The 144179-nt window shown below is 39.0% G+C and overlaps 3 long non-coding RNA genes across 5 annotated transcripts, besides 4 other annotated features; all 3 read right to left on the reverse strand.

Annotated features, from left to right (window-relative positions):
• Positions 32552–33381: an enhancer, noted in NCBI's record as "OCT4-NANOG hESC enhancer chr4:189967637-189968466 (GRCh37/hg19 assembly coordinates)". NCBI's record gives its function as "activates a minimal SCP1, AML or CMV promoter by ChIP-STARR-seq in naive H9 embryonic stem cells {active_cell/tissue: H9 hESC(naive)}" and the evidence as "EXISTENCE:reporter gene assay evidence [ECO:0000049][PMID:30033119]".
• Positions 39391–44905, reverse strand: LOC105377611 (uncharacterized). Its single transcript, XR_939630.2, has 3 exons — positions 44619–44905; positions 42345–42925; positions 39391–41309 (listed from the first exon to the last, which is right to left on the reverse strand). It is a non-coding gene; the product is annotated as an uncharacterized LOC105377611 (long non-coding RNA).
• Positions 44609–45808: an enhancer, noted in NCBI's record as "BRD4-independent group 4 enhancer chr4:189979694-189980893 (GRCh37/hg19 assembly coordinates)". NCBI's record gives its function as "activates an origin of replication core promoter dependent on BRD2, P300/CBP, MED14 and CDK7 cofactors, and independent of BRD4, by STARR-seq in HCT116 cells {active_cell/tissue: HCT116}" and the evidence as "EXISTENCE:reporter gene assay evidence [ECO:0000049][PMID:35650434]".
• LOC105377612 (uncharacterized) lies at positions 45050–82998 on the reverse strand. Of its 2 annotated transcripts, none has more exons than XR_939631.2 (3): positions 82924–82998; positions 46987–47040; positions 45050–45389 (listed from the first exon to the last, which is right to left on the reverse strand). It is a non-coding gene; the product is annotated as an uncharacterized LOC105377612 (long non-coding RNA). The 2 variants fall into 2 exon arrangements; XR_939632.2 differs by lacking the exon at positions 82924–82998 and adding an exon at positions 74939–75182.
• Positions 45974–46612: an enhancer, noted in NCBI's record as "OCT4-NANOG hESC enhancer chr4:189981059-189981697 (GRCh37/hg19 assembly coordinates)". NCBI's record gives its function as "activates a minimal SCP1, AML or CMV promoter by ChIP-STARR-seq in naive H9 embryonic stem cells {active_cell/tissue: H9 hESC(naive)}" and the evidence as "EXISTENCE:reporter gene assay evidence [ECO:0000049][PMID:30033119]".
• A 106-nt stretch (positions 82999–83104) lies between the features above and the next one.
• Positions 83105–112244, reverse strand: LOC105377613 (uncharacterized). Of its 2 annotated transcripts, none has more exons than XR_001741964.1 (4): positions 112179–112244; positions 111109–111217; positions 110308–110451; positions 83105–83160 (listed from the first exon to the last, which is right to left on the reverse strand). It is a non-coding gene; the product is annotated as an uncharacterized LOC105377613 (long non-coding RNA). The 2 variants fall into 2 exon arrangements; XR_939633.2 differs by lacking the exon at positions 83105–83160 and adding an exon at positions 100287–100632.
• Positions 122935–123644: an enhancer, noted in NCBI's record as "NANOG-H3K27ac-H3K4me1 hESC enhancer chr4:190058020-190058729 (GRCh37/hg19 assembly coordinates)". NCBI's record gives its function as "activates a minimal SCP1, AML or CMV promoter by ChIP-STARR-seq in primed H9 embryonic stem cells {active_cell/tissue: H9 hESC(primed)}" and the evidence as "EXISTENCE:reporter gene assay evidence [ECO:0000049][PMID:30033119]".

The raw sequence follows: 144179 nt of genomic DNA on the forward strand, positions 1-144179 counted from the left end.
CTGGAAGGTGCCACACTTCATGTCTGCCACCTACTGTCATGAAAACTCAACCAATGAATAGCTAAAGAGCCACTCTGGAAGATGCTACACTTCACCTGGAAAAGAACCCTACCCCAGCTACTGCCTCCTGCTGGTTCCCAGACCTCTATTATTGATGGCCTGAGACCATATTTTCCATCATGTCTTTTTGTCTCCATAAATTGCATTTATAGTATTAGGAAAGAACCTTTTGCTCCTCCTCCTTTTAAAAATTTTTTATTCTTCCTTTATTTTTCTAAGACACGTATTCTTTTAAAGCAGCAGTGTTAACAGTGGATGGAAACATTTTTATTCAGTCAAAGATAGATTGTGTGTGTGTATGTGTGTGTGTGCATGTGTGTGTGTGTGTGACCCAAGCTGGAGTGCGGTGGTGCGATCTCGGCTCACTGCAACCTTCGCCTCTCGGGTTCAAGCCATTCTCCTGCCTCAGCCTCCCGAGTACCTGGGACTACAGGCACCTGCCACCACGCCGGCTAATTTTTTGTATTTTTGGTTGAGATGGGGTTTCACCATGTTAGCCAGGATGGTCTTGATCTCCTGACCTCGTGATCTACCCACCTCGGCCTCCCAAAGTGCCGGGATTATAGGTGTGAGCCACCGCGCTGGGCCCAAAGATAGACTTTTTTACAGAAATAATCGAGTGACCGAATATTTTAAGGATGATATAATGGGAACCATAATGGAAATTTATGGCAGTTTAATATTTTCTCTTATGAGACCTCAGTGGTGTGTAAATGGTGACTAGTAGAATTCTGTAGGAAACAGGAGCTGACATGTGAACAATCCAGTGTTTTTTTTTCAAATTGCTAAATAAAGATGTGTTTTTCCTCCACTTTTTCTCAATAATCATTTCTACCCTCAAACCACCACTCCCCATGGTATAAATTCAAAACATGTCCTATCAAGTGGAAAATCGTGAATGATCTTAAAGTCAAGAACATTTATTAAACTTAAAAGTAAATGTACATAGATATTAAGAACGTTGGTAATACAAATTAATATTTATAATGTTATTTTCAGCAATTGCAAAAGCTGTTCTTGAGTATGCACTAAAAGCATTGTAACATACAGATTTGATATTTCAGCTTTTACCCTAAAATTATTAAAAAAAATAAAGACAGTTTGGTCCATTAAAATGACACAATAATATCTGGATATAATTTGCATATAAGTTCAGAGGAGGCAACATTAAATTGAACAAAATCAACATCAGGAACAAAATATGATTTGGGGAATTACAGGAGAACTTAATTGAGAAGAACAACTGTGAAGTGGAAAAGAGAAATGCAGTAGAAAGAGTAAGAGATGAAGGGAGAAGGAGAGGAAGAAATACATGAAGTTTGATTCTATGTCTTAACGCGATGTTAATGGTGCCCTAGGACATAAAGCTTGATAACTCCAGGCTTCATTAAATTATCTTTTGTACATCTTGTGGGCAGAGCATAGAACATATTGTATGCCTGGGATAAATCAGAGACTCCAACATAAAAATTTGTATTAATACTAAAAACATAAGTAGAGTCCTGTGAAATTATCCATTCCAATCATATTTCTTAATATTCAACTAAAATTCCAGATTGGAAGTGAACGGCCCAGATATCCACAGTGAAAATTAGAAGGAGTGGAAAGAAGAGAAGATGCTGCCTCTTGTGTCAGTTTCCTAATTAGAATTATGGCCAAATAAAATTATACGAGGAAGCAACTGATTCCAAAGGAGGAAAACGCTAAGTTAAAATATAAGTATACAATGGGATCTCGCTATTCATTCAATGTATTATTCATTAGTTAACTCTCTCCGCTTCCTTCTTAGTTAACGTATTCCTCTATGCCTTCAATGGCCACCACCCATAGCTCCCACCACATAATGGATTGATCTACTGTGGGATCCTGCCAGCCTTCAAGAGAATTGATATTGAGCTGACAAAGGAGGGAACACTACAAATAGCTGATGAAAAGGACCAGTCTCCATGTGATACAACATCACACTCTTTAGATCTGTCTGGATCATTGAAAAAACAGATTTTCCGCTCTGATTTTTAAAATTTAATCTTTTCAAATGAATCCATATTACAAATGCTGAATACAACTGACATACATGGTTGACAATTTTTAAAACTTAAAAAATGTAAGACGCCGGGCATGGTGGCTCACACCTGTAATCCCAGCTCTTTTGGAGGCTGAGGCGAGTTGATCACCTGAGGTCAGGAGTTTGAGACCAGCCTGGCTAACATGGAGAAACCCGGTCTCTACTAAAAATACAAAATTAGCCGGGCGTGGTGGCACATGCATGTAATCCCAGCTACTCGGGAGGCTGAGGCAGGAGAATCGCCTTGAACCTGGGAGGCAGAGGTTGTGGTGAGCCGAGATTGCACCATTGCACTCCAGCCTGGGCAACAAGAGTGAAACTCTGTCTCAAAACAAAGCAAAACAAAACAAAAATTAAGAAATGTTTCAGAACAAAAAATCTGAAAGCATCTTGAAAGAGACTTTTTCCTTTGTCTGAAAGATGGCCATACCTGAAAATATTTGGTCTTCCACAGTATCGGAGGGATGCTAATTAATTACATTAATGATCACTCTGAAAAGCCGTTGCCACCTAATTTGTGAGCTCATAAAGAAATGAGGTTTTGGGATCTGACTTTTGGTCTGTTGTAGCAAAAGTGTTTTATTCTTTTACCTGAGGAAGAATACAAATGAGAAGCAAACTAAATGCTAGTTGCCTCTCAGGTAATCCCTGCCTTGAAGTCTCAGACCATGACCAAAATAAATCACCTAAAATACTCTCAACAAAATGGCAGGAGACCGCTGCCTGGAGGAAAGAGATGACCTACATGCACATCAGACAGGGCGTAGGACAAACCCAAATGCCACCTAAGTCCAAACCACTTCAGACTAATATGAGGACATTCAGTAAATATGACTTCAGTGTAAAACAAGGATTAAAATTTATTTCCTGGTAGACAGAAACCATATTTTCCAACAGGAACTGTATTTTCTCTTGCAGGCAAGACTTGCTTGGATAACTACAAAGCCCTGAACTCTCTCTCAAGCACAAAATGACTATATACCTGACAGAACATTTCCTCCAGGTGAGGAAATCTGGGCAACCTTATCAGGCAGCCCCGCTTCCATATCATTTATTGTAGTCGGGCAGATTGGGGCATACAGTACGTGACAGGCCATCAGTTAAATAGAGAGGAGTGTGCTAGCTGGGCAATACTTCAAATCCAAGTAAGCCTGAACCTTAAAAACCAAACTGCTTCATTTTTCCTGTTCTTGTTTAATCCATTTCAGGTGAAACAAAGCAACATGAACTTCTAGAATGTTCATATTGAAAAACATGAATTGGGCCAGCCGCAGTGGCTCATGCCTGTAATCCCAGCACTTTGGGAGGCTGAGGGGGGCGGATCGCGAGGTCAGGAGTTCTAGACCATCCTGGCTAACACACTGAAACCCCATCTATATTAAAAATACAAAAAATTAGCCGAGTGTGGTGGTGGGCGCCTGTAGCCCCAACTACTCAGGAGGCTGAGGCAAGAGAATGGCGTGAACTCAGGAGGCAGAGGTTGCATTGAGCCGAGATCATGCCATTGCACTCCAGCCTGGGCAACAGAGCGAGACTCCATCTCAAAAAAAAAAAAAAAGGGAAAGAAAAAACAAACAAACAAAAAAAACATGAATTGATTTCAGTTTTCAAATGTGATATGAACCACGACTTTTCTGTGTTGGAATTTCATATTCTCTAGACCAACATCATAATATTTTTCATTTGCAGAAATTTATCAGATGAGACTTGAAAGATATTTTACGTGCTCACAGCAACTCTCTTAGGAAGGACTGATGCCACTTGACAGGGCCAGGCAAACGGAGCTGGCCTCCTGGCACTGGAGATTTCAGGGAGTTTAATAAACTCAGCCAGATGTGTAGTTCAAGTATCTTAGCCAAAAGAGTGGCAGAGCAAATCAAAGGTGGACTCTTAAGCTCAGAAGTCTCTTTCTTAATAAGGGGCCGGTGGAGAGTTACCTGACATTTCCACATGGGGCTAACACATACATCAGGAGCCAGTAAGGGGCCGGTGGAGAATTACCTGACATTTCTTCATGGCTAATACATGCATCAAGAGCCAGAAGCAGGTGGGCAGAAGGTCACCTCTCAATACTTTCCATTGTGTCTCATTACAGTCCTTCTGCGTGATAAGATACTATGCTATATTTTGGGTTGAAATATTAAAAGCAAGCATTATGGCCTGAAATCTATAATAGAAAGAGCAACTAACACAGCTGGAAAGAATCCTACATGAGAGTATAAGAAGGTATAATACTAAGCTTGTTTAAATATGTCCACAGGCTTTGGGCCCCTATGGGCAAGAGGAACCCTAAGCTGCACACCAAGTACCATCCATCATGAGGAATTCAATGCTTATTGATTCCACTTCTAGAAAATTTGTAAACACATATGGCACAGATATGTGCTTCATACATCGATGCCCCAGTAGTTCAATATGATGAGTATATAGAATAATTGCTGTTAGCATTTTGAAAATAATCTTTATGCATAGAGTACATGACAATGATTTGAAAGTACTGAGGAACGTGAGCATTGATGGATTTTGGTATCCACAAGGGCTCCTGGAACCAATCTCCCATGGAGACTGAAGAACAACTGCATTTCATGGAACATTCTTTCAAATAGCGTTACTTTTGACTCATAGTTGCATGTGTTTACATTTTATTTAAATTTTGCTATATGTTTATCTTCTCACGAGCAGCATAAAAATGTTATCTTTCCTTATGTATAAATTACATAAGCTTATTTTTATACTGAAATTATTATTTTGACAGAATATTTTATAAAACAGTAGTTCAGGAAGATGATATAAGCAGAATCCCAGTGACAGCAGGAAAATCCTGACCAGAGGAATCCGAACAAAATCCAAACATATCCGGTTGGTAAGAAAATAACCTGGAGTTTCTTAAATGAAGCAAAGGAAAAGTGTGTTTATTTTAGTAATAGAAATGGCAAAACAGAAATCTTAAGGTGGTGCAAAACTGAGATATCTGTTCACAGGGGCAAAAGGATAGCTCGCAATTCACTGCCGAGACATGGAGTCCAAGGTCCTGGATATCTGTTCAGAAGGAATAGGTTAATGATATGATTTGAGTCTTTGTCCCCTCCAATCTCGATAGCTATTCGGGAGGAATGGGTTAATGATATGGTTTGACTCTTTGTCCCCTCCAATCTCAATATCTGTTCAGAAGGAATAGGTTAATGATATGGTTTGAGTATTTGTCCCCTCCAATCTCGATATCTATTCAGAAGGAAGAAGTTAATGATATGGTTTGAGTATTTGTCCTGTCCAATCTCGATATCCATTCAGAAGGAATAGGTTAATGATATGGTTTGAGTATTTGTCCCGTCCAATCTCGATATCCATTCAGAAGGAATAGGTTAATGATATGGTTTGAGTATTTGTCCGCTCCAATCTCGATATCTATTCAGAAGGAATAGGTTAATGATATGGTTTGAGTATTTGTCCCCTCCAATCTCGATATCTATTCAGAAGGAATAGGTTAATGATATGGTTTGAGTATTTGTCCCCTCCAATCTCGATATCTATTCAGAAGGAATAGGTTAATGATATGGTTTGAGTATTTGTCCACTCCAATCTGGATATCTGTTGAGAAGGAATAGGTTAATGATATGGTTTGAGTATTTGTCCCCTCTAATCTCGATATCTATTCAGAAGGAATAGGTTAATGATATGGTTTGAGTATTTGTCCCCTCCAATCTCGACATCTATTCGGGAGGAATGGGTTAATGATATGGTTTGAGTCTTTGTCCCCTCCAATCTCATGTTGAAATGTAATCTCCAGTCTTGGAGGTGGGACCTGATGGGAGGTGTTTGCACCATGGGGGTGGGACCCTCATGAATGGCTTCGTGCCATCGCCTTGGTGATGAGTGGGTTCTGCTGTGAGTTCACGTGACATCTGGTTGTTTAAACGTGTGTGGCACGTCGACCTTCTCTCTCTTGCTCTCACTCTTGCCTTGTGATATGCTGGCTCCCCATTCACCTTCTTCCCTGGGTGGAAGCTTCCTGAGGCCCTCAACTGAAGCCAAGCAGCTGCTGGTGCTATGTTTGTACAATCTGCAGAACCACATGCCAATTAAACCTCTTTTCTTTATAAATTACCCAGCCTTGGGGATTTTGTATGACAATGCGAATGGACTGACACATTTAGAAGGCAATAAATAGCAAGCAAGAAAGACAGAACTGCAGCCTCAGGGTGGTATCATGGCTACCATTAAGGAGCTGTGCTCTTAAGCTTGGAATCCATAAGTAGAAATCCAGTTATTGCTGAAACAGGAAAATTAAGAAGTTGGGTACAGAGTAGACTATAAGAGTTACAGAAAAGCTAGAATAAAAGAAAATAATTAATTAGAATAAATAGGAAACAGGGGCAAGAACTAGGCTTCTATCATACTAAGTTCAGAGTGGGACCAAATGAAATTACTTCAGTGCAAATCATTTCAATGCAAATCAAATAAACACCTGCTGTCTTCCTATATCCCTCCTGCTATAAGGCAAGGCAAACCTCAAACCGCATCTTCAGATAGTCCTGCTCACTGAAGTCAGAATGTTGGTAACATTTTACTGCTAACACAGAAAAACACAGGCATGAGAAGCCCAGTCAGGGTGATATACATATGTTGTAACTCAGAAATCAATTCTTTTTTTTTTTGTCATATGTTCATAGTTGCAGAGATACAGACTACATTTTCCAGTCTTTTGTAATGAATATGCCAATATGACTAGACTCAGGCTAATTAGATGTAAGAGGCAGTGATTTGCAAAAAGTCTCTATTTATCCCCAACTTAAGTCAAACTTTTATATCTACTGAGGTATTATAAGAGAGTTATTTCACTGAGGAGTCCAAAAGATGTTGACCTTGGAGGATTTATACATTTTTTATTGTTTCTAAAATATCTGACTGTTTTACTATAATAACCAAATAATAATAATAAAGACAGTAATAATAAATGCATATTAAGAATTCTTCTATTCTGGTTTTTCTAAAGCTTAATAATAAAATACAGAGTTAGACTGTGGTTTTGGATCACAAAACTTCACTTTCTGTTAACAGTAATATATTTTCTATTCAAAGAGCAGATATCTGCAAATCTTACTAATTCAAATTAAAGCACTTTAAAAGAATCTCACTGTTCAGATGCAGCACAGAAGGAATCTGAGCAGTCACAATACATGACAAAATAATTTTGACAAAAATTTTAAAAATTATTCATGAACAGCCCTAACAATTTTAGATATTATTGACTTCTAAAACCATGAACTCATGTTGCAAATATATTCATTAGATTTAAAAATTTTTCTCTCGTTTACTATATACTACATGCTATTCCACTACTTTATGTGGTAGGGAAAATTGTTTAACCTGCAGCTCACAGGCCACATGCGGCCCAGGACAGCTTTGAATGCAGCCCAACACAAATTCATAAACTTTTTAAAAACATTATGAGATTTTTTAATGTGCTTTTAAAGCTTATCAGCTATTGTTAGTGTATTTTTGTGTGACCCAAGGCAATTCTTCTTCTTTCAGTGTGGCCCAGGGAAGCCACAGTGTATAAAACAGACCAATATCCTTGCCTACTAGCAAGGGGAAAAAGAAAAAAAAGCGTAATAAATAAGTGAAGTATATTGCGGGTTCTAAGATGATCAATACTTCAGATAAAATAGAGCAGAGTACCAGAGGTGCGAGTAGTGGAGAGTGCACACGTGACAACTTTAAATAGGGGCATGGGTCAGGTTAGATATCACTGTGAAGGTGAAATTTCAGCAAAGGCTAAAAGAGTGCAAACAAGTTCGGCAGGGGGATAGCTGGGGAAGAGCATTTTAGGAAGAGGAAGTAGCCGTTAGGAAGAGGAAATAGCCGTTAGGAAGAGGAAATAGCCATTAGGAAGAGGAAATAGCCATACAAAACTCTAAGGGAGGAGCATGCATGGTGGGTTCCAGGACAGCAAATGACTCAGCAGTCTTGAGTGTGCTGAAAAGAGCTAGAGCCAGGGACAAAGGAATGACAGGGATGTGGGGTCACGGGCGGGGAGAGGAGGAGGTCCCAGAGGCCCTGGCCAGCCCCTTTTGGGAACAGCTTTTGCACTGTGTGAAATGGGAAGTTACTACAGTTTTTGAGCAGAAATATTAACACATCAGATTAATACTTTAAAAGGACTGATTTTTTTAAGAGACTGAGTTATTCTGTTAAGCAGCTCAATGAAAATTATAAATGATGCTTTGGAAGGAATAAGTGGCCACTAGAACAATAACATTTAAAGAAGCAAAAACATGATAGCTTAAAAGTGAGAGACAAGAGAGAATATTACATAAAAAGGTATAAACAAACAACACTAATGAAACTACCTTTGCAAAAATTATAACTGAGCCAATTATGACAGAGAAAGAGATCTGAGCTAACTGAGTCCATCTTGCTTCTGTCCTACAAGCTGTCCTCGTTCATTCCAGAGTGTAGGCTGAACTAACTTTGGGAAGAACTTAATTTATGGCTTAGCTTCTAAACAAAGATGATAACAGCGCTTTCCCAAAACAAACCCTCCTCCTGCCTGGGGACTAGACTGCCTTTGCGAGACTAACAAATTAGTCATAAGATTAGAAATTATGGTCATGCACTGGAGGTTGCAAGATTCTAAACCTCCCCAAATTGCTCCTGGGGATAACATCATTATTGTAAAACCTAAGATCAGTGCTTGAGATATTTTGCAGACCCTGCACTGGATGGATCAGCTGGCACCACCCAGATCATAAACTGACTGGTCTGCTCTGTGCCCCGCCCCCCATGCCAGTAGCTGAGTCAGCCAAGAGAACAGCTTTGACTTCCTATGATTTCATCTCTGTCCCACCAGAATTCCTGATCCACAGGCCCCTTAACCAGCAAATTATCCTTAAAAACTCCAGTCCCTAATTATTTGGGAGACTGATTTGAGTAATAATAAAGCTCCAGTCTCCTGCACAGCCTACTCTGCATGAATAACTCTTTCTCTATAGCAGTCAACCTATCTTGATAAATTGGCTTTGTCCAGGCAATGGGTAAAGTGAACCAGTTGGGTGGTTACACAGATACCCAGGAAAATAGTTTTAAATTATTCAACAGCTACCAAAATAGAACAAAAAAATTTAGTTTTATACTGTAGGGTAAAATAATTTTATATACTTACCTGATCCCAAAGCATGGCTATATTTTAGTAGATTACATTAATTAAGACATGATAAATGACCGGGAGGTATCACAACATTTTATAGTTATCAGATCCCCTTTTTGAGAAAGAGAAGGAATGAACTGTGAGGCATTTTTAAAGTTTTTTTCACAAACTTATTAAAAGAGACAGTCTTTTAACACCTAAATGGGTAAGTTTTTGTTTTCTTAAAATTTTATTTTGTGGAAAAATAAAACCTCTGGCAGCAAAAAATAAATAAACTGTTACCATATCACTAGATGTTGGGTGGGTCTGCTCCACAGGAAGCTTGAAGAGGAAGAATAAAAACGGTGTAGAGGCTAGGCACAGTGGCTCACACCTGTAATCGCAGCACTCCAGCAGGCCAAGGTGGGCGGATCACTTGCGTATCGAAGTTCGAAACCAGCCTGGGCAACATGGTGGGACCCCATCTCTGTAAAAAACACAAAAATTAGCCTGTGGTGGAGCGTGCCTGTAATCCCAGCTCCTTGGGAGGCTGAGGCAGGAGAATTGCTTGAGCCCGGGGGGTAGAGGTTGTAGTGAGTAGAGATAGTGTTACTGCCCTCCAGCCTGGGTGACAGAGGGAGACTTTGTCTTAAAACAAAAACAAGAATGTAGATTGGCTTATTTCTATTTCCATCCAAAAAAATGATTAGGTGGAAAGGGCTCTCTCCATATTCAAAGTATAGAGAGAGAAACGAGTAAGACAGAATGAATATTCCTGAATATGTTCGAAGAGAATTCCATCCCGTTTCAAGCATCCTCTGTCCTCTGAAGTGCAAATGTGGAGGATGTACAAAATCTATCAACAATTTCGTATTTTTTCAAAGTCCAAATTACTATTCTTAAGAATCTTGTGTCCTTAAATATTTTGTTTGGAAGTAGGTCCCACCTAGCACAAGCAATGACAATGTCTCTTTTAACCTGGAGTCAAACTTCAGTAAATGCCAGCGAGGCTCTTAGAAGAAGCAATTCCATTTTGTGCACCTCTTTGTGTATTTTCCTTTAAATGCAGGGATTGCTTTGGAGGCTTGGCCACAAGCCACATTTGAAACGCTTGTGTTCAATCATTTTAGCTATTGGTTCACCCACTTTTTTTCATAATTCAAAATAACTGAAAGGATTATTTTTCTTAGACCTTGTCAAAAGAAATATACCTTATCACTTAGATGAAGTATGGAAAAGTTGAATTTTAAAGCCAAAAGGGTTATAAATGTCAAAAGCCCTGAAAACATAGGAATATAAAGACAGCTTGAATCCACACTTTTCATTGCGTTTCCACTGTAAACGCTCCTTTCAACAGTCCATTTGTATTTCCTGGTCTTATTGTTATGTCCAAGCCTGTGCTGTTTGGACACATATTAAGAAGTCAATCCATATTTTTTTCTGAAAAAAAAATGTAGCATAAACTAAAGGAAAGTAGCAAAATAGTCTAAGGCAAGGGTAGAGTTTTAAAAAATCAGTCATCTTTTTTCCCTATGAGTGGACTGTCTATTCATGAAATAATTTACTCTTATTTCATATACACAAATTCTAATGGTATGGTGAAAATTGCTCTTGGAGACCATTCTCACTTCACTTGAAGGGCACTCATTGATATGTGGTAATAAGACAGCAAAGATAAACGACCAAGTTTTAGCTATATCATTTGCAATTAAAGATTTACTCCCCTATCCAAATCGGTCGTAATGTACCATTGACAGACAGAAAGGACTCATCTCAATATGTCTCAATACCTCTCTCTCTCCGCAGATTCAGTCCCCAAAAATGTGTGGCCTCTTAATAAACGTAGATTCTGTCCTGCATAACAGCATCTGCAGTACATCTGCTATGACTCTGAGGCAGTGACACTTGTGTTGCAGGTAATTTTAGCTTCTCTCATAGCAAATATAACATCAATTTTGCATTTTCCAAGGAAGACTGGAGTCCCAGTAGGTCCAATTAGGTGCACTCCCTTGTAGGAAAGTTTGCTATGTTCTCTCAATGCCTGCTCCTTCCCCACTATAAGGTAATTTCAAGGGATACTGTGAGATGAACCATCCCATGGTAAAGGATGGGCTGGCCTTATGGATAGGCAAGTAGAAACGAAAATTATGTAGAGAAAGGAAAAAGAAGACCACCTAGTGCTTAAAGGTCACACCATGATCATATCATGCTATTTAAAACTCAAAATTTAATTCAGATGTCTTAAAGCTTCTACCTCAAAAGGGCCTATAAAAATCAGATACCTCTGAGAGTGTTAGGAAAGTAAAGTTGGAATAAATTTATCTCAAATGATTCCTAGAAGAGTCTGCTGGAATAGAACAGACTGATTTACATCTTGATAGGGCTGGGGAAAGTTACCTGTGATACTGCTATCTACCCACATGGGACCTTCAGGAGAAAGTGATGCTGGAAAGGACAGTGCAGAAGGAACAAAGGCAAACTTCATCCACATCAGCATTTGCCTGAGTCCAAATGCTGGGTCAACAAAAGCAAGTCTGGTTCAATTCCAGCTATGAAGGGGACATTAACACCATGCTGTGGGTCAAGAAAAAGACAGATTGTCTGCTACTAATAAATTCTCAAAACGCCATTTCCTGAGCCAAAACATTGCCAAAAATTATATGTTCATTTACTCATGTATTCAAATGTTAATATGCAGACCACGTCTGAAATTGTGGACAGCTCTTGAAAGGATAGACAGATGCACAGGACACAGCCTTTTTGCTCAAGGAACTCTCATTCCAGTAGGAGAGATAAAGAAAAAAATTCGTGAGTAGAAGTAGAAGGGAATTGAAAGAGGCATAAAATGCTACGATAGGGCCTAATATGGAGAGAGAATTTTTTACTAGAAGACTGAAACATTCTCATTGGAGAAGGTGGCCTTTGAATTGGGCTGTGAAGGCAGACACTTTTCAGGAGCATGCTGGAGACAGCAATGCTCACTGCATATTGAATGAATAAATACATGAGTGACGTCTAGTAGAAAGCTGATTGCACTAGCGTCAGTGAGGTGGAGCCCACTTCCAGATCTGCTACTTTCTCTTGGTCAAACCTTCTAAACTTTTGGACCTTTAGTTTCATCATTAGTAAGATATGAAGGTGAGACTAGTTGTCTTTAATTCTTTCTACCACGATAATTTTATGAAGGCATGGAGTCCGACTGACTTCTGTGGAACTCTGCAGTGGTTACTGGGGTTGCCTTACCAACCAGCATTCTCCTCTACTATTCTCCACTCCATAATGTAGTAACTAGAAAGTTTGGGTGGGATTTGCTTCATCCTCAGATCCAAGGGTATTCCCTGCTTTCTGATTACACTTTTTTGTCATTAGGATTGTTTCATCATTGTTCCATCTACCTCAGTCCTAAACCAATACCAGGCATTGCTATGGCCATAGATTAATTCAATCTGGACCTCTCCAGAGGGTCCAGTGAGAGCAAAACCAGGACATCTGTTCAACAGTGGAGGACAGTGCTCATGTTTCTCGTACTGGGTATGGAAAAGAAGCTGACAGCAATCATATGACCACAAGGAAAGCATTTTGAAGCTAAAGAGGCCAGGCAATCGATGGAGACACAAAGAAATCCCCCAAAACATGGGAACAGAGATCCGCTCGCACTTTGACTAAAGACCAGTCTATCCTTGGACTTTCTCGTTTGTAAGCCAATAAACTCCATTCACTGTTTAAGACCTGTGAGTCTGATTTTCCCTATCTAACAACCACTTTTCTAAACCACTAAGCCACTTTTAAACTTTTTCCAAAACAAAAAAAAAGTTTTTTTCTCAATCACTTTACTTAACAAACCAAGTACCAATCAGTACTAAACTATAAACTCAAAATATCTATCCTCTCAATTTTGAAAGTGTGTAAAAACTTATCTGACAAAATTTCTAAGAAAAAGATGATGACTTCCCCACTCTGAAGTAGAAAACACAACTTTATAAAGAGCTTTAAGAAGAGAAAATATATTGAAGAATGAAAAGTAAAACACCTTTTTTTCTGGAGGCTTCCCATTATTCTGGTTCAATTTTAGGATATTTTTGTTGTCAGCCTTGCTCCCATCTCTTTGAAACTTAAGTTCCAACTCTTCTGTCAGAGAGTGCAAATGTTTTCAGTGGTCAAAAAGAGAATAATCTCTGCAGGCATCTCTCCCACACCCTTATTTACACATGAGGCACCTGCAGCTCAAACTGGTCAACAGTCTTGCTTGGGATGGTGAGTGTGAGAGTGGGGTCAGGGTCTTGGGTGGACACCCTTCCAGTTCAGATCCTTGCTTCATGACAGCCGCGGAGTGCTCTGACACAGCTACAGTATCTGTTAGCCGTCAACACTGCCATCCAGGTATACACTCACCTGTGCCAACCACTTCTTTTATTTTTTTTTTCCTGTTCCATGGAGTCAGTTTTCCAACTCCCATTTTGCAGGTTAAAAAGAAGCACTGAGAAACAAAGAACCCAAATTATTCTAACCAGCTTAATCCTCCACCCCTGGCTGATGCAGGACTACAGAGCTCCAGCCTACTGGCCAGGGGACTAATTCTCCCATCCATCCCATTAGCCCCACTCAGTGATAGCACACCTTAGACAAATGTTTTCCTGAAGTCTCTTGATAAACAAATCTGCTTTTGCTCTTAAAATAATAAAAGTATAGAATTTTGGACTTCAAAAGAGTCTTAACAATCATTTAATTGAGAACTTTTCCCAGTGAATTATAATGCCACCCTCCACCTGCTAGCCCTGTTCTCCGTTGAAGGGGACGGTGATGTCCATTCTATATAACAAATGTCTTGTCATTTTTGTGGGGCTAGGAACAGTGTCATTAAACTGGGCAATAAAGACATGCTAATTGTGGGCAATCATTCTTTTTGAATTTTTTCACTACAATATTTGTCTGTCTAGAAACAGAGATAAATCTTTCTTTTTCTTTCTTTCTGGGTTTCTTTTCTTTTTTTGATGGAGTTTCTTTCATGTTGCCCAGGCTGGAGTGCAGTGGTGCGATCTCAGCTCACTGCAAACTCCGCCTCCTGGATTCAAGTGATTCTCCTGCCTCAGCCTCCCAGGTAGCTGAGATTACAGGCGCCCGGCACTACGCCCCGGCTAATTTTTGTATTTTAGTAGAGATAGGGTTTCACCACGTGGGTCAGGCTGGTCTCCAACTCCTGTCCTCAGGTGATCCACCCGCCTTGGCCTCCCAAAGTGCTGGGATTACAGGCATGAGCCACCAAGCCTGGATGAGAAATCTTTAAAGAGTAACATCCCGCTTGAAAGCTACACTACTATAACATTTACTGACTACACATAAAAACCTATTTGAATGACACAAGAGAAACTGTTGTCTATAACTGCACGCTGACATATGGTTACATACGCAATATTACTTATTTTGTCCAGTGCTAATTTTTAATGACAATGGAGTTTCTATAAAGTGTGCCAGGAGGAAGTTTCTTTGGTGTATATTAGTCTGTTATATTTATGCTTAGTTTGGCTGGTGAGTTTTCATTACACCCTACATCCCAGTACATGAAAAATGGAAGTTGTGTAGTTTGAGCTTTCAGCTGACCAGTCATTTTCCTGTAACCTGAAGTAAGTACTAGTTATTGTAAGCTCTGAGATGGAAATAGTCGGCTGTGCACAACTCACATGATATTATGAGATATCTGTAGAGTTTTGAGAAGTAAGTTACACATTTGATGGGCCTATCGTAACCATGTTGGCACCTACGATGAGAGAAAAGAGACTTTTTGTTTGTTTAGTTATCTATTCCAACTGTGATTATTTATGGATAGTGGCTAATTGTTTTAGAACGTATTGAAGAGCATACTTACCTATTAGAAATAAGTTGAAACAGACTTGGTTGCTCCAATTTACTATAAACTAGGAGGTAGAATGATGTATTGGAAAGAGAATGGTCTTTAGCCATAGGAAGACTTGGGTTCAAATCTTAAGTTATAATGTTTATTTTACTGATGTTCTGGGCAAGTCACTGAACTATTCTGGCCCTGTGTTTCCTCTCCCAAGGAATAGGAATAATAGCATCTGCTCCTAAAAATGTTATTTTGGGAATTAGAATTAATATATGTTAGTTAAAGTAAGGAGAGTTAACAAATCTTTAAGTATTAGATGCTTGGGAGTGATAAATAACACTTATTCCATTCACAAAGAGAGTTTAATGAACCACTGCAACTCAAACTACTCAAATCTTTAAAAGTCCTGTTTTTATCAGCACTTATAGAAACAGATTCACTTTCACTTTTGCCATAAGGTTAATTATGAAAAATATATCTGCGTATGTCACCTGCCTCAGTAATTAAATAGAACTAACAGAAAAAAATCAAATTATTTAGTGGCAAAAATAAGTCAGCACTTAGCATTTATTCAACGTCATATGCTACCATTGCCACAGTTATGTGGTCTCTATGGCATTTCACTTTCCCAGTGAAGAAGCTTCTGTGAACAAACACAATCGTTAAAAACAGATTGAGCGTGAAATGAAGATGAGAACTTACATTCATTGGTAAAAACAATATCATGTGACTAAACTATAAAGGTAAACAAGTCAGTTAAACTGAGAACGCCAGGGCCTTTGGTCCCTTTATCATTTGTATTTTAAGTAACATTTTACAAAGTGTTAATGGTGTGTTATAGTTTACCACCTGCCACTTGAAGAACTGTGGTGTTGGGGTTAGTATCGTGTTTGATCCAGCTTTGTAGGGATGTTTCCTACTTTCGAAATGTCATGATATGCTTAAAACTATGTGCAAAAAAAGAGAATGAATTGGTTTTCGTTTCCCTCCTTTGTATTTGTTGTTAATCCGCTTCTCAATGTCCTGTCTGTGTGTTTCTGCTTTCATCCTTCTTTCTTACCACGCAACTATATCATTAGCCACAAGGCAGAACATGTCTTCTAAGCAAATGTAGCATTAAAAAGTCTCCTGGGAGAATTTTAGCAACTGTCGAGCTAAGGTCATGCCACAGTGAGAAACAAAGCAATGCGTAATAAGGACAGTCACTTAAACACGAGAAAGTTATTAATAAATCAGGAGAAATCAAGTGTGCATGAAAAGGCTGGGTATCATGTGTTCTGTGTTTTCAGATACAAGATTTATTACCTGTGTAATTGCTGTACCATGTAGGATATGCATTTGAACAAATGTTGTAAATTATTACAACGTACGCTACAGTGAAACCTCTTTATAATATTTCCACACATACTGGTTTCCCATCTGGGGAGTCCTGAATTACACATCCCTCTTACAGAGAAGTGATCCTCTAGGAGCGAGGCTCAAGATCATAACAATTCTCCCCATTTATTCCTCGACATTGTATTAGTGGTACCTGAGAGGTGGCTCATGGATGTTAAGAATACAAATATGAGCAAGAGGACCTCAAGATGCAAACAATCCAATTGAGAAAGGAGATTATAAACAGCAAACTGCTACTAAGGCTACTGCTGTTGCAGCAGTTGCTGCTGCTACTAATAATAAAAAAATAGAACGCCTGTGCCTTGTTCCGAAGAGCTGCCTTGCAAATGCACCTAAAAGGGGGAGAGAACCTTTTCTTTTAGCAAAATATAAGCATAAGCAAGTTAGTAATTACATACACTTCTGTTCCATTGTCTGTAAAGACACAAATAATTGCTGCCTCATGGAATGATTTTCAGGGTTAAGATACATATGGGAAGTGTTTAGCATTAAGCCACGAGCAACTAAGAGCTCAATGGATGGGAGCTATCTATTTATTGCTCTTTACTATTCATGTTAGTTGTATTATTGGAGGCATAATGACACAGTGAAAGAGGCTCTGCATCCAAGTAGGTCACAGCATCATTGGGGGCTTACAATATGCAAAGACGTTAAAACCGTAATCAACCAGGCATTATACGTGATAATTACAAATGAGTGTTAGGCAATACGTGCTGAAGGTGTTATTTTCATATACCCATTTATCTCCAAAAAAATAGAGTTGGCGTAACATTCTTGTTCATAAAAAGATCATAGAAACAGAACAAAAACGTTATATCCCGTTTCTGCTTTCAACATGGGTATTAGACTCATTTCTCCAAACAACTACGTGTCCAATATAGAGATATCTAAATATAAATAACAATTTTCAAAAGCCATAATCAATCCAATCCATCTAATCTAAAAGCCGACACCTAATCAGAGACACACAAGGACCAAAGTACCTGAATAATATATCAGAAATATTGATAAGCTTATCACATGTGCTTTTCTTTACAGCTTTTAAAATACAGAGTTATTGAGTTTGGGTGACTGTCCATTGTCTTTGTTGACACAAATAATTAAAACCTGCCATGACCATAACTTTCATACCTAACTTCAGGACAAAAATAACAATGGCCCTGACAGGACCTCTTTGGCCTAGACTGACAGCTGCTGTGACCGACACGCTTGTTCTGGGCTAATGGACATTGATGGACTTCCTGTGTGTCAGCTGAATCGGAGGTGATTTTCAACTGCTGAACAGGAGATGACCTGCTGGCTCATTGAATATGTGGGATACTTGGGAATGGGCTGATGAGAAAACTCATCTTCTGTACAGGTCCTTGTTGGGTCGAGACAGAAAGCGAAGGCTTTGTGCCTGTTACTCACTTGAGCTCATTTTGACCCAAACAAGTATCCAGAGGAATTAACTAGTGACCCAGGTGCAGGGTCGCACCTGTCCTCATGAGTGCCAATCAAACATTTTGGCTGGAAATTCCCCTCAAATGATGGAGGATACTGGCTTCAATCCTTTAAATGGGGCATATTTCCTTAGTTATTATACATGTCATAGGGGACAGAAAATTAAATATTATGACTAGAATGATTAATAATGATAGCATAAAACTTTAATTTTGTTTCCGTTCTCATTTTCGTGATATAATTACATGTCCCACTTAAAAATACAAAGGTTTGAAAGAAATCTCGCACACCACTGAGGCAGTTTACTAATACTCCAGGTGATAACAATACTGACAAAGTACCCTCATGCCTGCCTCCTTTTGACTGATTATTTTATTTATTTGTGTTTGTTTTGGTAAAGGGAGTAGGAGGAGAGTTGCTGGAAAGGCCTTATTGATGGGAATAGAAGAGGGAGAAGTATATAAATTTGAGAATGTGCAAAAGTAAACTAGGCATTCATTGTGAGGAAAAATGCTTAATGCAGTATCTGGAGCATCATTTTCCCACTGGAGTAAAGCTACCCAGTAATTATGTATTGCACCAAACAGCTGTAAAATCAGTAGAGCGGAATCTTTCTAAGTCCCATCTCTTTTAAAATGATGTTATAGCTATATTTTCATAAGAAAACAATGAGCCAAAGTATTACTATTAAGGAACTTGAACTCTTAATATAACAAATAAGGCCTCGGTTTTCACGTAATCAGAAAGAATGCAAATAATTATATCAACTTTGAAGATGTGCCAAAGATATAAAAATGGCTGAGAGATTTCTGCTGCTTTCCTGGAGACATAGTAGGGACAGAGTGATCTGCCACAATTTGGGGATAAGATTGGTAAAGTACTAACCTAAGCAAAAATATGAATGTTGAGAAATGTGCTGCCAGCGAGTTTTCTCAAGTCTCCATCAAGAGTGCAGAGCCAGGAAAAACGGATCACAATGCAATGATGTCAGCGTGATATAATGCTGGTGTCTCTCAACAGGTATTTCCATATTTCCATATGGAGTCTTAGAAATTAGAATACCAGCACTAGAGTCTATTTTTTTTTTTTTTTTTGAAATGGAGTCTCATTCTGTTGCCCAGGCTGGAGTGCAGTGGCATGATCACGGCTCACTATAGATTCTGCCTCCTGGGTTCAAGCGATTCTTGTGCCTCAGCTTCCTGAGTCACTGGGACTACAGGCGCGTGCCACTACACTGGGCCAAGTTTTGTATTTTTAGTAGAGACGGGGTTTCACTATGTTGGCCACGCCCATCTCAAGCTCCTGGCCTAAAGCAATCCACCCACCTCAGCCTCCCAAACTGCTGAGATTACAGGTTTGAGCCACTGCACCTGGCCTGGAGCCTCTCGTTGCATCTCTAACACTGTGCAGTGTGGAAGAGGTCCTATCTGCTGGGATGCACTATCAGGTTCCATTGTTTATCACTGATAAGGGGCATCAGGATCCTGTGATAGTATAATAGCATCCAAATTATCATTTATATCTCGAAATATTTTCACTTTTCATTTAGGTTACCAACATAGGTCAGGGTTTTCTGCTGAAGAGATGAAAAATCTTGCCTACGTTGCAGCATTACTTTAATTTTTAAGAAATGGACCATTCTAAATAGAACGTTAATGTTTTGTGAGATTGAATGTTGTGAATCCGTCCTGTAACCTGACATACAAAACCTGGGACCAGACGATGGATCTCAGTTGCCCATGCAGGTACCATGACCTGAATAAATGCTGCTGTTGTAGAGGTATCTGGTCTATTTTTGACAAGCTCTTAACTATAATCCATAGTAGAAAATTAAAGTGATTCATTTTGATATTATCCATATAAGCAAGCTGAACTGAAGAATTAAGTCAAAAGAAAATTATTTTAAAAATAATAAGCATATGTCAGTAATTTATTTTATTTTTTTGAGACAGGCTCCCTTGCTCTGTCACCCAGGTTGGACTGCGGTGGTGCAGTTATAGCTCACTGCAGCCTTGAACACCTGTGTCAGTTATTTATTGTTCTTGTTACAAGGTCCTCCAAAATCGTGGCATAAAACAGCAATCATTGGTTCTTTTGCATAATTTTACGCACTGGCAATCCAGGCAGTCCTGCTGGTCTAACTTGGGTTCACACATGCAGCTGCAGTGACCTGATGGCTTGCAGTAAGTAGAGCGTCCGGGCTGGCTTCACTCGCTCCTCTGGCAGTCTGTGCTGTCTGTTGTTTGAGGCACCTGACTCTTCTCCACATGGCCCTTCCACCACATGCTACTGGTCTCAGCATATCAAAAGGTCTGCCTGGTTTCAAGGAGCTGAAGAACACACCTCACCTGCTGGTTATAGGAACAGCAATGTCACAACAGCAACGTCACACTGCAAAGGGGCAGGCGTGCGACGGTGCTCTCTTCATTGGAGGCACGGTTCATTCCTGTCCTTCCCCACACCATCGGTCCCAGCGTTCCCACTGTACCTTTCACGCCTGCCCAGCGTCTCACTCGGTACATCGCTGAGGTTGCCTGTCCTTGGCAGCGAATGGGAAAGCAGAAGCAGGAGTTGTGGCAGCCACTGAAGAGTGATGTTTTTGTTGTTGTTTTAACTCCACATCTCTCTCCCTTTTTTTTTTAAGTTCATAGATCCATATTGATCCTCACCTAGAACAAAATCAGCCAAATGTATCAAAGATTTTAAAGAAAGATAAGCTGTAAAAAATGTTTCATAAAGTAAGGCAGGCGAGAAAATAAATGCTTATTTTAAAACTAAAATAAGAAAGTTGTACTTAAATACACTCACATCCAAGGTGGATTCACAACTTAGTGTTTGTTCAAACCTTAGGGTGCCCAGAGGTGTCGCGGCTGACTTGCTCATGCTGTTATTGCCTCTGGTAGCAAAGATATTTCCCAACTCCAAATTAAAACTAGTTTGCATTAGGAAAAAATCAAAATAAGTTTGTTTCTCATGATATGATGGAACAAAGCATTTTTAAAAAATCATTTTAAATGTGGGGAAAATAGATTTTTTTTGTTTAAATTGGAAGGAAAATAGGAAACAAAGAGAAGCATAAATAAGATTTCCAAAGACAAAGAAATACTAGGTACAAGGGAGCCTCTTAACAGTAGCTGGAAGGAAAACTAATGACATCCGAGGTTCTCAGGCCTCTGAGCAGCCTCTGCTGTTCTGATCTTAAACGTCAAACAAGCGGGATGTTGGGCCACTGGGACACGGATGCTCAGGAGCCTGCACTGGCTTCCTTTAAACCAATAAATCAAAATCCTCCTTGCGGAAGACGCGGGTTTCCACAGGCAGCTCCCCGTGGAGGGCTCCCAGCTGATCTGTCACGGTGCGGGATGAGGAGCCCGCAGCCCCTTCCAGTGCCCACCTCCACTCTGCACACCCGTCCCCTGCCCGTCTCCACACGCCCACACACCCCTCTCCCTGGATCGTGCCCACCTCATTCTCCAGTTACTCAGCTCCTACCATCCTTCAAGGTCCACCCGCTCCTGACATCCTCTGTTAACCTCTATCCAGTTATTCCAGGCTCCACCGGCATTTCCTTCCCTTCCTTGCCTAGGACATTTTCAGTGTGCACTATTCTTTTGGACTATGTGTACTATAATTTGAAAAGCTGCAACACCTGCCAGACCAGGGGCTTTTTATGTCCAGAGCAATAGATGGCGTCTATGGTGTTTTCCCATCTCCTGCTCTTTCTCTCCAATGGTGTCTCTGTCTCTTTGAGCAGTGATGGTCGCCCCATTGCGTATAGAGGAAATGGAGGAAAACTTGGAAGTACCGCCTTCCATACAAAGTCAAGGATCGAGACCTTCCTCTCCGCGTTCCAGAATCCCTCAGGAAATACGCGCGTGCCTTCGCATCTAGAGCAAGCGCTGCAAGAATTCACAGAACGGCCAGAAGTTCCCCATCCCGCTGGTGGCACTCACTGCGTTAGGCGCTCAGCCTCCAGTCCGGGCCGCTTTGGCTTGAAGACGGCCGTTTTCCTTCCTGATACCTGCTTCTAGTCTTTCTGCAACTTCTGGATTCCTGTCATTCTTATACCTGCTCTGGGCAGCCTTCCATTCATTCTGCGAATTCCGTGAAGCTTTTCAATAAATTGCTTTTCTCCAATTAGCCTAAATCTCTTTCAGTTATTGGCAGCCCAGTGCCCTGACCCAGCCAAGCACTGTAGACAGTCTACACGTGGCAGCATAACCTAAGACTGTAGGCAGTCTACGCGGGGCAGCATAGCCTAAGACTGTAGGCAGTCTACGCGGGGCAGCATAGCCTAAGACTGTAGGCAGTCTACGCGGGGCAGCATAGCCTAAGACTGTAGGCAGTCTACGCGGGGCAGCATAGCCTAAGACTGTAGGCAGTCTACGCGGGGCAGCATAGCCTAAGACTGTAGGCAGTCTACGCGGGGCAGCATAGCCTAAGACTGTAGGCAGTCTACGCGTGGCAGCATAACCTAAGACACACACACATATATTTATTTCACAGTGACAACTATTAGAGTATGTTTACATGGTTTCCTAGATAATAATGGCCTGGATACTCACAACTTGTTTGCTTCCTGTTGGAGAATAGAATTTTATCTAATTAGTGATTGTGTTTGTATATGGCACCCTAAACAAAAATACCTTCTTTTCTGCTCCATGGACTGAGCGAGATGAGACCACGTGGGAGGATGCAATAGAGGCCTATTGGCCACATTGTTTTGCTAACACTGAATCTCAGAGCTAAACGGGCTTCCCCCTTCCCATCCCAGAAGCCCTCCATCTCCCAAGGAGTGCAGTTTCTAAATAAACAGCCCAGCCCGGCATCAAGCAGCAATTCACTTAGCAAAGAATGGATGAGAGGGCTGAACAGAGTATTCAGTTTTCTGAAATTTTTCAGTAAGGCCATCACTCTCCCTTCCCAGGGGCAAAGTTAGTAAAGGGAAGGACATCAGTAGTAGGGCAAAAACCTATCCACTTTAAGAACTGCAATTAATTAATAAATGTTCCAGTTCATGCTGCAACTAGTTAATATGCATAGAAGCAGACACATTCCTGAACCATTTTGCCTTTAGGTGAGGCACATGCTCTCTTACTGAGCCACTGAGTCTCCCGAGTCAGCCTTTTAGTAGGAGCAGAGTTGATTGTCTTGACCAGAATAACTGCTTAGGAGAAAGGGTAGAGAGTGCCCCGCTGTGTGACCAGGACCCATCTTTAGATCACCAGTCCAGAGAACAGTGACACGCACTTGATCAGTGTGCATGCAACGATATGGATGGACAGCATTGCTTCTGAAAATAAATGTGTAATAATGCATACTTCTCTGGCTACCAAGGATGGCGGATAAAAATGTGAACTGGGCAGTTAGACTACCTGTGTTCAAGTATGAATCCACTCTTCGCTAGGTGACAGCTTGGGCAAGTGACTTAGCCTTTCAGTGCTTCTATTTCCTTATAAGTAAAATATAAGTGTGATAGCATCTATCTCTGAGTATTGTGTATGTCGTGCAGAGGAAATATAGACACGACATAAGGCCTGCCAATAGTAGGAACTAAAATATTTTATAAGATCATAAAGTTACTCATGAACTACATCTACACTTATTGGAGACTGATTTTTTTTAAGGATCCTTGTCATATGGGAAAGTACAAGGACATATGGAGATGCTGAGAGAATAACACTGGACAATACTTTGATGTTGACAGAGCCCCTTTCTCTGAAGTACCCAAATAATGCCTGTTTTTATATATTTGTCTTCATTATATTTGGCCATATATATTCTACTGTGCTAAATGTGGTCAGTGGCTTCAGTCCCTTCTAGGCAATCCTAACTTATGTAAATATGAAGACCAGGTAAAAAAGCCAGAATGGGTCAGGCGCGGGGGCTCACGCCTGTAATCCCAGCACTTTGGGAGGCCGAGGCGGGCGGATCACGAGGTCAGGAGATCGAGACCATCCTGGCTAACACCGTGAAACCCCGTCTCTACTAAAAATACAAAAAATTAGCCGGGCGTGGTGGCGGGTCCCAGCTACTCGGGAGGCTGAGGCAGGAGAATGGCGGGAACCCGGGAGGCGGAGGTTGCAGTGAGCCGAGATCCCGCCACCGCACTCCAGCCTGGGCGGCAGAGCGAGACTCCGTCAAAAACAACAACAACAAACAACAACAACAACAGCAACGCCAGAACGGAGAAGCCAAATAACCGATGCAACGAACTATGTGCACGACTCGCTGATTACAATATTTATATAATATTGAATTTTGAAACTTTGTTATCTGCATTTGTCCATTTGGGACAAAATAACTTGTTGTCTATGTGTCTATGAAGAAGAAAATATTTTACATAGATTGAAGCTGATGAAATTATAACAGTTGGCAACAATGCCAGAGAAAAATAAGTATCTTAACTGGAAAAAATGAGTTTTAAAAAATAGATGAGAATAATATTTCCGAAAAGGAATGAAGATTTCGAGTGAATGTCGCGTGTGGCAGCATCCACAGCTCACGATCCCTGAGAACACACTATTAACTGCCTACTTCAGTCCTTCCCTACTTGAATAGACCCTCAGCTCAGTTTCAGTCTCTCTGAGGTCACTTCTGACTGTAAGCCAGATACTCATTTTCACATCTCACCTTTCCCCAAAAGCAGCTGGGTTGTCCTCCACTCTCATAACAAGGTTCCATGTCTTGAGAGACCCTTGTTTCATAATTAGAGGGAAATCTATTTTTACTTCCACTACCTCTGAGAGTCTTTGTAAGGGTTTGAGCTGGGGACTGGGATATACATTACATATTTTGGATAAAAACTCTTTCCTTCTATTATGGTTTTCCATTGTCCCTACATTACTGATCCTTACTTTGTCTCATTTCTAATGCCTGCTGTGGTCTTTTTCTGTACAATGTCCCAATATACTAGATCTCATATTCCTTCATTCCTCAAAAGGCCCACTACTAAGAAGACAGAGTACCAGAAAAGATTTTTCGAAACTTTGATTTAATAAGAAGGGTTTCTGAATGTGAATCTTCCACTAACTGCTGAAATTGGAATACTGCAGTCCTAGAAATTCCTGGGCGATTTACCTGCAAGAGATCATTTATCCTAGTCCTCGTTCATCACCAAAGCCTTCAGTTTTCACTGTTGAGGGGAGAATTTCTTTGCCCCTTTCTAGGTACCAATCAATCCTCAGCCTCCACATTTCTGTTATTTTCTCCTGCTAAGCAATTTTTTTCTGCTGCTTATCCCTGACAGGTTCCAGACATAACATTAGCACAGGAGAAAATGCATTAAGGTGTTGTGTTACATAAGCATCTACCCCCAGATCCTACTCCCTTATAATACAAGGCACTGAAAGAAAATGGGAAATAACACTTTCCTGTTTGTGATGATCTTATTTTTAGCGGGGCCCTCTTTCCTGCTGGTTTTTGAATATAGAAAAAGGCAACAGTGAAAATGTGTGTTCGACTTGTCCAAAGCAAACCCCTGGATTCCGTAGTTTTTGTTATACTTATTTATATGCATGAATTCTCACCTGTACTAGACTGTAAGATCCCTAAGGACAGCATTCAGTTTTCATAATAGGTGAACAGACTAGAGTACCTTAAAAATAAGCTAAAATATCTAAGAAGTAGCATCAGGTGTATCTCAGCCTTCCATAAATACATGCTCAGTGAATGGCAACAGAGATAAAGGACATGTTGAAGTAGGGCTGGGCACAGTGACTCACACCTGTAATCCCAGCACTTTGGGAGGCTGAGGCAGGTGGATCACATGAGGTCTGGAGTTCAAGACCAGCCTGGCCAAAATGGAGAAACCCTGTCTCTACTAAAAATACAAAATTTAGCCAGGCATGCTGGTGGTTGCCTGTAATCCCAGCTACTTGGGAGGCTGAGGTGGGAGAATCTCTTGCACCCGGGAGGCAGAGGTTGCAGTGAGCTGAGGTCATGCCACTGCATTACAGCCTGGGCGACAAGAGCGAGACTCCATCTCAAAAAAAAAAAAAAAAGCACTTTGAAAATAAAAAAACGTATACTAAAATAGTATACAACTGTACCTAAATTAAAATAATTTTTAAAAGTTGAACAGAGGGTAGGGAATTTCTAGTCATTGACTCATTACTTACCCTGTACACACCCCAAGGTGAATATGTAGCCAGGATTTAAACTGTGTTTTTTGTGCAGAATGTTCTAATGAGTGTCATGAAGGAATTTCAAAGAACAAAATAAGCATGGCTGCCTTGCCTTCATGAACCGTGTTACACAGAGATAGTGAGAAACATCACAAATGGGATTTCCCCATCAGTGGATCACTTCTGTCTCACAAAGCCAATTGGGTTGTCCCCCCACGGTGTTATGGGGCCAGTCCCTCTCATTACAGTGCTGGCACAGCAGCTTGGCCTGGAAGACACTGAGGTGGAGATCAAGGGAATCCTTTGGATGGATTCCTTGGTATTCTGCTACTGAGCCATGCTGGGAGGTGATACATCAGCACAGGGGGAGAAGCACTTCTCAGCATTCCAAGCAGCCTCCAAATCGTCATGAAAAGGACTCTGTCCACTTTATATAATGATAAAAGCAGAATCAAATGTCACATTTTCTCCATGTTAAACTTTTCCCATGCCTTGCATTACATTTGAGATCTGCTCTTCCATATTGTTAGTGAGATGAGAAATAAGGCCATGCATAGAAGAGCCCTTCGTCTGGGACGTGGGGAAGCAGAGCAGTCTATGAGCTACACTATCCAGGTGGCCTCTCTGGCAATGAGACGATGGGCTCTCCAGAGGGGCCTGAGGGACTTCATGGAGCTGTCAGTCCCATTAAGGTGGGGAGCAGGAGGCTGTGTCTGTTGAGCCAACCAATGGTGGTGGAGAGTCAGAGGCCATGTTCCTTTGCTGGGGCTACCGTAACGAAGTACCAGAGACTGGGCGGCCTAAACAAAAGCAGGTTATGTCAGCACAGCTCTGGATGGTGGAAGTCCAAGATCAAGAGGTTGGCAAGGTAGGTTCCCTCTGAGGCCCCTCTCTTTGGCTTGCAGATGTCCACTCTCCCTCTGTCTCTTTACAAGATCTTTCCTCTGTGCAAGGACATTTCTGGTGTACAAATTTCTTCTTCTTATAAAGACACCAGTCAGATTGGATTAAGGCCCATCCTAAAGACTTGAATTAAACTTTATTGTGCAATTTAAGACTGTATCTCCAAAATAGGCTGTATTCTGAAGTACTAGGGGTTAGAACTTCAATATCTGAATTTTGAGGGGACAGTGAGCCCATCACAGATGCCACACAGCCGGTAAATGGGAAGAGTGGAATGCTACCCTGAGTCTTTCTTGTGTGACAGGCTGATAAACTCCACATGCCAGGAAACATTCATTCAAACAAACAAGAATCTACTCCAAGTTTGGAGCCCTATTTTCATGCCACGGACAGTCCATATATCATCATTTTTCTGTAGGAATTCCATGAGATGCTTTGAAGTGACTTGCTAAAATAAAGTTTTACTCTCTAGAGAGAACATAGTTCTTTGAGATTGTATAATTTTGCAAATACTGAAAAGCAATCTTAATGAGCCACTACAGACAGAGGTTTAATACTAAATCTGCACAAACTTCTAATTCTAGCGTCAGACAACAGCAATTTATGCTCCAGGTAAGAATTTTGGAGAAAAAGCAAAACTGGATTTATGCAACAGATATTTATTTGAGTACAACTTTACATGCAGTACCCTAAAAGGTGTGATATAAGCTGAGAAACTTTAAAATTTAATGTGGCTCCAATAGAAACTTTTCACCTCTGAAAGATAAAATTAAACATTGGATAACTTCACAAAATGAATTTGAAACCCTTACAAATTTGGAAAAATTCACTCAGATAAACAATTTAAAATGAGAGGATTTTAGGAATATATTTTATGTGGAAGATAAAATTTTGTTCTATATTTTGAATGAGTTACTTTTTATAAATTGACAAGTCTTTATAATTTAATTTTAATTTAATATAATTTAATTTTGTAGTTTTAGCCATTTTCTGAGTCACATAAAACACTTACCTAACTCTAAAGAAATATAAAAACTTAAGCTTCAGTCATGAAAAATTTTTGTCTACATGAATGAGTATACTTTTCCTCAGGGTCTAAGAAATATTGAAAGCCTACCTTTGGATGACAGAAGGAGGATTTGTTTCTAGATCTGGTCATGAACCATTTCAAAAACCAAAGTCACATAATTCAGTTATTTATACAGAACAGAAAAAAAAATCACAACAAATAATGTCGCAAATAATTACTATTAATTCCAGTAAAATGATGCACTCCTAATGATGCACCTATAATTCAAGGTTATGGCTGTTTTGTAAGTTGATCTCTCTCTCTTTCTTGCGCTTGGGCGATCAATATATTTTTACTGAATATCTGCTACAACCCCAACCAAAACAAGCTACTATGGAAACAGTAATACATAAGATGAAATCTATAGTTCTCAAAGAGGCTATAATTTTGCATAAAAGTTAACAAATTTCATACATTAGTATAAAACACCAGTAAAAGAAAACACAGGTGAAGTAGTAATGTAAAAATTATAATCAAATTTAAGAGAGGTAGAGAACTCATTCTTGTTTGCTCATGTTGGAGAAGTCATATCAAAAAAAAGTTACGTATCTAGAATTCAAGGAGATGCTTAAAAATTAAAATTAATTTCATGTGAATAAAAATAGAAATAGGAGATGGAAGAGTAAATTCTAGGTAGAGGAAACAATACACTTCTGGGCAATAAATAGTTAAATTATGAAATAATGAGTCAATTCAGTTTGATTGAATGACTCTAAGTTATGCCTCAGGGAGTGCAGAGGAATGAATTTGCTTTTGGAAATATCATCTGGGTTATCTAAGAGAGTCTTGAATGACACAGTATGGCAATGGGGAACCTTTGTAAGTTTTTGAGTAGGTTAGTAGTATCAAAAAGAGTTGAGCTTGATATAAGACATGCATTTAGGAGTCATCTTCAAAGAGCTGAGAGTTAAAGCAATGGGCATGTTTATGATGCCTAAAACAAGGACTGAAGGTGGCATGACCTCACAACCTGATCTGCCCAGAACACTGCAGGTCTATTATGTATTGTCCTAATGTCCCCTTTGATTAGTACCCCTGTCTGTTTCAGAAATGTCACAGTTTGGATCATAATTTATATGGTCACCCAAAACAGAGAAAGCACAAATGGCTGGGTGCATTGGCTCACGACTGTAATCCCAGCACTTTGGGAGGCCGAGGTGGGCGGATCACAAGGTCAGGAGATCGAGACCAACCTGGCCAACATGGTGAAACCCCGTGTCTACTAAAAATACAAAAATTAGCCAGGCGTGGTGGTACACACCTGTAATCCCAGCTACTCATGAGGCTGAGGCAGGAAAATTGCTTGAACCAGGGAGTCGGAGGTTGCAGTGAGCAGAGATCACGCCACTACACTCCAGCCTGGCGACAGAGCAAAGCTCTGTCAAAAAGGAAGGAAAGAAGGAAGGAAGGAAGGAAGGGACTCACTTAATGATTATATTTAATAAATGGAAAACAAGTCCAGAAGGTGGTAATGGAAAAGTGGAGAGGAGAGTTTGGAAATCTCAATTGCATGCATTTGCCTCTATTTCTAGCTGGGCCATGCATCACTCTAGCATTCTTCATACCTGACATGCGTTTAGCTCAATTCACAGTCAGAGGGAAGAACTGCCCCATGATCATTCCGTTGGTTGTATTTCACTTTGGAATTACATTTCATTCTTTCAACATGATAACTTACTTTTCAAATTATTAATCTACCTTCAAAATAGTTCTTACTCGTTAAACTACTACCAGACTAAACTAAACCAAGAGAGACTGGTCATGATGGTGATAAATAGCACAGAATTGCGACTGAAAGCAATTTGTCAAGTGGATTATTAACGTGTTTCTAGAAGAAAGTTCACCTGTGAGAAGATGACTTTGTACCTCTTTCAATATGATTCAATCTATTTGCCTCCAATTCCTCCATTCAATTTCAAACTTCCTGCAGGCAGTAAGAGCCTCTTTTCTATTTTAGTAAAAAGCCTGCAAACATCAGATAAAAAGCGAGGTTGATTGATCGGCTGAACACGCAGCGCTCCATTAGGGAAGAATGCTGCCATGGTGTCCATACAGCAACCATTAAGAAATTTCGCTGGCTGTGGTGTGAACACACGTGTTTTAATAGCTTAACTTCTCTGCTGCTAACCTAGCACTGAATTTCCTCCATCAACATCAGCCTCATGCTTCACACTTTTATTGTAGCACATTTTCTCTACAGAAGTCTAATCTCATTGGAGAACATTTAAAGAAGATAGCAAATACTTTTTATAATAGCACTATATTTCTCTATTTAAATAGCAGTAGTTAGTGAGTTTTCAGCTATCCTAACGCCTATTTGCTTTTACTAAAACTTCCTCTTCATTGGAGAGCTGTGATAATGACTTATTTGGCAGAATATGCATTAAGGAACATCAGTATGTTAAAATCATCAATATTATCACAAACCGCCTACTAAAACATTGAATTTGCCCATTTCTTCCTGTTTCATTGCCTGCTCTAAGAAGGTGGTGTATAGCACACGCGCGTCCTTTTAACTAATGGAGATTGTGCAGTTTCTGTTGTTAAGAATTTGAGATTTTAAGGCCTATCATAACTGTAGTCTTATATTCGAAGTGCTTTATTTTACCCTGGTCGTTGTCACTTAGAATCATTCATGAAGCTTTGGTGTGGCCTTCCAGAAAGAGTGGCTTAACCTTTCATTTGTCGTGAAAATTAAAGAAACTCAGAGTAGTTTTACATTCACCATGTTTGAGAAAATAAAAATAATGATTTTAGCTTTTTAAATATTTTTGACTACACAATAAAATATACAGATAAAGGATAGAGTCCAGAGAATTTTAGACAAAAATCACTCTGTTAATTCTATTATGGTAATATTTAAGTCTGAATTCCTGGTTTGACTTTTGCTTACTCAGTTTCTTTTCATCACTTTAGGTCTCCCTAAATAAGAGTAATTTACTCTTATTGATAAATTGTTAGAATATAAAACGCGGTATTAGTACTTTTTCCTTTTTAGATCTATACATGCAAAATAATGTACCCATTGTAAGTATACAGTTCAATGAGTTTTGATAAAATATATACTTACATAACTCCCAGTCAAGATAAAGGATATTTCAATCACCCCACAAAGTTTTATTTTGATCCCAGGGAACTACCTATCTGTTCCCTGTCACTATCATTCTGCCTGTTCCAGTATTTCATATCTGTGCAATCCTATGATATGACTTTTTGTGTGTCTTAGTCCCATCAGTTAGAAATATGTTTTGAGATTCTTTCCTGTGGTTATATATGTCAGTTGTCAGTTCTATTCATTGGAAAGCAGTATTTCATTGTCTGAATGAACTTTTTAAAAAAATTCACCTATCTATGGATTGACAATAGAGTTTTGCAGTGCTCAGATATTAGGAATAAAGCTCTGTCAACCCTTAAATACACACCTTTTTGTGCATGCGTTTTCATATCTGCTGGATAAATGCCTAGAGGCGGAATTGCTACGACAAAGAGTAAGTGCATGTTTAATTTTGTAAGGAATTGCCAGTTTTCCTGAGTGGTTGTGCATTGTACACTCCCATCAGCAGTGTATGGGAGTTCTGTTTGCTCCACATCCTTGACAACGCACTGGTCTGTTTTACTACATGCAGATTCATCTTCGAGAGAAATGCGTTTTTGCAACCTATGTACAATATCCTGTCTTCTGGAACTATTCTCTGGTCACCTTCTGCTTTTTTTTTTTTTTTTTTTTTTTAGCATAAACTATACCATCACCGCTTCGGCTTTTTTTTAGCAATCACCTTCAGGCATTTTATGAAGATTGCCTCCGCATGATTCAGCAACCTGACATTTTTAAGTTTTCCATTAAAAACAATGTAAGTTAAAGAAAATTAAGCCATCCAGCAAAATGTTGTAAAACAATTTCATCACGTTGACCTTAACTTCCTATATTAACAAATATATTTATGCTCATGTTTAAAGCATTTCACACGAGAGAATAACTGATTTTGAATTTTGCTATGATCTCATAAACAAATAACTATTAAATATAAACCTCTTATTTCAATATAGACAAATGTTGTATATAATTCTCAAATAATGAGATATCACTCAGTAATAATCCATAAACTTAAGTAACTTCTCTGACTCTCTGTTTTTCTATAAGTTAAAAGGGAATAACACTACCAATAATAATGTCTATTCCAGAGAACTCTTAAGATGATTAAATGAGTTAATATTTATTAAGAATCTAGCAAGCCTGCTTGCTTCTAGGAAATGCTCTACACATTTAAAAATGAATAGATACAGGTAACCCAAACCATATATAATGCTGCAACATTGTCAGACATGTGTCACCACACGGAAAAAGTTAATTTCTTGGATATCTTCTAAGCCACACTTTTCAAAATGTGCCATTTAATAAGCTGCAAATATTCGGAGTTTTGTTGTTGTCCTTTATTTTACCATCTTCCCCTTGAACTGCTGTATTTACTATGCTGTATCTGGTTAAGTGGCTCTAAAGAAAAATAGAACCTAGCAAAGGCAAAATGTTATTTTATTCCTATATAAGCTAGTACTTTTGTTCAATTCTTCAAATCTGGTAGTGTTGCCAAACAAAGACAAAGAAGAACAACAGAGTTTATCTCCACTGTATTTGCTGGCACCTTTGCTTGTTTTTTTAGTTTCCTGCCCTGTCCCCATAGAATGTAATGACCCTGAGGATGTATATACTTTTCATTACAGAAGATGGAGGCCACACTCCCTCCTCTGATTTCCATAGCAGGTTCATTTTAGAATCTCCTGCAGCAAATGACCTCCCAAAGGCTGCAAGAGCATGATTATTCACATGGAAACCCACTGAGTGGGCTCCTCTCCAGCTGAACTCAGCCATTCTCATGGCACTTGCTTTGATTCATAGCAAAGGTATTCCAGGCAATGAATAACAAAAACAACAACAACAAGCCCAATCCTGTGAAAACAAAGGATTTGAACACAGGGCATTCATTAGAAAAAATTTTAAAGTGATTACCTGTCTTTTAGATTCTGCTAAGTATGTATGTTACTTACGAAAGTGCTTTTGGAAATGTGCTTTAACCATCAAGCTTAATCAGGCAGCATGTTCTCCCCGAAACTATTACGGTAAAAATGGAAAAAAAATGCTTCCTAACAGTTTGAGTTATTGAGATGACCTCATTGTTTTTCTGAATCCTATGGCCTTGGATGTTGTTATACAAGTTATTCACATTTAAACTTCAGATTCTCATTTTTAGCATAAATAATTCAGTTCCAACTTTCCTAAAGTCATTCGTGGAAGCCCCAGCTTTTAGCAAAAACAGAATGAAACAAAACAAGATAAAAACCTTCAAAAATAATAATAAACATTATTCAGAGTTCTGCATTTCTCAGACCATTCCAGCAACTCCATTAATGTGCCATTGTCTAAAGACTCTCACATTTTTTTATTACTTTTAACTCAACTTAAAAACTAAAGTGTACCTCAGACAGATAGTTGGTGCTCAGAGCCTCTGCAGGATGGAATTCTGAGAGAATGGTTTACTATTTATCTTTCATTTTAAAGAGTTCATCTGTAAAATGAACTGGGTTTGGCTTTAGTGGGAAATTAGTCCATTTTGGAACTTTTAATAAAATACAAAGAAAGAAAGCAAACGCCTAAACTGTGTCACCCATCTTTGTATAACCATGTGATTTCCTTAGTTCTGCTTTCTTATACATTTGCATTTCAATTTTTGTAGCTTCCTATACTACAAATCCCACAATATTTTATGAGCATTTGTGTTTGAGAACCTTGAAATGAAGTGCTATTCACCTCTGTTCGGTATATGCTTTATCATATTGTAATTTTTCTGCAATGCAGATAATTGCCTGATTGTTGAGTGACTTATGAATTCACTAGAAATAATGTAAATGGTTTTCCACAATGATTTTTGAAAATACATTTTACAAGAACCAAAGCAGGATGATATGTGATTGTTGGATTTTCAATATTATAGGTAAATTTATATCCTTTATTCTTACATGGTATTTCTCATTAACTGGATTTGAGTTAAACAAAACAATTTTTCTTGCATTTACATTTTGACAAATTCAATGAAGTGGGAAAGCTGGTGAACTGGAAAAATATGGAAATTGGCCACACAAGGCTGTTTAATAAAGAATGGGGGTTTTATAAGCAAATGTAAATTTTATCTCCTAAAATAGGTGTATTGTCTGTTTTGCCTATTCAGAACTCTTCTTTCTTTACCTTTCTGTTTTCAGTGTTAGGAGAAATTCATAACAATGGAGCTATGTTTTTAAAGATCAAGTTTGTGCAAGTCCCACAGAGAATTTTCATGAGAGATCATGATCATCAACAAACTACTGAGGTTTAGGAAGGTTAAGTATTTGTCACAAGGTCACACTCCTAGCCAGTGGTGGAGTCACGCAGCTTCATTTGGATGATATACTAGCTCTTGAAACTACTCATTCTTCTCTTTTTTTCTTAAACAGGACCTTCTCTTTTCTTTTACAAGCTTCACCATTCTTGACTTTCCTGATTTCTGATTTGTCTATCACATATGTTCTTGAGCATGCTAGATTTTTTTTTTTTTTTTTTTTTTTTTTTTTTTTTTTTTTTTTTTTTTTTTTTTTTGAGACGGAGTCTTGCTCTGTCGCCCAGGCCGGACTGCGGACTGCAGTGGCGCAATCTCGGCTCACTGCAAGCTCCGCCTCCCGGGTTCCCGCCATTCTCCTGCCTCAGCCTCCCGAGTAGCTGGGACTACAGGCGCCCGCCACCGCGCCCGGCTAATTTTTTGTATTTTTAGTAGAGACGGGGTTTCACCTTGTTAGCCAGGATGGTCTCGATCTCCTGACCTCATGATCCACCCGCCTCGGCCTCCCAAAGTGCTGGGATTACAGGCGTGAGCCACCGCGCCCGGCCGAGCATGCTAGATTTTTTTAAAAAAATGTTTGCCATCCATTTTATCTTTGAGTAGTTCTTTTTTCTTTTAATATCCAGTCTTTTCCCACGTACATATTTATAATCCCTCATTTACTGCAAATCCCTGCAGTTTAAAATAATATAAATATCTGCCTACAACAAAAGCCATTTCATTTCCTCCATAGGTATAGTCTGTGCAAAATTAAACAAGAATCAAATCAATATAGAGACTAGATCTTATTACTCGATAATATCTGTTTTCTTTCAAATCTAATGATTATATGATATAAAGTTTCTCATAATATTATTTGGCCATAATTTAAAAACCAAAAGTGAAGTTACACACTTTTAAGACTTACCCTCCGATTTCATTATTGAGAAAACTAAAGCCCACAGATCCTGTTGAAGGTCACACACTTAAAGGTTTGGGAAAAGAAATAACTCATTTGCCTTCCTCGTTTCAGAATTTGCTCTGCAATAGACTATCCCAGTTTTCATCGGATTATGGGTAAAATGTTGTATTTATTATCACTATATAGACATACCACCAAAAATTCTTATTAAAATAAATAATAAGCTCAGCTCATTGAGACTAAAAACTTTTTTACATCTAATAAGATTTTTAGCTTGTTTTAGAATATTTGATAAGCACATAAAATTGATATGCATCTGATTTATTAGTGAATAGATAAAAACAAACCATTTCCCTCTATGTAAAAGCCAACTTTAGTGATATTAACACTTTTACACCCAAAAGGCTAATATCCATGTTTCTAATACTTTAATACTCTAACACTTGTTTAATATCAGTTAGGATTGGAGTGGTCTATATATAACAGAAAATCCAAATATTGGCTTAAACACACCAAGTTATCCTCTCATGTAAAAGAATTCAGGCGGATTACAGCTCAAAGGTGACACAGAGGTTTCATGAATTTGAATGAAACAAGACCCTTCATTCTTATTTTTCCCCTCAACCCTCAGCATGTGACTCTCATTCACAAGATTGTGCCATGGCCCAAGACAGCTGCTGGAAACACTGCTATCATTCTGCTTTCCAGGCAGCGAAAAGGAAGGACAGGAAAAGCACAGAACGGCTCCCCTCTTCCTGAGTCAGCACTGACGCGGCCCTCAGAGATGGTCCACACAGTGCTTCTGCGCGTCGATCATTTGCCAGAACTCAGACACAGGGGTCACCCCTACCCACAAGACTTTAGAATATGATTATGAAACGTATTCTGTTTATATCAGATGCATAAAAAAGAAAAAGACAATGATATTGGGTTGACAAATAACTATCTATCTAACATGTAATTTGGAGAATAAGGCCACGTGAAACCTTAATTTGCAGTCTTAAAAAATAAATCCATCACACTAGGAAATATAGTTTTTAAAAAAGCTTAAAATTATACTTCAGAAACTGTGGTATAATTTTAGAACACCCTCTAAAAAAGTCAATCAGAAGTAAATCCTTGAAAATCTATGTGCCTTGATTGGCTTACTTGTAAAATAAAGAAATTAAATCTGCCTTTGAGATCATATAAGATAATGCTGATGATAGACATACCAGATGTGAAAGGGCTTTGCAAAATTATATTTTTAATTGTGCATGGAGGAGTTTTAAAAGAAATCCTTGATGTTTAGTTATTATTATTTTCTCAAGCATGTTTTAAGAACTGAATAAGCATCAGTACAATTTTCCGTGAATTAACATCTGTGGAAAGTCAGTCAGTCTAAGGGGTGGGACGCTATGGAGGTGGGCCCCTCATGCCCACGTTCCCTATTCATCCACACTCTATGACCATCACAAACCTCTTACAATGTTGTCTATTTTTTCCAGTTTTGAGTCAAGATTTTCTTAGCAAATTATTTCTTCCATTCAAAATCCTGTTCTATTGAAATCACATGTGACACAAATAGATTGGGTTATCAGCAAGCTAATCATAGACTGTTGCTTAATCAGCCTTTTTGAACTAGAGCCAAATTAAATGGCAACACTTAGTCATGAAGCGAAATGAAATGACTGATTGTGTTATGATAAGACTTCAGGTGTTTCACTATAAAAACTGCACTCGGGTGTCTCGCTGTAAAAGCTGCACTCGGGTGTCTCACTATAGAAACTGCACTCGGGTGTGTCACTGTAAAAGCTCCACTCGGGTGTCTCGCTGTAAAAGCTGCACTCGGGTGTCTCACTATAGAAGCTGCACTCGGGTGTCTCGCTGTAAAAGCTGCACTCGGGCGTGTCACTATAAAAGCTGCACTCGGGTGTCTCACTGTAAAAGCTGCACTCGGGTGTCTCGCTGTAAAAGCTGCACTCGGGTGTCTCACTATAGAAACTGCACTCGGGTGTCTCGCTGTAAAAGCTGCACTCGGGTGTCTCACTGTAGAAACTGCACTCGGGTGTCTCACTGTAAAAGCTGCACTCGGGTGTCTCACTGTAAAAGCTGCACTCGGGTGTCTCACTGTAGAAACTGCACTCGGGTGTGTCACTGTAAAAGCTGCACTCGGGTGTCTCACTATAGAAACTGCACTCGGGTGTCTCACTATAAAAGCTGCACTCGGGTGTCTCACTGTAAAAGCTGCACTCGGGTGTCTCACTATAGAAACTGCACTCGGGTGTCTCACTATAGAAACTGCACTCGGGTGTCTCACTGTAAAAGCTGCAGTCGAGTGTCTCGCTGTAAAAGCTGCACTCGGGTGTGTCACTGTAAAAGCTGCACTCGGGTGTCTCACTATAGAAACTGCACTCGGGTGTCTCACTGTAAAAGCTGCAGTCGAGTGTCTCGCTGTAAAAGCTGCACTCGGGTGTGTCACTGTAAAAGCTGCACTCGGGTGTCTCACTGTAAAAGCTGCACTCGGGTGTCTCGCTATAAAAGCTGCACTCGGGTATCTCACTATAAAAGCTGCACTCGGGTATCTCACTATAGAAACTGCACTCGGGTGTCTCACTGTAGAAGCTGCACTCAGGTGTCTCACTGTAGAAACTGCACTCGGGTGTCTCACTATAAAAGCTGCACTCGGGTGTCTCACTATAAAAGCTGCACTCGGGTATCTCACTATAGAAACTGCACTCGGGTGTCTCACTGTAGAAGCTGCACTCAGGTGTCTCACTGTAGAAACTGCACTCGGGTGTCTCACTATAAAAGCTGCACTCGGGTGTCTCACTATAAAAGCTGCACTCGGGTGTCTCACTATAGAAACTGCACTCGGGTGTCTCACTGTAGAAGCTGCACTCAGGTGTCTCACTGTAGAAACTGCACTCGGGTGTCTCACCATAAAAGCTGCACTCGGGTGTCTCACTGTAAAAGCTGCACTCGGGTGTCTCACTATAAAAGCTGCACTCGGGTATCTCACTATAGAAACTGCACTCAGGTGTCTCACTATAAAAGCTGCACTCGGGTATCTCACTATAGAAACTGCACTCAGGTGTCTCACTATAAAAGCTGCACTCGGGTGTCTCACTATAGAAACTGCACTCAGGTGTCTCACTGTAAAAGCTGCACTCGGGTGTCTCACTATAAAAGTTGCACTCGGGTGTCTCACTATAAAAGTTGCACTCGGGTGTCTCGCTGTAAAAGCTGCACTCGGGTGTCTCGCTGTAAAAGCTGCACTCGAGTGTCTCACTATAAAAACTGCACTCGGGTGTTTCACTGCCATATCAGGGCTCTGAGAACCTCAGCACAAGATACTTGGCAACTTTTTAAGTGATTTAATCATTCAAGCAGTTCTATAGGATAAATTGGAAAACGATAAGGTTTTGGTACTGAATTGTACTCCTTGGCCATCAATTGGTTAACACCTCCTTTCTTCATGTTATTCTATTTTAATATATCCTGTTGCCTTCATTAATGACATATCCTGAGAATACTTCAGTTATGAAATATATAAATTTAAAACAAAAATGTCTTAACATCTCTATTCAAATGAAAAACATACTTAACCTACATGAGGTTAAAGGCAAATAGGTTTTTGTTAACTGTTAAATCTAAATGGTCTCAAATGAAAACTAATGAAATGTAAATATCAAGGAAAAAGAAACGGCTCCACAATTAACTATCCAGGATGGTTTCAAGAGAGTCAATCATGAATCCTAAATGTTCACTAAGTAACTTATAACACTGAATTGTTATAAGTGTGATAATTGTGTTATAAGTTACTTAGTGAAGCTCTAAGATTAATCAAAGCTCTAGATTATCAAACATTACAAATTAACTACTTCCATTAGCCACAAAATTGTCTTCAAAAATGAATCTTAGTCATTTGTATTTCTGTAAACATTCTATGAAGTACATTAGAAAGTATTAGAATATCTGCCACTCACTGTGGGTGGGTGTTTATTCTGCTTTTAATTTCTCACATATCAATTTAGGTAGACCTCATTCATTTTCCTTAACTCCAATAGTGAATATAACCAGAATTGTATGTATCATGTTCAAATTTAGAACCCAATTGAATAACAGATATTATTTTTATGTAATAAGTGCTTTAGTAAACACAGCAGCTGTGCATTTTCAGATGCTCCATATTTACTATATTTGAGTTGTGAATCTGTAGGCTAGATATAGAGTTGATGATCATTATAAATATATTTACAGAACTGCAAATCACAGAAAATGAACAGCCCGGCCATTATCCCTCTAGAAAAGGGGGTTCTAATAAAATTCCTCTCCTGTTCTTACAGGGTACACATGCAAAAAAAAATCAGCTAATTTCTATACTTTGTTAATTAATTGTTGACACTGGTTCAGAGTAGGGTTCACTGTTGTTTTCTCCTTTCCCCTCAGAACTTTGACATTTCCCCAGTGTAAACGCAGAGATCTACTTTCATTCCTGTCATTTTTTTGTTCCATTCTTTTCTCTCCCACATTGTCCTTTGTTACTGATCTTCTAAGCCCTTGACACACCCACTAGAATGAAAAGCAGGGCCTTTGTCATTTTCCCACTGCTCTGTCCCAATCCCCGTGCCATGCCTGAAACGTCGGGAGTCCTTGATACCTATTGGTGGAATGTAGGGTTAATCCGAACATTGTCTTGAGCACTGTGTCTTACTCGGAATTGCTTCCAGGTGGTGTCCTGCTGTCTTCTGAGCAATAGAGACTCCACATGGCTGCCTGATGGCCATTTCCAAAGGCAATCGTGCTGCTCTCCTGCATAAAGTCTCTCAGACGAGTCATCACAGGTAAGAGAAAGGGTCAAGTCCGTGGCATGGCCTCCCATGTCCCTCACGATCAAGTGTCTGCTCTATCTGCCTTGTCTCCTCTACTCTCCCTCTCCACTCGCCTCAGCTCACATTCACCATCTTCCATCTTCTCAAGTGCTTCACATTGTCCAAACTCCTGTCCTGGAAAAAGCTCCTCTCTTGGTTCAGATCCTCATTTCTAGTCCCTGAACTTGAGATTTCAATTCAAATGTCATGATCTCAAAGAAACTTTTCAGCTATTTTCCAGAGTGTATTAGGATTCCCAAGTATAGATGCTCTACAATTAACGCTTTTTCTTCTTTGCACTTATCACTTACATTATATCTTGGTAGCATTATTTGATTAAAGTCAGTTTTCTTTCCACTAAGTTTTAAAGCTTAATGGAAATAGAAACGATCTCTATTTATATCTCCACTACCTGGTGTGGAATAAGGGCATAATAAGTATTCAAGAAGTAATTTTAAAAATTTAGAAAATGCCATGCACTTAGTCATTTGAGGTTGTATTGATACCTTGCAGAAGCCTCACTGCCATCTCTTTGTATAGTATTTACATTGGCTTAGGAAAATATACAAAATGTCAACTTACAAACATCTTATTTTACCCCAGAGAGCCTTTTCAATGTGCTAAATTTGTTAAATATCACACAACATGAGAAGCTACCTCATTGTTTAGCACTGAAGAATGTGCTTAATGCCAATGAAACAGAATTCACTCAAGAGCCCCGACCACATTAGTGATGTATATAATTGCTATGCTTCTGCAAGATAATCTTGCATAAATGGTGAAGAGCATGGATCAGTTCGGGTAAACAGCATTATTTTTATAGAACCACAACAAAAATTAACCTTTCTTAAATTATTATTTGCGTAGGTAACTCATCGGTTTCTATTATCAACAATAATGTTGAAAATTTACCCTAGTTATTGATATGTAATTGATTGCTATTACATCCCATCATACACACTAACAAAGTTTCTAGATCTCCTCCTCCAAAGTGTACCTTCCATGAATCCTCCACTCTCCAGCTGCCTTATTCAAAGTCCAGGCTTGATCATGGCTCCCAGAAGGCGTCTCACACTGAAAGCCCACGAGTGTATTCCACAAGGACACCACAGCCTTTCTTTTTAAAATGAATTTTTTCAAACATAAGGAAGGAACTTTCTGTAATGTAATGGTGAATATAAGACTGAGTTTTTATGTCAAAACTTATCATATTTTATGCTTATAATTGGTGATATTTGTGGTATATGAAGTATGCATCAATGAAACATTAAGTAAGACATTTGGGTCCAAATGGTCTCCGCATTTTTCCAAACAGTGGCCCATATAGGTGCTAACAGCTGGAAATGGTTAGTGAGGAGACTCCCGGATGACCAGGAACAAGAGGCATCTGCAGAGTGCTGTGTTGCATGGGTCAGGTCAGGAGGCGGGCGGTGGTGCAGCTGTGTGGTGCATGCTATAAAACCCCACCACTGCAGGAAGTGCCAGGTGCCCCCTCAGCGTGAAGACTTGTATGCTGACAACAAGCAATGATAGACTCTTCTAATAAAACAAAACCCAGTAGCCAAATGAAATTTCACATAAAAATCCAATCCTGACACTTCTTTTGATATGTTGTTTGTATCCTCTGAAGTATTAAATAACAAACCTGAGAGGGAATTTTTAAACTGCTTCTATTTGGAGGGGTCCTGGGCTCTTCTGCTGGTTCAGCCTGCCCTGTGCTCATCACCCAGTTGCATCGCCAGCCTGCTCTCTGTAGACTGAATCCATATGCCCTGTCTACACAGCCAAACTCCATGCCCTCAAAGGCGTTTCTCCCCTCTTCACCCACTTGTGTACTATTTCAGCTGCCTGAGGCGCTCTTTCCATTTCTACATGACAAAATGCTTTCTGCTCTTTAGGACCGAACTCAAATGCCCCTGTGTGCCTCTTACTGCAATCACAGACTTACAGCCTCATTTCATGTATTTAACATTGTTACAAGACTTGGTTCATATTCTGTCTTATTTATTTTGCATTCTGATACCACTTTTTAATTTTTTATGAGCTCCTTCCTTTATTTTTGTACATATAAGTAACTGATTTTTATCTCAATGCAAAGACTGAAGACAAGTGGTGGAGGAAAGAATCATGTATGTTCTTGAGGGACATCATTCACCATCCCTGTTATTAATCATTTTAATGTATCCAACTCACCTGGTCCACTTTAGAATGGCCTCATGGCATTAACTTCTCCTGCTCCCCAAGCAAGAACAAACTCGCAGGTTTATTTGAGTGTTTTCTTTGGCCATGTAGTTGTTAGCAAGCACGTGTATTGCCTTTCATTGAGCCAAAAAAGAACAAGAAAGGTTTTACTTCCTGATTGCTTTGTTATCCACGCAATGGGTGATCATTCATTATGTTCAGTAAAGAAGGAGAGTGGATGTGACCAGCTTCCAACAACTTGTATCTATTGTGGCAGCAAACACTATTACTGGCTAAACTCCCGAGAACATGGCACTGCTATAAAGGATGAGCATTCGGAGAGCTAGAAATTTAATTCCAGATATACAAGCAATAATCCTCAAGCTGTCCAGCTTCTGCTAATACAAAATGACATGTCTGGGAAGGAAACATTCATTCCTCTCCTGGAGCATTACCAGTGTGTTTGAGCTGTTGAAATGTTCTATTCCATGCAATGACCAAGGATGCTTGTCTGTGCTGTCTTCGGTGCCCAATCCCTTAGGCTGGAAGGAAGTCATCTCTCCCATGCCGTCCTCACAACAGGGACCCACTGGCTGTATAAAAATAAAAATTATAAAAGATGGCCACAAAAGAAACATGAAAAAATTGATTTAACAACGTAATCACAAGGGATTATAAGATGTTAAACAAGCCACAAGTATAAAGGTTTGAGGGAAAAACGGCTGGCAAGCTACACACAATTCGTGCATGTTTTCCCAAGATCAACTCCACTGTTATTAACCATCTCATAAAGAATTATATGTACTGTGGTATCTACAGATGATTATGCCATTCTTACTCTTTCTGGTAAAATAATTTATCAACTGCTTCCAAAATCATTCAGTAGAACATTTTTTTCATACACATTATATTACCTCTTTTCATACACATTATATTACCTCTTTTCACGTATTTAAGTACATGCAGATTGATATCCTAATTTTAGTAATACTTTTTAATGTAACTTTTCATCTTTATTATTATATCTTAGGATTTGTTGGACAAATAGTGTGATTTTCCTGGTAGCAAGACGTGGTCAACATGGTTCTTGGTCTGGTTCTTGGTCAGCAGGAGGGCATTGATGGTGGGTGATGCAATGGCTTGTTAACTGAGCCCACAACTTTTTTATTGTCTCTCTCTTATAGGCCAGGCACTGTCTAGGCATTGGGTTTGGTTATAATAGGGATGCCTGTGTGAAAACAATGGTACAAATGACCTCAGGCCAATAGAAACACGTTGCTAAATCTCGATCATGTCAAAATTTCATACTTCAGGAGTTGTTGACATCTGGAAGGCCTGCCTATAAATCCTGGATCCTTCCGTGCTAAGCCAAGATTCAGGTAAGCATAAAGAGCAATTTATTGTTATTTATTGTTTATTGTGTTAGAGCAATTATTTGTGTTATTTATTGTTATTGTGTTAGAGCAATTTCTGGACTAGAAAGCCTTCTAGAAAAATAATTTTTTAAATGGGCATAAGCCATTTGTATAGTCAAATAGGTGGTCTAACGCACATAGGCACCTAGCTGAGGGGTGAGTGGGGCTGAAATCCAACACTTCTCTGCCTTCCGAGTCATGTAGCCTGGGACGGGGTTAGATCTTTCCAGAGAAAAAGACACCCTTAAGAAAACTGCATAATACAGATATATACATGAAGGCATTCTCTAAGTGCACAAGACACTGCCCTCTGCCCTCCCAGAGCTTTTTTCGGATTTGCAGAAAGATTCCTGACAGGTTAGTAGTCTTGGCTTTGTTCGTTTGCTGAAGTTTGCAATATGCTGAAGATAGTTGGCATTGGAGGTTAAGAATCAGAATGGAACCGCTGAGTCAAGATGAGAAAGTGGCTCCCACTTGCGGAAGCACATTGAATTCTAGAAGCTTTCTCTGGGACCACCAGGTCCAGGTAAGTTTTGAAATAAGCCATTGAAGCCACCACAAAGACACCCAATAGTAGGAGCTGGGGCACTATTGAGAGACAGGACCAGCTGGATTTCCTAGGCCGACTAAGAATCCCTAAGCCTAGCTGGGAAGGTGACTGCATCCACCTTTAAACAGGGAGCTTGCAACTTAGCTCACACCCAACCAATCAGGTAGTAAAGACAGCTCGCTAAAATGCTAATTAGGCAAAAACAGAAGGTAAAGAAATAGCGAATCATCTATTGCCTGAGAGCACAGGGGGAGGGACAATGATCGGGATATAAACCCAGGCATTTGAGCCGGCAACAGCAGCCCCCTTTGGGTCCCCTACCATTGTATGGGAGCTCTGTTTTCACCCTGTTAAATCTTGCAACTGCGCACTCTTCTGGTCTGTGTTTGTGATGGCTCAAACTGAGCTTTCGCTTGCCGTCCACCACCGCTGTTGTCTGTCGTCCCAGACCCTCCCTTGACTTCTCCCCTCCGGATCTGGCAGGGTGTCCACTGCGTTTCTGATCCAGCAAGGCGCCTGTTGCCACTCTGGATCAGGATAAAGGCTTGCCATTGTTCCTGCATGGCTAAGTGCCAGGGTTTGTCCTAATTGAGCTGAACACTAGTCATAGGTTCCACGGTCCTCTTCCGTGACCCAGGGCTTCTAATAGAGCTATAACACTCCCCGCATGGCCCAAGGTTCCATTCCTTGGAATCCATGAGGCCAAGAACCCCAGGTCAGAGAACACGAGGCTTGCCACCATCTTGGAAGCAGCCACCATCTTGGGAGCTCTAAGAACAAGGACCCCCCAGTAACACTATGACGTCCGCAAGGAAATACAATAAGGAATGTCCTCAATAGGAATGTGCGTAAGGGCTTGCTGCTGCCACTTAGCACTGGTCTAGGATCTGGGACAAGGCAAAACCTGTGCATGGCAAGCTGACAGATCTCGCTGAGGAATGCTCTAGGAGGGCTGGGGGCCTGAGAAGGGTACTGAAAGCCCAGGTCTCTCTCCAGGGTGCCTCAGACTGCCTTCAACAGCTGTACAGCAGCTCAGACCCAGTCCATACTTCAGTATTGCTCTAGGTTCTGCATTTCAGCACTCCAGCAACTCTGTGGAAAAGGGTAAAGCAAATTTCATGAGAATACATTCAATTCCAATTTATCAGTACATAGTCTGGCTGCAAGCGCTTCTATAAATTCGTGTAGAACACAATTCCATGTTCCAGCCCTGCAACACATACAAAATCTTTTCTTCTTCATTTAGTTTTGGATACACAGGCTGTAACTTCCTTTCTCACATAAAACAGCTTTAAGAAGTAATCTGAAGTTTTAAATATTTCTTTCACATTTGCCTGATATGGTGCTAAAAGTCGCCAGTCATGGGTTCCTACCATCGCTGGTTTGCTTTGCTGACTATCACAGACAATGGCTGGATTCTACCCTGCCTATTCCCAAACACGAGGACACTAGTAAGATAAAGCATCAATAGCAAAAAGAGCTTATTAGCAGCCCTGGGAAAACAGACTCAACATGCATGCCTGGTAGGTGAGTACGCTGCTGCATAAGGGACAGTGTCATTCATTTTTTTAATTTCAATCAACAAACATGTTGAACTCCTCCTATGTACTAAGCATAATCTCTATCTCCACAAAACTATGCAATTTAACCTTCTAAGAAAAATGCCATTTCCATGGATAACATCGTTACTTCAGACAAAACCTTTTAGGTCTCTTCCTCACAGAACAACAGGGTATGCAACCCATTGTCAGAATGCCTTGTTTTCTACCAGCCAAAATCACCCTCTTGTAAAATGCCTTATGTGAATCAAAATCACTCTTCGACAAGTTTTAAAATGCAATTACCAACATCACCTCAAGGCAGTCATTTAATCCCTGCATGCCTTAAATACTCTGCAAAACAGGAGAGTAATGCTGTTGTGAAGTCGACTGAGCTGAAATAAGAATGCTTCAAGGTAGGAGACTCTACTGTTGTTATTCTAAGTTAGGAATTCTATAGTAGCCTCACAGCTTCCCTCTATGTCTCCAGCACAGCAATAAAAAATTCTTTATAGATGGAAATGATTGCTGAGTAGAGTCTCTGGGGGAAGAGCTGTGGTTTGCTCTTCTGCCAAGCAATAGCAATATCAAGATGTCCCCACAAGGCATTAGCTCTTGAAGTGAGCAAGTTATGGTTCCCAGGGGCCTCCTGTACTTGATGGATGCTCTCAGTGTGAAGTTGTCTCCAGAGACCTCCCAGAGGTCTCAGAACATGGCAGGGTCAGTGTCTAACCTATTATGGACAGAATCTTTACTAGAAAGGCCCAAAAGCTGTGTGCCTGGGCGTGAGACATCCAGCTCATGCCGAATGAGCTGAATCATTCAAGGATTGATGTATCTCTTTGAGGAAAGCTAGCTTTCCTGCATTTCCTGCACCTCAGGTTTTAATTCAGGTAAATTGCTTCCCCATTTATAGCTCTGAGACCTTTGGGACCAAACCTCATGAGTTCCATTTGCCAAGTGTGGCCCACATTTCACCTCTGTCTTTGATAATCTGAATGTCAGAATTATACTCCAGATTAAACTCTGTTAATAACCCCAAATTCAGAGCAAGCAAGGGCTAACATCAACTTTGATAATCATTTAATATTAAGTCAAGAAGTTCCATGACTGATATCACATGTGTATCAATTGCTGCACACATGGCTTACCCTTTATTTCAGCTCTCTGGATATCTGCAGTGACAAATTTCATGTCACTGACACCTAAAATGAGAAAAAATAGTTTTTTTAATTCACTGTACTGGGAATAATCTCTCAAACAAGCAATGAATGCATTTTATAGAAAATGAACCATATAAATATATACATATGTATAAAATTAGAAATTTAGTTTGTTTCTAGTTACTCTGTGTTGTTATATTCTATTCCTTAAAACATGGTTGAGAGACTCCTGGAACTGATTTCCTGACTCACTCAAAAGTTGAGACCAACAGTTTGATAAGAACTATAGATAGTGTGAAATTTGCAGAATGCTGCAGGATGCTGAAAAGTCCCTCTGGCAAATAACATTTATCATCATTGAAGACAATTATGAGGCCATAAACAAAAGACAATGCTCTAGAAACTACTGTTAAAAAAGCACACCTATAAGCTGAAGTGGCTGCTAGTACAGGCTCCCCAATTATGTGTGCCACCCCTGGCCCTTTCCTTGCTAATCAGTCATCATATTCTGTTTTCTTGAGCTTACAAAAGACTTCACATCCATTTTCAATGCTGCATCCCAGGCAGTGGCTACTGGTTCATTGTAAGTGGCCAGAAAAACAAAACGCAGTTGTCATCTGATTCCTAGTCCTTTCTTATGTTGATTTTAAGTAGTTTTTCAATTGACACTTCTAGATAAATGAGAAACTTTGGGCATAGCACAGAGAAGAGCCAGGTGACCACGAAGAATCTAAGGGGCCCCCATCGAGCTGGTGAGGGCTCTGGGTGTAGTGTTGAACTGTGCTACGAGAAACTTCACAATATTGACCGGTTCCAGAATGGAAGTATGGAAACACATTGGTGTCACTCCCCTCATCAGAAAACCAAAAGCAAATAGACAGTGTCATGATTAAAAATAGTAATAGCATAGAATCCAAGTATGAGGGTGAAACAGTTCCCAGGTCCATAGAGAAGTAAAAAGCTCTGAGCAGATGGTGAGAGAACTGGGCTTTCATATCTGTGACATTTCTCCCCCTAATCTGTACAACACCATGTAAGTGAAAAATTTTCCGAGACTCATATTTTCTACACGGGAAAAAGTGAGATAGAGGTAAACAACCAGCTTCCCATCCATCCTGGGTTTCCTAGCAGGAGACCTATTCCTGCCTCAACCCATAGGAAGCATTGGGAGTGCCTGAAGGAGAAACATCCCTGAGGGCAACCAAAGACAAAGTGGGGAAGATGGGACTGTCATTCCCAGCCTTGGAAACTCTGTGCTGTAACTTGGGCAGAGAAGACACCAAATCAGAGCAGCTGCTCACCAGCACCACACTGTGGGAGATATGTTCCACAGGTCCCCTGGGCATGAACCCCTAGCCAGCCTTCCCACCACACTGCTGGGATAGCCCCTTTATGACCTCCTTAATTCAGAATGGGCAGTACTCTAATCACTTACTAGAGTCAAGGCAAACATGGGCCTATGGCACTCTCTAGTACCTATAAAGAGGCAGCAACCTAGTGGAAAATAAAAAAGAAAGAAATTCAACAGATAAATTAGAAGGAATCTCTAAGCAAACATATCCAATAAAAACCAAAACAAGCCACGTAGAGAAGACTGGAAAAAAATAACTAATCCGTCAATACAAAGACATAGATGTAAATTCAGAATCCTGGAACTGAGAAATACATTTACTAAACTGAAAACTTTATTAGAGGCTCTCAACAGCAGAATGACTCAAGCAGAGAAAAGAGTCAGTGAGCCTAAAGACAGGCTATTTGAAAATACACAGTCAGAGGGGGAAAAAAAGGAACAAAAATCATGAACAAGTTATAGAAAATAACTTCAAAAGACTAACTCTAAAAATTACTGGAGATCAACAGGAAGCTGAGCAAGAACAAGGAATAGAAAGCTTACTCAAAGAAATAACCACAGAAAATGTTCCAAAACTTGAGAAAGATACAACTATTCGGGTACATGAAGGTCTGAGAACACCAAACAGGTTTGACCCAAATAAGACTACCAAAAGGCATGTAATCAGGCTCTTAAATGTCAAGAGTAAAGAGACAACCCTAAAAGTAGTGAAAGAAAAGAAACAGATAAAATATAAAGGAACTCAAATTCATCTGGAAAAAGATGTCTCAACAGAAACTGTAAAGGCTAGGAGTACGTGAGATGACATTTTCAAAGTGTGGAAGAAAAAAATGGCAATCAAGAATTGTTTATCTAGCAAAGCTATTCTTCAAGTATGAAGGAGCAGGTCTTTCCTAAACAAACAAAATCTTACAAGTGTTAAAAGCAAGGTCTTCCATCTAACACAAAACAAAAACAAAAACACTAATGTGCACAAAGAAGCATTTGAATGTATCAAATGAACTGTAAAAGTACATAGACAAACTCAGGATACTCAAACACTGTAACTGACATGTGAAATCCACTCATAATTCTAATATAAAACTCAAAAGACAAATCAATCAAAACCAGCAATAGCTACAGTGACCTGTTAAGAGACAGGCAACAAAAAATAGCTAAATTGAGATAACAACAAAAAGTTAAAACATAGGGAGGATTAAGTTAAAGTGTAGAAATTTTTTCTTCAGTATTTTGTTTGAGTCTATACTTTCTATTGCAATCTAAGATAAGCTGCCGTCTCTTTAAAATAACTTATTGTAAGATATTTGATATAAGCTTCATGACAGCCACAATGCAAAAACTTGTGATAGATACACTAAAAATAAAAAGCAATGAATTAAAGTGTACTACCAGATAAAATCACTCAATTGCAAAGGAAGATGATAAGAAAGAGAGAAAGGAAGAGAGGAGCTACAAAACAACCAGAAAACAAGCAAAAAACCCCCCAAAAACCAAGCAGTAGTAAGTCCTTATGTATCAATAATTATACTGAATGTAAATGGACTCAATTCTCCAGTTAAAAAAAAAAAGAGTGTCTGAATGAATAAATAAACAAGACCAAACTATGTAATTTACAAGAGATCTACCTCACCTGATCATGCCACTGCACTCCAGCTAGGTGACAAAACAAGACCCTGTTTCTAAAAAAAAACTCACTTATAAAGACACGTATAGACCAAAAAGTAAAGGGATGGAAACAGATATTCCATGCAAGTTGAAATAAAAAAAGAGCAGAAGTAACAATGCTTTTATCAGATAAAATAGCAACATGTCAAAGACTATAAAAATAGACAAAGTCACTATACAAAAATAAAGGTGACAATTCAGCAAGAGGATATAACAATTCTAGATATCTATGCACCCAACACAGAACACCGAGGTATATAAAGCAAATAGTAATAGATCTAAGGGGAGAGACAGACTGCAATATAATAATAGTGGGGAAATTTAATGCCTGCTTCTTAGTGATAGACGATCCTCTAGACAGAAGACCAACAAAGAAACATCAGAGTTAAATTACACACTAGACTAAATAGGCTAACTCACACCTACAGAACATTTTACCTAACAGCTGTTGCATACATATTCTTTTCATCAGAACATGGAACATTCTCCAGAATAGACCATATCTTAGGCCACAAACGAGTCTCAACAAATTCATGAAAGTAGAAATCATATCAAGTATCATTTCTGATCACCATGGAATAAAACCAGAAATGAATAATAAGAGGAACTTTGGAAATTACACAAATATATTGGAAATTAAACAATGTGTTCCTGAATAGAGTTTAAGGTGATGGATACCCCAATTTCCCTGGTTTCATCTTCACACATTATGTGAATGTATCAATTTATCACATGTATCCTGAAAATATGATTATCTATTAGGTATCAATTAAAAAATTTTAAAAACTGTACAGTATTGCCCCAAATGGCTCCATCCTGCATTCTGAGATTCCTGCTCCCCAAACTCTAATCAAACACAATTATTGTTTTGTGAAAATTGAGCTTGACAAATGAGCTGCCAGAGATGCTTATGCATGCTCCATAAGGATGCCAGATGTTTCTTCATTATCTATTTCATTCCAAGCCTGCTTTCCTTTTGATATCACTCTGATTTTGACCTTTCTACCCATAAATATGTTTTTCTTCAGGCTATCCCTTTATTTAAAACAACCCTCCCTACTTTAAAGATCCTCTCTCCTCATCTTGGGTAACTTTCAGGGCATGACTTTTGCGGGTAGACATTGCTACACATTTTATTTCAAGATTCCAAGGTTTTAAAACTTATTAATTACCTTATGAATGTCCATCAGCTTCATATTAACCACTTATATCTGCATACAATTCTAAGGAGGGTTAAGTTCCAGGGGTGTACAACATGCTGAAATATCTATAAATACTGCCTACTTATGTTTTTATGGTTTTGAGTTTATTTTGACGCTTGCCTTGGAGGCAGATTTTATATCATCTTCTTCTTTTGGTAAAATTTCTATATGGTAAAATGCAAAGAACCAAAATATTCAATTCAATAAATTTTGACGATTTACACAATCAAATAACAAATACCCGAAAAATATACAAGATATCTCCATTTTCTCAGAAATTTCCATTATGTCTCCTTTTTGCCCTCTCATAAGCAGACACTGATTTAATTTCTGTCATTATAGATGAGTTTTGCATTTTTTTGAACTTGATGTAAAAACCATAAAATTCCATGCATTAATTTTTATCTAGCTTCATTTACTTAGTACTTTTAAAATTTACTCATGTTGTTGTACAGAACAGGGCTTGTACTCTTTCATTGTTGAAAAATATTGATATCCATTCTCCTACTGAGAAATACCTGGGTTGTTTCAGTTTCTGGCTATTGTAAATAAAAATTCTAGCAAAATATTGTGCAAGTTTTTGTGTATGTCTGTGTTGACATGTTTTTATTTCTCTTGAGTAAATACGTAGCAGTGAAATTGTGACACGAGCTAGATCTATGTTTAACATTATAAGAAATGGCTGAATAGTTTCTAAAGTATAGCATTTTACACTCTCACCAGCAACATGGTAGAGTTTTAGCGCCATACATTTTTGCTAAAACTGAGTGTTGTCCATCTTCTGACTTTTACCTACTCTGGTTGTGTTAACATCTATTGGTATTACTCTTTCAGGGCATTAGTTAGCATAGGGAGTGTTGCATGGGAATCTAGCCCACTATATTGAAAGACAATATTCAGAGCTTAACACATTCATAAATATTAATGAGAAAGGCAGAAGTGGTAGCAGAAATGTTAAAATAAGTTTTTACAACCATAAGTGAAAATGCCTGTATGTCATGCCTTTATACCTCCCAAAATACTTGGTTATAGGGTAAAGCAGCCTCTACTGTTTCCCTCTCTTCTAACTCGGTAGAAGGTTAAGAGAGAAAAAAGTTATTTAGAATAATACACAATGTTTCCAGATGGATTTTACAAAGACAGAAGAACCTAATTCATGACTCGCATCTAAGATCTTGGAGATCTTGTATTCTCTGTTAAGGAATTTGCTGATCTTCTCGTCATCAAGTTCAGAGCAAATAACTGTTCTGAATTTAAAAAAAATAAAATTAGGTAAATTATTTGTGTCTTTTCTACAATTAGATTTAACTTCACTTAACTCACAAATATTGCACCTGATTACTTACATGCAAATTTTATCCCCACAGCTTTCATGTTAGACAGCAGTTTTCATACACAACAGGCTTCAGGAAGCCAGCTCTGATAGCTGCTTCCCCCTCACCCCGTCCTTCTTAGCAGCCTTGAGATGAGTCAGGAATCCTGCTTTCTTGTTCAACTTTCTCACATGTAGGTTTAGGAAGGATTAAGGCAGAAGCAAAGGTAATCATTGGAGTCCTCCTCCCTGGGGCTCTTCTCTCAAATCTTCCTGAGTTGTCTGTCTCAGCAGTGGGGTTTCCTTCCGTTCTCTCATCAGAGACATTCTTGACTCCCAACATTTACCATTTTCTAGTCTCTTTTTATCAAAAATATTCCCCAGATATATATTTCTTAGTATTTCTTCAGAGTATGCAGCATTTTCTTACATTTATAGTGTGTTAGAAATTCCTTGGACAAGCATAAAAATGTTGTTCATTACCATCTTGCCCCAACTTCTTCTTTTCATTTTTTCCTGTTGTTCATGTGGGTAGAGTTCAGCCACACCAAATTATTCACCTGTCACCAAATAGAACCCACCCTTTCAGACCATGGTGCATTTCCATGAGCAATTCTTTCTACTCACAGTGCCTATGGTGCCTTCCTTCTCTCACCCTCCCTACAAGCCTTGCATATGCCTCTGTGCTCTTCTCCCACGCTAGCTACGCTGTGATGCCTCTCCCCTTGAGTGGGCCCGTTTAGCTCGTTGCTCCCTCTGCTCCCAAGCCCTCTCATGTCACTTTCTCATTCACATACAACTTCCTATAGTCAATGTAGTTTAAATTCCAGCATCCTACACTACCATCTCATTCAGTGGTTAGGCTCCAAACTGAACTGCATAAAGTGAAACGTAAAGTGAAAATAATAGAAACACAAAACTAATGATGAGAATCCACTAGGAACCTTTCCTACTCGACTTTGCCATACTAACCCTCAGTTATTTAATACACTAATAAATCCAGTACTGACCTCATTTTGAGTCTTTGAAATGAAGAGTAGCAGGTGTCATGTTCCCTACTTAGACACAAGGAATCAGGTTTTAGGAACCCTACTAACTTGCTGTAACTTCACTCAGTTATTTATCGAGTCATAGAAATAGATTGTGAAGCCAAGTGTTTATATCTTAAGGCTTTTGTGCCAAACTATTTTTTGGTTCAAAACAATTAGAGGACTTGGACTTACAACAAGGAAAATATTTATAGACAAATAAGGCAAAAGTATAAATGCTAAAAAATTATGAAAACCCTCAAAGATCTTCAGTGTTGCTAATTTGTATTCAAATGTTGTAGGGAATCTGTGAAGGTACATAATTTCTACCTTTGAATTACAAGAAACATATAATTAATACCTTTATGTTAAAATAACTAAATACATGTTTGAAGAGAGAGATCTGGAAGAAGCCTTCTTCTTACATGGTTACATCAAGATAGTTCTGACTTGGTTCTACTAATAAAGGGGACATGAAAAGCAGCAAAAGGAGAGAGACATTTCCTAATTCAACCACAATTTCAACTTAAGATTTTAAAATTTTCAAGTACTGAGTTTTTTGTTCATATTTCTATTTGCCTTGTATATCTGGCTTAAGCCACTGATTCTCCTTGAGAAGTAAGAACACATTTCTTTGGGAAGCTATGGGAAGGCAAACGATTGCTTGACCCCAAACACAAATATGAACTGTGTATTCCAAAGTTTAAATCTTCAAAGTAAAAGAATCATTGTGATTTAGTCAATAGCATCTTTTGAAAAGAGCTAAATGCTTCAGAACTTTCTCCAGAAGACACAATCAGTGTAACTTCAAATAGTTACCCAGTAGAAAAAGAACAGCATTTAATAACCACATAGAAGACACAGTTACGGGATAAAGGAAAGATGGAATTGAATCTGATCAGCACCCAGGTGTGACAGCAGGGCCATGAAATTATCAACTACAGGCAAGTGCAGTGCGACTGCAATACTAAGCGCTGATGCTGGAGAACACAGCGGGGCAATACTGAGATTGAAGAAAAGAAGGTAATTTACACTCTGTACAGAGATAAAACTCAGCAAAAGCATGCCATAGAGTTCCAGGAGTATTTACTGAGAAGATTCATCACAAGCTAAGGAAGAAATCAGAACGGAAAAGGATGCTGAGAAAAGGGAACAACTTTCAAGGACAAAAGCTAAAGATAAAGAAAATGTTAAAGATAATTTTAAAACATTTTGACTTGTTGTTTTTGTTTATTTTACAAAATGCCCAAGTGAAAAAAAATTCCTCTTACAAACTAGTACGATGGAGTATTAAAATTTCTTATATTGGACATCTGTTAAAAAGGCATTTTGGCAAATAAGGGAATCGTAGCTAAGGATTAGAATTTCTATTATTATCTAACTTTATTTGTTTAAGGGAAACATCATTTGGAAGCTGTCAGTCATGATGCCGCAGAAAAACACTCTCACCGGTGCTCTTCAGACACCACGCTTGGCTAATTTTTGTATTTTTAGTAGAGACGAGGTTTTGCCACATTGGCCAGGCTGGTCTTGAATTCCTGACTTCAGGTGATCTGCCCGCCTTGGCCTCCTAAAGTACCGAGATTACAGGTGTGAGCCATTGTGTCAGGTCAGTAATTTATATTTCTATCATTTCTAATTGGTTTTAAATGATGCAATAAGCCTTTCTGGTTTCTTGAGTCCAGGCTTATTTCTCTCCATGACCCTTGATTTGTGTTTGGTATTTTAGCTGTGTCTATTTCCTGTTGCATAACACTCTGGATGTTTCCTATGGATTTGATCATTTCTTCTTTTGTAAATTTTATCTTCACCAAATATTTATTTAAAAATGTGTTGTCACATTTCAGATTTTCTGCATTTCATAAGCTTTTTCTTAACGAGTAAATGAGGCAAAGCATAATGCACACTTAGCAGAATTCTTGGTACATAATATGTGCTTAATAAATGCTCTTTTCTTTGATTCTTGGTAATAATCTTCATATAATTCTTAATGGGTAGGTTTAATTATGTTCTCATTCTGAACCTACATTACCCGGTTGCAGCATTCCATACACAGAGCATGTCGGTTTTGAAACTGTCTTCCATTCCTCGCTGACTTTCACACAGCGCTACTCTGCTCATTCTGAGCACTCGCTTCCACCTTGCACACTGGCAGCCGCACACATTGGGAGGGCCCTTATTCATGTATCTGTGTTTATAGGCTCTCTTTGATACTCACGTTATATTCTGTCTAGATGCCATATTTATTTACATAATCATACTTATGTAATTATATATTAATTACAATTATATGTTTATAAATTTTATGAAACTTGGTGAAAACTAGATTATCCATAGCCTCTTCCCAGTCTCTGCATTGCAGCTGCCCTTCTAATTTCGCTCCCATTTCTTGGAAGATCTTCCATGCTGACTGGATGTATTCACTTCCTGTCTGTAACTCCTATAGTATTTGTTGGAATTTCTCACTTGATACTTCCCTTGCTATCTTTATGCATCATATCCTATTTATACCAGCCAAGTCTCTGGAAAGAAGGAAAGGTATTGTGTTTGTCTAATCACAGTCACTTGGTCTAAAAGGTATTCAGGCCCTTTGTTTTGTGAGAAACTGAATACCTGTAGAAAAATTTGAATCATTCTTACTTATGGATATGGTGTAGGTATGCTGTAGGTCAGGGCTTTTTTTTTTCTTTTTTTTGAGACAGAATCTCACTCTGTTGCCCAGCTGGAGTGCAGTGGCATGATCTCAGCTCACTGCAACCTCTGCCTCCCAAGTTCAAGCTAGTCTCCTGCCTCAGCCTCCCTAGTAGCTGGGTCTATAGGCACCCACCACCACGCCTGGGTAATTTTTGTATTTTGAGTAGAGATGGGGTTTCACCATGTTGGCCAGGCTGGTCTCAAACTCCTGAGTAGGTCAGGTTTTTAAAGCCAAGTTCTAGAGCTAAAAGCGAGTCTGTGTACTCCTACAGAGTCCACAGACAAGCCATGTAGTTGAGAAACGAGGTGACAAAGCCAAACAATGGGTAGGAATGAGATAAACCGGCGTTCACGCTGGCACATGAAATGAACTTGAAAGTCCCGGGATTCCACGGAAGATGAAGATTCTCAAAATTAAGTTCAAACACACCCAGATTGGTAGATGTCAGAGTTGGAGAAGAGAAACACTGAACTTGGCCAGAAGAAAATCCAAAGCAGAGGTGAGAAGAGCCATGCGTCTTGCTGTGTCCCAAAATGTGATAAGTTCATACAGAAGCCATTTGTCTCTGACAATTTTTTTTCTCTAGAATTCAAAGGTAGGGTTTTCCTGAACCGATTTGGCTGGAATGCGCAGTGTCACACTGCCCAGATTTTACTCTCTGTTCATAGAGACGCAGGTGTATTGAACGGATTAGACAGTATTATGACATTCATTATAAACCAAGTGGCTCTCTTTGAGGCTCTTCAGACACAGCTGTTCATCCATAGAGCCCCGCTGCCTTACACAGGCACACACACGTTTGCGTGTGCCTAGATGATGAACTTTATAGGTACGGCCTCTCTCCCTACACTGTAGGAGAGGACAGAGTGAGTGGAAAGAAGGATTCATCTCCTGCATTCCACTTCACGAAAAGATCATTAGCTTGAAAACCAAGGGCTGTTCAGTGCTCCAGGCATTCGTCTCCCATCACTCCTGTGACCTCCATAAAATCACACTTACATTTCAAGATCAGTTTTTTCCAGTTTTGTGGTTGGATATGAAGTAGCTGATACACCCATCTAGCTGTGCACTTTACAAGTCGTAAGAACAGCGGTGGATTCCATTTCTTTCTATTCCTGGTATTGATAAATCATCAGTTTCATCTTCATACCTGACTGAGAACTTTTCATGGCTAGTTTCCCTGGCTGAGCTCACAGAGTGCTAGCAGACGTCCTCCCCTGCTCTGGGTTTATCACCACCCGACACCAATTTCTGTTGCTAAACTTCTCAGCTCACCACTTCCCCATCCCGTCCTCACAAAAACCTTCCACTAGTAGAAGCTCCACTTTATTTTGCTATAATTTTCAATATCTTGTCCTTTTCATTTCCACATCCTACACTTATTTGGATATACATATTTGGAGAGATTTATCTGTTTTGTTCAACACCTGCTAAGACGTTTTTCAAGATTAGCCCATAATGTAGCTCATATTTTGGCAAGGTTGAAGAGTTCTTCTAAGAATGTAGTATCTTTCCTTGCATTCTTGTACTTTATCTTGGCTCTTGGTCATGCCTAACATGTCATGCATTTTCTCACCCTAACACAAAGCTTCTATGTAACCCATAATCATTATCTAGGTTAACAATTCTGCCCCAGATATCCTATTGTATTTCTCCTTAGTGAAGATTTGAAAGCTTTACATCTATAAGTCTCTTTAGTTTGTTTTTTTGATGATTTCTATAAATTATACACACTTTATTTTGATGAAAAAGTGCAAATGATTAGAAAGACAAGTAGTTGGGTAGGCCCACCGGTAAGCCATGGCCACGTTGGTGGAATGTATTTGAGGAGTGTGTTTATGAATGGCTCTGTGCATGTGTGCGTTTCAGGAAGGAGACTGGTGCAGCCTGTACATATGCAGAGCTGTATATTGTGTCTACAGTTGATACATTTCTTCTTACATTCACCAGCTGTGCTGTGATAACTGCCGGAACTCCAGGTAACTATATTCTTCAGACAAATTTCCAAGGTTCAAGGTTGCAGTTTATAAACTATATCATCCAATCACCTATTTTGTGGGTAGTCTAGTTTTTGCCAAGTTTTATAACATTTATAAATATATAATTACTTTTCTTTTCTTTTCTTTTTTTTTTTTTTTTTTGAGATGGAGTCTTGCTCTGTCCCCCTGGCTGAAGTACAGTGGCGTGATCTCGGCTCACTGCAACCTCCGCCTCCCAGGTTCACACCATTTTCCTGCCTCAGCCTCCCGAATAGCTGGGACTACAGGTGCACGCTGCCACACCTGGCTAATTTTTTGTATTTTTAGTAGAGATGGTGTTTCAGTGTGTTAGCCAGGATGGTCTCGATCTCCTGACCTCGTGATCCGCCCGCCTCAGCCTCCCAAAGTGCTGGGATTACAGGCAGGAGCCACTGTACCCAGCCGACTACAGTTTTTTTTAAAAGATATATTTTTAAGCACAAGATTTATTAATTTATAAATTGTGCCTCTCGTTTAAGATTCTGATATCAGGGTTTTGAATGTTAACAGGCCATCATTGCCTGGCAGAAATATAATTTACTATAATTCAATTTTATTTTTACAAACATCTCTTGTTGATAGTTGATTATGCTTCTGTGAAGAGATTTTAGAATCCGATTCTATAAACCTGAGGTATTGTGTTTTATTATTGGCCCACATTATCTTTAAAGAAACACAGCTTATAAGCAGCTTATTTAATTAAAATAAACTTTCACTTTGTTCCCTACCTGCTTCAGTGAGCACATTGAGTCTTTTGTATAATACAATGACAAGGATCATATTTTTCACCATATCTGGCTTTTTTCGAAGGTCTTTTTGTTCAGTCATTTATCTTTCCAAAGACCTGGACACTCATAAGTATCCTAATTATTGAAAACAAAACTATTAATAGTTTTCTTTATTAAGGGTACACCAGGTCAATTACAGAGCAAATCACTTTTATCTAAAAAAACACAAGTTTTCTGAAAGTAATAAATCTGCAGATAACTTTTAGAGAGATGAGGAATTGATACAAAAAAATGACTTCTGAAATTTAAAATAACTAATTTGAAACACATTGCTAAATTACTCCTCCCAAAATGAAGACTCCTGAAATTTAAATAATTGCTTTAATGGAGATGAGTAGTAAATGCCAAAGTGAAATGAGAAGTGTATTTTTAGAGACTCTAACCTGTCGGAGATTACATACTAGAAGCACATATTTTGCCTTTGATTGCTGCAGACACAGGCATCCTTTTGAGACCTTTAACAATTCACATTGACTGTCACTTTTCCAGATAAACATACGCAAAACATTTGCTGCAGCAAACCTTGAGATCATGCTAAAACATATAAATCAAACAATTAACACATACCAAGTCATCATATTTTCCCCTTTTAAGAATTAGTCGCAGTAGCCTTTTAGCTATAAACTGTGTTATCCTAAAGTTTCACATAGAAAGTAATCAAGAGACCAAGTTTTCCTAAGATTTCATATGATCCTGTAGCAGAACTGTATAGATTCAAGACAGTGACTGTTATTATTAAAAATAACATATCTTTAGTTAGAGTTAACATGACTGTCTAACAAATCATCCAAAGTGTAATGGCTTAAAATAGTGACAAAATTTATTTTTCTCACAAATCCTCAGTTTGGGAGGGACTCAGGGGAACTGTTTGGCTCTGCTCCACATGGTGTTGGGTGGAGCTTCTCAGAGTCTGGGGCTGTCATCATCTACCGGCTCGTTATCTCATCTGTCTAGCACTTGGCTCTTGCTGTGGCAGGGACCTTACCTGGTGCTATTGGTCAGAACACCCACACATGACCTCTCCGTGTGGTCTGGACATTCCTGCAACGTAGTGCCTGGCCTTCAAGAGCAAGTGGGAGACAGAAAGAGCTGGGCAAAAGCGGCATTGGTTTTATGACTTAGCTACAGAAATCACAAAGCATGAGATGCGCCATAACAGTCATAATTCCCACCCAGATTCAAGGGGAAGAAAACAGACCTCAGCTCTCCACAGGACAGGTGTTGGTCATATTATAAGAAGAACACGTGGGGTAGGTTATCAATGTGGATGTGGGTGTTTGTGTTTGTGTGTGCTTGTGTATCCATGCACATGTAGGAACACACAGACACATATGTGAAAACATTTCAGGGATGCAACTTGTCACTCTTGGCCTCATTTCAATTCCAGTGGAAATATAAGATTTTAATACCTTGTGGAAACTGCTGGAACTCTCTTCAAGAAGCTGACCTTACTCCAAGAGCAACTGAACAAGTTGGGTAGGCACTACCAGCGAGGACCCCTCCATAAACCCTTAGATTCTGTCAGTACTGAAGGAGAAAACTCCAATTAAGAGTGGGAGAGTACCATACCATGAAAGCAGAATAGTAAAAACTGTTGTTCCTGCCAGCCCAGCATCCTTTTTTTTTCAAATATGTATCTATTTACTTTTGAGGAAGCTGTGGCTTCCACAGGCATTTATGATATCTCTTGGTTCTTGTGATTTTTACTGATACATGCCTAACCAAAAAGATTATTTCATCCCCCATGGCCATAGTGATGGACTTAGCAAAAAGTTACAGCCAATGTTTATTATCATTGGGAGTTTTGCTCAAATTTGGGAAAAATATAAACATTTCTATTGCAACAATCAAGTAAGATGTAAGCCTGTGTTGCTACTGAAATAAATGCATACAGAAAATAGCAAAGATGAACAGAAACAGGTACCTTATGCATCATTTGAGCCTTTAGAAATAGCAAAGGTAACCTTCTAGTAATGTGGGCAAATTTATCCCTTTTTTCTTACTTCTCTGTTTATTAACTCAGTCAACTGGGTTTCTGTCAGTTATAATTGAGGACCCCAAATAAATACTATGTGGGTGTTAAGAAGTTTAAAGAAAACAGATGTTTTCACAGTGGAAATAGAATTAATTGCATTCCACAAACAGCAAAATAGCAAAAAGGCAGATGCAAGTCCAGCCATGTCAATGACTACATTAGATGTAAATAGAATCACTTCAATCAAAAGGCTGATATTGTCAGATATCATCTGACAATAACATCCTTTATTGGCATATAACAGATAACATCTACAATTAAGGCAGATAATATCTACAATTAAGAACCTCTCTATTTATTTTAGCTAGACAACCTACAGTATAGAAGAAAATTTTTTCAATCTATCCATCTGACAAAGGGCTAATATACAGAATCTACAAGGAACTTAAACAAATTTACAAGAAAAGAACAAACAACCCCATGAAAAAGTGGGCAAAGGATACGAACAGACACTTCTCATAAGAAGACATGTATGTGGCCAACAAACATATGAAAAAAAGCTCATCATCACTGGTGATTAGAGAAATGCAAGTCAAAACCACAATGAGATACCATCTCATGCCAGTTAGAATGGCAATCATTAAAAAGTCAGGAAACAACAGATGCTGGAGAAGATGTAGGGAAATAGGACCGCTTTTACACTGTTGGTGGGAGTGTAAATTAGTTCAACCGTTGTGGAAGACAGTGTGGAAATTCCTCAAGGATCTAGAACTAGAAATACCATTTGACCCAGCAATCCCATTACTGGGTATAGACCCAAAGGATTATAAATCATTCTACCATAAAGACACATGCATACGTGTGTTTACTGCAGCACTATTCACAACAGCAAGGACTTAGAACCAACCAAATGCCCATCAATGGTAGACTGGATAAAGAAAATGTGGCACATATACACCATGGAATACTATGCAGCCAGAAAAAAGATGAGTTCATGTCCTTTTCAGGGACATGGATGAAGCTGGAAACCATCATTGTCAGCAAACACAGGAACAGAAAACCAAACACCGCATGTTCTCACTCATAAGTAGGAGTTGAACAATGAGAACACATGGACTCAGGGAGGGGAACATCACACACTTGGGCCTGTTGGGGTGTAGGGGGCAAGGGGAGGGATAGCATTAGGAGAAATACCTAATATAAATGACGGGTTGATGGGTGCAGCAAACCACCATGGCACATGTATACCTACATAACAAACCTGAACGTTCTGCACATGTATCCCAGAACTTAAAGTATAATTTTTAAAAAGGAAAGAAGAGCAAATTAAATGCAAAGCAAGAAAGAAGAATTAGTAAAGATTATACAGAAGAAAAAAACATAATAAATCAATAAAATCAAAAGTTGTACATTTAAAATATCCACAAAATTGACAGACATTTTGTAAACTGACAAAAAAGAGACGACACGAATTAACTAAATCAGAAATGAAAGACTGGATGCTACTACTGATGTCACAGAAATTAAAAGAACTTTAAAGGAATAATATGAAAAACTGTATCAAGACAAATTAGACAACTTAAATGAAATGAACAAATTCCTAGAAAGACACAAGTTGCTAGGACTAACTCAAGAAGAAATAGAAAATATGAATAGAACTAGAACTATAAAACATAAAGAAATTCAGTTAAGATTTAAATTTTTTCCCAAAAAGAAAACTCCAGGCCTGTCACAGAGGAATTCAATCAAACATTTAAGAAACAATACCAATCTTTCACAAACTCCTCCAGAAAACACAAGTAGAGGGAACACTTCTCAACTTATTCTATGAGTCTCATATTTAATAACAAAAACCAATGGCATCTCAAGGAAAGAAAACTACACGCAAAGATCTCTCATAAAGGTCAATGCAAAAATTCATGACAAAATACTAGCAAGCCAAATTTAGTAAAATATTAAAGAATTATACATCATGATCAAGAATGGTTTATATTAGAAATGTGATTTTTATTTGAATTAAAATTTAGAAATTCAATTAACTTAAGACACTATATTAATTAAACTAAGGGCATAATCCAAATGATCATCTTGATAGATGCGAAATCATTTTACAAAGTCTAACACATATTCCATATAAATCCAACACTCATTCATTGTCAAATCTCTCAACAAGCTATAAGTAGAAGGGAAATATTTCAATATGATAAAGGACAGTCAAAAAACCTACAACTAATATCATACTTCATGGTAAAAGAATTAATGTGTCAGCCCTAAAATTAGAAAGAAGGCCAGCACACTGACTTGCCACTTTTATTGAACATTGTACTTGCTAGAAGTTCAATAGGTACAAAAAGGCAATTGAAGGAAGTAAGGGCCGTTCAGACCGTGAGGAAATTCATCAAAGTGTTTTTATTCCCAGACAATATGATCCTCTAGGTAGAAAAACCTAAGCAATTTACAAAAATGCTACAGAAAATAATAAATAGGTTTAGCAAGTTAGGTGGATTCAAGCAGTGTACCAATGTCAACAAATGTCTATATATTACCAATATATAACATAAAAACAAAACTAATGTACAAATCCATTCCTAATGGCATAAAAATGTAATATAAGTAGTATAAGATTTGTATCTGAAAAATACAAATCATTGCTGGGAGAAATGAAAGAACATTTTTAAAAAGAGAAACACCTTACCACAGCCAGAATGTCCATTACTCAAAAGTCAGAACAAACCAAAACAGCATATTGGGTTGGATGTGGTGAGAAGGGAAAAATTAGACTCTACTGATGGGGATGGAAATTGGTACAACCCCTATGGGAAATAGTAAGGAGATTTCTCAAAAAACTGAAAGTAGATTCACCACTGAATCCAGCAATCCCATTGGTGGGTATCTAGCCAAAGAAAAAGCAGTCATGATATAAAAACAACAACAACAAAAACAAAAACCCACACACACCTGCCTGTGTAGATTTATTGCAGGATAATCCACAATTGCCAAAATATGGAGCCAATCTAAGTGCCCACGAACTGATGAGTGGATAGAGAAAATGTGGTAGAAGTACACCATGAAATACTATTCAGCCATTTAAAAAAAGAACAAAATAATGTCTTCTGCAGCAACTTGGATGGAGCTGGAGGCCATTATTCTAAGTGAAGTAACTCAGGAATGGAAAAGCAAATACTGCATGTTCTCACTTGTAAGTGGGAGCTCTGCTCTGGGTACATAAAGGCATACGGAGTGTTCTAATGGACACTGGAGACTCAGAAGACAAAGTGGGAGGGAGTGACAGATTTTTTAAAAACCTACATATTGGGTACAATGTGCGCTACTCAGGTGACGGGTGCACTAAAATCTCAGACTTCGCCACTATACAATTTATCCATTTAACCAAAAACCACTTGCACCCTGTTCATAGTTTGGAAAACTCAATATTGTGAAGGTGACACTTTATTCCAAAATTGATCTATAGATTCAACACAATCCCTTATTAAAGTCCCTGCAGAGTTTTTGTTTTTGCTTCTGCTTTTGTTTTTGCAGAAATTTACAAGCAGAGTCTAAAATGTATATGGGAAGGCCATCAATTTTCTAAAAGACTATCCTTTCCCTCTTATACCTTAGGTATACATCTATAGATCAATGTCTAGAAACAAATCTTTCCATTTATATTAAATTTATCACAAAGATGCCAAGGCAATTTAAGGTGGAAAGGTCAGTCTTTTAGAAAACTGATGCTGAGACAATTGAATATTCACATACAAAAATATGAGTTTATACCCTTACTTCACATGAACTCAAAGTGGATCATAGACCTAAATGTAAGTATTAAACTATAGAACTTTTAGAAAAACACATAGGTGGAAATCTTTGTAACTCTGGGTGAGGTCAAGAATTCTAAGATACGATGCCAGGTGCAGTGGCTCAAGCCTCTAATCCCAGCACTTTGGGAGGCTGAGGCGGGTGGATCACTTGAGCTCAGGAGTTCGAGACCAGCCTGAGCAATATGGCAAGACCATGTCCCTTAAAAAAAATAATTCTTTTTTTGACACCAAAAGCATAACCAATAAATGGAAAAAAAATTGGATGTTATCAAAACTTAAAATGATTATATGTCAAAGGACACTATTAAAAGACACTATCAGGAAAACAAAAGGAAAAGTCACAGATTAAGATGAATTATTTGCAAATTATATTTCAGATAAAATATATTTTTTCTGGAATTTATTACAACTTTTACAATTCAACAATAAGAACACAAAAGTCCCAATGGGAAAATGGGCCAAAAATGTGAACAGACACTTTACCAAAAATGGTATATGAATTCCTAATAAATAAAGATATTCTCAATATAATTTGTTATTTGGGACATGAAAATTAAAACCACAATGACATCCTGATTAACATGAATGAAAGTAGCTATAATAAAAGTGATAAACAATGACAAATGTTAGAGTGAGGGTATGTAGAAACAGTCATCTTCATGCATTGCAGGTGGGAATGTAAAAATGGTACTGCCATTTTGTAAACAGTTTGACAGTTTTATAAAAAGTTAAATATAGGCCGAGTGTGTTGGCTCATGCCTGTAATCCTAGCACTTTGGGAGGCCGAGGCGGGTGGATTGTCTGAGCTCAGGAGTTCAAGACCAGCCTGGGCAACATGGTGAAACGCCATCCCTACTAAAATACAAAAAATTAGCCAGGTGTGGTGGCGTGGGCCTGTAATCCCAGCTACTTGGGAGGCTGAGACAGGAGAATAGCTTGAACCTGTTAGGTGGAGGTTGCAGCGAGCTGAGATTGTGCCATTGCACTCCAGCCTGGTGATCAGAGTGAGACTCCATCTCAAAAAAAAAAAAAAAAAGTTTAAATATAAATTTATCACAGGACCAAGCAATTCCACTCCTAGGAATTTACCCAAGACAAATGAAAATAAACATCCACACAAAGGTTGTATTCAAATATTATAGCATTATTCTTAATAAACAGAATATGAAAACAATTTATATGTCCATCAACTAATGAATGGATAAACAAAATATGTATATTCATGCCACAAAAATTTTGCAATAAAAAAAGAAGTACTGATACATGCTATCACATGTTTTGAGATGAATCTCAAAAACATTATGCTAAATTAGAGAAGCCAGATGCAAAAGCCCACATATCCCATGATTCAATTTAATGAAAGTCCAGAGGGTTCCATCCCTGGAGTCAGAAAGTAGCTAGTGGGGTGTGGGTGGGACTAGGGATTGCACACACCGCCAAGAAGAATTTTCGGGGAGTGATAATGGAGATGTAGTAAAATTTGATTTGGGTAATGGTTGCACAACTCTTTAATTTTATTAAAAATAAGTGCCTTATAAAATTAAAATGTTGAATTTTATAATACATATATTAAAACATATATATAGTACCTCAATAAGTGCTTCAAAAATTTTTGTAACAAGTTAACTATATTTAAGTACCAAAAAGTAAATAAAATGATAGGACATACACCATATTTTGCCCATTGAGAAGAAAACACCAAGGAAAAGCCTTAAGAAAACACAGTGCCTCTGTGAGATGCATGACTTACTTTGTCTTCTGTGTAAAAATTAATTAGAAACATACTCTAGCAAACCTATTTGACTACTTACAATGATGTTATTAAAATGGCAAACTACTTTTTCTCTGTTTATTAGAAGAGAAATTGTTTTATAATATTTTGCTTAAAATAAATCACTCCAATTGTTTCAAATCTGTTGTAGTTTTGACATTATTTCCCTCAAGTGTTTAATTTCTGCTGAGAGTTTAATTGCTAATGTAATAATTTTAAATATAGTGAGATACTTTATATAGCATATAATTAAAGTATATAAATTGTGAACTGAATTTCACATAGCCAGAATTACCATAACACTACATATTCTCTTTTATATTTTATAAATTTACAACTTACAAAACACTTATGCAATTTACTGATCAGTTACTTTGCATCCGAAAAAAACCTAGTCTTTGAAAATTCATTAAGAATAAAATAAACAATAACGTATAAATTTGTGAAGCCTAATTCTAGAAGAAGATTTATTTCATGTTCTTTTCAAAAGTTACCTGTTAGAATTTGTCTTAAGTGGCCAATTGATGAAATGATAAAATTTTTTAAAAAATTTATTTGCCTCATTTCTGTATTCAGAACCACATGCAACTCTGTTTCTACTGTATGATTATTATTTTTTAAACCATTAAATTCAATGCCATGTAGGTCACTATGAAGACATTTGTGGAAAAATCACACGTGCATTTTTGTCAGTCTCATAACAAGGTGTATTAGTCTGTTTTGACACTGCTAATAAAGACTATCCAAGACTGGGTAATTTATAAAGGAGAGAGGTTTAATGGACTCACAGTTCCACATGGCTGGGGAGGCCTCACAATCATGGCGGAAGGCAAAGGAGGAACAAAGGCACATCTTACATGGCAGCAAGCAAGAAAGTGTGTGCAAGGCAACTGCCCTTTATAAAACCATCAGATCTTGTGAGACTTACTATCAAGAGAAAAGCATAGAAAAAACCCACCCCCATGATTCAATTACGTCCTCCAGGATCCCTCCCACAACACATGAGGATTATGGGAGATACAATTCAAAATGAGATTTGGATGGAGACACAGACAAACCATGTCACAAGGGTTCACAGGATATTACTATCTAATTTCTGGTGAGTTGAGGACACTATTTTTCAATCTGTGTGAGGGATCTTTACATGAACTCAAGTTTAGTTGATGTTCACCATATACGTGAATTTAAGTGTCTGTAGCCTACAGTCTTTCAAACAGAAGCACTACTATGTCACTTCAAGTGTGACAGACATTAGGGACATGACAATGCTGTGTCCTGAGACAAGACAGAAAAGCTATCCTTTAAAGTTACAGGATACAGTATAACATGACTAAGGATTTCTATGAAGATGGAGAAGTGAGCACTTCTGGAAAAACCTGGAGTCACTAGTGAGATTGAGGGATGGCAGGCAAGGGGAGAATATCTGGAATTCCTTAAAAGAAACCCTTGAGTCATCAAGAAAGGACAATTAGCCAACAACAGTAGAGAAATATCTTAGCAGATGGGGCAGCAGAAATATACACATAGGCAGAAAGTGATGAGTAGCCCATGAGTAATAGATCATTAACATCAAGTCTCTACCTGCAAGAGTTTAACAAACAAAAAATTGGTAAAAAAAATTATCAACAAAGTAGTATATGTATGAATATGATATAAGATGTTCATGATTGTCTATCTCTATAACAATTTTTATTTGCTACTAAAGAATGTGGCCTTTGTAAACTTAAAATAAAAATTCATATTTTGTGTCCAAATAGCTGAAAATAATATTTAATAACAAAAAGTAATTTTTAACTAGACCATTTAATTATTATCTTTACTCAACTGCTTATTTTACCATTAAAAAGAATAGTAAAAATCAAGACAATCTCCAGAATTTTGAGAAAGCAGGCTTTTTCTGGAAAAAAAATTGTAAAGTCCTGTTTCTCAGTGCTGTAAGAGTACCTATTACACTACATCGTCATAACACAGAACACATACTTTAAAACTTCACTGCCATTTTAGTAGATGGAAATATTACCACTGTGTTGCTTTAATATTATCTCTTTGATGATCATAAATGGAAGCTTTTTCATATGGTATTAGCCATATGACTTTCCTCCATGTTTGATATCTCTATTGATATCCTCCACCAGTGATTCACTTGGAGTCTTAATGGTTTTTTATTCCATTTGTGAGATGTTGTTTACACCCCTGTTTTGGAAAGGGGTGTACAGTTTGAATGAACACTTCCTGTTTTGAGTTTATTAATCATTCCCCCAAATTTATGCTAGTTTATTTGACTTTTAATTTTATTGTTTTGCAAACTACCCAAAGTTCATTTTAACTGCGTAGTAGATATGGAGAGACAGTAGAGCATGATGGTTAAGAAAGTGTATTCTACATGGGACAGTAAAATCCTCTCCACCCTTTACCTTTGACCCAGGCCCTCTACTCCTTCTAATGAGGGTCAAGAACACAGCTAGAAAATCAGGGAGAAGGCAAACTATTCCCCAAGCCACTACAAATACCATTTCTGACACCTTATTTCAGCTGCACAATTGTATTAGTCTGTTTTCAAGTTGCTGATAAAAACATACTAGAGACTGGGTAATTTATAAAGAAAAAGAGGTTTAATGGACTCAGTTCCACATGTCTGGGGAGGCCTCAGAATCATGGCAGAAGTTGAAAGGCACACCTGGCATGGTGGCAGGCAAAAAGGGAGTGAGAACCAAGGGAAAGGGGCTTCCCCTTATAAAACCAACAGATCTCGTGAGAATTATTCACTACCATGAGAACAGTATGGGGGAAACCACCACCATGATTCAATTATCTCCCATCAGGTCCCTCCCACAACACGTAGGAATTATAGGAACTAAAATTCAAGATGAGATTTGGGTGGGGACACAGGCAAACCATAGAAAAGATTTTGCCCGAGAACTAGATGTGAATAGAAATTTTAATTCACAATCATGTTTGAAGCGTGATTATTACACAGCATTGAACTGCATTATTACTGAACTAAAACTGTGTTTGCAATGCACAGGTCACCATACCATGGGATACTACTCAGCACTGAAAATCGATGAGCATGCAGTAGTAGGGATGATTCTCACATGAAAGAACTGTGGAGTCCTATTTAGGGAAGAGGAGTCAGGCTGGAGGGACCAAGAGAAAGCAAAAAGAGAAAGCAGATAACTTAGAAGTCTGCCTTTCTTCCTGGTCCAGGACACATAGCCCTCCTGTGCAAATAACTCACAATCTTTCTGTGCTCAGCCATCACCAGACCCTTCACTGACAGAAAATGACAAGTTAGCTTACTACAACCCTGGTGTTATCAGTACTACGCAAAGCCCTCTTCAGCATACAGCAAAAGCACCATCCTATAAAACCTCACAGCAAACCTTTGTCTCTTGGCAGTTAGATCCTCTCTCGCCAACTTCCCCATCGCTCCCTTGCAACATATTTTCCTATGTTCTCTAATAATATGCCTTTCTTTAGTTGCAACTATCTTGGTAAATTCTACTTACTCCCAAACCACTGACCCCAGGTAGTTGCTGATGGCCTGCAGCCGAAGCTAGATTCCAAAAGCTACACACTGTATGAATATAGCTACAGAAGATATCTCGGCAAAGACCAAATTATGGAGCTGAGAAACCAAACAGTGATTATCAGGAGCTGGGAATGGAGACAGAGGTGGCTTGCAAAGATGTAAGATGAAAATTTGGGGTGGTGATGAAACTGTTCTATATTTTGGTCTTGGTAGTGGTTACATGACTATACACATTTTTTAAGATTAACAGAATTGTATACTACAAAGCATGAATTTCACCACCAGTAAATTATACCTCAATAAAAAAAAAGAAAAAGAAGTTTGGTAGAGTTACACGGGATAAAAATTGATATGACCAGTGAGGAAAAGAAAAAATAACAGTCTCTGACATTCAGAAGCTGGCTTGGCCCCAAAAGCCATTCTTCTATTAAACACAAAAAATGTCACAGAATAATATCTTCAGACATGGCTGCTCTAAGACTCTAAAATAAGATAAAGTAAAGCTACTGCATAATTTTAAGAACAAGATCACTGTGCCACCCACAATACTAACCATTCCTCTCTACCAGCTCATTTAAGTGACTGCTACTACTTTACCAATTATGTTTAGCCTCACTCTATTCTGCCTTCCTATAGATAAGGTTTATAATTGAGATAACCAATCAAAAGCTTTGAGAGTCACAGACAACCACCCCTAGACACTGCCATGGGGCCGTAGCCCAAAAGTGCTCCCCATGGCCTCTGCACCTGCCTGTCTGCATGCTTCCACTAGGGGTTTGAGCAGCAAGGCGACCGAAGGAGTGAGCCACACCCCTGTCACATGTCCTGTGTTGCGGATGAGGAAACTTTCCTGTTTCAATAGTAAGCAGCTATGTTGTGGTAAAATACCATTTCACAATTCTACCTAAAGCTGAGATGAACAATAATAGAAAAGAATATTCAAAAGCAATTAAACAGCCTTAAGGCAAGCTCTATTTAGGTGTGAAATAGAAACAAAACATTTAGCAACTGGCCACAATATTCTTTTAACCTCTTGCAAGTTTTAGGTCTTTTATTATTTAAGTTAACTGGATAGTGGAAGAAAAAATTATTTTTCCTCTCCCTTCTAGCTTCTCCCACTGGAGCCCTGCAAATCAGATTAACATAGCACAGATTAGCAAGAGAGAAGCACATAATTTTATTAGCGTGCCCATCCCCAAAACACATGGAAGAAACTTAGTAGTCAGTAACTCAAAGGGTAGTTATTGGTGTCTCCAAACCTAACTTAGTAGGGGAAAGGGAAAGGGAGAAACGGTACTTGTGAAAAAGCAGCTGAATTTCTGGAAAGATAAATGGGCTCTTAGAATAGACAGAAGATATGAGAGTGCATGAAAATGTCTATGTGGGTATGGTGATGACTTCTCTTCTTCTAAAAAAGAAATGAGAGTTGTTCCTAGGAAAAGGTAGGCTGAGGCAGGAGAACACTTGAACCCTGGAGGCGGAGGTTGCAGCGAGCCGAGATCACACCACTGCACTCCAGCCTGGTGTCAGAGCGAGACTCTGTCTCAAAAAACAGCAACAACAACCAATCCCAATTTCTTGGTGGAAGTTACCAGATGTATTATATAGTCAGGGAAACTTGTAAGTCACAAAAGATTAAACAAATTTAACATAAGCAAAATTATTTTGAAAGATCAAATTAAGAGTTATGATTACCAAAAATTTTAATGTTGATCTGAAAATACTGTAAACCCTTAGTCTAGTTAACACTAAACACTCCTGCATGATGGGCTGCTGCTGACATTGCCACAGCCTGCTTTCTCCTCAGTGTTTGTGAAGTTACACATGGCAGCACAGAAGCTTTCTGTGAGGACCTTGAATTTTGTCCTGGGAGCATTTCAGCATGTGGCATTGGCATCTCCTTTGTCCCTTTCCAATCCTCATCCCCAATCCCTCCTCCCATGATGAATAAGATGCCACCCAGCCAGAACTACTGCAGAGAATTATAGCAGCAACTCTTCCTCCAGGCACTGCAGGGCCTGTAAAACTTTCACGAACTCATGAAAGTTTTATTGCTTTCTCTCTTTTTGACCAATGCGAGAAATAACCACTACCACACATTTTTTAAAATTAAAAATGTAAAAAAAAAAGCAGAACAAAACAATAGAAATGTCCACAAATACAAAGCATTCCCCAGTTCCTTAGCTTGTTATACTAGCAAAACAGAAATTCTTTATTCTCCGTGTGAATGGTAACTGATAAAACACACATACCCCTAAGAAAACAAATGATTAGCACACTGCTGTGTGTACTGTCAGCTCGTAACAAATAAAAAGCAATGATTCTACCCATTTTCTTGGCTACGTGTCTTGAGAAGCAAGGGAAGGGATATTTAATGATTGTTTTTTAGTGTTCTTTTTGAAATCTCCATTACAAATGTTTTGTGTTAAAAAAAAATGATCATGCTGTTCAGAAGTTCAAATTCAACACTTAGGAATACACTATCCGTAATTTCGGAAAGAACACCTTAATGCATACCATATACATTTACTCCCTCTCCATACATATAGTATAATATATATGGCATATATAATATATACTATTATATATTATATTATGAATACATATTATATATAGCATACATTTATAGTAAATAAATATATAGTAAATATATATTTACTATATATAATGTATATATTTAATAATGTAATAATATAACATAAAAATCTTTGTATGTCTTCTTTTAATTCAATTCAATCTCCCTTAATTTCTTTATATTCATTCAAAATCAATTTTTCTTGAATTGTTAAGTGCATCCCTTAACCCAGAATTTTTTAAAAATCTTATTAAAAATATAACTATTCAAAACAGGAGATGGTACTCTGTTGTTCCTAGTTCTAGAGTTTAAAGGTGACCCCATTCTGACTGATAGCTGTTGAGATATTTCCTGTCTAACCTCAGTTGTCCTTCACACAGTGTTCAATCTGTGTGGCATGTTTGGAAAAAGCAGACTCGCAGCACAATGCTAAAACTTCTGCCTCAGAACCATTGAGCTCCAAGGCATTTGTTTGCCTTAAGGGTGGACATAGCTCAACACAGCTCAACTGATTTCCCATGTTCTTAATAGGTGTAAGGTGGATATCATTATATGAGAAATAATGTAAGACATGCTTCTAATAGGACCCTGAAGGTGAGTTAAAGTGACAGGGCACCCATTACTGCCTTTAATAGGACATTAAAGCCTGGACACCCTGAACACCATTTTATCAGGGAACAGGCAGCAAATTCATCTAGAATTCTCAAATCTGCCACATCCTGAAATGTAGTTCCATGAGAGTGCAACTTTACACCCAATCGGTCTCATTGTATTTCCTTTTATGATCATAGGAATACATTTGATATTTCTAAATCATACCATGCTAAAAATGAGATTTCCATACTAAAAATGGTAAAAGAAATGGATCATCAGGTAGACAAGTAGGAAAAAAAGAAAAGAAATTAAGTCTTGCTATTCTGTTTTCATTACCCTGCTTGGAGTCCCAATTTGGATACTAAACGAATCCTATCAAGTAAATATATATATTTACTCTTGGTGTTGGCTAACATGGTGAAACCCCGTCTCTACTAAAAATACAAAAAATTATCCGGGCGTGGTGGCGGGCGCCTGTAGTCCCAGCTACTCGGGAGGCTGAGGCAGGAGAATGGCGTGAACCCCGGAGGCGGAGGTTGCAGTGAGCTGAGATCGCGCCACTGCACTCCAGCCTGGGCGACAGAGCGAGACTCCGTCTCAAGAAAAAAAAAAAATTGCTTTAATGCCCTGATGTTTATAGATACAGTATCAAATAAGAGAAATAAGTCTGTGTATTGCCTTCTGACAATTCATATTTATAATTCATCTATCAATAGAAATTGATTATAGGATCATAATACCCTGAAAAATGCAATATTATACTTATGTACAACAGTAAACATAATATGTGCTTCTGTCATGGGTTTTAATATTTCAGGCGCAGTTAGGCACAGTGAAATGTTTAGGAATAACTGTTCTTAGACGTTTTACTGTGCCTCATAAACCATGTCAACTGAGCCATGGTTGAAGACTGAATGGAATATTTCAATTAATTATTGACAGATTGTTACAGTGACTCAAGAGAACCAGTCAAGCAACAATGACAATATATTTTCTCCTCTTAACTACCCCAACACCTAAAATATTCATTTTTAGGAAAATATACATACTAACTTAACAGCATAACTGAAAATATTTTATATTAAAGCTTATTTTCCCATTAGAGTTGCTTTGATTTTTGAACTAATTGCGGAAAATTGCAAGGACAAGGTTAACTTAGAGGATTTTTTTGACACCATTATATGTAATCTTTTTTAAATTTAACTTTAAGTTCTGGGATACACGTGCAGAATGTGCAGGTTTGTTACACGGGTATACATGTGCCATGTTGGTTTGCTGCCTCTAACTTTGAGGATTTTTACATAAAATCACATAGCTAAAATCTAGGCATAAAGACATGTAAATGACTTCATTTTCATTTTCCTGAGCACCAACTTTAACTCTTTCTCAAATCAACTGTGGCATCTGTCAAGTACGTCTCATAGTAAGGAAGAATGAATTTTGGCACACTGTCGACATTAACAAAAATGGCAGTGGGAAAAATAGCTGTATTTTTGTATTTCCAAATGACCACTTAAAATAATCTCAAGTCTTTATTACATAAATTTTCTGATTCTCCTAGTCTCTTTGGCTTCATCTTTCTGTGTTAGGCCTTGTCAGTATCATCAGTTTACCTTTGGATAAGAGCTGTTCATCTGGGATGGTGTCTGGGCTGGCACACACCACACACAGAGCAAACACAGCTGCAGCGGCTCTCCCAGGCAGCATGCACCAACACTAACAGCACAGAGAAGTCCGCCACGGCGTTGTCTCCACGTGTGTCATCACACACACTGTCTTCAGTCATAAACTCAACAGAGCTCATCTGTTCTCCAAAAGGTTGTTGGAACTACATTGTTCTTGCATGATCTAGCAGCATTTGAGTTTCTAATACTTTAGCAAAATTATAAAAACATAAATGAACAGTCAGAGTCTTTTTGAAGGCTTGGAAGAAAAAGAATCTATTAGAGATGAAACCATGCTCACATAGATAAAATAATATTAAGGAAGTGTCTAGTATGAAATTCTGCTATTAAAAAATGGTGTTGGGACCAGGTAGGGTGGCTCACACCCGTAACCTCTGTGGGGAATTACTTTGTGGGGGCCAAGGTGCGGGGATTACTTGAGGTCAGGAGTTCGAGACCAGCCTGGCCAACGTGGTGAAACCCCGTCTCTACTAAAAATACAGAAATTACCTGGTGGCAGGCACCTGTAATCCCAGCTGCTCAGGAGGCTGAGGCAGGAGAATCACTTGACCCCAGGAGGTGGAGGTTGCAGTGAGCCGAGATCACGCCACCGCACTCCAGCCTGGGCAAGGGAGCTAGACCCTCTCTCAAAATATATATATGTTATAATATATATATTATATATACACACACATAAAAATAAAAAAGGTGTTAGGAGTAGCTTAAGGTAGAAAATAAATAAATAGTATTAGATGCATTTTCTGAGACAAATGTAATTCAATTAGAATTGTCCGCTATTTACATTCAAAGTCAATTAATAATCCTATTCAATAAGCTGGCCGTGGCCTTTGCCTTATACTACAAAAATGTCATTAAGAATCAAATATAATCGACCCAAATTGTGTTAGTTCACCGCAAGTTTTTACACCTTGGATTTTGCATGCATGCTACAATGATAATAGCATCACTGTAGGCTAAAGCACTTCTGAATAAAATTGTTTTTATTAAAGTTTCAAAATTTTAAAATATTAAACTGTATGAAACAATATGACTTATTAATGGGCCAGTGATTTTACAGCATCTCCTAACACCCCATCTGTGGCCCAACAGTGGACCTCCACAGTAGTACATAAATGTATGTCAATTGGTTGTTACATAAACATATTCTACATAAAAATGTCTTTTGTTTTTCCAAGTATATACATTCTGTAACTCATGATTTGCCTTGTATTTGTTCAATCTTATTACTTATAGCTTTAAAATATATCACAATTAAATTGTATGTAGTTAGAAAAGGAGGACATTAGGAAAAATATATGTAATGAGAGAAGTCTTAGCCTTACAGAACAAGACAAACACTTCAGTCAGGCAAATTTACAAACAAGGCTGCAAGTCAGTCAATGTGGCTCAAGAGAAGGAGTTTCCTCAGAGCTCCTGGGACAGGGCACAGCTCATCACAGCCACTAGAGGCAGCTGACTGCTGCTCCACTCCTGAGCTCCCCAATTTTGTTTTCCTTTTTTTTTCTGGACACAATGGCTTCTTCTCTTTAATAATGCCTTCCTTCTGCCCCATAATTTCTATTTGCATGTGGCTTTGACTTGTTTTGGTGACAGCTCTATGTTAGTTTCACACTCACTAATACTTACTTTTTCTGAGACTTTTTGCTCAAATTTTCCAAAGAGAGTACATAAACAGCCCAGCCCCTGGATTAGTTTACCTTGAGACAAAACTCCATCGCAGGTCCAAACAGCTAAGGTGAGGGAGGCCAGGTCAAATAGCACATTCCTCTCCACCTAGACCCACCTCTTTAAAAGTGATTGCAGGCTGTGGACAATATTTTTAAAATGAGACACAGGCTAAGCTAATACCCCACAGTGTACATCGTACAATAGAAAAATAGCTAAATACAGACAATTCATTAAAAAAATTCCGAAGATCATTATTATAAGAAAAAGCAATAATTAATGAAAATTGAGGGTTTAATTTCTACTATACAAATAGCATAGTAGATTTTCTTGAACTGTAATGATCTGGATCCAGGTTACTGCTGCACAAATGGAGAGGAACTGAAATATACTAGAAATAGACGTGGCTAGATACAGATATAGACACATATGTGTATGCACATTCTCTCCCAATATATACAGTTGATAGAGGTGAGAGAAAAAGTCCACTAATATTTCTATGAATTTATTTTTTGGTTAAAAAATGAATTTGGATACTATATTTTCATCTGATTTCTATTTTACAAGGCCCATAATGTAAGTATTTTTATTTCACTACTGTTAGATATTCCCTGAGAAAGAAAGAGACACTTGACATGTGAGAAATATCACATTTGCAAATGGATGTTTTTTGAAAAATATCAATGTTCTATTGTCTCTAGAATTAGAACATTGTTAAAAAATACATTTTGGCAATAACGAAGTGATTAGTCATCTGTGGGGTACAAGATAACAATACAAGAAACTAACCTTACTGAAAAGGTGGTGGATGGCATGTGATTGCTCTACATGCATCCCTTCAATCAATACCAGAATAGCTTTGGAGGCAGGTACAACGGTCATTATCTAAATTTTATAAAAGAAACTTAAATAGACAAAAGTTGTTTTCCCAAGGATACAGGGCTAGTAAATTAAATGGTGGGAGCCAGATTCAAACCCAGTTTTAATTTCAGAGGAAGCCATTGTTGGCCTCTGACTTTAAATTCCAGATAAATGGAAATAAGCCCATGTTATGGATATTCTAGCAATTTTGCAGAGTAACTCTAATGACACCTGTATTCTCTGTGTTATTATACTGAAATAGTCTATAGATACTCAGTATAAAGATACTGCAATGAAGAGTTGTATGGATTTTTAAAATTTTTATACACAGTTTTTGAAGACAATGTTTTAAAAATCATTGAGAATATTGGGTCATTTTGTTTTCATAGTCATGCCTTCCCCTAAAGAAATCCTTTTGTTAGAAGATAAATTAGGAGGCACATTGTTTAGAAGTAGACATAGAAAGATGGATTTAACAATCTGCCTAATTATGTTATTTCTTCTTTTTTGTTGTCTCTGTGTTCGTGCATGTGCATTTTTTATGTGACTAAGGATATCCAGAGAGTGGAACGGTAATGAGAAGTACAACAAATGGGTAGAATCATTTTGTTTGCATTATAATCCATACATGACTGATGTAGTACGGGAAAATAAACTTCTAATTGTGGTCCTTGGTCCTAGGACCAAACTCATGATCAAAACCACTCAGATAAAAAGTATCCAGTCAGAGTAAGGTGGTTGTTTAAGAGAAAATGGGATTTTTGGGGATGCTGGAAGTCAGAGAGCAAAGACAATGTTCAAAAACACGTGGTCTCTGACTTCCCCTTCTCTCCAAGAATGGAAAGTTGGCTGCCGATGCTGTGGTTAGTTTACAAAGCAGGGAAGGCCTATGTTGGTGAGCATGTACTTAAACTGAGTGTGAGTGTGGCCTCGCTGCATGGGGAGTAGCTGCATCCCACGTGCACTAGAGAATGCAAATGCCAAAACCAACACCAAAACAACAGCCCTCTCAAAAATGCTTTATTCGCTTCTACTCTACATGTATGATCATTTTGAGACAGGAAAATAGGGCCTGGGTGCAGGGAACCTAGGGAATTCACAGAACTAAATCAAGCTCTGTGACCAAGTAAATAACTCTAACTCTACTTCAGCCATGCCAGGAAACATCTTCATTTGCATAGGGTGTACACCAAGGAAATCACTTTGTACCCTCACTTCATTCTCTTTATTTGCATAGGGTGTACACCAAGGAAATCACTTTATAACCTCACTTCACCTCTTCATTTACATACAACGGAAGCCATGTCACCAATGGGAAACCTCTAGAGGGTATTTAAACGACAGGAAATTCTGAACATGCCTTTGAGCTGCTTGCTCGGCCCCTCCCACCCTGTGTCGTGTACTTTCATTTTCAATACATCTCTGCTTCTGTTGCTTCATTCTTTCCTTGATTTGTTTGTGCATTTTGTCCAACTCTTTGTTCAAAATGTCAGAACCTGGACACCCTCTACCAATAACAGTTTCATTTAAGGAAAGTTTCTGTACTCTTGGCTAAGTAAGTCAGAAACTTATTTTAATCTTACAATGAGTACAGGTGGTATCTTCCTACCCATTCCTAACCTACTTATGAACCCCGCTTTGGAAGGTGACAAAACGCCTCACCAAGCCTCAGAAAGAAGAGGCCTGCTTAGCAGCATTACAATCAATAGTATTTATAAAAAGCTATCACGAGGTCGAGTGCGGTGGCTCACACCTGTAATCCCAGCACTCTGGGAGGCTGAGGTGGGCGGATCACGAGGTCAAGAGATGGAGACCATTCTGGTCAACATGGTGAAACCCCATCTCTACTAAAAATACAAAAATTAGCTGGGCGTGGTGATGCTTCCCTGTAGTCCCAGCTACTCAGGAGGCTGAGGCAGGAGAATCGCTTGAACCCGGGAGGCAGAGGTTGCAGTGAGCCGAGATTGTGCCACTGCACTCCAGCCTGGGTGACAGAGCGAGACTCTGTCTCAAAGAAAAAAAAAAAAATGCTACCATTAAAACAGTAGTGACAGAGAGGAGAGGCAATGCCATTACATGAGACCAGGGGAAGCATTATTTGTGGTTCTAGACGGACTGTGACAGAAGTTGTTTGCTCAGACAAAGCCCATCAGAGTCAAATACTTTCAGATTAATACCTTGCTTAAGTTATTACAGCATGGATGGTATGCGATGTTTAGGCTCACCTATTTAATCATAAAAAGTGTCTATGCATATCAACTAATTAAAACTACATAAGTTAAAAGAAATATTTTTATATTAAATCTATTAATCTACTGGTAATTATATTTAATGGTCAAAATCATAATATTCTAATTCATTATTTTATGCACAAAAACTTGGGGATAGAGTCTAAATAGTGGTTGAATGGATGATGAATATATCACTAAACAAAACAAATGAATCAATATGTTCTCAGGGGCCTCCTAGTCCCTAAATTCACAAAACTCACAAAAGAGAAAGACAAAAAGCAAAATTTACTTAGAGAATGCTTAGCATTTAAAGCCCCAAATTCCTATAGGTCGCATCTAATAAAGTTGTACTAGCATTCCAAAAGTATGGAAGCTGAGTAGAGGAAAATGGTAACACCACAGCAATGCAGTCAGCCATAACCATGATGTGGAAAACTTTAAAACAAACGGCTCAAATTCATACGTCGTTGAAAAAGGATACATTGTTAAGAAAAAAGTAGCCTGTGTTGAAGTGAATAGTTAATGTATTTTGTAACAATTATTTTAAAAATGGAATACTCAAATTCTTACACGCTGCTTCTACAGAGGCTGACTATACAATACATAAATTAAAAAATAAAATAAGCAGATTTCTCTGCTTCATATATTTTGACCTCTTCTGTGTGTACTTTTAAATTTTTTGAACCTAAGCATGCTTTTAAAATCAATTAAACATTTTATATAAACTGATAAGTAAACATATCCAAGAGTGGAAGTTGGAAGACAATGAAAATGTCTACCTTGGATATGAGGAGGCCATCAGGGAGAAATGTACTATGGAAATATTTTTAAAACTCAGGAATAAATTGTGTCCCTCACATCAGAAATACTAAGTCACATGGTCTGAAGGAAATCCTGCAACTTTAAAGAATTGATTTTCAAAATTACCCACCAATACCTTATAATACCAGAATGTTGAGTAAGAAACATTCATATCAACCCCTATCTGAATTCTGAGAAAACGACTGTCATGTAATTGACAGTGGTGAGGACTGAAAGCACAGGAACATCCTGAGCCTCACCAGCACCAAGCCTAGACACGAGAAAAAAGTGATGCCAGCCTGGCACCATCAAAATAATCTCTACATATGAGGACAAGTTAGTGTCTTATAAATGCAGAGGGAAAGTGTTTAATTGTAAGAGATTTGCTGAACTAAAAAGGAGAATGTCTTCATAAACAACTGCTCTGTAGCTGCAAAATAAAATAAAACATGGACCCTTCAAAAAATATGTACACTCCCCTCAAGGTGAGCTGACGAGAGGATACAAAGATCTTCCAGCAGCCAGGGGAGTAACCTGGCCCCAGAGCAAAGACCACCAAATGTTGGGAGTTTGTGTTTCTCATTTTTTTTTGTCTTTTTCCAATCAACCAAAACACAGGCAATTAGTTTATAAGCTTCACATCCTTAACCAGAGCTGGCAAAAAGTACGAGTCAACAAACAAAAATAATTGAAACAAAACACAAAACAAAAACCGTCGGATCAAATGAGGAAAAGCTCATTTTTGGGAATAGAAGAGAACATCACCAAATCTGAAATGCTACCTGTAGAATAAAGTCAAATGAATATTCATTCATAAAGTGAAGACAGAATGATGTAATTCGAATAATGAGAAAATAAGAATAACCTGTTGGCATCATCCAAGTAAAAATCAAGTAAAAATTCGATGGAAGAACCAGAAGGTAAAGTCCCGGAATTGTCTCAGAAATTAGAAAAAATAAGATGTAAGTGGATAATTTTTTTAAAAATCCCAATCTTGAGTTAAAAAGAGATTTGGGCAGGAAAAAAAAATGCCCTTGTGAATCATGCACATTGGGTGTTAATTGAAGCCAGGACCATAGATGAGATTGACTAGAGCGAGAGGGAATAATTTGAGACAAAAGGGCCCAAACCCAAGCTTTCCAGAACTCCAAACGTTGGTGGCCTAGAGGAAGAAAATTACCCCACAAAGCAGGCAGAGAAGGACGAGCTGGAAAGGTCAGGGTTAAAATGAGGCTGAGGAGTCTCCCAGGTCACCGAAGGAGAATGGGCAACAGCAGAAAATGATGAAGAGGGGCCACACAGGAGCAAACTGAACACAAATACTGCAGGCTGGAGGTAATTACTGAATTTAGCAAAAGCTGGTTTGGGTGTAGTGTTGGATTAAAAGTTAGATTTTAGTGGGTACAGACTGAGTAAATAGAAATAATGAGAAGAGGCAACACCAGGAAGAGACAGGCAGAATACTTCTTTAACCTGATAACAAACAAACAAAAACCTTTTATTTAAAACCCCTGCCTAGAATGTTCTTAAAGTGAAATACGAAGTATGCCCAGTATATCTAAAGAACATGTAACATATATCACTGTTTTGTTGGGGAATATATATTATTTCAGTATAAAGATAAAACTATTTTATTTTCCCAGTAAATACTAGAAATAGTGTTCTGTCTTCCGAGCACTTTCCCGGCTGTGTGATTTCCTGAGTCCACAGTGATCTACCGTGGGGCTTCCAGCTCTGCACCAGCCCAATGTCTCAAGCTCCAGGACCCGCCGTGGGCTCCACTGGCCGGCTGGGCACGCGGGGGCGTTTTCCCTGTCCTTCCCTGGACATTTGGGTCACACACTGCGCACTCCACCCTCTAACGGGGAGTAACGTTCCCCTGAGAGAGCATCACCACCCCTAATCAAGGGAGATGGGGGACAGTGCAGGCACCCCACGTCCTTCCGGTGGTTCTTTTCTGTTTGTTTGTTTGTTTGAGACGGAGTCTGGCTCTGTCGCCCAGGCTGGAGTGCAGTGGCTCCATCTCTGCTCACTGCAAGCTCCGCCTCCCGGGTTCCCGCCATTCTCCTGCCTCAGCCTCCCGAGTAGCTGGGACTACAGGCGCCCGCCACCACGCCCGGCTAAATTTTTTTGTATTTTTAGTAGAGACGGGTTTTCACCGTGTTAGCCAGGATGGTCTCGATCTCCTGACCTCGTGATCTGCCCGCCTCGGCCTCCCGAAGTGCTGGGATTCCAGGCGTGAGCCCCCGCGCTCGGCCCGGTGGTTCTTTTTTCACTCCACTCAGGGTGAGCTGAGGAGACGGAGCAGCCTCTCTCCATGACTGTTACTTCCCCACAGCTGAAGCATTTTCTTACCCGTATTTGTATTGAGGAGTCAGGACGGTGCGCAGTGAGCGATTCCGCCGTCGCTGGCGGACACACCTCAGCGGCTCCACCAGGGGGAGACTGTCCCCGTTCCCCGGATGGGGGCTGCGCTCAGTTCCAGCTGGGGCCTGAGTGGGGCGCTGTCACGAGGCACCCGGTCCCTCTGCCCCACGTGTATTCCCCATCGTCATTTAACACTGTTGCTTGAGTTGCGTCCAGTGGAATCAACTGCAAACAGAGAAAGTTAGCATATGTGTGTAAAGAAAAAAGATGAATGACCCTTTTTGTAGATGAGAGTTCAGTTTTGAAAATACACACACTCAAAATTTAAAACTTCTAAAACGAATAACAGAGTTCAGTAAATTGGCTAGGCAAAGAACATAGAGAAACAAAACCCACCACTGGTCAAGGTGTACTAAGTTGGATATCATCAAATGTAGCTGTTAACAGTGTAAATTAATTTTAATATTTTGAAAATTGTACAGAGCAAGCATATGAAGAGCCTTAAAATGTTCACATCCCTTGATCCACTGATTTTATGTCAAGGAATTCATTCTAAAACATAATTCTAAAAACTAGGTAAGGATTTACATTTTAAAATTATTCTTAAAGATATATTTAACATTGATTAAAAAATGAAAACGACAATATCGGAATTGTTAAAGAAAATGTGGCATTTTCTAACAATGCACTATTACACAGTCACCAGATACTGTGTTTATAGGTTCCTCTCACAATATAGAAAAATGCTTCTGTTTATGTTAGATGAAAAAGCAGGAACTTATTTGTATGTAAGCCTGACCACATGTAACATGTAAAATGAGGTCTTGTCTGTCTCAAGATAGCTGAGGTCAAATATATTTCAAATACCTAGCATATCCCGAAGTTCTATCCCTAATGTTATAAAGAACATGCCCAGAGATGATAAAACTAGGCCACAAGGTAAAAGTGACAGAAATCCTGAAGTCTGGAGTTGTCATCTTACATTGGACATATTTTATATAGGAGTTACCAGAAAGAATAAGTAAACTCTCTGAGATTTCACCTGAGGGAGAGGAGGTAAGTATTCAAGACAGCAAATTTAACAGGAAACGTTGAAATGTAAATTATTGATTTTATAACTGCATTCTATCAGGTTCTAGTTGTTAAATCTACCACTTATGTGTGTATAAAATAGCAAATGGAATGAAATATAGAAAAATATTAATAGAGGTTGTCATTAAGTAATATATTTATGAGTAACCTTCCTTCCTTACCCTTTTTTTGTATATTCTGTTTTTATGAAAAACAATATTAATTCTATACTTGAAAAAATTTTACTGAAAAATGAAGTAAGCTAAAGAGGGGTTGGGTGTGGTGGGTCACACCTGTAATCCCAGCACTTTGGGAGGCCGAGGCGGGTGGATCATTTGAGACTAGGAGTTGGAGAGCAGCCACCATGGCAAACATCCTCTCTACTAATAATACAAAAATTAGCTGGGTGTGGTGGTGCCCACATATAGTCCCAGCTACTTGGGAGGCTGAACCGCTTCAGCTGGGAGGGAAGGTGGAGGTTGCAGTGAGCTGAGATGGTGCCACTGCACTCCAGCCTGGGCAACAGAGTGAGACTCAAAAAAATAAATAAATAAAATAACCCAAAAAGGTAGAAAAGTAATTCCAAGTTCATAATTCCCAGATTAACCTTCGCTCCCCATGTTGGAACCAAGATTCCCTAATCAAATACCAGTCCTGGGACTGAGTTATAAGCTTTGTTTAGCCTCTGAATCATTCAACAATCCAGTCTTCTCATGTACCTCACTGATTTTGGCTAGGGAGATATTGCCATGTTTTTTTATCAAATGAATGGAATAAATTATGTAAACACAAAATGCAAGAACAATATGGTGCATGCATTAGGTATTCAATAAATGATGCCTGAAACCAGAGAGAAAACTCATTATTTTTTGAGGACCTGTTGCTTATCCATAGAATGAAGATGAAGTGGTGTTTCTAAAATAAGTAAGGTATGCTAAGTAACTACCCATCATCTCACTAATTAGAACTGAATGAGTCATGAATGTTGAATATTTATTCCATAAACACAGAAACCTGTGACAGACCCGCAATTCTTCAGAGTTCACCATTAGAAAAAGGCTCATTCAACTGAAATTTTTAATTGGAAGAGGAGATGGATTCCGGCTTTATTGTTTCTCCTTGTCTACACATATTTCTGCTTCAGACTGACTCTGTCAATTACGTTCTCCTATTATTCACTGCATGCAGGCCCTCAATTGCTGTAAACGTTGGCCTCAGGCTTGCTTATTGCGCTATAAATTTGGCAGGAGAGCTAATGGGAAAGGTGCAGCCATTTGCTGTTTGAATTCAATTTTCATGCGCGAGGCTTTTTTCCCGACTCCGAGAGTGCTCTGCTTGTGTCAGCAGAGCAAGTAATTAAAAGGGTCAGTGGTTAAATATTGCTACAAGTAGTTCAAAACTAAATCGTCATTTTTAGAGACAGAAAGACAAACACGGATGAACGATAAATGCATGATCCGTGGACTGATCTAGAACTACAAAAAAAAAAAAAAAAAGTGCTGACACCCTTCTTCACTCCAGGAAGACAAGCGACTCCATTTAAGGGTGGTGGAAGCTCGTAAAAGAGTAAGTGGTAATAGTGAGGTGCATTAGGGCATTCAAAGGCAGGTGCTCTATCGGAGAAAAATCAATGTGTGCATTGCATTTGCAAACCAAAGTCAGGGTTATTGTTTCATTTGTCAAGGTTTTAGGCCACAGAGTAGAAACATTTAAATGAGTGATTTAAATCAAGCTAATCTTTTAAAGATTGTCCATTTATTCAAAACGTTAAGCTTAATTGATGCTTCAAGACAGAGTACTCTTCCCTTTCCATCTTAGCTGTCTTAGCTCTCACCGCTACCTTCCTGCTGATTTCTTTTATTAGACTCCTCAAGTCCCATAATTGAATCTAATGTGTATTTCTACTATCACCACTAGGCTTATTAATTTGTGATAGCTCTAAACCACCACCAAAATTCCAAAAGGAAGAGGGAAAATACATGGAAAAATATAGGCCAGGCTTTGTGGCTCCCATCTGTAATCTGGGCACTTTGGGAGGCCAAGGTGAGAGGATCACTTGAGGTGAGGAGTTTGAGATAAAACTGGACAACATAGTTAGACCCCATCTCTACAAAATATACATAACATATATACTATATTAATATATGGTATATTATATTTTATATTTTATTATATATAACATTTGTGTATTTTATATATATTATATATTTATGTATATTATATATAAAATCTTATCAATATTTAAAGAGAAGTTTATACCAAAATATTTGTTCTCCTCTTTAGAAAAATAATCCCAGGCATTTGTTATAATCTGGTTCCAAACATCATTGCACTATTTTAAGTTTTTTTAAAAAAATTACTCTGATTTAAAAAGCAAGTAAACAGAAAATGGTTATTTGTATCTATAGCTGCTGGACTTTCTTCTTGGTTGTTCCTCAGTGATGTACGGCACAGGGGGCAGAGGCTGAGTCTTCATCAGGCAGAAAGGACAGTAACAACTGCACTCACTCCGGCTTTCTCCAGCGCCCGGGGGATTTGACATTCACTAAAGACATTTTTCTTTTTTAATTAAATTACCTTTCCCAAGTGGTATCTACCTTGCTCTAAGTGCTTTCTAATGAATCCTTACAGTGATTTTCTTGTCCCTCCTATTTTACAGATGAGAACACTGATTTTGGAAGCTTGGAATTAGTTTTTTTCACAGCTAGCAGGTAACTCAATTGGAGTCAACATCAGCCTCCCATCCACAGGATGATCGTGACAGTACCCATCTCCCCAGCTGTGAGATTAAACAAGTGAACACATGCCAAGCACTCAGAATGATGCCTGGCAGATTTAGCACTTTATAAATGACGATTATAAGTTCCAAGAGAGAAAATTTAACAATGTATTGGAATGTCTTAAAACAGTATTTCCTAGAGACCTGATAATGGACCACCCACAGCAGAATAATCTGGGTGCTTATTAAAAAGAAAAATTTCTGGACCCTGTCCTAAACATCTTAATTAAAAACTCAATAAATGGAGCCTAGAAATCTCCATTTTCAATAACCACCTTACTGGATTTTTGAGCACACCAAGTTTTGAGAGATGTTTTACAACCTACTCAGGTTTATTTGCATAATTTATAATAGGACTGTCCAAGGTAAGGTGTAAATAATTCAAATGGTAAGGATTGTAGAAACGAAGAAAATGAAAATTTAAGTTTGTTTCGTAGTCCATTATTTGGATTTTTTATGACATTGTTAAATCAGACACTGAGGCAATGAGAAATATGGCTAAGATTCCTACTTCTTACTTTATTATGGTTAGCAGTTTCATATTTAAATACATGCGGTAACGGTGGAGCATGGAGAAAACATTACTGTAGCCACAGCTTTCCCACAGGCACCAGTAGGCAAGAACTCCCAGACTCCTGATCACTGTTTCTCCTAACCTGTCACTGGGAAAACTTGGCTAATAGGAAAGGACCAGGATATAGTGTAGCAACTGGCTTGTAAAAAGCAGTAAGGGTGCAAGCAACAAGATAGAATTAAGGGGAGGAACAAGCATATGCTCAGTAGCCATCAGCGTCTTACCTAATCTTAGGTGCAAGGGTACACAAGTAATAGGTCATACATGTCTCCTGCCTCAGCCACTCCCTTCTCTTCACGGTTTCATCTGTTTCTCTACCTTACATGCACCACAGCCAATTGAAAATATTATTTAATAAAAAAGACTGCATAATCAAAATACCTAATTGTTTTATTTAAATAAGAAAATATGCGTTAATAAATTTATTAGTTATCCTGTTATCCTGTTATTTTACATATCTATTCATCAGTCACTTGTCAGCTAAAATAGTCTCCTTTAATCAAGTTTTAATATTCAAAACACATGTGCTGCTCTTTAAAAAGCATGACAGACACATCATTCACTGTGCATTCAAAGTCATAGATTAATTGTCACCTAATCATGCAAAATCTCCTACAAGTTGTCAAATTGAAGTTTTCTGGTGTAAATGCAAAAATGTCAAAGACATAGTCAATAAAAACACATTGCTTCAATGTGGCCTTGTGCTTTAGATTATAACATTTATTTTTGAAATAATAACTCCTGCTTCATGTGCATTAAGTCTGTGAAAGAAAACTAATGACATAATACTCATATTCAATTGCATCGGTGTTGAGAAGACATTTAGTTTGCATACATATGTGTTTTAGACGTTGGGAGAATGCGATGTCAGAGTTCTCCATGCTTTGTGTCACAGATATTCCTGGCATGCCTCACCCCTCACTGTATTCATTAATGCCATCAGCGGGGGCTGTCTCTACACATGGACGTGGGACACGGAATTTGAAACCATGACAAATACCAAATGACTTTTAGCTACTGGGCCAAACCCAATAACTCAAGGTGTAACTACTTCATTTAACAGCCTAATCTCAAGACACTCTACAAGTACCACAGATGTTTGAACAAAATGCAAAAGGAAAGTACAATTATTACGATTTTGCACATGAGAAAACTAAGTCCCTAAATACTTGATACTTCCTCGAGTAAGGAAGAATATCCTGGACCCAGATCCATCAATGGATAAGATCCATCAACATCATATTCTTATTTCCATGATTTGAGGAGGCTGAAAATTCCATTAGCTTCTATTAGGGCACAATAATGAGTGCCAATTATGAAGCAGAGTCAGTGGCACGTCCCATTTTGGACGTTAGCTGTGAATTCCTCTGAATTGTGCAGGTTGTTCCTGATCTAACTCAGCCACCGCATGGGGGTAAGCACGGGGGCATCTGCTGGAGCTCTGGTCATTCCTGAGCCCACATGTCTGTCATCCCCCTCCTTGGCTCTCCTCCCACAGATGACATCTCAGTAAGGAAAGAATTTAGTGAGCAAATAATAATTGAAGTCTGAAATTCCTTAGAGAAAAATCTATTAACCAAAGAAATTATTATAATTAATGAGAGGAGCAGGGACCCTTCTTGGAAATGTGGATGGAAATGAAGTATGGAAATAAAATCTTGAGTTCCTTCGAAGGGAAGTCCAGGCACCTGGGTAGCCCTGAGAAGTAAATGAACAACTTGATAGGCAAGGTTATTTTATTTAACAATAAAATTATTTGTCTTATTATTTAACAATATTTAACATTAACATTTAACAATATTTAACAATAAAATTGGCTTAAAGCAATAGCCAGGAAGGTAAAGTCAAGGGATATCTGGTTCACTATAGGAGCTAAAGAGAACATCTGAACATATATTTGAGTTATTTTTAAGAAACCCAAATCCCCACCAAATGGATCTACTGGCACAGACACGCCAGATAAGGGGGAGCTGAGGAGTGAACTCTGACCACTGTTCTTTGTGCTAAATTTCTTCCTGAGTGGCCTGCAGGAAGTCACACCCATGAGCCAGAGGTAACATTCTTTTCCGCGGATCCCACATATTCAGACAACGCTTTGCCTTCTTAACCAACTGCAAATCAGAAAAGAATCGAATCTGCCGATGGCCCGTGGCCTCCGCTTTGAGATGTCCGGCCTGCTTCGGTCACGTCAGTGCATATCCTTCATTGCTTGAAACCTCTGCCTCCCTGCCTTGAAAACCCTTAGCTGCAAGCAGCTGGGGAGTTGCAGTCTTAGGAATGAGCGGCACAAGTCTCCCTGCCTGGCGCCCTGCAGTAAACGCCTCACTTTCTCTCGCTGCAATCTCAATGTCAGTGTTTGGTTTCGCTGCGTCTAGTCGGCAGACCCACGATCCGTTCAGTAACATTAACAGTAGGTTTTTTATGTACTTTATTTTTGGAAGTGGGTCTCAAAGTTGGTCACCAATATCAAAGTCCTCAACATCAAGACTAAATGTCAGGGTGGATTGTGTATGTATGCTTACCTTAATATGCAAACTTTTAGACACGTAAACTTCCAAAATGCAAAGAAAAGGCATAACGACTACAACAATCATAACATCATGAGCTAACATTTTGATTAATTACCGTGCTCCACACACTTCCTGTGTATAACATAATTCACAATTTACATTTGTAAATTAATCCTATGAATAGTCTTATGAGGGAGATACTATTTATTCCTTTTTTACAAATGAGGAACTAAGGCACAGAGAGATTAAATAATGGAAATTATCTCTTCAATCTCCATAATTTTTTTAAATTAACTTTTTTCTCTGTCTACCTAGAGCATCTTTTCTCAACGATTTACAGGACTGATATTTAGGTTCTTAAAAGATGGTTGCACCTGGAATTCTTGAACACACGTGAAATATTTTAATATCAACCTGGGCTACATTCTCATATATATTTTCAGGGTTTCTTCCCCTAATTCTAAGACACCTGGAAGCCATCCCTATTATGGCAGATGTCAGTATCACATAAATAGATTTGTTGTCTACTTTCCTGACTTCCAAAAGTTGTGACTTCCAAAACATGGGGATTAATTTATACATCTTTTTATTCCCAATGACTCACAAGGTACTTTGTATACGGTGGGTGCTTAAGAGATATTAAGTAAACACAAAAAATCAGTGACACTGAGAAGGATATTAGTCTCTCTGATTCAATTTCTTGATCTACAAAGAGGGAAGAAGGATAAGGTGACATCAGAAAATACACAAAATAGCAGTGAAGAATAAACAGATTAAAAATACAAAATATGCTCAGGGAACTCAATATATATATATATATAAATATATAATATATATAATTCTACATTTGCATATAGATGAATGTAGAATTCTACATAAATTTGATATCTACAAATACTGCAATAAGTACTTATTTCTTTACCTAAAATGGCCACTCAGTACAAGTCCTATTAATTCCAGGTGTGGCTGAACCATACCAAACCCAATAGGTACCTTGGTTTTAACACATAAAGTCAAATATGACTTCTTCCATGCTATTCAGGAGTAAGTCGACTTTAGCAACAACACAGACACGTGATGAATCGATTTGCCCTACACACTGGATTCGACTGCAAAACCAGTATGAGGGTTTCAGTTATCTCATGCTGAACAAGCCCACCAAATTTAGGCCATTCCAACAGTCCAGTTCATTAATGAGTGCTGTGCTACAGCTTCCTGGGTAGTGATTTTAGTAACTATACGATATACACAGAAGCAGCCAATCTTCCTATGTGAAACTAGCTCTTAAAATAGCAATGACAACAACGAAACGCTCCAACCTAAACAGGTGAAATTTAGTTGCTCCAAACAGACACAACTCAGGTCTGTCAAACCATTTTCCAGTCACTGCTCTGTTTCTCTTGCATTCTACTCACTTTAAATTAGCACAAGTGAGTTTCTTTTCTCCCAGAGCTTCTTTGTTCTATAAAGGTATGCCTCTTCCTCCTTATAAATAACCTCTAACCATCTGAACTGTCAGGAGCTGTTTGACTCTTAGTCTTTGGACTCATAAACCACCTGAAAGTGTCTGCTCTACTGCAAACCCTGAGACACACATTGGCCCTGATTATAATGTAGACACATCAATGCTGTCTTAGACCTGTACACGCTCTGCACACATTGGCCCTGATTATAACGTAGACATGTCAATGCTGTCTTAGACCTGTACACGCTCTTCACACGTTGGCCCTGATTATAATGTAGACACATCAATGCTCTCTTAGACCTGTACATGCTCTTCACACGTTGGCCCTGATTATAATGTAGACACATCAATGCTGTCTTAGACCTGTACATGCTCTTCACACGTTGGCCCTGATTATAATGTAGACACATCAATGCTGTCTTAGACCTGTACACACTCTTCACACATTGGCCCTGATTATAATGTAGACATGTCAATGTGTCTTAGACCTGTACACACTCTACACACGTTGGCCCTGATTATAACGTAGACACGTCAATACTGTCTTAGACCTGTACACACTCTTCACACATTGGCCCTGATTATAAAGTAGACACATCAATGCTGTCTTAGACCTGTACACGCTCTTCACACATTGGCCCTGATTATAACGTAGACACGTCAATGCTGTCTTAGAGCTGTACACGCTCTTCACACGTTGGCCCTGATTATAATGTAGACACATCAATGCTGTCTTAGACCTGTACACGCTCTGCACACGTTGGCGGCCCTGATTATAATGTAGACACATCAATGTTGTCTTAGACCTGTACACACTCTACACACGTTGGCCCTGATTATAATGTAGACACGTCAATGCTGTCTTAGAGCTGTACACGCTCTTCACACATTGGCCCTGATTATAACGTAGACACATCAATGCTGTCTTGGACCTGTACACGCTCTACACACGTTGGCCCTGATTATAACGTAGACATGTCAATGCTGTCTTAGACCTGTACACACTCTGCACACGTTGGCGGCCCTGATTATAATGTAGACATGTCAATGCTGTCTTGGACCTGTACATGCTTTTGGTATCACAGTTTCCAAGTCACTCGGATTCCTGATGTTGAAGCTGTGGTCCCTTTATTTTCCATCCTTAGCACCAGTCTCTTCAAATCAAAGGATCCTGATATCCAAAAGAACCTTATCCTCTCCCGACACTCTGCTGAACTTCTGAAACTTATGTCTACCCTTCCACTCCTCTCTTGCAATTGGAGTCTTGCTGGTCACTTTATGCAGCTGCTTCTGTTTAACAGATTCTGGAAATTAACCTCAATATGAACATTAATTAAATGTCCACTAATTTACCTGTCTGTCCTTCCATGAAAAGGTTACTTTGTTTCAGCCATACCTGACGATACGTGTTTACATGTTGCCAATACTAGAACATTTGTTGCTTGACCTGATTTTTAAATTCAAATATTTAAGGTTCTTGTAAAAATTAAATGAGATAACTTGTAAATTAATGCAAGCTTGGGAGATAGCTGTTATTCATTATATTGGTTTTCCTTCTTTCATTATTTTTTTTCTGGATTCTAGGTGTCTTCTTAGAATACTGAGATCGGATATTCTGTCTGCTTGAAATAATCAGAATGGTGAAGTCCCTATCATTACACGTTTTAAAAACACATAAATTGAATAGCGACTTTTTTTTGTGGTAGGACTGTAGGAATATAAACAGATTTATGACATGTGTTTATCTCCTTGCATGGTGAGAAGTCATTAAGGGAGAAACAGAATCACAATACAAAATCATATCTTCTTAGGGCTCTGTGGGGTCCTCTGAGATCCTCTAACATGCTAGCTACACTTCACTTGCTGCCTATATAGCTTTTCTCCCAGAGAGTCATATGAATAATTTTGTCATCTCCTTCCCAAACTTGCTCAGATGTCACATCCTTAGACATTTTCTGACCAAGTCTTGTCATCCCACATCCTGAAGCCCTATGCCCTAGTCTCCTGCCTTAGCAGTTCCCATCGCTCCCTTCCCCTGCACTTTTCTCCACTGCAGTTATTACCTTCCAATATACTATATTCCTCTATTGCACTAACTTATTGTTTGTTTCTCCCTACCATAGTGGAAGTGTCTTGAAAGTAGAATATTTATTTATTGCCATATATCCAGGGTCTAAAACAGCACTGGCACTAAGAGATACTCAGCAAAGATTTACTGAATGAATGAAAGAAGGAAGTGCCAGAAACTGGAAGCAATACGAGATTATGAAGAGGACCTCATTTCCAGTTCAGGAGATCAGAAAGTCCTCAGCTATAAATTGCATTTGAGTTGATCATTTTTAAACATGAATAATTATAATAGTAGAAATTTTCTGAGGGAGTCTCAGACACCTATTTCAATGCAGATGACATTATCACACACCCTCTTGCCATCAGAACAGACTCCCTCAGTATGTAGGTCTAGAGAATGGTGAGTAAGGCCCAAGCCTGTGGTTTGCATAGGGAGAAAGTTATCAAAAACTCGAAGCTTCTTATGGAAGACCTAAAACACCTCCAATAGGCATATAGAATGGACCCTAAAGGGGGAGTCACACCCGTGAGATTGTGAAGAAAAAAATATTGTGCAAAAATTTAGATCTTGTAAAAAGACTAAGCACACCATAAAAAAATGTTAAAAGATCACTGAAAATTTAGAGCTCAGTTGGAGACTCAGTCGTAGATGCTGTTAAAGCAAAAGCTAAATATGGCCTAAGAAAGACTCCGTATTTCTATATTTGAGTCCTTGTGGATGAACTGTAATCTAGCCTAATAGCCAGACAAGATTGAAAGCTAACTTAGGAGTACGCGCCTGTAACTTTAGCTGAGTCTTGGTCAATCCCAGAGGCAATATTTCAACCACTCATAGACAGCTAAATGTTCAAATAAGGCAAACGCCAACCTGTAACCAATCCAGCTGTTTCTGCACCTCACTGCCAATTTCTGTACCTCATTTCCTTTTTTTTTGTCTATAAATCTTTCACCACGTGGCTGTGCTTGAGTCTCTCTGAATCTTCCATGATTCTGGGGGTTGCCCGATTCATGAATTATTCATTGCTCACAATTAAACTCCTTTAAATTTAATTCTGCTGAAGTTTTTCTTTTATCAGATGGTGTCAGAAGCAGGATCCAAAGCAGAGCTTCTAGCCACCCTCAGAGTGCTGAGTGAACACGCAAGGTCCCTGCAGAGCCCACTTGTGTCCATTGATCTCTCAGAGTAGCTGGGGATTGTGGGTAAGCTCCCTTGTCCTTGCAGAACACACTTGTGTCCATTGATCTCTCAGAGTAGCTGGGGATCGTGGGTAAGCTCCGTCATCCCTGCAGAACCCACTTGTGTCCATTGATCTCTTGGAGTAGCTGGGGATCGTGGATAAGCTCCCTCTCAGATTTCAGAGCTCCACTGATTGGAGTAGCTGGGGATCATGGGTAAGCTCCCTCTCAGATTTCAGAGCTCCACTGATTGGAGTAGCTGGGGATCGTGGGTAAGCTCCCTCTCAGATTTCAGAGCTCCACTGATTGGAGTAGCTGGGGATCGTGGGTAAGCTCCCTCTCAGATTTCAGAGCTCCACTGATTGGAGTAGCTGGGGATCGTGGGTAAGCTCCCTCTCAGATTTCAGAGCTCCACTGATTGGAGTAGCTGGGGATCGTGGGTAAGCTCCCTCTCAGATTTCAGAGCTCCACTGATTGGAGTAGCTGGGGATCGTGGGTAAGCTCCCTCTCAGATTTCAGAGCTCCACTGATTGGTGTTTTGAGCTCTCTGAGTTTCTTTGAGCAAATTTCTGATCCAAACTAAGTTTGGAAGTCGTGACAGAAACTGGCCTGGGTCCAGGATGGGATTTAATCTGTTAATTAACTGGCTTGGATCCACTTAGAGGCCTCTTACATCTGACTGGGTCAGAAAAGAACTAGTAGTAAGCAGTAATATTGCAGGGGTTATAAAATTTGGCTTTTGCAAATTCACAGGGATTTTTGTGTTTTACCCCTTTGTTTCATTTTTCTTGTGCACCTAGGTAGGAAAAAACCATTGTCTGAGTTAATCAAGAGAACCTGAGAGTAAAGGCCATATTTTAGGTAAAAATGGGATTCTTAATTTCTGGAAAACTGAGTTCCTTCCAGCTTATACATTAGGCCTGGGAGGCAGCAAAGTCTTATAGAAATGGCAAAGTCTTGCTAAAAATAACTTGCAGTGGAATGCTCCAAATGAACAACAACACACTGAAGGGCATTGAAAAATGTATGTATGTATTTCCTTCTGTGTTGTGGCTTGGCCTCTGGGATTATGGTACAGTGAGCTGGGTCACTAGGACCACTCAGGGAAGGGGAAACCAGAAGGGCATGCTGGCAAAAGGGTAGGAATTTCTTACCAGTCAGACCTCTGGCCCTTTTCTCCCTCTCTCTCTGTGCAAACCAGTTCAATGAATGGTAAAAATCACTGTTTGTCTCCTCTGTAAAGTTTTGATTAATGCAAAAAAGAATTCTGAGGCTAGTCTTAAGCTGTAGTGAATCTGGTATATTTTGTGTTATAAATTCGTTTTTCTGTGTCAAGGGGTACCTTGAGATGAACCATGGGCTTAGGACTCCGTATACTCCTGCTCAAGACAGCCCAGGAAGCTGTTCAGTAATAAACTTTGCTGCAGGTCCCTGACATATACAAATAACTGGATGAGGTCTCCATCTTGTTTTATGACCTTGGGAGCTTGACCTTGTAACCACGTGACGGTACTTTCTCTTGGTCTCCACCTTCCAGGGAAAAGGAATTTTAGAGTTCATGTCATAGCTAGCTCTAAAAATTATCCTGAATAGTTAAAAGCCTTTGTAAACTCAAAATTAACTACTCTAGACTCCTTCTGGCAAGGGCAATGGAGACTGCCCCTTGCTGTGACTCAGAAACTAAGATTTTGCCCTTTCATTTTGGCAGTCTGGGTTAGATTCCCAACATATATATATATATGTATATAATTATATATACATATATGTGTTTAATATATGTATATAATATATACACCAGCCTACGTGTGTATATACATATATATGTATATACACCAGCCTACGTGTGTATATACGTATATACACCAGCCTACGTGTGTATATACGTATATACATCAGCCTACGTGTGTATATACGTATATACACCAGCCTACGTGTGTATATATGTATATACACCAGCCTATGTGAGTATATACATATATACATATATACACCAGCCTATGTGTGTATATACATATATATACCAGCCTATGTGTATATACGTATATACGTATATACACCAGCCTATGTCTATACACGTATATATGTATATACACCAGCCTATGTGTATATACGTATATATGTATATACACCAGCCTATGTGTGTATATACGTATACACATATACACATATAGGCTGGTGTGTATATACATATACACATATACACATATAGGCTGGTGCAGTGATTTTTCCCAGGGTGCTTCTTAATAAACAATGTGAAATCACATTCAACCTTTTTTTTACAACCTTTTGCTTCATGACAAGCATTGATGTGGCTTCTCTTCCAGTTGTTTCTCCTATTGATGGCAGACGGGGAAACACATTAGCTACAAATTGTGGTTAATAATAAACAGGACATTTTTCAGAAAAAAATCAATACATTTCAGTTCTAATGAAAAATTATATCTATGTATAGTCAATAGTAAGGAAACATGATCTAAGAAATCAAAACCAGGATCTGGGAAAAGAAAAGGAAGCCTCGGTAAGGATCCTTAAAGTGTGAGTTATCCTTGCCAGAGTTAACTAGGTCAGACCTTGTTCCATAATCCATCAGTAGGTGCATCGGAATTGTTTCTAAAACCCAAGGGGAACCTTCGAAAACTGTGTGGCCTTGGTGAAAAATCTCCACATGATGGCTTAGATGATCCACGTATCTGACTCTTCTCTAGGGGGAGAGCCTTCATTTTAGCATCTGTAACGGAATTTCAAGGACAAATTTTATACAGTGAAACTGAGTTTCTGAGAATCTGGGAATTCCCTTCAGTGATTAAAGGACATGTCACTTTACCAGATTATAAAATATTTGCATTTGGATATCAATGGTAGAAGAAATGAACTGTGAGCTTTTTTGGTTAAAAAAATGTATAGTAATATTTTTGGAAAAGTCTACTGTCAGCCTCTTGGGAGAAACTGTTACATTAATGAAACAAATGGGGGAGCAAAAGCTCAGTCATGCAAAGCTCAAAGAAACTTCCAGATCCCAGGTATTTCTGAATCAATTCCATTGCGGTTTGTATGATTCTGAATAGAATGACAACTGCAGGCAGTTAATATGAACTAAAGCCCTACAGGAAAGTTCAGACTGCCTTCAGCATTGTCTGCTTTCACACTTCCAATGATGCATTGATGATAGTAACAATGAGTGTGATCCAAAGTACATGATGTCTGCTATCAGCTAATAACAGAAAAGAGATAGAAAGTGAGACATAATAAAAACAAGTGCTTATGTACTCAAATAAGATCCTAGGAGTTCCTCTATTATAAACCATACACAAGGAAGCCCTGGTTTTGGCATTTGGGAGAAAGTAATGATAAAATATTCAAAACATTATTAGTACTGTTGACAGAAGCATTCGGCTCATATTTACTTGAATCTTATTTACTTTCAAACCGGGTCTTAAGAATGACTTTGTCTAAAGTGCTTTCTATGCAAGAGTAATGGCAACTGCACCTCTTGCTCAGAACCCGTTCCCCTAAGATAAACTTTTCAGGACAGTTGAAACTCTTGGAAAGAATATCAAGTCTTCACAATCTTCCAGGAAGACTCAGTGATAAGAAAAGTTAATGTTTGGTATTGTAAAAGTGTTGCTTATCAATATTCTTATATGACACTGTCTTCTTAATCAGATCCACAGGTTCTCCAGATATTCCCTGAAGCATAATGTAAAGTACTAAATAATGATGAGTTATAGAACTCTGGCCCTTGGGCCATTAGATAATTAATCCCTCTTTTTTTATCAGAAAAGGAACAGAAACCATCCATACATATCCTTCTCGTTATTTAGTAAAAATGCAAATTCTTTTTCATATGTGGACATACATCTCTAGTAAGATAACGAAACTGCTGCTAGAAGTGCAAACATGTCAACCTGTCAAATTTGGATCCAAATTTATTAGAGGAGGGATAAGATTGAGAAACCAGAACTGGATATCCATCCTGAAATCACAGAAGCATTTATTGGACTGAAATGCAAACAGATGGATAACAATGGATATTTAAAGAGTATTTTATCACACTCTCTATGTGAGCCAAATATTTTATCATACTCTCTATCTGAGCCAGATATTTTACAAACCACTTGGTGATCAACAGCCACATCCATCCTAAGTGAGAAAGTCACAAGGCTGCAACATAAATGTGTGCTCGTAAGAGTTTTGCTCCTCCATCACATCCCTGGATACAAGGAGAGGTTACTGAAGGTGGGATCCTGGTTAAACCCCAAACTGTGTCATCTGTATGATGGACCAACAAGTACGAGAACACGTGATGATGCCAATTTTCCTTTACAGATCCCAGGGTGGTTCTGCACTGTTGAAACGTCACATCCTTTCATGATAAACTTGCTTTACATCTTTGATGAATAGAGTCAGGCTTTTTTAGGAGTAAATATATCACATTTTCCTTATGTGCAATTTCAGTTACATTGCAAAATGTGTGCAATATTTTTAAAAAGATAGTTGTAGAAATAGCAATTAAGAAAGTTGTTTTCCTGTCATAAATAAGAATATTGATCGAGCAACTGTCACATTTAATTTTTATCAAGAGTTGCTATCTTTGTGGCCCTTTAAGAAAGACCCTGACTTTTTGTTAATAATTCACTTGTATTTAATGGTTTATAGACCTCATCAAATGTATATATTGCCTAGCAGAAGTTTTCCACTTATTTACTCATGCAGTTTTTTCTATAGTTGCATTTCTCATATGATGTTCTGTGTTTAATGTTTATTTTTGTATAGGTATATGAAGTGCTTTCCGAGATTAAAGCAGAATAAAAATGAACAAAGACTGCACTGGCACCATTTCATCCTGAAATGTATTTTTAAAATAGTGGAAGAAAATTATTTTCTCTTAGTATGAATTATGCATCTATTATTAATAAATGGCATTTAATAAATGACAGATATATAATTCAGAGTAATAAAAACATATTACTCTCTATGAATAAACTGTGAGCCATACCTGAGAATAATGGAGCCAAGTAACGGGCCACGTGCGTGAACCACAGGACTCCCTGTCCCAGGCCAAAGGCCCTGTTGCCAGCTCCCAGCTGCACCGATGCACGTCATTCAGCCGACCTTCCTACGCATGTGTACCCTTTCCCTTAATTTCAACCAGCAGCCGTGACAGCACTGTTTATCGCATAGTAAGCATTTCTACAAAACCTGTTACCCGTAGTTCTTGGGCTGAATAAAAATCATTTTAAAACAAGGAAACCAGAATATCGCATTACCCAAATTATTTTTGAAAGATAAAAGAGAAAGGTGATACTCAAATGTGAAAAACACCAGTTATAGGCATCTTTTTCTAAAATTTAGGTGTAAGGTCATTTCCTGAAAAGAAAATTGTTGGGTTTTAGATTATTCTAATGGAATATACTTGATAAGTATAAAACGTGTAATTTCTATGCTTCTTTCTTCAAACCATATACCTGTGTAAAATCACACTTTTGTATTATATTCAAGTGAAAAATATTGTATAGCTACAAACTTGATTTTATGTCTGCTTTTGAAGATCCAAAAAGTGGCATGATTTTTGATATTCAACATATATATGCTATAAAGATCTCAAAGCACAGTTTTAATTTTATCATGGTTTCTGTAAGTCCTATTTCATAAGAATAATATACTATGAAAGATGTTTCATTTTTCTCCTCATGTGAATTTTTAATGAACATACAATGAAATCTATTTCATAGGCTTAGAAAGGCAAATATATTGGAAGACTCGAGGGAATTAATTCTTCACCAACATTCCCCTGTGGATTCTGAACTGATTAAAAACAGATAGGAGAGTGGAACCGATTAAGAGCAGACACAACCTGGGCAGTCTCACACGGTGCTTCTGCACAGGAGCCGGAGAGGATTCAAACACAGCACCCGTTTGAGTAACAGAAGTTCTGGATATGAGGACGACTTGGTCCTGAAGCAAAAATGGGGTGTCTTCATCTTCTGTTGTAACTCGTACCTTCTGACTGAACTTACTTCAGGGAGCTTGAAGAAGAAAATTAACTGGGAAACTGTGGAGAAAAGAAAGACTTTTCCTTTTTTTTTTTTTTTTTTTTTGAGACAAAGTCTCGCTCTGTCACCAGGCTGGAGTGCAGAGGCGTAATCTCGGCTCACTGCAACCTCCACCTTCCGGGTTCAAGCGATTCTCCTGCCTCAGCCTCCAGAGTAGCTGGGATTACAAGCACGTGCCACTGCACCCAGCTAATTTTTTGTATTTTTAGTAGAGACGGGGTTTCACCATGTTGGCCAGGCTGGTCTTGAACTCCTGACCTCAGGTAATCACCCGCCTCGGCCTCCCAAAGTGTTAGGATTACAGGCATGAGCCACCACACTTGGCCAGACTTTTCTTTCTTAGCCTCTTTTATGGAGGCAGATGTACCTAGTATAGTCTGAGGTAGGAATTCAGGAAAGGGAAGAATGGAATTTTGAAAATTTTTTTCTGGTAGTAACTTTAATACAAACGGTGTAATAAAAACTGTTCTAGCTTTTTTTGTAATCACCTCACCAGAGAAACAGTAGAGTATAAAGATATCACATTCTAGATGCAGACTGAGCCTACATCCTGGTCCTGCTACTTGCTGTGGCAAAACTTCCTCATCCATATAAAACAGGGGTAATGATACTGTTGCTGTCACATCTAGAAAGCTCTCAATTATAAGACACAATTTTAAATACCACTGAAAAGGAAAACCACAGACAATGACAATACGACACAAAGCTCTCTTGATGGCACGAATTTCTATTCTGTGTGCCTATTGAAAAAATTAATTATACAGAGATCTTCTTAATCATATACCACTGCCATGTGAATATAAAAAAATTAAGCAAGATAAATTGGTTTAGATATTTCTAGGACTTCTTTATATGCAGATTCCAACTCTTCTAAATCAGCTCTTGATTCAGATTTGGCCGTGTCTAGCCTCTTCCTTACAGAGTCACCCATCGTGCTATGCACAGTGTGGGTAGAACAGCATTTCTCGGTAGAAACATATGAACCCCCTGAAAGGCACTGGTGCTGGGCTCTCAAGCTGGCTGCATACAATCAGCCCACATTTGACACTGCTTTAAGGGATGCGGCTGAGCATGCCTGCCTCTCCACCGCTCCTGCTACCAACCAACTCTGCGGCTCCTAAGGGTTAAAAGTAATTTCAAGAGTGTCCCTGGGATGTCCTCCTAGTTCACCACATCTGTTCGGCCCATTTGGAGGCTGATGATTTTTATGTCTTCACATGTGCGGGTGATAAATACATCTCCAAAGACCAAGCACCGTGGCTCACGCCTGTAATCCCAACACTTTGGGAGGCTGAAGCAGGAGAGTTGCTTGAGGTCAGGAGTTCAAAACAAGAATGGGCAACATAGTGAGATTCTGTCTCTGCAAAAAAAGACTTAGCTAGGCAAGGTGATATGCACTTGTAGTTCCAGCCATTCAAGAGGCTGGAGTGAGGGGGTTGCTTGAGCTCGGGAATTCAACACTGCAGTGAGCTATGATGGCATCACTGCACTCCAGCCTGGACGACACAGCAAGACCCTGTCTCTAGACAAAACTATAAAGGAAACCACGTGCGGTATCAGCGTGAGGAAAATGGTGAGAAGGAGGCAGGATTAACTTGCAGCTCCCACTTGGATGGACAGAGCAGCGTGTGGAGACTCACATCAAAAACTTTTGCTCCAAGAACTGCCACACAAACATATCAGGAAAGCCGAGAGAATCCTCAGAGCCTTTGAAAGTAGCAGCTTGCCTTTGAGGGCTGTGAGACCACCGCAAAACTGTGAGTGCCCAAAGTGTGAGGCGGGAATGTCCGCCCTGAACACACAACCTCACTGAGGAATCTGAAGGTCCAGATCACGAAAAAAGGATCAGACCTTACCTGGAGCTGAGATGAATGTAGAGACCCAAGCGAAACATAGGAGTAGAGGAGGCAGCGGGAAGAGCCCGTGGACACCCTCAGTCCCCAGGGAAGCCGTTCTGACTCTGTCTCGCAGGGATCTTTGGGGAGGGCTGATAGTGGAATTGGGGAAAGACCACAGGGAGAAGGAAACTCCCAGATAAACTTTGTAACAATTTTGAGCAACTTGAAATTTCCTGGACAGAATCTGGTGATGGGGGGAGCCAGGAGTGCAGATCCCAGCACAGAAGCTGTGGCAGGCGGGGAGGCCGGAAACACGGAAGCCCTGCTTGCTTTCTCAGGGAAGGGGCTGGTAGCCTGGGACAAGTTCTTAGCCCTGCTCCCCGGCTGCCTGGAAATAAACGCAGTGCTGTTGGCGGGGCATGGTGGGAAGGAGACTGGCCTCGCAGGCTGCATGGGAGCTGGGTGAGGCCTGTCACTGGCAGCTTTCCCCCACTTCCCTGGGGACCTGTACAAAGCAGCAGAGGCAGCCATAATCCCCCTCGGAACATAACTCCACTGGCCTGAGAACTATACCCCAACTCCCACAGCAGCCACAGCAAGCACTGCCCAGGGAGATTCTGACTCAGACATGTCTACCTGTACCCCGCAGCTGATGGTCTTTCTCTTCCCACCCTCGTAGCTGGAGACAAGACAAAGAACATAATCTCTTGGGAGCTGTATGGCCCTGCCCACCACCTGAAAAACCTGAATACTTATCCAGACAAGCTTAGGGCAAGCTGGTATCCTCCCCCTCCTACTTCAGCTGATGCTGTCTGGAAAGTGCCCGCTCCTAGTCTGAGGCCCGGACGACAAAAACCAGCACACTAGACAAAACTACAGCCACCGGCCCTCACAGAGTCCACTTTGCTTCCTTGCTACCTCCACTGGAGCAGGTGCTAGTATCCAAGCCGACAAAATTCCAGCACACTAGACAAAACTACAGCCAATGGCCCTCACAGAGTCCACTTTGCTTCCTCGCTACCTCCACTGGAGCAGGTGCTGGTATCCATGGCTGAGAAACCTGAAGACAGGTCACATCACAGAACTCTTTGCAGACAACCTCCAGAACCAGCCTGGAGCCTGGCAGCTCTGCTGGGTAGTTAAACCCAGAAGAGAAATAACAATCACTGCAGTTTGGCTCTCAGGAAGCCCCATCCCTAGGGGAAAAGGAGAGAGCTCCATATCAAGAGCGCACCCTGGGGGACAAAAGAATCTGATCAGCTGCCCTTGAGCCCCAGATCTTCCCTCTGACATAGTCTACCTAAATAAGAAGAAACCAGAAAAACAGTTCTGGTAATATGACAAAACAAGATTCTTTAACTCCTCCATTAGATCATACCAGCAATGGATCCAAACTCAGACAAAATCTCTGAATTGTGAGAAAAAGAATTCAGAAGGTTGATTATTAAGCTAATGAAGGAGGCACCAGAGAAAGGTGAAGTCCAGCTTCAAGAAATCAAAAAAATGAGACACGATATGAATGGAAATATCTCCAGTGAAATAGACAGCATAAAAACAATCACAACTTCTGTAAATGAAGAACACACTTGGAGAAATGCAAAATGCACTGTAAACTCTTGAACAAGTAGAAGAAAGACTTCAGAGCTTGAAGACAAGGTTTTCAAGCTAACCCAATCTGAAAAAGATAAATAAAAAGAAAATGAACAAAGCCTCCAAGAAGTTTGGGATTATGTTAAACAACTAAACTTAAAAATAATTGGTGTTCCCAAGGAAGAAGAGAAATCTGCAAATTTGGAAAACATGTTTGAAGGAATAATTGAGGAAAACCTCTCAGCCTTGCTAGAGATGTAGACATTCAAATCCAAGAAGCTCAAAGAACACCCAGGAAATTCATGACAAAAAGATCATCACCTAGGCACATCGTCATCAGGTTATCCAAAGTCAAGACCAAGGAAAGAATCTTAAGAGCTGTGAGACAAAAGCATCAGGTATCTTATAAAGGAAAACCTATCAGATTAACAGCAGATTTCTCAGCAGAAACCCTACAAGCTAGTAGGAACTGGTGCCTATCTTCAGCCTCCATAAACAAAACAATTACCAGCCAAGAGTTTTGTATCTAGTGAAACGAAACTTTATAAATAAAAAAAGATAGTCTTTTTCAGACAAACAAATGCTGAGACAATTTGCCACTACTAAGCCAGCACTACAAGAACTGCTAAAAGGAGCTCTAAATCTTGAAACAAATTCTCAAAATACACCAAAATAGAACCTCCCTAAAGCATAAATCTAAAAGGACCTATAAAACAGTAATACAATGAAAAATAAGCACGATATTGAGGCAACAACTAGCACGATGAATAGAATAGTATCTCACATCTCGATACTAATGTTTAATGTAAATGGCCTAAATGCTCCACTTAAAAATGCTCCATTTAACAACAACAACAAAAAAAACAGAATTGCAGAACAGATAAGAATTCACCAACCAAATATCTGCTGTATTCAAGAGAATCAACTAACACATAAGGACTCACATAAACTTAAGGTAAATGGGTGGAAAAAGATATTCCATGCAAATGGACACCAAAAGCGAGCAGGAATAGCTATTCTTACATCAGACAAAACAAACTTTAAAGCAATAGCACTTCAAAAGACAAACAGGGACATTATATAATGATAAAAAGCCTTGTCCAACAGGAAAATATCACAATATCACAATCCTAAATATATATGCACCTTACACTGGAGCTTCCAAATTTATAAAACAATTACTACTACACCTAAGAAATGAGATAAACAGCAACACAATAATAGTTGGGGACTTCAATACTCCACTGACAGCACTAGACAGGTCATCAAGACAGAAAGTCATCAACAACGAAACAATGGACTTAAACTATACCCTAGAACAAATGAACTTAACAGATATTTAGAGAACATTCTACTCAACAACTGCAGAATATACACAGTACTCATCCATTTTCCAAGACAAAACACATAATAGGCCACAAAACAAGTCTCAATAAATTTAAGAAAATCAAAATTACTCTCTCAGACCACAGTGGAATAAAATTGGAAATCAACTCCAAAACGAACCATCAAAACCATATAAATACATACAAATTAAATAATCTGCTCCCACATGGTCATTGGGTCAACAATGAAATCAAGATGAAAATTAAACATTTCTTTGGACTGAATGATAATAGAGATAACAACCTATCAAAACTTCTGGGATATGGAAAAAGGAGTGCTAAGAGGAAAGTTCAAAGCATTAAGAGCCTTCATCAAAAAGCTCAAAAGAGCACAAATAAACAATCATAGGTCACACCTCAAGAAACTAGAGAAATAATGAACCAAACCCAAACCCAGCAGAAGAAAAAAATAACAAAGATCAGAGCAGAACTAAAGAAAATTAAAACAAACAAACAAAAAATACAAAAGATAAATAAAATGAAAGGCTGATTCTTTGAAAAGATGAACAAAATTGATAGACCATTGGTGAGATTAACCAAGAAAAAAAGAGAGAAGATCCACGTAAGCTCAATTAGAAAGAAAATAGGAGATATTACAAACAATACCACAGAAATCATTTAAGGCTGGATGATCATTTAAGGGTACTATGAACACTTTTATGCATACAAATGAGAAAAACTAGAGAAGAAGGAAAAATTCCTGGAAATATGCAACCCTCCTAGATTAAACCAGGAAGGAATAGAAACTCCGAACAGACCAATAACAAGCAGCAAGATTAAAATGGTAATAAAAAAAATTATGAAGGAAAAAAAAGTCCAGGACCAGACGGATTTATAGCTGAATTGTATCAGGCATTCATAGAAGAGTTGGTACCAATCCTATTGACACTATTCCAAAAGATTGAAAAGGAGGGAATCCTCCCTAAATCGTTCTGTGAAACCAGTATCACCCTAACACCAAAACCAAGAGTGACATAACAAAAAAGAGAACTACAGACCAATATCCCTAATGAACAGAGATTCAAAAACCCTCAACCAAATGCTAGTTAACTGAATCCAACAGCATATCAAAAAGATAATCCACCATGATCAAGTGGGTTTCATATGAGGGATATTGGGATGGTTTAATATACAAAAGTCAATAAATGTGATACATCACATAAACAAAATTAAAAATAAAAATCAAATTATCATTTCAATGGATACAAAAAAAGCATTTGACAAAATCCGGCATCCCTTTATGAATAAATCCCTCAGCAAAATTGGCATAGAAAGGACATACCTCAAGATAATAAAATCCATCTATGACAAACACACAGCCAATATTATACTGAACAGTGAAAAGTTGGAAGCATTCCCCTTGAGAAACGGAACAAGACAAGGATGCCCACTTTCTCAACTTTTATTCAATGTAGTAATGAAAGTCCTAGCCAGAGCAATCAGACAAGAGAAGGAAATAAAGGGCATCCAAATTAGTGAAGACGAAGTCAAACTGTTGCTGTGTTGTTGTTCACTGATAAAATGATTGTATACCTAGAAAACCCTAAACACTCCTCCTAAAAGCTCCTAGAACTGACAAATGAATTCAGAAAAGTTTCAAGATACAAAATTAATACACACAAATCAGTAGCACTGTTATATACCAAAACAAATAAAAAAACTCAACTCCTTTTACAATAGCTGCAAAAAATAAAAATAAAAATGCAGAAATATATCTAACCAAGAAGGTGACAAACCTCTACAAGGAAAACTACAAAACATTGTTGAAAGAAATCACAGATGACACAAACAAATAGAAACACATCCCATGCTCATGGATGGGTAGAATCAATATTGTGAAAATGATCATACTGCCAAAAGCAATCTACAAATTCAATGCAATTCCCATCAAAATACAACCATCATTCTTCACAGAGCTAGAAAAACAATCCTAAAATTAATGTGGAATGAAAAAAGAGCCCACATAGTCAAAGCAAGACTAAGCAAAAAGAACAAATCTGGAGGCATCACACTACCTGACTTCCAAGAGTACTATAAGGCCATAGTCAGCAAAAAGCATGGTACCGGTATAAAAATAGGCACATAGACCAATGGAACAGAACAGAAAACCCTGAAATAAAGCCAAATACAACAACTGATCTTTGACAAAGCAAACAAAAACATACAGCGGGGAAAGGACACACTAGTCAACAAATGGTGCTGGGATAATTGGCAGCCACATGTAGAATGAAACTGGATCCTCATCTCTCACCGTATACAAATATCAACTCAACATGGATTAAATACCTAAATCTAAGATGTGAAACCATAAAAATTTGAGAAGCTAATATCGGAAAACCCTTCTAAACATTGTCATGGGCAAAGACTTCATCACCAAAAACCCAAAAGCAAATGCAACAAAAACAAGGATGAATAAATGGCACTTAAACTAAAAAGCTTCTACACAGCAAAGTAAATAATCAGCAGAGTAAACAAACAACCCACGAAGTGGGAGAAAATATTTGCAAACTATACTTCTGATAAAGGACTAATACCTCATCAAAAAGTGGGCTAAGGACATGAACAGGCAATTCTCAAAACAGGATGTACAATTGGCTAACAAACATATACAAAATCCTCAACATCTCGGCTGCACGTGGTGGCTCAGGCCTGTAAACCCAGCACTTTGGGAGGCCGAGGCGGGCAGATCACGAGGTCAGGAGATCGAGACCATCCTGGCTAACACGGTGAAACCCCGTCTCTACTAAAAACACAAAAAATTAGCCGGGCGTGGTGGCGGGCGCCTGTAGTCCCAGCTACTCGGGAGGCTGAGGCAGGAGAATGGCGGGAACCCCGGGAGGCGGAGCTTGCAGTGAGCCGAGATCGCGCCACTGCACTCCAGCCTGGGCGACAGAGTGAGACTCTGTCTCAAAAAAAAAAAAAGCTCAACGTCTCTAATTATCAGGGAAATACAAATCAAAACCACAATGAGATACCACCTTACTTCTGCAAGAATGGCCTTAATCAAAAAATAAAAAAGTAATAAATGTTGGTATGGATATGGTGAAAGGGGAACACTTCTACGCTGCTGCTGGGAATGTAAACTAGTACAGCCACTATGGAAAACAGTATGGAGATTCCTTCAAGCACTAAAAGTAGATCTACCATTTCTTCCAGCAATCCCACTATTGGGTATGTACCCAGAGGAAAGAAGCCATTATACAAAAAAAGGTACTTGTACACACATGTTTATAGCAGCAGAATTCACATTGCAAAAATATGGAACCAGCCCAAATGCCCATCAGTCAACAACTGGATAAAGAAAATATGGTGTGTATATATCATGGAATACTACTCAGCCATAAAAAGAAACAAAATAATGGCATTCGCAACAACCTGGACGGAATTGGAGACCATTATTCTGGGTGAAGTAACTCAGGAATGGGAAAGGAAACATCGTATGTTCTCACTCATAAGTGGGAGCTAAGCTATCAGGACACAAAGGCATACTAGTGATACAATGGACTTTGAGGACTTGAGGGAAACGGTGGGAGAGGGGTGAGGGATTAAGGAGTACACACCGGGTACAGTGTACACTGCTCAGGTGATGAGGGCACCAAAATCTCGGAAATCACCACTAAAGAACTTATCCATGTAACCAAACACCGCTTGTTCCCCCAATACCTATTGAAATAATAATATAATAATAATAATAATAAACAAAAGCAAACAAACAAATAGTACCTCAGTTTCTGCCTCATGGATAGGGATTGTCAGAAGTCATCTATTTTAGAACATATCCTAATTTTAGAACTGTTAAAATATGAAAAACTAAGCATCATAGAACTGAAAGAAAATAGTAGGGTTGCTATGTAGATTTATGTGAGTTAAAACAACCAAACACCTCAGCACAGCGGCTGGCCCAGTGTCATCACACACCAACTATGATCAGTTACTCTTACTCCCAGCTAATCTAGCACAGGCTCATGAGCTCCAGTTGGTTACTTAATTTACAGAAATTCTACTCCACAACTCTTGTATTTTTGACTCCTTAAAATGAAGTTAAGTGCTTTTTATAAAAAAAAAAATGTTAAATGCTTAATAAATCTCTCCAGTCAAGGATTTCTGTTTTCTTGATTAAACCAATGGTTCTTTGAAAAAGAAGTCTAGGGAGCATCAGCAGCAGTGTTCTAACAAGCCCCACTGAAGGTGTCCGTAGAATTATTATGGCACTCATGAAAGTGTGGATTTTATAAAGACAGAATTGCCCAGCCTTTCCCTAATGTGATCTACAGACCAACCTGTGGAAAAATGAAACAGATTTACTCTACAGTAATGCTTAGCCATTCATAATTTTCTGGAACTGAGGTCTGAGAACATGTTTCTCAGTGGGTCAGTCACTTTGTTTTTCTTTTCTTTTCTTTTTTTTTTTTTTGAGACAGAATCTTGCTCTGTCACCCAGGCTGGAGTGCAGTGGTGTGATCTCCGCTCACTGCAACCTCTACCTCCCAGGTCCAAGCGATTCTCCTGCCTCAGCCTCCTGAATAGCTCGGACTACAGGTGCCCGCCACCACGCCCGGCTAATTTTTCTATTTTTAGTAGAGAGGGAGTTTCACCTTATTGGCCAGGCTGGTCTCAAACTCCTGACCTCATGATCCGCCCACCTCGGCCTCCCAAAGTGCTGGGATTACAGGTGTGAGCCACCGCGCCCGGCCACTTTGTTTTTCACATACTGAGAAGAGACGATGCACTCCCATGAGACATCTTCCACACCCAAGAGCAGAAAGGACAGCCTTCAGGCTGGTGGCTGAGGTTCACTTCTATTTATAACAGCATTTTAAACAACATAAGCTTATGGTTTCATAAAACTAGAAGAATATACCTGAAAATAGATTTCTGAAGTTTGATTTCACTTCATAAATTCACCTTCCATTGACGCTCCAGTGCATTTCAATCCACATCGCTGCAACGATGAAGGAGCGCTGCCATCTGCAGGCGCAGACCGACTAGAGCAACAGCTCAAAACCTAAAATACCCGCGTGTCCAGAATTTAAATGAGAAATATTTTGTTAAAACAGTATCTTAGCAAAGGGAAATAGCTTATAACGGAACAATCTTTTAGAGGCAAAGCTTTCGTCTGTTGCTTTACTCTCTTATTAAATCATTTATCCAAAATATGTGAGACCAATGAGGTATGTTTATTTATGCATAATATGCTGAAGTTTCAAAACACTGATTTCCCACAGGGTAGGAAACCATGTAGAAATAATATGTGTGGCTTTCTGGTTTGTTTTCTAAGAGCAGCACACTGAAATGTAAAAGCAACTGTGTTTGTACAATAAACAGGAGTCTTCTTTCTCTCCTAACATAGCAAAGAAAGGAAAAAGGTGTTATTGCTAAAAGAAAATACACAAAGTAAGAATCCAATACTAACCCTCTACTAAAGTATTTCCTTATTTATAAAAAAGAAATGGTTCCCATGCATTTCTCACAAATGCATGTTTTCAGTGGATCAGCAAGATGTCCAAACAAGAAATACCACCCTGTGGAAAAGCTGTGCCTATGGTATTTCTGACGTACCAATGCCAAAAAGTGGCTTTGGCCTGATTCCTCTTTCCTATGATCTCAGGTTGTATTTCCAGATAAAAGAGATTCAGTTACATTTGGAAGTGAGAAGAAATACCTGGAATTTATCCCCCCCAACTCGCACTGCGGCATTCTTTGGTCTTAGTCCAGGTATTCAATTCCACTTTCCTGCTCTTGGACCCTGTTGATCCGGGAAGAGGGTGGGCCTAGAACAAAAAAAAAAAAAAAAAAGATTTGGTAAAAACTGAGTGGATGGAAGAGCTGAGGCACACATTACCTCTTAGAACAATAGAAATGATTTCTTCAATAATTGTTTTGATAACTGGGCGGCCTGTCCACGCATTCATCTCAGTGAAGTTTTCCCTGATAGCCTGTTTTAAATTGATCATAGTTTTTCTTCATGATGCACATCCTGCCCTTTCCTTCCTCAGTATCACTCACAGAGCTAAAGGATATCCATGTCTCAAATATTAAAAAGCATGAACCAAGAGTTCTAAAATGATAAATTATGTGTCAGTGCAGCAAATGTATCGCTAGGCTCAAAAAACCCTATGAATGAATTAAATTTCTAACAATGCCTACTGTTTATTAGAAGCTTTACACCAAGGCTAATCAGTATTTCTGTAAATATATGATAGACAGGAGGGTTACTAATTACATTTTTCAGAAAGAGAATCAAGGTTGCATGATCAAGTCTATTTGTGGCATTTGACTCCACGTCAGCTTTGAGGGCAGATACAGGGTAAATCTAGGCATGATCGCTGTTCACTGTCAGTGAGTCCCTGGGAGAAAAGACAATCTGGGAGGGAAAACAACCAAGAGATGATTCTGATAGCATGAGTTTCTTAACTGCATTTAGACACTGATGCTTCCAATTCATATTTCTTCCGGAAATCCTATGGTTGTGAAGCAATCTATCACATTATGTTTTCTTTCCAATTTGTATTTTTTAAATTTAACTTTTATTTTAAGGTCAGGAGGACATGCGGAGGTTTGTTTCATAGGCAAACTTGTGTCATGGGAGGTTGTTGTACAGATTATTTCAGCACCCAGGTATTAAGCCTAGTACCCACTAGTTATTTTTCCTGATACTCTCCCTCCGCACCCTCCACCCTCTGATAGGCTCCAGTATCTGTTGTTTGTCTCCTTGGGTCCATGAGTTCTCACCATTGATCTTCCACTTGTAATTGAGAATAGGCAGTATTTAGTTTTCTGTTCTTGCGTTAGTTTGCTGAGGATAATGGCCTCCAGCTCCATCCATGTTTCTGCAAAGGAGATGATCTCATTCTTTTTCATGGCTGCATAGTATTCCATGGTGTATATGTAACACATTTATTTTATCAATTCTAGCATTAATGAACATTTAGGTTGATTCCATGTCTTTGCTATTGTGAATAGTGTTACAATGAACATATGTGTGCATGTGTCTTTATTATAGAATGATGTGTATTACTTTGAGTGTATACCCAATAATGGGATTGTTAGGTCAAATGTTAGTTCTGTTTTTAAGTCTTTGAGGAATCACCTTTATCTTCCACAATGGTTAAACTAATTTATACCCCCATCAACAGTGTATAAGCATTCCTTTTTCTCTGCAATGTCACCAGCTTCTGTTATATTTGACTTTTTAATAATAGCATATTAGTCTGTTCTCTCACTGCTATAAAGAACTACCTAAGACTGGGTAATTTATGAGGAAAAGAGATTTAATTGGCTAATGATTCCACCAGCTGCACAGGAAGCCTGGCTGGGAAGGCCTCAGGAAACTTACAATCATGGTGGAAGGCGAAGGGGAAGCAGACACACCTTCACCTGGTGAAGCTGGAGAGAGAGAGAGTGAAGGGGGAAGTGATACAAACAACCAGATCTCATGAGAACTCACTCACTGTCATGAGAACAGGGAGGAGGAGTCCACCCCCATGATCCAATCACCTCCCACCAGGCCCCTCCCCCAACACTGAGGGTTACAACTTGCCATGAGATTTAGGTGGGGACACAGAGCCAAACCATATCAAACAGCCATTCTGACTGGTGTTAAATGGTATCTCATTGTGGTTTTGATTTGCATGACTCTCACGATTGGTGATTTTGAGCTTATTTTCATATGATTGTTGGCCATATATATGCCTCCTTTTGAAAAGTGTCAGTTCATGTCCTTTGCTCACTTTTTAATGGAGTTGCTGGGGGGTGTTTTTTGTAAATTTGTTTAAGTTCCTTATAAATGCCAGATATTAGGTTTTTATCAGAGGCATATTTTACAAAATTTTTCTTCCATTCTGTAGGATGTCTGCTCACTATGTTCATAGTTTCCTTTGCTGTGCAGAAGCTAACAAGTTTAATTAAATCCCACTTGTCATTTTTGCTTTTGTTGCAATTGCTTTTAGTGTCTTTGTCATGAAATCTTTGCCCATTCCTATGTCCAAAATGGTATTGCCTAGGTTGTCTTCCAGTGTTTTTATACTTTTGGGTTTTATTTTTAAGTCTTTCATCCATCTTGAGTTAATTTTTGCATATGGTATAAGGAAGGGGTCTAGTTTCAATCTTTTGCATATGACTACCCAGTTATCCCAGCATGATTTATTGAATAGGGAATTTTTCCCCCATTGCTTGTTTCTGTCAGCTTTGTTGAAGATCATAGTTGTAGGTGTGCAGCCTTATTTCTGGGTTCTCTATCATATTATTTCAAAATCTTCTTGATTCTCTCTTTTCTGCCCACAGCAGGACATAAGAAATAGAACTCCTTTATGTCATTTTTCATATTTCCTCCTTGAATCAAAATTTGCTCCCCAAGTATTCAAGATTACTTAAGACAGAGAATTTGTACTAATTTATAAAGTACTGTACAAACCATCAGAAGAGAAACATTTTTGAGTATCTATTATGTGCAGCTATTTTATAAGAACTGTCACTCCTACTTGATGAATTAGGACACAGATTACTATGCAGACTCAGTAGCTTGATCATGATCAGTCGCCTGGTATGTGAAAAGCAGGGATCCGAGCCCAAGTTTGGCTATGCCCTTTGCATTCATTGTATTTCACTTACAAGTGGAGAGCCAGAGTTGGGCTGCAGAAACTGTAAACCTATAAGATCCACTGGCTTAACCAACTGCTAGCTTCTGTTCTACCATTACTTAAACCTCACTGGACAATCTACAATCAGACTTGCACTTGGATATAGAAAGATTTTATCTACTCTTAGGGAGAATACACAGTATATACCTATTGCCTAAAATTATAAAAATAAAATTATTTTCAAAGCCTTCGAACTTGAAAATAAATCAAAGGCATCATGGGTAAGAGTTATCTTTAGTACACTGATAGTTCAAATCAGTGTGCAGTCTATACTGTAAAATTAAAAATATAGAGGGTATAATTGCATAAAAATTAGTACATATCCCTTTCATTTAAATATTGCTAAACAAGTCAAATTGCCTTTTATTTAATCAATGAACCAAAATGATTTGAAATAGCAATATCATAAAGCTTTGCTGAGCAAGTGTTAAATCCATTTTTTCCAAAGCAATAAGCATACACACTTGGCTTTTTGTCATACATAACAAACGGTCGAATTTGAGCATCATGCCTGGACTTGTATGAGCAACCTCAAACCACACTTGAATAGAACGTCATAGTTAGAACTGGTGCAGGCAACGCATGTTTCAAAATACATGAGACATCAAAAGGAACCACCATCCCCATGCACAAGCCAGCTTGACCCATAACATTGGCTTTGATTTTGTAGGTGGGAGAGAGAAAGTAGGTGGGGCAGGATTTTTGTGTTGTTGTTTACTAAAACAATTTATAGACTTTGCAAAACTAGTATATTTAAATTGATTTTAGAATATTAGAAAAAGCAGAAGAAAGCAAACAGTTTCTGAAAGTATAATCGTCATGTATGTAATTTTCATAATAACACAAATGTGATGGTATTGGACAAAGTATTAAATATTAACATGCAACCACCTCATTGTAAGCAATTTAATTCAGTTCATTTGGCAACAAAACTACCTTGAGTATATGTTCAATAATGGTGCAGAAATGAAGTGACTGCCATTTTTAGAAGTGAAAATGTTTGTGCAACCAAATATTTGCTCTGAACTGTAAACTATAATAATGGAAACACCAAACTTCCAGAGTCCCAGCATGTGCAACGCTTCCAGGCTCAGCATAAAGCAGATCTGTAGTGGAGACCGATATATATTTGCTGGCCTATTACGTAAGGAGCAATAGGTAAAAGAATGTACGCTGTGCTTTTCAAAAGCATGGTGTAAAATCCCAAACATGAATCATTTATAGAGTATCAAAACGAGAACCTCAAAGAAGTAGTTGATGCTTGAATCGTATTTGAACAACCATATTTCTAAGTAACATGTAATTCAAGTCCTGTCATGTCTCAGAATTAATAGCCCAGATTCTTAATTCTTAGCGAGGTTGACAAATTATTCTTTCTTATGGCACCAGTCACACTTGATCATAAGTAGCATCTCTACCCATAACTCTCGTTCCGTCAAATTGAGCCTAAGTTTATTTGTCTAACACAAAACGCCAAAAGGTCTACAATGTGCAATGAATCAATGTTCTTCATTAATGAGTAAAATGTTTCCTGGGTGGAAAATGATTCTCCAGCTTCCAAATGACTTGAAACAAATACAAAGCCATGGTTGCTAAGCTACTATTTTACTTCCAGAGTAAATGTCTGCTGTCTAATCTTTTAGAAGCAGTAGTAAGTTGTTTTCAAGTCATTGAGCCAAAGGCATTGAAATGTGAAAGATTATATATATACATATATATATATTTCCCCCAAAATACTACATGTGGCTTTATAAGGATGCAGGATTATGTTAAAAGAGATTTTTTTCAATATATGCAATAAACAGCTTCTCTTTTGAAACTACTGAAGAATAAAATCCCATAATATCACATATATCATTTTGGTTCATTGATTAAATAAAAGGATATATATATATATATATATATATATATAAATATATATATATAAAAATATATATATATAAATATATATATATAAATATATATATATAAATATATATATATAAAAATATATATATATAAATATATATATATAAATATATATATATATAAATATATATATATATAAATATATATATATATAAAATCTTTCCTGTCATCATCATACCTATTTTTTTAAACCTTCTTAACTTGAGAAACTATCAAGAAAGTAAGGCATATTTCAGATAGTAGCTCTTATCAATGAAATAAAACATCTCAAAGCATGATGTAAGCAAAGCCTAAAGATCCTTTATGAAGGAAGATCAGTCTCTGAGAAGTAAATCCATGCTCTATCTTCCTTCACTGGAACAAACTCCACTCCCCCAAAATACTACCTGTGGCTTTATAAGGATGCAGGATTATGTTAAAAGAGATTTTTTCAATATATGCAATAAACAGCTTCTCTTTTCAAACTACTGAAGAATAAAATCCCATAATATCACAAGCTTAAAATTATATAAATATCTATCTATCTACTATCTATCTCTCTCTATATCTACTATCTAGCTAGCTAGCTAGCTACACACACACACACACACACACACACACACACAATGGCATTTATTTTGACAGTATATTTGAAAAAAAAAGTTGAAAACAAGACAATTACAGAGTTGTGTAGGTAATTGTGGAAATGTGTTTTGAAGTCCTTACTGAATATCTCTCTTAAAATGTCAGACTTCCTGCTTGGATTGAAGTGCTGTCAAGATGTGTGTTAACGGTTGCATCTCTCACTTGAATTCCCGAGCTTTACCTCACAACAGCAGTGCACAACCCTGGCACAGTTCTGTGGCTGCTGACTTTATGAAGGGTGATAAAGCATATAAAGCATTCTCCGCCCTCCCATCTGTCGGGCACAGCACAAAGCTGGAGACGATTGTGGAAAATTGAGTCTTGACAGTATCTTCCTCTTGCAGGCCTCAGATCGCTCAGGGCCTGCAATCATATTACACTTGATCCAACCGGACCAACTCTCAACATGCACAGAATGTAATTTCAGTTCTTAAGTGCTTTCCTGCGACAAGAAGAAGATCAAGAAGAAAACGAATGAGATCTTTCTTTTTTGGCTGAATTTAAAGGAATTACATGGATACCTTTGAGGAACGGAAATGGAAATGAGATCAGCTCCAGCCCTTAAGACATCATCTGGGCCGTATTTCTATATCAGTGTCTCAACTCTGCCTTGGAGAAAAGTGGATCAATTTCAATGCCTGACCCACTTAGGCCATTTCTGACAAGACCACAAATATTACAGTCATGGCTTCAGCTTTAATGCTACTTATGCTGTGGATCGCTGAACTCAGACAGATGCCCAGCTACTCATTTTACAGGCCAGTGAACATGGCATAGGCAGCTCTAACTTCAGCACTCTAGGAACTGGGACAGAGCTCCAGATATCACTACTAATCACCGCATCACCCAAACCAATGTTAGAGTCTGAATTTTTAACGGAAAATTCAGCTACTGCTTCTAGTTGAATGCCAACACATTTTAAACATTTTCTAGAAGACTAAAGTTACCAATATGCTATATAATATAAAAATCAAATATAAAGAATAATACATTTGTTTTCTTTGCTATCTGCATTACACATATGCAAACATATGTATGCAAGTTCAATAATTCAAGGGCAGGTGAGAACCAATAACAATGCAACAGAAGGGCTAATAGTCACTGAATTAGTCCGTGAAGTCCATGCAGGAGATTTAACAACGTCCTCAGGATTCCCTCCTTCGAGCTGCATTAGTGTGCTTCTCAGTAGCAATAAAGCACTGGTAATTTTGCAGAGTATACAATTTTAAAGGTTGTGATCAGTCACTCTGCTAAGAAAACTTTGCAATTATATGTCCAATAAACAATCAGATGTGTGTATTATAAATGGAAAGATTTCACCTATCCTTTTCTATTCTATCCTATTCATAAGCTGACTAATGTGTTTGTGATGTTTACATGTAAAGGCAGGTGGGTACTCATAGCTTACAGGTGTATTTCTCAACAGTGTTGGAAAGTACAAACTCCAGGCCAGGCATGGTGGCTCACGTCTGTAATCCCAGCACTTTCGGAGGCCGAGGTGGGTGGATCACAACGTCAGGAGTTTGAGACCAGCCTGGCCAACATGGTGAAACCCCATCTCTACTAAAAATACAAAAATTAGCCGGGCACGCTGGTGTGCCCCTGTAATCCCGGCTACTTGGGAGGCTGAGGCAGAAGAATCACTTGAACCTGGGAGGCAGAAGTTGTAGTGAGCTGAGATCGCGCCACTGCACTCCAGCCTGAGCAACGGAGTGAGGCTTTGGAAAAAAAAAAGTACAAAGTCCAGTACTCCATCTATCTGTTATTTTGACTACAAAATGTAACCCTATATAGCAGAGTCCATCACACACATTGCTTTACTGAACTTCCTCAAGATTTACGAGATAAGCAGAGGTTGATGTCTTTATTTTACAATAATGAAAGTGGTAAGAATCTAAATTATTCCCTCTTATTTAATACTCATAAGTAATGTCAACACTTGAAATTCCTTCTTCTCTTCCAATTCTAGAGCTTTCTCTATAACATTATTCTGCATCGCAGCCCAAGATGTTAATCCAATGGTCTTTTGATTGTGTATGACAGAAATTTAACGCTGAAAAACTTGGGGGAAAATATACTGGTTTATTGACTCACAAAATTGCATAGTCCAGGAGTATATATGGCTTCTGGCACAATCAGATCCAGGTGCTTAAAGAATTCCATTGAGTTTTTTCTGTCACTCCATTTTGGGAACTATTGATCTTTTAGCATTATATTTAAGTAGCTCCACATTTGGTGAAAAAGTTGACCCTCAATATGTCCTTCAGGTTCTTGATACCAAAGGAAAAGGCTACCTCTGATACACTTTGTATGTGTGTTCCCTCCAAATCTCACATAGAAATGTGACCCCAATGTTAGAGGTGGGGCTGGTGGGAGGTGTTTGGGTTATGGGAGTGGATCCTTCATAAATGGCTTGTTGTCATCCCCTTGGTGATGAGTGAGTTTTCACACTATTTGTTCACACAAGAGCTGGTTGTTTAAAAGAGGCTTGCACCTGTCCCTCCCACTCCCTGTCTTGCCATGTGACACACTGCTCCCCCTTTGCCTTCCGCCATGATTGGAAGCTCCCTGTGGCCTCACAAGAAGTAGATGGCAGCACTACACTTCCTGTACAGCATGCAGAACCATGAGCCAAGTAAACCTCTTTTCATTATAAATTACCCAGTCTCAGATATCCCTTTATAGCAATACAAAACAAACTAATGCAGCCTCTGATACCCCAAATCTACATATCTCATCTTTGAGAACTATCAGCTGCATTTGAACCATATGCTCTTTTCTGACGTAAACACAGTGGTGAGAAAGTCGGGGCTCTGTTTCACACCTGAGCTATATGTCAACTCCCCAGAGTATGGGAAGAGATGGTATGCAGCATCACTTTACTTAAGCCATATGAGGTACATTTCCCTTGAAAAAAAATGTTCTGCTATTGTAAGAAGTGGAGATATTATACCCACCAGCACCGCTCACACACAGTCGTGCTCCACAGTCTCTCCGAATCCAACATTTTACTGCTGCTTCCTCCTTTCTTTTTAACACTTAACATTTTTACTTTGAAAATGTGTGCTTTACCCCAAACCTCAGTGTCATGCAACACACCATGGAACAAACCTGCACGTGTAACTCCTGAATCTAAAATGAAAGTTGAAATTGAAAAATAAAAAGTATGCTAAAGTCAATATGTAGATATTTCCCAGTCATTTCCTGAAGTAATAATAGCTAGCACTTATTGAGTATTTACAGTGCTCCAGTCACTGCCCTGATACTTTCTTTACAATGATTGACCATTTTAATATGAAAATAATTTAATGTGGCAGGTATGTGTTTCATACTCATTTTACAATTTGAAACTCTCTATTTTAGAGATTAAGAAAGTATCCCAGGGCCAGTCTGCCAGCGAATAGCAGAGCCAGGATTCTGACTCTGGCAGTCTGACTCCAGAATTCACACTCTTCACACCACACAACACATGCAGTGGTAGACCCTGGGGAAGGTCTTAAACATGGTGGGCGATTACGCACTCTCTCTTGCTGTGTGTGTGTGTTTTAGTCATGGTAGTAAACGAGGAGTGTGAAGCCACCAGGTTCCGCTGCAGCCCCTTTGCTGCTGGGCTTGAAGTAACTCTGAATGAAGACGGTATCAGAGATGTCAACATTTTAAAGTGCTCAAGTTTTTTATAAATTCCCGGTGGCAGCAGGGAAATAGGTGAGCAGGTTTTAGGAGACGTTAGCCCCATTCCAAGGAATGCATACCTTAAAATATAGAAAAGTCCAAACCTAAATAGGTCAGCTTGCTAACAATAGTGGTTTTCTTTTTTACTGTGAAATATTTTGAGGATTGTTTGCTTTGTATACAAGTCAAAAAATGTCATGTAAAAAATATTTCCGAAAATTTTGCTGCTAATCATGATGAATTTGTAATCCAGAAACTAAAAGGAGAGCAAATGGCATTTATCATAAATAAAACATATGCAGGGCGAATTAGAAATAATTATGGAGGAGAAATTCTACATCAGGGACTTCAATTTATTGACATAAAAATTTAAGATAGAAAATTAAATAGACATCGTATAATTATAATGCTAAACCATGACCAAAACAGCTTAATATTTTTAACAGGAATACTTGTTGAATCTGATCAGCTCATTTTCATCTTATTCAAAATCCTGGAATTGCTTTTGTTAACAATAGTTTATAAAGATGTATTTGTATGCACTACTTCTCATTAAATATCTGTCAAAAAGGAAGAATGCGAAAATCTGGGAGATGGGGGAACAGATCGGCCCCACCTTGTGCTACTAATTTGGCCACAAGCATTGTGCTGTGATTTGGTATGCCAGACAATCAACAATTTTCTGAGCATCTATTAGTTTGTCATTAGAAAAATTCCAGTTATTATACTTGGCAATCTTTTGTTTGCCCGCTTCCAACCCCTGGTACAAATATAACTTGAATTTCTAGTGTCCCCTTGGTAGATTAAGAATGAGACACATTATCTTGTTCCAGTGGTGGCACTAGGCCCACTCTTCCCTGCATGGACAAAATCCACAAAAGTCACAGTAATTTTATAATGTTTTTCTTGGGATGCGCATAAAATACAGGTAGCATGGTCATTTTACCTTGAAATGCATTCTGAATGTGTTTATTGAATATTTTCTGGTTTTCTTATTCTTGTCATTTTTAAACATCTTACTAATTCCAAAGTTCTTTTTTCTTTCTTTTTTAATTATCAAAGTATTTTAGGGTACTCCTGCCCACTTTGGCAGGACCTGGGGAAACAGCCTCCTAAGCAGTGTTTCTGTTTCTGGTACACATCCTGGAAGTCATTTTATTGGTTCTTTTTTTAATTGCGCTAAGCTTGCCCCAGTACTTGCATTATCAGCAAGTGTTTATAAGCATATACTACGTACAAAGAACCACACAGCGCTAAGTCTTGGCCGAGTTCCTGGTATTAACATGTATTTTCCAGGTACATGTAATACTGTCCTCTGGCTGAGGGTCTACCAGTTTAAAGGTAAGAACTCTATCTCCCCAAGCCCCTTTCCTCTCTGAGGAGCCCTGAATTATTAAACGTGTTTTCTGCAGGACCATAACAGTTTTCCTCTTCCCATATTTATGTTGTTCTTCCTGGGACGTTCCCATAACCCGATGGGATTCCCTTCCAACAAGCTAATACAACCACTTCAGGTGGTAGTTGTTCCTGTTGTGGCTTGGTTACAACATCCTTTCACTTACCATACACATTATCTCCATCCCTGAAATTGACACACAATAGCTACTAGTTTTATTCTAGCTTCTTCTACACACACACACATACACATTTGCATTGGTGAGAGGGCAGAAACAACCTCAGCCCATTGATACCCCACCAGTATTACCCAAACAAACCTGCATATCCTGATTTATTGTCTCCATAAAGATTTTCTCCTCTCTGAAAGTTACTAGAGAGAAAGAGGTAAGTAGCACTTATCCACTGCCTCTGGATGTGATAAAGAGTTTAATGCTAAGTATTGGTTGCCATCTCCGATATATTTCATCACTGTGGCTCACATAAGGTGTACCAGGATATCATGAAAATAGAGTGTCTAATAACCTATCCTAAACAAACTTCAATTGCACCTTCTAAAATTCCCTCCACATACAAATAATTAAATATACAGCCCCTTTTTTCAAAGAGTTTTGTGGTTAAGAGGGAGCAGGACAGGCAATTTTTCTCAAGGAATGACGTTTTCATAAGAACAAGTCCTATAATTCAATACTGAGCACAAAAGGATTGCAGGGACTACTGAGTCAGTGGTTAAGTTTAAATATTCACTATGATGGCTACTCTGTCATTATAAAGGAAAATCTACCACTAACCAGAATGCCTGAAGAATATGAGGGCTTTGAGTTACATGTCTGTCTAAGAGCATAGGAGAAACAAATTTAAGTGGACATTGGTACATGGATGAAGGAATACAATATTACAGTTCAGTCACTTTAAAAATTACTGTTTGATATGGCTTGGCTGTGTCCCCACCCAAATCTCATCTTGAACTGTAGCTTCCATAATTCCCACGTGTTGTGGGTGGGCCCCAGTGGGAGGCAATTGAATCATGGGAGCAGTTTCCCGCACACTATTCTCCTGGTAGTGAATAAGTCTCATGAGATCTGATGGTTGTATAAGGGGAAATCCTTTGGCTTGGTTCTCATTCTCTTCTTGCCTGCCGCCATGTAAGATGGCTCTTGCCCTTCCACCATGATTGTGAGGCCTCCCCAGCCACGTGGAACCATGAGTCCATTAAACTTCTTTCCTTTATAAATTACCCAGTCTAGCAATCAGCGAGACTCCGTGGGCGTAGGACCCTCCGAGCCAGTTCTTAAGATCTGCTATGAAAAATAGATAAGGATTTTGAAGTTATCCATGGACTTTTGGAGTATTGTTAATAAGAAGTCCAGAATCATCATGACTTTCAGTCTTTGATATGTGACTTGTTCTTTCTAGAACCTTATGGGAAGAGTCATGCTCCCTTTTCACTTCAAAGTGAGTGGACAGAGTGGAGCCAAGATGGCCGAATAGGAACAGCTCCGGTCTACAGCTCCCAGCGTGAGCGACGCAGAGGACGGGTGATTTCTGCATTTCCATCTGAGGTACCGGGTTCATCTCACTAGGGAGTGCCAGACAGTGGGCGCAGGCCAGTGTGTGCGCGCACCGTGCGCGAGCCGAAGCAGGGCGAGGCATTGCCTCACCTGGGAAGCGCAAGGGGTCAGGGAGTTCCCTTTCCGAGTCAAAGAAAGGGGTGACGGACGCACCTGGAAAATCGGGTCACTCCCACCCGAATATTGCGCTTTTCAGACCGGCTTAAGAAACGGCGCACCACGAGACTATATCCCACACCTGGCTCAGAGGGTCCTACGCCCACGGAATCTCGCTGATTGCTAGCACAGCAGTCTGAGATCAAACTGCAAGGCGGCAGCGAGGCTGGGGGAGGGGCGCCCGCCATTGCCCAGGCTTGCTTAGGTAAACAAAGCAGCCGGGAAGCTCGAACTGGGTGGAGCCCACCACAGCTCAAGGAGGCCTGCCTGCCTCTGTAGGCTCCACCTCTGGGGGCAGGGCACAGACAAACAAAAAGAGCAGTAACCTCTGCAGACTTAAGTGTCCCTGTCTGACAGCTTTGAAGAGAGCAGTGGTTCTCCCAGCACGCAGCTGGAGATCTGAGAACGGGCAGACTGCCTCCTCAAGTGGGTCCCTGACCCCTGACCCCCGAGCAGCCTAACTGGGAGGCACCCCCCAGCAGGGGCACACTGACACCTCACACGGCAGGGTATTCCAACAGACCTGCAGCTGAGGGTCCTGTCTGTTAGAAGGAAAACTAACAACCAGAAAGGACATCTACACCGAAAACCCATCTGTACATCACCATCATCAAAGACCAAAAGTAGATAAAACCACAAAGATGGGGAAAAAACAGAACAGAAAAACTGGAAACTCTAAAACGCAGAGCGCCTCTCCTCCTCCAAAGGAACGCAGTTCCTCACCAGCAACAGAACAAAGCTGGATGGAGAATGATTTTGACGAGCTGAGAGAAGAAGGCTTCAGACGATCAAATTACTCTGAGCTACGGGAGGACATTCAAACCAAAGGCAAAGAAGTTGAAAACTTTGAAAAAAATTTAGAAGAATGTATAACTAGAATAACCAATACAGAGAAGTGCTTAAAGGAGCTGATGGAGCTGAAAACCAAGGCTCGAGAACTACGTGAAGAATGCAGAAGCCTCAGGAGCCGATGCGATCAACTGGAAGAAAGGGTATCAGTAATGGAAGATGAAATGAATGAAATGAAGCGAGAAGGGAAGTTTAGAGAAAAAAGAATAAAAAGAAATGAGCAAAGCCTCCAAGAAATATGGGACTATGTGAAAAGACCAAATCTACGTCTGATTGGTGTACCTGAAAGTGATGTGGAGAATGGAACCAAGTTGGAAAACACTCTGCAGGATATTATCCAGGAGAACTTCCCCAATCTAGCAAGGCAGGCCAACGTTCAGATTCAGGAAATACAGAGAACGCCACAAAGATACTCCTCGAGAAGAGCAACTCCAAGACACATAATTGTCAGATTCACCAAAGTTGAAATGAAGGAAAAAATGTTAAGGGCAGCCAGAGAGAAAGGTCGGGTTACCCTCAAAGGAAAGCCCATCAGACTAACAGTGGATCTCTCGGCAGAAACCCTACAAGCCAGAAGAGAGTGGGGGCCAATATTCAACATTCTTAAAGAAAAGAATTTTCAACCCAGAATTTCATATCCAGCCAAACTAAGCTTCATAAGTGAAGGAGAAATAAAATATAGACAAGCAAATGCTGAGAGATTTTGTCACCACCAGGCCTGCCCTAAAAGAGCTCCTGAAGGAAGCACTAAACATGGAAAGGAACAACCGGTACCAGCCGCTGCAAAATCATGCCAAAATGTAAAGACCATCAAGACTAGGAAGAAACTGCATCAACTAATGAGCAAAATCACCAGCTAACATCATAATGACAGGATCAAATTCACACATAACAATATTAACTTTAAATATAAATGGACTAAATTCTGCAATTAAAAGACACAGACTGGCAAGTTGGATAAAGAGTCAAGACCCATCAGTGTGCTGTATTCAGGAAACCCATCTCACGTGCAGAGACACACATAGGCTCAAAATAAAAGGATGGAGGAAGATCTACCAAGCCAATGGAAAACAAAAAAAGGCAGGGGTTGCAATCCTAGTCTCTGATAAAACAGACTTTAAACCAACAAAGATCAAAAGAGACAAAGAAGGCCATTACATAATGGTAAAGGGATCAATTCAACAAGAGGAGCTAACTATCCTAAATATATATGCACCCAATACAGGAGCACCCAGATTCATAAAGCAAGTCCTGAGGGACCTACAAAGAGACTTAGACTCCCACACATTAATAATGGGAGACTTTAACACCCCACTGTCAACATTAGACAGATCAACGAGACAGAAAGTCAACAAGGATACTCAGGAATTGAACTCAGCTCTGCACCAAGCAGACCTAATAGACATCTACAGAACTCTCCACCCCAAATCAACAGAATATACATTTTTTTCAGCACCACACCACACCTATTCCAAAGTTGACCACATAGTTGGAAGTAAAGCTCTCCTCAGCAAATGTAAAAGAACAGAAATTATAACAAACTATCTCTCAGACCACAGTGCAATCAAACTAGAACTCAGGATTAAGAATCTCACTCAAAGCCGCTCAACTACATGGAAACTGAACAACCTGCTCCTGAATGACTACTGGGTACATAACGAAATGAAGGCAGAAATAAAGATGTTCTTTGAAACCAACGAGAACAAAGACACCACATACCAGAATCTCTGGGACGCATTCAAAGCAGTGTGTAGAGGGAAATTTATAGCACTAAATGCCTACAAGAGAAAGCAGGAAAGATCCAAAATTGACACACTAACATCACAATTAAAAGAACTAGAAAAGCAAGAGCAAACACATTCAAAAGCTAGCAGAAGGCAAGAAATAACTAAAATCAGAGCAGAACTGAAGGAAATAGAGACACAAAAAACCCTTCAAAAAATCAATGAATCCAGGAGCTGGTTTTTTGAAAGGATCAACAAAATTGATAGACCACTAGCAAGACTAATAAAGAAAAAAAGAGAGAAGAATCAAATAGACACAATAAAAAATGATAAAGGGGATATCACCACCGATCCCACAGAAATACAAACTACCATCAGAGAATACTACAAACACCTCTACGCAAATAAACTAGAAAATCTAGAAGAAATGGATACATTCCTCGACACATACACTCTCCCAACACTAAACCAGGAAGAAGTTGAATCTCTGAATAGACCAATAACAGGCTCTGAAATTGTGGCAATAATCAATAGTTTACCAACCAAAAAGAGTCCAGGACCAGATGGATTCACAGCCGAATTCTACCGGAGGTACAAGGAGGAACTGGTACCATTCCTTCTGAAACTATTCCAATCAATAGAAAAAGAGGGAATCCTCCCTAACTCATTTTATGAGGCCATCATCATTCTGATACCAAAGCCGGGCAGAGACACAACCAAAAAAGAGAATTTCAGACCAATATCCTTGATGAACATTGATGCAAAAATCCTCAATAAAATACTGGCAAACCGAATCCAGCAGCACATCAAAAAGCTTATCCACCATGATCAAGTGGGCTTCATCCCTGGGATGCAAGGCTGGTTCAATATACGCAAATCAATAAATGTAATCCAGCATATAAACAGAGCCAAAGACAAAAACCACATGATTATCTCAATAGATGCAGAAAAAGCCTTTGACAAAATTCAACAACCCTTCATGCTAAAAACTCTCAATAAATTAGGTATTGATGGGACGTATTTCAAAATAATAAGAGCTATCTATGACAAACCCACAGCCAATATCATACTGAATGGGCAAAAACTGGAAGCATTCCCTTTGAAAACTGGCACAAGACAGGGATGCCCTCTCTCACCGCTCCTATTCAACATAGTGTTGGAAGTTCTGGCCAGGGCAATCAGGCAGGAGAAGGAAATAAAGGGTATTCAATTAGGAAAAGAGGAAGTCAAATTGTCCCTGTTTGCAGACGACATGATTGTTTATCTAGAAAACCCCATCGTCTCAGCCCAAAATCTCCTTAAGCTGATAAGCAACTTCAGCAAAGTCTCAGGATACAAAATCAATGTACAAAAATCACAAGCATTCTTATACACCAACAACAGACAAACAGAGAGCCAAATCATGAGTGAACTCCCATTCACAATCGCTTCAAAGAGAATAAAATACCTAGGAATCCAGCTTACAAGGGATGTGAAGGACCTCTTCAAGGAGAACTACAAACCACTGCTCAAGGAAATAAAAGAGGACACAAACAAATGGAAGAACATTCCATGCTCATGGGTAGGAAGAATCAATATCGTGAAAATGGCCATACTGCCCAAGGTAATTTACAGATTCAATGCCATCCCCATCAAGCTACCAATGACTTTCTTCACAGAATTGGAAAAAACTACTTTAAAGTTCATATGGAACCAAAAAAGAGCCCGCATCGCCAAGTCAATCCTAAGCCAAAAGAACAAAGCTGGAGGCATCACACTACCTGACTTCAAACTATACTACAAGGCTACAGTAACCAAAACAGCATGGTACTGGTACCAAAACAGAGATATAGATCAATGGAACAGAACAGAGCCCTCAGAAATAATGCCGCATATCTACAACTATCTGATCTTTGACAAACCTGAGAAAAACAAGCAATGGGGAAAGGATTCCCTATTTAATAAATGGTGCTGGGAAAACTGGCTAGCCATATGTAGAAAGATGAAACTGGATCCCTTCCTTACACCTTATACAAAAATCAATTCAAGATGGATTAAAGATTTAAACGTTAGACCTAAAACCATAAAAACCCTAGAAGAAAACCTAGGCATTACCATTGAGGACATAGGCGTGGGCAAGGACTTCATGTCCAAAACACCAAAAGCAATGGCAACAAAAGCCAAAATTGACAAATGGGATCTAATTAAACTCAAGAGCTTCTGCACAGCAAAAGAAACTACCATCAGAGTGAACAGGCAACCTACAACATGGGAGAAAATTTTCGCAACCTACTCATCTGACAAAGGGCTAATATCCAGAATCTACAATGAACTCAAACAAATTTACAAGAAAAAAACAAACAACCCCATCAAAAAGTGGGCGAAGGACATGAACAGACACTTCTCAAAAGAAGACATTTATGCAGCCAAAAAACACATGAAGAAATGCTCATCATCACTGGCCATCAGAGAAATGTAAATCAAAACCACTATGAGATATCATCTCACACCAGTTAGAATGGCAATCATTAAAAAGTCAGGAAACAACAGGTGCTGGAGAGGATGTGGAGAAATAGGAACACTTTTACACTGTTGGTGGGACTGTAAACTAGTTCAACCATTGTGGAAGTCAGTGTGGCGATTCCTCAGGGATCCAGAACTAGAAATACCATTTGACCCAGCCATCCCATTACTGGGTATATACCCAAATGACTATAAATCATGCTGCTATAAAGACACATGCACATGTATGTTTATTGCGGCACTATTCACAATAGCAAAGACTTGGAACCAACCCAAATGTCCAACAATGATAGACTGGATTAAGAAAATGTGGCACATATACACCATGGAATACTATGCAGCCATAAAAAATGATGAGTTCATGTCCTTTGTAGGGACATGGATGAAATTGGAAACCATCATTCTCAGTAAACTATCGCAAGAACAAAAAACCAAACACCGCATATTCTCACTCATAGGTGGGAATTGAACAATGAGATCACATGGACACAGGAAGGGGAATATCACACTCTGGGGACTGTGGTGGGGTCGGGGGAGGGGGGAGGGATAGCATTGGGAGATATACCTAATGCTAGATGACACGTTAGTGGGTGCAGCGCACCAGCATGGCACATGTATACATATGTAACTAACCTGCACAATGTGCACATGTACCCTAAAACTTAGAGTATAATAAAAAAAAAAAAATTAAAAAAAAAAAAATAAATTACCCAGTCTTAGGTATGTCTTTATTAGCAGCATGAGAACAGACTAACACACTGTTTTTTAATGTTTTATTACATTGAACTTTCATTCATTGAATCTATGATTTTCTTCACTTTTATGCCCATAATATTGAGTTTATAAATTTTAATGATTTTTTTTACACCTGATATTTAGCCTGCCTAGGCATAGTGAACACACATCCTGGTTCGCCTGGGAAAGTCCTTGTTTACTAGATGAATCACATGCATTACGTTGCCACCCTGTTCAAAGATATCTCAGCTTGGATTCATTCCATCTTACCCTGAGGCAGAACCTGAGACAAGGGTTTGCTGGTGTGTAGTTTATTGTGGGAAATAAACCACAGGGGCAAGTGATGGTGAAATAGGAAGAGTGAAATGGACAAGGAGAAAAGGCAACGCGAGGATGACTGCTAAGCTGAGTAATTCTAGTTACCTGGGGCAACTAGAGTCCTTCCCTCTGGGAGAACTCCAAAGAGACCATATAAAATGTGTTTCATTATTGTCTGTCTGAGACATAGAAGAATGGCTTTGTTTAACCACTAGTTCCCCATTAGACAAGGATTTCCAGAAAGTGTTTTATTCCCCCTCCTCTGAGGTCTGTGCATGCATCAGAAGGTCTGAGAAGTCCTACAGGAGTCCATACAGTGGCATTAGCAAGGAACAGCTTCCTATTGCAGTTGAGACAAGGTGCTGTCAGGCTAACGTGTGCATGTGCTTGCTGCAACAGACCTGGAGCAAAACTTTAGACCAAGTGTATGTGAGACACAGCATAGAAGATGTCTAAGCACAATTCCTCTCTTGCGCCACTTAGATATGCTAATATCCTGGGTTAATTACAATCTCCCATAAATAGCCCTGAACTCCACAAATTATTCAAAATCAGAGGCTTGTAGTAAGATAGTCTCTGCCGCTGCAGTTGGTCTCAAAATCGTGACTGATATTCACTCTCTCCCTCCTCTAACGTGCCTTCTGATGCTGCTCCACACTCAGCAGTGGGTCTAGGTTACTTGCCTGATAGGTGACACTGACCATCATCCACAAAGTAGCAAAGCTCTTATTTGCTTTAACCTTTGCCGAGCCAAAGTGGCGTCAGTTGCCCATGTATGGTTATTAGTGGAAATAGTCCACTAAGTACCAAGAAATAGTCCAGTGAATCCCCTGATTTTTGACCTATTCTTGTGACTCTCCTTGCATAGTAGCATCACTTGGTTTTCAGGGTAATCAGAGTTTAATTAATGCCTCCAATATGGTAACTCATTTCTTCTCCCACTGGCCCACTACAACAGGAAGACTGAGATGACAGGGTGGTGGTTCAGCTTCAGGATCAGTGACATTTATTCTGTCCCCTGATTCAAGGTGCATGCTCTGGAAACCAGACCCCTTATTCCAGCAGCACCTACGTTTGCTGGAAGAAAACACACATTCCACAAGTGGGTCATTGCAATGATGGTGAATGGGGCCAAACCTTCATGCATGGCTTGCTTTCCAGACCCGAGTATTTCCATAGGGACACTGCTTCAGATAATGGGTGTTGATTCGCTGCATGTACCTCATTTCTAAGGCAGCACCCCAGCCCCACAGGGTGTTGTCTGTGAGTGGTCACTGTAGATGAGTGTCCCATAGGCCAGGTGAGCGTTCTATTACACTGGCTGCTCAGGGTGGTGTGGTCAATGGAAAGACCAGCAGACCGTGGTCATGCCACACCTGCTTAATTATAAAGGAGGTTCCTTCTTTGAGGAGATTTAGGTAGGACTCCAGTTCAAACAGCCTGTCTGTAAGCCCTCGGAGGGTGGTGCTGACCAGCAGGCAGTGAGGACAGTCAGTGCTGGAGGATGAGCTGTCACCCTCGGAGGGCTGGAGGACTCTGAGGGAGTCACCTGCAGGCTTAGTCTCCATCCCTCCTGCCGCAGCGTCTCTGTTGGCGTCCTTTCTACCAAACAGGACGGTTATGGAAAGCATCAGGCGCTCCTACACCATGCAGGCCACGCTCTCTCTCCCATCTCCCTGTAGGGTGGATGCTTTCTGATGGGCAATTTCACGACACTTAACAATGCCCTTTCTGAACGGGATTTTTGTGGGGAAAAAAAAAAAGATGCCCATGATTTTTGTTCTGTCCTCTAAGTCCATTTGCACGCCTCTACCTTGGACCCCCTGACCCCAATCTTTCTGGATGGCTCCTTCCTGACCAACCCACTCGCCTCTAACCAGCTCTCCACCTGCTCACTCCAGCCTCTCCTGCTGCACCACGTCCGTGCCAGGTGCTCTGTGAGGCCCGGCTCCCCGGGATGGTTCCACTCACCACTGCCTTCCGCGCTGCTCCGGACAGAGCTGTAGCACGCAGCTGTCTATGCTTTGGATAACATGCCTCTGTTGGCCCCATGTATAAGCGAAGCTCAAGTGTCTTCCTTTCTGTTAACTGGTTGTAAGACCCACCTGCCAAGGCATAGATAGGTGCCTGGAGGATCCCCTCAGTGAAATGAAATGAGACACTAGAAAAAATGATATGCTTGCCTGAAAAGGGAAATAACGGGGAAATTTGAGGATCACAGCCTCTGCTCTTTTGGGAAGAAAGAAATGCCCTCTGCTGAAATGTTCTCATGCCGTCTTACTGTAAGTATTTATTGTCAGTATTGTCACAGGCTGTGAGAAAGCAATTAACATGCAGGATCCCTGAGTGGACCCGGATGAGGAGAAAAACGTGTAAAAGATAATTTGAGGTCAATTGGGTCAACTTACATGTGGACAATATTATTATAGCAATGTTAATTTCTGGAGTGTAGGACGTTAATGTGGTAATGATGGATATTGTGCAGGCTCTTCAGAGATACATGCTGATGTAAGGGTAAAGCATCTCTGTCTGCAACTTTAACAAGGATCAGCAAAACAAAGTTTATACACCTGCACGTGTGTGTGTGTTTGTGTGTAGGGAGAGGAAGAGCAAAAATGTAAAAAATATTACCAACTGGTGAACCCTCATGAAGGTTTTATATTTATATACCTTTCAGATTATTATTCTTTCCATTTTTCTCTTGGTTTAAAATTTTTAAAAATAGCTAACTGAAAAACAATGTAGAAAATATAAAAAACTTGGATAAAGAAATCAAAAGCATGGGGCTCATTAAATATTAAATTCCAAACAACAAAAAGAGAATTAATGAATTGTAAAATATATTTGAAGAAATTGTCCAAAATTCACCAGAGATAAGGAATATGAACAACAGATTATGAGGTATATCTCTTTCACTTATCATATTAATTGGTTTTATACTGCTATGGTTTTGTTGTCATATCTTAACTGCATTCATATATATATATCTATTTTGGAAGTAGAGGATAAATGAAATGTAATGTCTTTACATGTATAAGATTTCCATCTACTTCCCCCTAATTACTACTGAATTGGGTATCAAGTAGAATTCTCAACAAATAAGGTCTAATTAATTAATTACATTTACGAAGGATAACATTAAATAATTTCTTACGGCACAGTAATCCTGAGATATTTTGAATCAGTCACTGCCGCAGTTTGGAAAGAAAGTCTATACTGTAGTAATTGGTAACACTTTGGAGGCTGAAAAACACTGGCTTATAGTAATTATGATTTCTGAAAGCAGGCAAGGAGAAAGGAGGAAAACAGGATTTATCCTCATTGTGATTAAAATTATTTTAAGGAAAATGTTTTGAAAATTCGTACAATACCTTGCTAGTCTAAGTAAGAAATGTCAGTTGACAGATGTGATATATTCTACCCACGCCTCTGCCTTTAAGCAGCACATCCTACTTCATAGATTTCACGTACCAATAAGAGCTAAACGAAAAACGGTTTGGCCTTAACTGAATGAGCTAGTTACTTAAATAATCCTGGAATATTCTGATTTCAATTCTCATTTAAAAATGAGTGTGCTGAAGCCTAAAAAAATAGGTGAAATATCTTCCAGTTTCCTCCCTTATGTGCTAATGTCTCTGGTTAAACGCTTTATTTAAGGATTAACTTTTTGTTTATTTTCATTGCTGTCAGTCTTCCCAGTTGCATAACAGAAAGGTTTGCACATGGCTCGTGGCTGTGACACGTTCCAAAACGTCACTCAGACGATATCAAATGAGCATTGCACGTCTATTCCATCCAAAATGCTCTCATCATTGGTAAGATGCGGTATGAAGCTGTTAGTTTTGTTATTCTTCTCAAAAAATGTCAAAATCAGAGGAAAAACCCTCGAGAATGCATTACAGTTATTTTATGTGATGTTATTTTTGTTATTGCCTTAGCATTTTCCTGGATCTTCGCTGCAGCTTTCTGCTTTTCCCCAGCTGTGGGGCGCTGGACCAACAGGCTGCAAAGCCATGTCAAGTGTGGGCCTCGGCTTGGCGGCCCCATGTGCAGACTCTAGTCAGCAAGCACACGGGCTGTTTCACAAACATTAATTCTAAGTCCAAAACCAACAGTGTGAAGTAAATATTAGTATCCCTAGTTCATAGAGAAAGAAACTGAAGTTCAGAAAGTTTAAATAGATTTCCCGAGCTCAGATCGCTGTAAGTAGCTACACCGAGGTTCACGTCCAGGACTGTGAATCCAAGCCTGGGAAGCAGCCAGCACGCTGTGGTCTCACTATCCAAAATGTTCTGGATAGGCCAGGCGCGGTGGCTCACCCCTGTAATCCCAGCACTTTGGGAGGCTAAGGCGGGTGGATCACGAAGTCAACAGATCGAGACCATCCTGGCCAATATGGTGAAACCCCATCTCTACTAAAAGTACAAAAATTAGCTGGGCGTGGTGGCACTCACCTGTAGTCCCAGCTACTCGGGAGACTGAGGCAGGAGCATCACTTGAACTCAGGACGCTGAGGTTGCAGTGAGCTGAGATTGCACCACAGCACTCCAGTCTGGTGACAGAGCGAGACTCCATCTCAAAAAAAAAAAAAGTTCTGAATAGATATATAATGCGTTAACAAAATGGGAAGAGGTCCACAAATCTGCTGGTGTGGCAGTATCATAGGTTAGAATCACATTTTAAACCTTATCAGGATAATTTCTATGATTCTGAAATTTCAGTGTCTAACACTAGAAAATAAATCATCTGAGGTATGCTTCTTAGAACAACAGGCAGAAGCCTCTGGAATATATTGTCTGTTGTTTGAACTTCATTTTCCATTAAAACAAAATGATATGTGTGTGTTCATTGGTTTATGGATGTGGTTTCTTTATTTCTGTAACTCTTGAACATTGATCACAGTCATTTTTTTGGCCACTGTCATACCTCTCCTTTAGTCCTGCCCTCCAGTTGTACAAATTTATTTGTTTTAATTTCTGATTCAAGATGATATATTCAGAACCTACATATACTTCCCTTCCCATTGAACACTCTCAGGAAATGATGTACATGAACAATATTTTTTAAAATCAATAAAAGTTTAAAAGAGTAATTAAGGGTAGCATCGGGGAATCTGAAATGTTGTGAAATGTGTGGAGTATAGAATAAAATGGATTTGGATTAATAGAGAATCAAACAATATAACATATGCACATGGATCCACACTGGTAGATTCTGCTTAAAGGAGACACAGAGGTGAAGAAATGAACCACTCTGGATTCTTATGCTCATGGCGTAAAGGGAGATACTGTCTATAAATTTCCCTGTCTATTCTAAACTGAAAATGGCATGCTAGAAGACAGACCAAGTAATTCCCGGCCACAATGCTTGAGTCAGAGATGGCCACATGCCCCAGGCAGAGCCTGTGATGAGGTCCTGATGCGATACCAGGAAAATGTGGAGGACTCTTTCTCTCTGCAATCGAATTTGGGAGGATGGCGGATGGAGCTGCCAACCTGTCTTGCACCGCCATGGAGCATGAGAATAAAGCCAATACCTGGAAGAAGGGGGAGCCACACCCAGGCACGGAGAGTGATCAGATGGTTGTTCTTTGTTTGTTTGTTTGTTTGTTTTTGAAGTCTCATTCCTTACACCCAGGCATGGAGAGTAATCAGATGGTTTTTGTTTTTGTTTGTTTGCTTGTTTGTTTTTGAGGTCTCATTCTTTACACCCAGGCATGGCGAGTCATCAGATGGTTTTTCTTTGTTTGTTTGGTTTTTTTGAGGTCTCATTCCTTAGCCAGTTAAATTCATTTTAAAAAAGAATTTTGGGCCAGGCGTGGTGGCTCACACTTGTAATCCCAGCACTTTAGGAGGCTGAGGTGGGTGGATCACCTGAGTCAGGAGTTCAAGATCAGCCTGGTCAACATGGTGAAACCCTGTCTCTACTAAAAATACAAAAATTAGCAGGGTATGGTGGTGCACACCTGTAAACCCAGCTACTCGGGAGGCTGAGATGGGAGAATCACTTGAGCTCAGAAGGCGGAGGCTGTAGTGAGCCTAGATGGCGCCACTGCACTCCAGCCTGGGCGACAAAGTGAGACTTCATCCCGAAAAAGAAACAAAAAATTGTGTTTTCTTTGAGTTGCATTTAATGATTTCTACCCTAAATCATCTTTCCCTACAACATCGTAAGCTTGTTGTTTTAATCATTTCTGTTCTACATGACACAGAAAATGCTGAACAGACATTTGTTGTTAATAAACTAAACTATCTGATAATTTTTGCTTAAACTTAACAAGCTCCACACTGTATGTATGCAATTTCTATTTCAAAGTAAATGAGAATAAAAGGTAGAGTATCAGGTATGACCAAATCAAATTTTGTTGTAATTACTGAATAAATATAGTTTAATAGCAAAGGATGACAAGAACACAGTTTAAAATCTATATTCAATATATCATGGTTAATTTTTAAAATCCATTTATAACTAAGATAGAAAAGCTTGCATTGCATTGGAATTATCAATTAACTGTGGAGTTTGGATATGATTTGTTTCTGTGCAACATTGGAGGGGTGTGTGTGTGCACGTCTGTGTCATTCTTTGTTCACATAAAAAATATCCACAGTATCATCATGGAAAAATGTCAAAGTTATTGATCTGAGAATTCTCAACATTTTATTACACTCACCCACTCTCTCTCTCTCTCTCTCTGTGTCTATTTTACAAGAAATAACAAGACTATTTTCATGTTTATGTCTATGCAGCCTAATATCATCATCAGTGGCCACATGTTGCTCAGGACTTGAAATGTGGCTAGGTCAAATTAAGGTGTGTTGTAAATGTAAACTACACACCAGATTTCAGAGTTAGTATTATAAAATGCAATATATCTTCATCATTCTCTCGCTTACCTGTTAACATAATATTTTGAATATATACAGTAAAATATATTATTAAAATTAATTTTATTCATTTCTCTAACTTTTCCAGTATGGCTAGGATAAAAACTTAAATTACATGTGTTACTTGCATTACATTTATATTGAATAGTGCTGATTGGGATAACATTTTAGGTTTGAGAATGACCACAGTGATTTCACCCCTAAAGAATTAAAGATCACAGGATTAAGTCATTTATCAAGGGAGCTAGTTAGCAGCATTACCACAGGTAATTTCTGGAATCCCTGATGTCCTGTCCAATCATCTTTGCAGCACGTCCTCATGCATGTGAAGCACCTGCTTTCACTGTAACTCTTTGAAATCAGTGATCTGTAAATTCATCATGCATTGCTCATTAGTGGAAGTATTCTTCAAATTACTTTTTGTTACACAATTATTAAATACCATTTTCTGCTCATTTTTACTACCGTTAGCAATAGGATGCATTTTTTAAGGAAAATATTTGTGTCAATATATTAATGTCATGTAAATATATATATGTAGAAAGTAAAAAGTTCCCTCTTCAAAGTTTCCCTTCTTGTTAAAGAATAAATCATAAGTGTTTGAAATAATAGTTTCTTTTAAAAACTAACTTTCTTCAAGCTTCCTTGCTTTGTGCTAATAACTCTTTGTTAAGCCCTATCCTATGTAGCTGTTGGACATGCTCACAGGCATGTTCCAGCTCACAGCCTATGCCCCTTCCTTATGTGGAAATGTTATTGCTTCTTTAAATCTTTCATAACCAACTTCCTTCTTTCCTTTGTTCCCCCTTGCCTTTGCCTATTTAAGGAAGTTTTAGATTGTTGGCAAATCGGGTATCACTTTACACTGTGAGGTTCGGCTCCAGCCAATGGATGCAGAACACAGCAGTAGGGAGGACCCAAATGCATCCAGGATAACTATGCCTGCTTTTCCTATGTTTGCTGTGCTCTCACAGCAAGACTGCTGGTGACTGTACCCTTTCTGCAGAAAGTAAAAATTGCCTTGCTGAGAGAATTAAATTTATGTTCAAGTGCTATTTCTTTGTGGCACTGGGGAACAAGCATTTTGCATTCCTAACATATAAGATGTATTTGATATAGGTTTTTTCTACTCTATTGAAAAAGCTATATGACTTAGAAACTTATACACTGTAATTTGGTTGTTGAAATATGTAACACTTTATTATAGGGCTTTCATATTTGAAAAATAGTTTATTAGCACTTATGAAAATGAAGCATGACTGTTGTCATTTACCTATGATACTGTCACAAAGGTTCCCTGTCTGAGACTTTTAATATATTTATAATGTGGACATTTTACAAATTAACAAACTTCTTAATGAATGCTCTTATTGGACTAAGAATATCCTTTTAAATTTTTATATGTTTACATTTTATTACAATTAATAACAAAACATTATGTTGGTTGAGCTCTTTTTATATGAATATAAAACAGAAACTAATAATTAACAGGAGATTGTATACAGCATGGGGTAATTCACTTAGCCTAAATGTGAATGTTTCTACATAGCTACTGGCAGTTTACATTTCTGAAAAGAAATATTGGCATTACAGAGTTGCAAACGTACTTTTGATATCTATTGTGTTAATGTTTAAAAATAAAAATTTGAGATAATATAAAACATTGTGTTCCTCTATTATTGACAAACCCAGAAATGAGAACGTTTTAAATTTAATCGAAGGCACTTAATTTTTCAAACCACAAAACATTCCAATGCTTTGAAGAACTCATTTACAAATAAACGTCAGTACATATACATGAAACCTGTTCCTGTCAACAATACTGCATTAGAAGGTATTGATTATAAAGGGTAAGCCCCGAGGTAGAAACAACCTTCCCACTGTTTCTCATTCCGGACTCTTCTATTTCCAGTCCAGTCTCAGAGAGAACTGATGGACTGACCACCTTTGTATATCATCTTCAAGCCGTTTATCTTCATTCAACAAGTAATTTTGGAGCACTATTTTGTGCCAGTTACCCTCATAAGCACAAAAGAGAAAAATGTCCCTCTCTGCTTTTGAGGGATTTAACTTCTAATGTGGGAGAAAGAAGGAAATCTAACAGTGAGTAAATACTGCAGTATTTTGAAAGATGGAAATGTTATGAGCAAAGACAAATTTGGAGTAGGGCATAGGAGATTCTGAGGGGTGGTGTTAGAATTTTAAATAGGGGGATTTCAGCAGGTGATATTTGATTAGAGACTGGAAAGAGATGAAGGTATCAGCCATTCAACTATTTGGGAAGAGCATCTCAGGCAGAGAGAAGAGCTTGTGCAAAAAACTTTAAGTTGGTAAGGGGCCTGCAGTGTCTAAGAAATATCAAGGGGGCCATCATGGCTAGAGAAGAGTGAGCAAGAGGAAAATGTTGGGAGACGCAATCAGAGAGGTCACAGGGAGCCAAATCATGTAGCGTTGCATGGGCCATGGCGAAGGCTTCGAATTTTGCTTTAGTGAGCTTGGGAGCCATGATGGAATTCTGAGCAGAGGTTTGTCTTAAAGGGATAACACTGTCTGCTACAAGACTACAGGGACCCAAGAGCAGAGGTAAGAAGATCATCAACCCAGGTCAGCAGGCTTGGATCAGGATGGCGGCAATGGAGGGAGTAAGACGTGGCTGGCTTCTGCAGATACTATAAAGGTGGAGCAAACAGGATGCCCTCACGACCTCAATGTTAGTATGAGAAAGGAAAGGTCAAAGGGAACTGCAATCTTTGGGTCTCAGAGGTTGGAAGGGTGGAGTTACTATCAACTCAGATGGGAAAGTCTGACAGGGGTTGGGGTGGGAATAGGTTTTAAGATTGAAGTCAAACATTCAGTGAAGATTGAGATGTGGGTAATAATCCAACTAGGCCTGTCGGGTGGTAGGCAGCTCGACACAGCAGTCTAGAGTTAGGGAGAAAGGACAGAGCTAGAGATACACATTAGGGAGTTATCTGCATATAGATGATGATCTGAAGCTATGGGAGTGGCATTGGTTCAAGAAATACTAGATTTTATAGCAAAACAAAACTAAATTAACAAGCAAACAAACCCTAAAAACATGGCTAAAGCATGATAAACTTTTCTTATTTACATAAATACAAAAATAAATGTTTTCATAAGCAGTCAACTCCTCTTCAAGTTTTTCAGTGAAGCCTACTCTAGTTATTTTATTCCAGGGGTCAGCACACGATGGCCCAAGGACCAAACCTGGCCCACCACCTGCTTTAGTAAATAAACATATTGCCACACAGCCACACCACTCATTTCGTCTGTGGCTACTTTCACACCACATGACAAAGCTGTGCAGGGGCTATCAAGTCCATACAGCCTACATAGCCTAAAATAAAAATATTGACTCCCAGCTAATCACAGAAAAGCTTTCCAACCCCGCTCTGTAACACTGCAACCGACTCACGTTTGTTCTATTTTCATTTCACCACAGCATGATCACCTTCTGAAGTATGATTACATTTAAAAATTTTAAAGGCAACTGATTCTACATCAAAAGCTTGTTAAAATAACTCCTCTTCTAGTCTTTTGCTCTTACCCGTGGGTTTTTATTCAAATTTAAGCCCAGACTTATGCTGTGTAGGAGAAGTGAAAGGCAAAATTAATGGAGGGTTAAACAGGCTACTGTTAATATCCCTTCATCCTCTCTGTCCATTTCGCAAGTCTTTGTTACTCCATTAAATTTAAAAAAAAAAAAGGTCACAGCCAAATTTTTAAGATGACATGTTTTGATCCAGAAACATATGTCACATCAGGATTTTTTCTACTGAACATATTTATTTTATACATATGTGAGTAGTTTATAATTCAAAAGACTCAGGTAGTATTGAACAATCCTGAAAAAATTCCATTAGTTTTCGGCTACTGAATATTTAGGTTTTAACACCTATATAATTAGAGGTTTTAAATTCAACAGTCTCTAGCAATATTAGAAATATCTAGTAGACAAATGTGGTTAGCAGTATTATACCCCTTAAGATTTGTAATTTAATAGTGAGAGAATAATTTTATCTTCAGAAAAAAAAAAACAGATGCAAAAGAGCTGGCTACAGTGTAATTTCCCCTCAAAAGTCAAATGTGTTATGAAGTAATTTTTACAATACTTACACTGAGTTCTCTAAGGTTTCTGAGAGCGGGTGGTGCACGCTTCTCCATGAAGGAAAAGGGCCGTGCTCTATGCCACCGTTTGTTTTATCTGCGAATGTTCTGCAGGGTCTTCTGATTCTACCATAAACAGGGATCTGAGGATCTGAATATTCTACACCCTGGGAGTCCGTGGAGGCCCCTGGAGAAAGATCCTCCGTCTTGCGAAGAGAGTGGAAACCACGGCAGAAGCTCTTTCTTGTTCTTAGTGAACAACGACCTGGTGACCTCCAGGAAATCAGTAAACACATCCAGAGGAAGGAGACCCCTGCCTTTCACAGGTGATATCTGGCAGAAGTGTAAGTGGTCATTTCAAGTGATAAGGAAGGAAGACGAGGCTGTGGCTGTTACTAGAACTGTCCATCACTAGCCTGTCGAAACAGTTTTTTCTAAGTCTCCTCATTATACATTATTAAATTACACCCAAAAAACACTGTTGAAAGTCATCATATGGGAAAATATATTAGATGATTAAAGAGGAGAAAACAGCACAGAGCTCTCCAAAGGGACAGGAATACAGCCTCGCCCATAATTGAGATCAACCCTACAAGCAGCCACATAGAAAGAGACCCACAGAATTCCACAGACCCCTAAGAATATCCAGACCTCACAGAGCCACAGGGTAGAAAGGCCCCTCCTGGGGAGTTAAAAATCCCCGAGGCGCAGATCTAAAGGTCATTCGTTGAGGCACTGAAGGACAGCAGAGCATGGGAGGGCTGCGAGCGTCCCCTGCCAGGTGCAGGCAAGGCTACAGGGAGGGGAGGCGCACCCACCACGTGAGGCAAGGCTGCAGGGATGGGGAGGCGCACCCACCAGGTGAGGCAAGGCTGCAGGGAGGGGAGGCGCACCCACCACGTGAGGCAAGGCTGCAGGGAGGGGAGGCGCACCCACCACGTGAGGCAAGGCTGCAGGGAGGGGAGGCGCACCCACCAGGTGAGGCAAGGCTGCAGGGAGGGGAGGTGCACCCACCAGGTGAGGCAAGGCTGCAGGGAGGGGAGGTGCACCCACCAGGTGAGGCAAGGCTGCAGGGAGGGGAGGCGCACCCACCACGTGAGGCAAGGCTGCAGGGAGGGGAGGCGCACCCACCAGGTGAGGCAAGGCTGCAGGGAGGGGAGGTGCACCCACCAGGTGAGGCAAGGCTGCAGGGAGGGGAGGCGCACCCACCAGGTGAGGCAAGGCTGCAGGGAGGGGAGGCGCACCCACCAGGTGAGGCAAGGCTGCAGGGAGGGGAGGCGCACCCACCAGGTGAGGCAAGGCTGCAGGGAGGGGAGGCGCACCCACCAGGTGAGGCAAGGCTGCAGGGAGGGGAGGCGCACCCACCAGGTGAGGCAACGTTGCCGGCTGGGGGAGGGCACACTAGAAAACACTCTGACAGCTTCTGACAAACTTAAACATGCATTTGTCGTGTGTGCCAGGCAGTCCTTTCTTAGATACCTAGCCATGAGACGTTAGCATTTATGTACATTCGAACATTCGTGTGTGACTGTGTATAGCAACTTTATTCATAATTGTTGAAAACTGGAAACACTGTTTTTTTTTAACTGCTAAAAGGAGAAACATACTTTACTGTGAACCCTTCGCAGATGCACTTTGAGAGGTTGAAGTTTCCTTATATTCTTAGCTTGTTGATAGTTTTTGTAATGAATGGGGGTTAAATTTTGATAATTTTTGGCATCTATTGAGATGATCGTGTGTGTTACTTCTTTAGCGTATTCATATAGCAAACTACATTGTTTTAGTTTTAACTGTTAAATGAACCTTGCTTGGCCAGGATAAGACACACTTTGTGATGATCTATTATCCATATTATGTATCACTCTTTTCTACTTACAAAAATTGTGTTGAGAGGTGTCGTGCCCATGTTCAAGACGGATAATATAAGGTCTTATAGTTGGCTTTTCCTTAAATGTCCTTCTCTGGTTTTAGTAGCAGGATAATTATGATCTCACAAAGTGAGTTGGGAAGTATCCCCCTCTACTTCTACTATCAGAAAGAGTTTGTGTAGAATTTATAATATTTTTTCCTTAAGTATTTTTTTCTTTTTTAGAATTCAACAATTTAGTCGCTTGTGGATAGAGTTTTCTTTTTTGGAAGTTATTTAACTACAGATCAATTTCTTTAATATACATAGACTATTTGAGTTATGTATTCCTTCCTCATGAGCTTTAGTACTTTGTAGCTTTCAAGGAATTTGTCCATTTCATCTAAGTTATAAAACATAAGGCATAAAATAGTTCCTAATATTTATTTTTCATTCTTTAAGTGACCTCAAGGTGTGTAGAATTGTCCCATATTTTATTCCTGATATTGATAGTTTCTATCTTTTCTCTTTTTGTTTCTTGGTTGATCTGACTCATTGATTAATTATATTGATCTTTTCAAACAAAGCATTTTGGGTTTCACTGATATTTTTCTATATTTTTTCAATTTCATTAATTTCTTCTCTCATATTTACTATTTCTTTTTTTCTATTTGTTTTGGGTTCAATTTACTTCCTCTTACCAGTTTTAAGGTGGAATCTAATCAATAATATCTGAATTTCCTTATAGAAGTTTTGACACTACAAATTTCCCTCTAAGCACTGTTTTATCAGCACCTCATACATTGTGAAACATTTTGTTTTATTTTTATTCAACACATAATATTTCCTCATGTCTTTTTGACTTCCTCTTTCACCCACGTGTTATTCATAAAAGAGTGGCTTAATTTTTAAATATTTTCAGATATTCCACCTGTATGTCAACCACTGACTTCTAGCTTAATTCTATTATGTCCAGAGAACATAGTTTATTTTAATTTTAGAAAAAATTATTATGGTTTGTTTTATGCCAGAATATGGTCTACCTTGGTGAATAATCCATACACACTTTAAAAGAATGTATATTATTCTGCTCTTGTGTTGAGTGTTCTATAAACGCATTTTCTATAAATGCTCAATCTGTGGGTAGTTTTTTTCAGATTGTCAATACCCTAACTAACTTTCTACTTGTTCTGTCAATTGATACAGAAAACTTGAAGTTCTCTACTACAATTATGAATGTGACTATTTTGTTTTATTTCTAATAGGCTTTGCTTTATATATTTTGAAGGTCTTTTATCAGGTGCACACACATTTAGGATTATTATGCCTTCCTAGTGGCTTTTCCCTTTTACATGCCCTGCTTGCTTCATGGGACTATGTGATTAATCAAACTGCCTGAAGCTTTGCATTTAAATGATCTAGTTTCTTGTCGAGTATATTATTATTTGATTAGAAATAAATCCAAATACCTTTTTTAAAATGCAAGAATATTTAAAAATTAGTAATCAGAACCTTGGATAATTTTATATCACCAGAGTTTGGGGAAATATTCTGAAATAAAAATTTTAAAAGTTAGCATCATCAAAATTAAAGGTAAGAGTGTAGAAAAAATATTCAAACATCGCAATGATTATGATTATGTACAGCTCTTTCTTGCCAATTTTCTGTCCTTTACATTAAATCCTTCATCACTTAAATTCACATAAATGCATAAAATTGATAAAACTTGTTTCTTCCTATCTTGCTATGTTTTTTACTTTACTATTACAGACGTTTAAAAAC

Source organism: Homo sapiens, chromosome 4 (assembly GCF_000001405.40).
Source record: "Homo sapiens chromosome 4, GRCh38.p14 Primary Assembly".
Lineage (NCBI taxonomy): Eukaryota > Metazoa > Chordata > Mammalia > Primates > Hominidae > Homo > Homo sapiens.